Genomic DNA, 141863 nt, shown 5'->3' with positions numbered 1-141863 from the left:
TGTGACTAATAAAATCCCACCTGCGCAGCAATGTGCTATTGCAGAACTTGACATTATTGTTAGCTGCTGCATGGAAATGCTGAAGAAAACCTAATGGGCCTGATCCTCCTTAATGTAAGAGGTGATCGCGCTGCTGGCTTCATTCAGGATTTGGCTCTGAGTTTATCTTGGGGAAAAACCTATTTTGTCACATCATGGAGCAATTCAGAGAACTGCAACTTGAGCATGCTGAAAACAGCTGTGATATTTAAACACCGCAGGGTCTGACGCTCCATTACCTTCCTCCTTGGATCATCCTTTGCTCCTGTCAGAGGGAGTGTAAAATGCTGCCACTCTGGTAGTGCTTTACACTCTCTCTGCACCTGCTCGGCACACAACTGAAGGACCACGTGAAGCACAAGGCAGTAGGAAATAAGCCCAGCAACAACACAACGAAGTTCATTTTTCTTTAACAGCCTTTCTGTAGCCAGAGGTTACGCAAAGCCCGTGATATGATGTCAGCTCTGGTTTTTTGCAGCCTGGCAGCACGCAGAGAGCGGGACTGGCTTACAACAAGCTACGTAAGAACCTGTAAATTAAAGTACAACCAACAGCGAGGTCTGATAAACGATGGAATAAAATGCAAGTCTTAAGAGACTTCACAGTCATTTCCATCCTCTGTAACTTATCTCGAGGGGGGAAAGGAAGGCAAGCCTGAAATAATTACACAAGCGAACAGTAATTGAAGTGTTGTTTACAGTAAGGAGGGATCACTTACTGTATGCAGCTCAAGAGTCTAGACTGTCAGTGCATGAGAAAACAATGACGAAGGGATTTCAGTTCCAGAACCATTTCACTTACATGCACTGTAATGTGTAAATGCCGTTAGCAGCCGATGGCTGAGTTATGTGAGATGAGTTGGTTAGGTCTCAGACCAGTGCAGTACAGCTGGGTGAAATTCTCTCCTCTCTGACCCTTGCAGAACTCAGCTGATGTCAGTGGAAATCTACTAATGTCCCAGAGAACAGAACGTAGCCCCGTGTGTCTGGATTAGAGATGAGTGCAAACCCAGACCGTGGATCGAAACCTGGCCTGGGATTCTCCTCCCTGCTATGGCCCCTTCACGCTGCCCTGGACCTGGCTGGGGGAGCATTCCTCTGGCATGGGAGATGAGCAGGACAGAAGCCCCCTCCACAAGCTCCAGTGGGGGATAAGGGCCCAGTTTATAGCAGACACTGCTACAGTGATTTTGTGTGGAGCTGCGAACGTTAGGGGGCTCAGCCTGGACTGTCACAACCTTTAAGAAGCCCCTGCAGCCGCCCGGAATTGGAAGGCTTAAAAGCCACTTTAACCCTTCCTTTTACTGCATCTCCTAGAGGCAAAGCACAACATTGCACCCCTGGAGCCAGGTCTGAGCTTTGCAAAGGGCTCCTGTTGATAATGGGTTGAACCAAAAATCCTTCTCGGAATATCCCCAAGCTGTGGGGTGTGGAGAATGCAGCTATGGGTCTGAATCTGACAGCGTGAGGTCCCCCCTCAGTCTCCCTCTAAATACGCTGTGCCTGATTCTCAGAAGGGCCTCAGTCAGCTCTGGCTTTGTGTCTGCATGCTTCCATCCACAGGTAATGCCAGGTGCAACTTCGCAGGTGCATTTAAGTAGTTAGATGACTAAATGCTATAAAATGCACCTTAGTTATTTAAATCCACAATTTTTTTTTGTCTGTGCAAAATTTGAGCCCGCTTCAGAAAATCAGGGCTAATGACAGTTTGTGTTGGCATGTCTCTGTCTTAGCTGAGAAGGAGAGAATTTTACTTAACAACCTTTTAATACAGAAGACCTGATTCTGATCTCACTTACATTGGTGCAAATCCAGAGGAATGTTACTGAAGTCAGTTCTGCTAGACCAGTGTAAAAACTAGGGATGGTGGGAGCTGACCAGGGCCCAGAGTTTACAGGATACCAAGATACAGTACAACTCTGTCATGTTTCAGGGACAGCAAACGTATTTGGATGATCAAGGGAGCAACCGCGAATGCTCCTGCTAGGAATCACACTCCTGAGTCGGGCAAGAAGGCATTTCAGCTGTTCAAGGTTCACATGACCAGAGTGGTTTGGTTTTATCACTGCCAGATGGTTAACTATGGCAGTGCTGCCAGGTACTGCTAAATAGCTCAGTATCCTTGTCACCAGCAATGCACCTGCAGCAAACACGCTCTGCGCATGGTCCCAGCTGGGAGTGCTTTATTGGTTTTGTTCACGCTTTTGGCCAGCACTGTTTATTCCCTTTGACGCTAGGGTGGAGGGGCCTTCCTTTAACTTGGAGGAGTTCTTCTGGTATGGCCATCCGCTTTGGGATGGTGAGCAGGTAAACTGGAAGGAGATCCCTTTACTGTTAGGGAGACATTCAGATGCCGTCTTCATAGCACATCTCAAAACAAATGAAATGATCCTTGTTTTCACGTGACAATATACAGTCTTCATACGACATGACTGTTCTTTAGGTTCAGCCCAAAATTGCAATTTCCCTTGCTAAGTTGTTACTATGTAGTAGAGCTTTTGGTTGGAGTCTCAACTCCCTCTGGCTTCAACAGGAGCTGAGGGTGCTCAGTGCGTGGTGAGATCAGACCCTTATTTTGCAGGCTGTGGCGCCACTCCTGCAAACAGTAATGCATGGTGCTTAATGTGACCCAGGTCAGTGATCCTGCTGAAATCAGCGGAACGAGTCACCTGTACAAAGTCACCCACGTGCGTGAAGTATTGGTGGGATGCGGGCTTGTGATCCAAAACTCACAACTCTAGGTCCCCAGGGTGTGAAAGGTGTCAACGTTAGTCCTTAAACTCTGCTCTTGTACTTGATCGATTACCCATCTTCAGAAATTCAAACCCGGGCTTTGAGCCGCGATGCAATCGCTCACTGCAGAGGCACTTCGTCCAGGGAGGAATGCTCGGTGCAGTTAGATAAGCGGGAGCCAACCATTGAAAAATGCCTTTTGAAAACATAACTAGGAGATAGACAATAGGGATATGCTCCCTGCTTTGAGTGAGAGGAATTCTTTTCATACTGCTTAATTTGATCCACATTTTCTGTGCCCTGAGCTGAGAGCAACCCTAGCAAAGTCAACGAAAAGCACAAAATACAAAAACTTGTAGCCAGAAGAATTTCACACACAAGGATTTTGATTAAATAAATGAAACAAGCCCAACAGAGCAGGCAACTGAGAACAATCCGGGATCTTGTTTCTCTTGTCTATACACCCTGCTGCACCAGAAGAGATGCTTTGCCCCAACTTGATGATTTTCTGTTGGTCAGATAGTATCTTATCCTCTTTCCGTTCTTTAGAAAGAAGGCTGGGTCCTCAGGCTATTATTTGATTGGTAAACAAAACTAAGGCAAAGGCTTTAGTTCTGCATAAAGGAAGAAATATACAGATTAATAGATTTTAGGGCCAGAAGGGGGAATATTATGATCGTCTAATCTGACTTCCTACATCACACAGGCCAGAGAAACTCATTCCGGAATCTCTCTATTCTAGTCTATCCTTTTATAGATTCCCCCCTCACCTCCGTTGGTATCTGAGTGACTTCCAGTTGTGCATTAAGTGAAGTGACTAACATCCGTCACATGTTGTTTGCTCTCTCATCCTCTCTTCGGGGGGAAATCCGTGCGCAGTGGAGTGAACGTTTTGCTAGGTTGTTTGGTTTTTTTTGTTTTTTTTTTTAATATATGTTTGTTAGAGAAGGCAAGGTCCAAGAAATGCAGTGGGGAGGTATGTGATGGGAAAGTTCATTCCAAAGTCGAGACCGGCTCCCGAGAAAGGGCTGTTCCCCCGCACACACAAACTTTGCCCTTATCGTAGAGAATTCAGTTGTGTCAGAGGAGCGTAACTGTCCACTAGGATTTCTTCATCGCAGAGCTGAGGTTTTAAGAGTCCATAACTTCCGTGTAGATCTCCATAATTACTGCAAGAGCCTCATTTCATCTCAGTCATTGCAGCTGCATTGACTTCAGGGGAGCTGTGCTGATTTACACCAGCTGAGAAGCTGGCCCATTTACTAAAAACTGATACTTCATAGCTTCTGGAAATGAAACCTTCCCGACCAGGTGGCCTTAGGAAAACCTACAGGGCTATGTGACAGGGTGAGACTCCATCACGGGCTAGAGAGAGTTAAAGGCCAGTTACTCACATTTGCTGCATCTGTGGTGTAATTAATTAGTTGCTCCTCAGCCAGAGGAGGCGGGTCTAAGAGGAGTCAGGGGATAACTTAAGGGACAGCGGGGTCTCATGCAAGACTGGGAGAGCTTAGTCTGGAGGAGGAGATAGGGAGAGACTCCTGGGCAGGAGAACAGATACCTCAGGAAGACTCCACTCGCAGGGGGCCAGTGCTCACTGTCGGAGCTGAGGAGAACACTCCAGAGTAGCCACCAGAAAGGGGAATGAAGACGGAGCCCAGAGGATGGGCTGATTTGTTGAGACAGTTTGGTTGTTAGCTGGACTTTTGTTACCCTGTGAGGGATCTGAACACGCTGCTTCTCAGCCTTGTGTGCAAGGACGGATGGCCTACAGGGTAGTGGGGGCTTGGACTCCTGCAAGGAGAAGCTCTGATGAGAGGAGGTGCTACGGCGGTGAATGCAGCCACTTCCCAGCTATTCTATGCTCTCCGTAAGCATAGAATCATAGAATCATAGAATCATAGAATATTAGAGTTGGAAGGGACCTCAGGAGGTCATCTAGTCCAACCCCCTGTTCAAAGCAGGACTAACCTCAGCTATATCATCCCAACCAGGGCTTTGTCAAGCCTCACCTTAAAAACCTCTAAAGATGGAGATTCCACCACCTCCCTAGGTAACCCATTCCAGTGCTTCACCACCCTCCTAGTAAAAAACTTTTTCCTAATGTCCAACTTAGACCTCCCGCCCTGCAACTTGAGACCGTTGCTCCTTGTTCGGTCATCTGCCACCACCGAGAACAGCCTAGCCCCATCCTCCCTGGAACCCCCTTTCAGGTAGTTAAAGGCCGCTATCAAATCCCCCCTCACTCTTCTCTTTTGCAGACTAAACAAGCCCAGTTCCCTCAGCCTCTCCTCATAAGTCCTATGCTCCAGCCCCCTAATCATTTTGGTTGCCCTCCGCTGCACTCTCTCCAACTTGTCCACATCCTTTTTGTAGTGGGGGGCCCAAAACTGGACACAATATTCTAAATGCGGCCTCACCAATGCCGAATAGAGGGGAATAATCACTTCCCGTGACCTGCTGGCAATGCCCCTCCTAATGCAGCCCAATATGCCATTAGCCTTCTTGACAACCAGGGCACACTGCTGACTCATATCCAGCTTCTTATCCACTGTTACCCCCAGGTCCTTTTCTGCAGAGCTGCTGCCCAGCTCGTCGGTCCCCAGTCTATAGCTGTGCATGGGATTCTTCCTTCCTAAGTGGAGGACTCTGCACTTGTCCTTGTTGAACCTCATTAGCATGCTGATGGGAATAGGCCCCCTTCATTAGTATTTTTTTTCACATGGCTTCTTCCTCTGATTTAGAGCCAAAATTCTACTCTGGTCTACTGGTGTAAAATCAGTGACCTCTTAGTCCTCCCTCACCGCACGCACACACACATGTACACACACACGCTTTTAAAGGATGTGTTATTTAAGACCAGGAAGGTGAACTTCTGTTGAAGTCAATGGAAGTCCTGAGGGCGGAAGACTTGCAGGACTGGACTTCCAACACGCGAAATAAGAATTGTTCTTATAACAGGGAGCGGCGCCTGGGAAGCGGGACAAGAAGGATGAAATATTGTTTGTTTTATTCTGAAAAGATAAACGAAACGTATGGTGAGTGTGACACGTGCTAATAATCAAACCTCACTTTTCATGGCACAAACTGATCACCACATACCTCTGGAAGGAAAACCTGCCCTCATGCACAGCTCTGCACCCATTGAATTAGGGATTTTCTGTTTTTTTACACCTTCCCCTAATGCAGCAGGTACAGATCACTGCCAGAGACCTGGTAGACTATTGCTATTGGTTTGACCTGGAAGGGGCTCAGATACAGCTGTGATGGGCTGCAGGAAAAAATAGTTAGATAGCTCGATCCAATCTGGTATATAGTGCATTATTGTGCATCTGAATTTCTTCTCTTCTCAGACACCTCTAAAGCTACTAACACAATGCAATGTCAAAAGATACACCTGGTATCTTGGGATGAAAATAATTTGAATTCTGAACTCCTGTGGCAACATTCAGCGTCACACTTTTCTGCTCTACCCTGAGGTGTCTGTTCGTGGATTGTCGGCAAGCAGTCCTAGAATCTGTTGCAGAACTGGGGATGGACAATGGGCCAAATTCAGCCTTGGTGTAAACAGATGCAACTTCAATGAAGTCAGGAGGTCAGATTGCTGCTGGTGTCAAACAAGTCAAGAGAACTGTGTAGATTTACACCAGATGAGGATCTGGTTCAAATATTCCTCCTCGTTTGTTGCACCCTCTGCCTTTGACTAAAGACAAATAAATACTGGTCTATCAGCTTGAAATCTATCTACCATGAAGCTTTCTTCACTCTGGGCGAGTGGATGGCTGATGAAACATTTGGGACAGCTGAAAAATATGGTTTTGCACATCCAGCATAATGCAGATTTTCCTCTTGCTCTTATTCCTGAAAAAGCCCAAGAATCCACAGATATTGAATAAATTCCACATACATTAAATATGCTAATCGAGTAACTGTTTATACCCAGATGGTTAATGCACTATTTCCCACCCCTAAAATGTGCACAAATCAAACCCAACACATTTATGTGCAGGGCTTTTATTTTTAATGCCCTATTTTTTATTCCAGGGTGTACTTTAACTACTGATTGCACCATAGCCACTGTCATTTTCTGTCATTGCCGTATCACTACTCTAATAACTTCATGACAAATGCTCCGGGCAGCTGGAGAACAGCTACCTCCTGGTCACCATTATTCCACTAAAGTCAACTGCAAACTTCCCATTGACTTCCACGGTGCAGGATTGAGTTCCATATCATTTCAGATACCTCCTTAGTATTTGCCATCCAAGCTGAGTTGATATGTGCCCAGCCAGTTCTCCACCTAAGGGTCTGATCCAGTTCCCATTGAAGTCTACAAATGGGAGTTGGATTTGTCCCTAAATTCTTCCTTTGATTATAAAGAGGAAAGACCATTTCATAAGAGGCTCCATCAAACTGGAACTGGTGTTGAAATTCACCCAACTGTGGACCCATGTTAATCACTGGCCATATACATGGGTAATCTTCAGCTGTGTTCTCTGCTTATTTAAATCAATGGTGCTAGCTGTAATTATTGACCGTACCGATCAATAAATACTGTACAGGTAGCCAATTGTATTTCATGCACACAACATTATACGTGGACCTGCAACTATATTTCATGAGCGCAAATAATACTGGTGCATCAGTGGAAATTAAAAACTAACAGATATAACTTAGAATGATTTGCATCTGATGTTTCTCAATATATTGGGGAATTAAGGAAACAAGATAAAAACCAGGTCCCTAGAGCACACATAATTATCAAGCCCTTTTGCTTTCATGTGGAGGGTTAGGGTTACTAGCCATCCAGATCCAGCCAAGATCTGAATGAGACTGTGGCCTTATCTATGGACTTGCCCTGTTTCCAACATTTGATAGCCAGCCAATGCAAAACCAAGAGTGGACAGGGAAAGCTGCCTTTTGCACTGGAGGAGCTCAGCCCTGCTTGAAACCCCGGTTAGACCCATTGGTGCAAATCACAGCTTTCCTTATCTGCACTTGTGGTTTGCACTCACGCAGCTACACTGGTGGCTTGCTCTCGATCGCTGGAATTGAAGCAAATTACCAGCGTAGACAATGCTTGTGTTCTGGCCCTTAGCCCTGGCAACTCTATCTACTTCTTCCTGGCAAGAGAAAAATGCTTCCTAAGAACTCCTTGGAACAGAGGCATTTGTAAACGGGAGCTCTTCTCGGGAAAGGAGGGTCCTGTGTCTTTGGTCTTCTGGAAATGGAAACAACTGTGCTGGTCACAAAGTCTCTCTTCCTCCATCTCATGAACCGTAAGACAAGCATAGCTACTGTTGAGTGCGTTCTCTTTGTTTTGGATCCTTTGTGCTGATTCAGATATTTATATTGGTGATGAAAACTTGTTTGTGTAGGGTTTAGTTGTTTTTGTGGTGTTGGGTTTTTTTTGCACAGCACGAGAGTGCCTCTCAGATACAGGGTACTTTGGCAAATAAGAGGGGGGTTTATTATTATTATTATTATTATTTTATTGTAAAGGTAGCATTCCGCATGCAGGGAGCACTAAAAAAGTTCTCCAGATGGAATGTGACTTGGCTGTACCAGGTGCTACCTCTTGGCTAAGCTCGTAGAAGAAGTGGTGGGTCCTGAGATCAACCTTGACTGGTAAAAGGTTACTTGTCATATAGTGGAAAAGCTTGTCCCATTCACAGCCCCTGGCTGGAGATAGCAATATATGAAGAAGTAGCATACATGAGTCTGAATTAACTCCTGAATCATGAAGGACCATGAAGTGGGTAAACCTCCATATTGACCGGCATGTCTTATTCTGAGCCGGCTCCTGTGCCCTTCAGCAATGGTCTGCTCCTGTCTTGGCTTTAATAGACACAGCTCCCCTTAACATTAGCACAAAGAGCAGAGCTCTGCAATGTGTACACGGCCAGCCTTGTAATGTGGCTCGGGAGAAAGGAGAAAGGTAGCCGAGATAGTATTATGTTAGGCTGCAACCCGCTGCCAGGTCAGGAACGGAGAGAAATGAAACCCGGCACAGGGCTTGTAACCCAATCCTGAGTGAGTTAGACTCACCCTGACACATGACTGAGGGGGTCTGTCTTTTTCTTACACTTTGGCAACACTTGTCTCTCTTGTCATGCCAACACAGTCACATTGAAATGACGCGAGTTGAAAAGCTGCATGCTGGGAGCGGTCCCTCTGGACGGCCCTGCCACGTTAAAGCTGGAGGGCAACTGCAAGCTGCTCCGTCGGCATGCAATTTACGTGACCCTGCGCTGGGCAAGATTTGAATGCCCCTCCACTGGGGCCTGATCCTGAGGATGCAGCTCATCTCCTGTGAAATGCTGAGTGCCTTCAAGCCCGTACCGTAGAAGTCAATGAAAAGAGAAACGAGCACCTCCCTGCTTCAGACCTTCAGGGTGTAATTTAGCTTCCCACTGAAAACCATACTAGTGTCAGTGGTCAATTTTCCACTAAGCCCCCGCCCTGCACATCCTGTTCCTTCTGGCTATGACTGCACCAGTGTTCATTTCAATGACATCTCTTTCCTTTATGCCTCTTTTCTCCTCCCGGCGTTTATTTTGGTAGAGGGTATGTAATCCAGTGGCATGTGCTGCTGTCTCGGAGCTATTTGTTTTCCTTGAAAATGTAATATAGGTCTAATTATACGAAAATAAAGTATAATAAATAGACCGATTATTCAGCCCCACCATCTAAACATCAGCCGTGAGGGATATGCCTCCTTCATCCAGACAAACATGCTATGTGTATACACAATGAGCTCTCAATTATCCTTCCTTCTGTTAGCATTTAACCATTTCCCTCACCCTGGTGATACAGAAGCCGGGGCTAAATCAATGCAGGTAGAACTGCATTCGCTCTGACTTTGAAGAGGCGTTCGATCTTTGCACAGAAGGCTTCGTGCTGGGTGATCCTGCATTTCTGGTTCTAATTTCCTTGTGGGAGGTGGGTCTGCAGCCCATTTTGTGTGTTTGAGAAGCCTGCGTGGGGGGAAGGGAGACACAAACGAATCGCTCGGCTTTGCTGACAAAAATAGTCTTGACACCATGCGCCTAGGATAGCCACCGGTCTGGTTTTTACCTGGACAGTTCGGTTTTTGGCTTCTGTGTCTGGGTACCATTTGGGTTGCCAGTTGCCTGGTTTTTGGGGACCTGGCAACCCTAAATGGCACCTGAACAAAAATCTGATTACCACTGGGGTGGGGGGAGGTGCCAGGTCATTAACCCGCCCCAGCCCCTGCTCAGCTGGGGCTGCCTCCTACTGGCAGGCAGGTTCCTTGTGAGCAGAGGGAAGCAGGGAAGAGGAGCACCATGACAGTGGCGGGACCTTGGGGGGAAGAGGCGGAGCAGGGGCGGGGCTTTTGGGATCCAGTTGCCAGCAATTAGAAATGTGGCTACCCAATGTGCCATTAAAAACTCCCCCGACACACTTATTTACTAGGAAGAGATATATATTGATTTAGCAATGAAATGTGGCAAGGTTTGGGAGTGCAAGGATTCAGAACGGCTCCACAAATGTAACCCGTTCTCATCAGAACCCCCTGATTTAGGGCTGCAAGGTGCCGAGTAGCCCCCAACTCCAAGTCACTGAGAAATGAGGTTGCTCTGTACTTTGTAGGACCCGAAATGAGCAACCAACTGGACATACTCAGCCGGTTCAGACACACGTCGGCGTCTCTTTCACCTTCACCTCCAGGGTATCATCGTCTGCGTTGCTGAATTCATTTGGCCTGTTGCCGTTTTATCACCTAACAAGAAGGCTGCAATAAATTAAAGGAGAGCGGCAGAGCCAGTTGGGACAGAACATCAGTTATAATGAACACATCAGATAGCAGCACAGAACAAACACAGTTTCCCCATCGATTGGTGCCAATCATTTTTGGCACATACATTTCTTAACCACTCTTTTCTGCCGCACCAGAGACCTTTGCAAATGTCAGTCATGGATGCTGGCCCCTTAGAAATGTGTGTATATAGCACTGTAATGACGCAGTTAATCTGTACATGTCACCACTGCCCTCTTCTGGGTGGAGTCAGCAGTTCTGAATTTTGTGCCATAGCCTCTATACTGCTAACTAAGACCCTCCATGAGCTCAAGAGGAATTGATATGTTTGAAGCAGGAGGAGCTGTGTTCTACCCCCTGCTGGTGCAGAGGATAAATTCATTAAGGTATCCAAGCTGTCCACATACTACATACATTCTGGCCACCATTGTATCCAGGCAGTAGAATTACACAGGTGTAACTGAAGACACGATTTGACCCACCCTCTTTTGATTTTTCTGCTTTTTTGCTGTTTTGCTTTTTGCTTTTCCCTGGGTCGGTAAGCTGGCAGTGGTCTTTTTTCTCTTGGCTTAGCTGTGTTTTGTGTTAGTCAAAAGCCTGGCATTTCCCTATCTTTGGAAGTGGTCATGCTGTGTGCCCAGATGGAAAACCCTTTGTTGCAGGGATGGTTTGAACTTATGTACGTATTCTTCACTTACCGGAGAGTTCTTGCCGAATTAGAGACACTTGCATATTGGCAGAGTGAATGCCCCAGCCTGTTTGCGCCTACTTTTCCAGTCCAGAGCATTAAAGCCCGTAATGTTAGAGTATAACAGGGGAGGAGCCTGAGTTAAACTCCACCTCTTTTTTACTTCTTTAAACTCTGTTAATACAAGGAGTTAAAGTGTTCACAGGGGGGCTCGGCACGTGGGGGAAGCGGCTGATTGCAATCCCATTGCACGGTGTACCTGACCCAGCTGTGCTCAGACTCATTGTTGTTATTACTCTGTGTGCATTGCACTTAACGGACAAGTAGACTAGAGGGACATGTCCCTGCCTTGAGTCAATTACACAGACAGGATCAGGCACCACTTTAGATCCAGGTAATCTGAGGGAGAGCAGAAAAAACCTTCCTTCCCTTGGTCCCCACAGAGTAAGGAGCTAGGTCACAACCTATTCTATTCTAGACAGGTTCTTAGACCTTGCTCATCACCGTAGTATCCGAGAGCCTTCCAGTCGTGCATTATGTGATGGGACTACACACCTGTCACCTGTAGTTTGTTCTTTCATCCTCTCCCCCTGGGGAGAAGCGTGTGCAATGAAGTGCCTTGTTTTGGTAGGGTGTATTTTATTTTATTCTTAATCTACCTGTTGCTCTGTGTTTATATTAGAGAAGGCAAGGTCAAAGAAACACACCTGGCACTGGGAGTGGGAGGTGGGGAAATGTGGGATGGTCCTTAATTCCTGTTCATTCCACCATCTCAGACTGGCCATGAGGGCAAGTTCTATCTCCCTGCAAAGATGAGCTTTAGCTTGATTGTGGAGAGCATTGTGCCAGAGTGCGATGATTGACCATGATCTTCATCCTGGAGATTTAGGTTCTTTTATATATCCTGAGCTCAGGTCTTAGGGCGCCTTAAAGAGAAGGACCAAGACTTGAACTTGATTTGATATTGTATGGGAAGCCAGTGTAGAGAGCAAAGGAGAGGGGATGTGCTCGCGGTAGCCTGTGTTACAGAGGAGATCCACTGCAGTGTTTCGTACTAGCTAGAGTTAGGATGATTTAGTTGGGGTTGGTCCTGCTGTGAGCAGGGGGTTGGACTAAATGAGCTCCTGAGGTTCCTTCCAACCCTAATCATCCATGAGTCTACGATTCTAGAGTTCCCTAAGCACTGAAGGCTTCATGCCTAGATATGTCACATTGCTGTAGTCCAGCGGAGAGGTGACAAAGGCGTTAGTAACTGAGGCCAGGCCATCGTCGACCATGATGGAATGGCGTCTCCCAGCCACCCAGCGATGATAGACCTGTATGTCAGAGCTCAGCATCGGTGAGGAATCCAAGGGTATTCCTGAACGATGGATTGAGTTAACCACTTGTGGGTGTGAGCCTGCAACTAGAGGATACCGCACCGTGGCTGTGAGCTCTTCAATTACTCTCTTCCTCTGCCCACCAGCAACACCTCAGCCTTGCATGGGTGCAGCTTCCGCCAGCTGTTCTTCATCCCGGAGCGGATCTCATCCAAACACTGCGCCGCGTTGGTGGCAGTGGTGAGGCTGTACGTGGTGAAGAATAGGCAGAGCTGTGTCTGATCTGCATATTGCTGGCACTTGAGTCTGAGTCGTCTGACCGGTTCACCTACTGGCTACATGTTGATGTTGAAAAGGCCTGCAGAGAGAACTAATCCTTGTGGGATGCCACAAGTGAGGGGTCTAGTGGTGAAGGTGCAATTTCCCATCCTTCCTCATTGGGTGCGTCCCTCTATGAAGGGCTCAAGCCATTTTAGGGCATTCCCTGGACCCCTGCCACCACTCTAAGGCGAGACCTCCATATCTCACGGTCGACAGTGAAGAATGCTGCAGAGAGGTCCAGCAGGAAGAGAATGGATGCCTGCCCCCTATCCATTGCCAGGAGGAGAGCACCCATCAGCACTACTAAAATGGTTTCAGTTCCATGGCCTGGCTGAATCCAGATTGGGCCTGGTCTAGAATGTTTAGCTTCAATTAGATGAACGTGTAGTTGATTTGGATGAGTCTGTTGCAGAGTTAGATGACTTTAGCTAGCTTCTGTATGAGCTGGCTCAAGAACAGGCTTGCCACTGGTGGGAGCCGGCTAGAACCAGCGTAGTCAGGGTGGGTTTCTCCAGTGTTGGTCGGACTGTTGCATGTTTGAAGGAGTAAAGGAAGATTCTTCCTCTGCCTTGAATATGAAGCATTGAGCAGCAGCCTGTTTGCTCTTCTGCCTTGCTGGGCCATTTCCATGAAGGAGTTGGCGAAAGCCAAGTAGTCAAGTGAATATTCAAGATTGCCATATGGAGCACTTGAATCACATGACCAGTCCTGGTGACTTCAGTCAGACTACTTATGTGCTTTGGTTTGCTGGATCAGCGTCCTTAATCTTTTGAGTGGAGTTTCCTTGAATCTCCTGTGGTTGAACCAGTGTCTAACTTGTGGAGACAGCCTCACAACCTGAGAAGCATGAATTTGTCTTCAACATTTCTTTGGATCATTATCTATTTTATAGACCGCAGGAATGAGGAGATCGTTAGGCCAGAAACACTAGACAATTTCTTTGGACAGCAGTGGTAGTTTATTAAATGCTTTGTATTCATAAACAAAACTATCATGTAGAGAAAGAAGTGTGCTCTCACATTCAGAATCATCCCGGGCTGACTGCAAGTCAGACTTAGCTCTGGGATATAGTAACAGAAAGCCAGTTATAGAGAAGGCTTTGCTTTGGGAAGTCCAAGCCTAACATCACTATTACTTATTTATTATTTGTATTACCATAGCACCTGGCGACCCCAATCATAGACTGGGACCCCATTGAGTGCGACTCTGTACAAACACAGATCAGACAAATAGACCTTGCCCTGAGGAGTTTGCAATGCTGATTTCCTTGGTATTAGATCAATGCTTGAATGCAAATGTCTTTACATACTGCTTAGTTTAGAGAGGAGTCCGATAAGAAGGGGCATGATAGAGGCTTGCAGAATGATGCGTGGTATAGAGAAGGTGAAGCAAGCAGGTGCTCCTGTTTGCCACTTTCCACAAGAGAAGAAAAAGCAGAACTGCACTGAAACTGAAAAGACAACACGTTTAAAACTGAAAAAAGAACATTCATTTTTCCCTAGTGCATATTTAACATGTGGAACGTATTGCCACAAGATATTACTGAATCTAAGAATTTAGTAAGAGTTTAAAAAGAATGAGACGTGGGTAATGAGAATATCCACCTTTCCGTTAAATAGGACATAAACCTAATGTTTCAGGTCATAAGCCAAACAGTGAGATTATTCCATAATGGTCCATGGTAAGGATTCTTGCACCTTCCTCTGAAACAACTGGCCACAGGAGACAGGATACTGGACTAGTCTAATCTGTTCCTTTGTTCCTATATTCATTCGTAATCTAACTCGGTCAACGTCAATGGAACTACATCAGGGATACATTTGGCCCCACATATCTACATACTCAAGTGCTTCTTTTCCTTTTCACTTCATAAACTGGTAGTAAGTACATTAACAAGTTATGTGAATTGGGATAGTGATCATACAAGCAAACTCTAGAAAAGAAATACTAATTTATAGCAAGACAAGAACAAATTTAAAACATAGAACAAACTCCTGGTTAGATATGAAGTATGTTGCCAACTCAGTCATGTGGTTGTAGTTAGAGGTATGCTGTATACAGAAAACAGTCTGTAGTGTTTTATTCCAGGGATATACATTTCCGGTACAAGTTGTTAGATTGACCTCTAGTGTTCATTTTCTTAAAATAAAATTTGTTGGGAAAGTCCACTTCTGATCAACTCATATTTGTTGCATTCTGAATAGATATTTTATATTTAAAAATGTGCTGACCACTTTAAATGTCAATTTCCGTCTGGTGGGATTTTCTAAACAGCTGACTGAATACAATTCAGGCATATAAAAAACAAACAAACCCTTGACACAATATTATTTATTTTAAAAGATCAGGTGAAATCCTGACTCTGTTGAAGTCAATGGGAGTTTTGCCATTGACTCCAAGGGAGGCAGCTTTTATTCATTATATTAAAGATATATTTGTGCTGGAAAGTTTAACTTGGATGTATCATTTGTTCCTCAATGAAGCCCTGTTTCTTTGTGTTGGGAGGAAAATCTTGTTTACTCTAGGAATCCTCAGTTTTACCTCAAACCCATGCCCATCTGTCTTTGAGAATCATATCCAAAATTTTCTCCCCTGCTAGTTTGTCATAAAAAGCGACTGAATAGTAGAACAGATTGGAAACTGACACAGAAAAATCAACATTCCCCCTGCCAACTTTTGTCACTGGAAAAGGTTTTGTCCAAATTTTTCCGATCAGGCTTGTCAAGTATCTTGTTTCTCAAACTGAAATCCAGAAATAGGTTTTTCATTGATTTTTTTTTTTTTTGAGCATCTGATTTGAATAGCAGGAAATGTTTGTTTGGGAGACAGCCAATCATTTTCAAATATTTTCTCAACCCAAATCATTCTTTGCCAGTTTTGGGCAAAAATGATTTTTAACTTTTTTATTTCTCATTTTTTTTAAAAACTCATAGTGTTCTGTTGCAAAATATTAAACCTTGGTTTGCACAGGGTGGGCCAAATTCTGCTCTCAGTGATACTGATGTAAAACTCAACTAACTCCTTTGGCTTTAGGGGAGTTATTCTGGATTTATATTGAGAAGAATTTGACTCACAGAAGCTACATGTGGTAAAGCACTGGCTTCTTGGTTCCATAAGCAAGTCCTTTTCAACTCTACAGATACAGGCAAGCTAAATTTCTAGCTGATGGCTTTAAAATCTCAGACAACTGGAGCCTGACATTCAAAGAAGCAAGATAGGGGCATCGGTCTATGCACAAAGACACAGGCAAAGCGACATCTAAAGATATGTTCCAATGTTTATGAACATCAAATAGTTGCACAGATGGCTTATTTTAACTATCTTCAAAGGGACTAAGGTTGCAGAAATAGTCAGACATAGTTACAGACACACAGACAGTAGATAAAGACACCCAGATAGAGAATAGTTCTGGGAGAGCTGTTTGTTGCAAATAATTTTTTTGATTTTTTTTCCCTTTGAATGTTAAAAATGAGCTACAGTCTTAGATTTGTACTATTCCACTCCCCCCCCCCCCCCAACTGCTCAATGATCACATTATCACACTGGCTGGAGTGGCTCGTGACTCTGAGTGACTAGCTCAGGACAGACTGTCAGAAAACAGGGCAGATGCCCCCAAACTGGTGGCAGGTTCTATAATTAAATTTCACCAACCTAGTAACAAATGTGAACCCCTGGATCATTATATCAGTCCTACCATGGAGTCCCAGACAGTCCCCTTACACTCTCCAGTCTACCTCACCACTCAGACAAACTGGACTTCGTAATAAAAGGTCACTTACACCAAAAATCACACCGTATAAGGTTGCTTTCTCGTTTGACGAGTTATTTTGTTACAAGGGTATGCATACGTTTCTACTATGTTATAAGGGGATACAGATAAATGAAAACAATGCAGATAACATCCCATTAGTTTTCATGAAGTTTAAACACTAGTTATGCTCTTATACATTTACCAATCACTTTGATCTTTACTAATGCCCTAGTGAATTGGCCTGGGGCTTTGGCGTGAGCTGGCACCTGGTCTGCCAGCATCGTCACACAGGTAATGGGGCCCTGATCCTGACTGGGGGCAAATACAAATAATAATAGAAACAGGTGGAAGGAGACCAAAGCAATTTCAAGATGGCTGCATGAACACTTCCACTATGAACATTGGTATTGCTAAAGAGTCACCTGGGTATTGGCAAGAGCTCTGCTTTCCACAAACACTCTTGTAACCCCCTCCCCCCTCCCAAAAACGGCTCGTATAAAAGCTTGTGGGGGGAAAAGGGCTGTACACACAATCAATGGGAATGCAAGGGTTCTGTCAAAGGAAGAATTGTAAATCCTTTTCAGAAGTATTTGTGCAGCTCTGATGGATAGATGGATATATATCTCAGTGCGGCCTACCAATATCCATGCTTACTATGTGACTCTAACCTGGCCTACTACACCTCTTTAGATTTAAGTGATGCTATCTGGTTCACCAACATGAGAAGAGCATTGCTGAGCTGTGAGTCCAGCATCTCAAGATTCTGCTCCGGTTTGCAGTTCCATACCTACTGACATCAAGTGCAACAACCGGACTTTAGGGAAAAGATGATTGTTTGAATTGTGTGTTCCTATGTAATGAAAAGGCTTAAATTCTGTTTAAAAGGTCTCAAATTGAACTTGCTGCTTAATAGGCAGCCACTCCAGGGTTTGCTAACTGTCAGAGACAAAGATGCTTGGGAAGTTGTTTTGATTCTCCATTTAACCATGCCATTTACTCATCTGCAGTCCTGTCCCTTTAAAACTCCTTCTGTCCTCTAGAAAGGGTGAATCTATTTTTAAACAGGAGCTCCATTTTATTAAATGGAGCTGCCCTGTCTGGCAGCAGGAATTTTACAGAACTAGGATAATCGCGGCTGTATGTTAGTGATGGAAGCCATTTTTACAAAGCACTGTGTTTCATCGATGCCAACTGTTGTAAAGTTTAATGCACTAAGAAGCTCAGTTGTTCTTTCAAGTGGCCTTATACCAACCCAAGTGTGTCATGCTAATTGTAATGATGTGTTCATTTCAGACCACCACACTGCAATCTGAAAATCCCAGCGTTGCTGAAAGTTACTTTAGTGCACAATATTTAGAGTAGGGAGCAGACTGCTGCAGCTCTGCTAATAAGTGTATTCGCCTTGTACGTGCATGTCTGCATGGAGTAACTTACATAAAACATTACATTACATTACTCACATGCACAAAATCAAGTAGGTGTATGCCTTAAATCTTGTCCTTTTCCAGCCTTGTTTACATATAGACCTCACCCCAGTCAGGCAGCAAGAGTGAATCACTGTGATCTCTAAATCTAACCCAATCTAGCCACAAACTCTCCCTCCTGTTTAGACATACATACATACATATATATACATATATATACACACACACACATCATTCACTCTTCTGTCTGCTGGGACCCTCAAGTCCTAGTGGTTCAAGAAGGCTTTGGGCTGGAGCAGAGTAGTCAAAGGTAGGTGCCAAATTCACATAAAGGGCTTCTGGACTGAAAACAGCCATGGTTCATTTTCATTTCACAGCGACAAATGCGCATGCGTTCTTCATGGGTTCCAGGAAGTTGCATCATTACTCAGAGTAATGTTATGAGCTGGGTAAAACCTTATTCTGGGGTGAGTTAAAACCCTTTGAGATCAACTGCTGTCAACTCCTCTGTCAGTTAACGTAACTGTGAGCATAAACCCCACCTAAGACAAAAGGCGTTGGTGAATCTGCCCAGGAGCTTTTGGCTGAGTATTGTTTTGTGATTGTGCAAGTGCATATGTGTGTGTGTACAAAGAAAAACATACACCAACTGAGAACTGACAAGAACAGAGAGAGTGGAAGATGCAAGAAAGCCAGGCAGGAGCTTGTGAGCACTGTGTGACTCTGGAAATACCGAGAGAGGAAGCTTTTGGTTCTGGTGTTGGCTAAAAAGGCAAGAGGGCTCAAAGCTAAGAAACTGCTCCTTTCTTTCTTGGTTTCTTCTGCGTTCAGAGACACAGGGCTTGATGCATTCCTTGTAAATAAACACGACTGCATCAAAGAAAATACCTGACTCCATCAACTTCTGCTTCCAACTGGAACATTCCTAGGTCCCCAAACTTTTATTAGGAAAGGAGTAGCAGTAAGAACTCACTGCCCCATGCAGGCAGCCCCACTGAAATCAATACAAGGACTACTCTAGTGAGTAAGGCTGTGCGGGATGGGATGCTGCGTCGGTGAAAGAGTTTAACAATGGCTTACTGAGGTGATGGCGAGAAGGTTTAGATTAAATATCCTTCAATGCACCAAGCATCTGTTTCACTGCATCAGCACCTGTATTACTTCTATTAAAATGTCATCATTACTCAGTCAACGCTCCTGGTTCCCAGCCAGTTCAGGTATCAGCCAAAGGCAAAGAACAGTGAATACCTTCAATAATCTGCTATTTTTAATGCATTCAGTCAGGCCAATTACATGAAATTACAGGCCTGCCCTTTTCATTTTACACATTCTTTTGGGCCTAAGCATGTATAAATATTAGATGAGTCCACTCAATAAAAACAGCGGGTGGCAGAACGTTTATGAAGCAAATATTGTGATGCACTATGGCTTTGATGAAACTTTTAAAACTAAAAATATACGTCTTCAATGTCCACAGTCGTGAAGAGTTCCAGATATACACTCCCTGCATGCATGCAATGTTAATCATTGTATAACAAATTGCTCAGCGAATTTACGAGAGGCCATTTGGACTCCGTGAGCATACTGATGAGCATAATTTAAATGCATCCATTTCTGAAGGGATAACGATCTGGGCCCATTGAATGCGCCGGAGTGTGTAGAAAGTCTCAGTGCTAATTCCCGGCTCAATTCTGCGAAGTGCTTAGTGCTCGTGAAGCCAGTGAAAGTTGAAGATGCTCCTCCCCTTGCGAGAACTGCACCCTACAACTAAAAAATGCTGATCCCAGGGTTTAACCTAGTATGGCCTAGAGCAGGGGTTCTCAGTCTATTTACCAGCGTGGGCTGCATATGTAGCTCTCTCTGTGTTATGTAGGCCGCATCTACACAATATACATACTACCTGTATGGCCCTAAGGCTGTCACATGGACTGCAGTTGTGTGCTGACTGGGCCAAGTTGAGAACCCCTGGTCTAGAGTATAGATCCCAGGACTAGGAGTCAGGGGACTTAGGTTCTGTTCCTAGTTTTGTTGGCCTGCTAGGTGACCTTAGCTGAGTCACTTTCTCCCCTCTGTAAAATGCAGACCTCCTTTGTAAAGCACTTTGAGATAAACTGATGATAAGAGCTAGGGATTATTATTATTATTGCCCTTGAGATAACTCTATATTTGTGCAGGTTTTGTTAACTGTTTTAAAAATCCCTAACTTTGAGAATCTGCTTAAACTTTTGTAAATTGGCTGAATATTTTCAAGTTAGAAACTTCATTTATTAATTTAATATTATTATTATTATCATTTATGATGAACATGTATTGTGGTAGCACCTAGGATCCCCAGTCATGGACCAGGACCCAATTGTGCTAGGTGCTGTACAAACAGCAGAGTTAGCAAATATAATCTTGGGATTGATATGGTCACTAAAATAACCTTTTCCCTCCCTCCCACCTGCACTTTTTATCAATTTGGATTGCAATATATAATCAGATCTCAAAGTGCAATTGTGCTACTGTCATCTCACCAGCCTGCACGTCTATAACCTGCTGGGCATGACCACATTGTTGTGTTTTGATTCTTTAATGTCATTCTTTGGGTCTAGACAGACCTGATAACTTCATTTTAACAGTAAGTGTGACAGGAAAGTAAATGATAGTCTTTTCAAAATGCAGGTACATTTAGTTGAAAACAAGAGCAGGGAAATGAAAGTAAACTGCAAGGCGAAAAGCTGACAGTGTTACCTGATCATTAAACTTTATACTCCTGTTACAGTCACACAGAGATATGGTACACAACAGCACCCTTGTTTTACTGGCTTTGAATCTAAACAATGACTGTTGCCCTGAAGGTGAAGGAAGGAGTGAAGTCAGAGTCGGATTACACCTAACATTTTGTGTATGCATGAGAAATAGCAATTAAAACTAGATAAAACCTAAAGAAACTGGTAACTGTGCTTTGAGCAAGTGTGAAGCACTAAGATCCTCATTCAGAGAGGCATTCAAGTATATGCTTCACTTTAAACATGTGCTTATGTCCCATTAAGTATGTGCTTTCAAAAGTCATTTATAACTAGAATTCACGTGAAGTCCAATAATAGTCTTTTGACAACAGCCTTCAAATAAATATGAGGACTGATTCTGATCTTGCTTACACTGGTTTTACAGTGATGGGCCACACTGACTTCGGTGGAGTTACTGCCGATTTACATCAGTGTAACTGAGATAAGAAGCAGGCCCATAATCACTAGTTTATTTAACTTTTCAGATTTCCTATATATTCTTCCTTCTAGTGTGATTAGAATCCTCTGGGTACATGAAATATCGTCTGCCCATTCAATAGTTTGGCAAAACATTAATGAAAATGGTAGCCACGTGTTCGTCCCTCTTTCTGTTTATCAGGACTTCAAGCATCTGAAACAAAGTTAGAGCAGCAGTTTATATTGTATAAAATGGTTACCTAAAAAAACCCGGGCCATCAGTTCTCTGGTATGCCATTTGTCATCAGCACAGTATAATTATAATGGACTTTATTGACATAACAAATATGAGAGCACAGGTGGTATCCATTTTCAGTTGTTTAATTGAAGGACTGAAAGATCCTGTAGTATGGACAAATTCTCTGAGGTCATAAGATCAGGAGAAAAAAAAGTTTATGACATAGAAGTGAATTCTATTGATTCTTTTTTAATTTTTATATGTAACATAAAAGGACAAAATGGCCTACTCCATTATCCTGCTGTCTATGAAAAACCATGAGTGCTGTGTTTGAATCAATACAAATAATGTCTAAAAACATAAATTTTGATTCAGTTATAAAATATGGCATACATTGAGTTGTTAGGGCTACCGAAGAAAATAAAGAGCCAGGGAATTTTCACTGCAGAGCAAAGCATGCTGCGGTGTATTTGTCCATCCAAGTGCAGCAGGCACTGAAAGTGGATATCACAGTCAATGGGATTGAAAATATTGGTGTAAACAGCAGTAGTGCCAATGACTTCAATGGAGCTACACTGATTTACACCAGCTATGGATCTGGCCCACTGTCTCTTTAAACTAGTGAAGAAAATAGATCCAGGCATGCCACAGAGTAAAATGCTCATGAAGGTGCAAACATCAAGAGAACACCAAACAAAAATAAAACTCAATGGGTCAAATGCTGAGGTCCTTACCAGGCAAACTCTCATATATATGCATGGATCTTTTGCCTGAGTCAGAACTGAGGTCCAGATCTTTAAAGGTATTTAGGTCCCTAACATCCACTGAGTGCCTAAATACCTTTGAGGATCTGGGACTGAATAAACTACGAAAACTTCTCAGAATTTGGCTCAGTAACAATAACTGGACCCTTTAGAGGCATAGCTTGATTATTTTAATTCAGAAACTCTGCTTCTTCCATTTTTTTAATCCATTCCCAATCTGTGACCCAGCAACCTTCCCCCCCCCCCCCCCGCGCGACACACACACTGTAAGCAGAGTAACGATTATTGGATTTAAATGTGGCAAACAAGTCCATGATTGTGATCTGTCCCACACAGACAGGCCCAAAAAACAAAAATGTTCATTTTGGATCTGAACTTTCCCAGATTTTGGGAGTGTTTCTGGTTCTGCCTGCTAACTGGGTGTGACGTTTGGATCTGGATACAAACTTTTCCAAAATTTGTGGCTATTTGGATCTGAGGGGAGGAAGTGAGGGTTGGCACTGGCCCATTTCTAAATCCCACAAAATTATTCAAACTTCAGTAAGGATTCATTTAAGCATAGCTTAAATAAAACACATTTTCCAAGGATACATACTTTTATGCCTTCATATAGGAGTTCTTCTTGTGGCACATTTTTTTTTGTGGGTTCTTATGAGTGTCACAGGCTAACAGACTGGACTATACTCTTCAATCAAGAGCATACAAAATCCAGAATATTACTGCCAGGTTTTTAGTTTGTATCGTTATTGTGGAAAACAGGGGTTGCATTGTTATTTCATGCCCTTGCACTGTGGGTAAGAATCCATGCTGAATTTGATTCCCATTACATCTCTGTATGTGTGGCTTGGTGTATATTAGAGACGGAGCTGGGCCAATCTGAATGAGAATCCAAATTTGTGAAAAATGTGCGATGCTACATTCTGAGGTTTAAGGTCTTGATTCAGGAAAGCACTTAATTTAACTATGTGGCTACAGAGGGACTTAAACATGTTGTGTCTTTCATCTGGACCTCTCTAGGGGGTTTACAGAACCTATACCATCCAGGTGCAGCACCAATCAGTAGCTTTTATAGGAAACATTTTTTATGGAATGAAGTGCACTCTAGATTAATTTCAAAAGATCTGTAAGCCAGGAGTGGGGAACCATGCACAACTTTCTCAATGTAAAATTATAAAGGATAGAGGTGGGTGGCAGCATACTTCAGAATTACAGATTTTTGGTCAAACACACAAATCAGATCATCTCTAGCAGCAAGCTGGACTCTCTATTCTAACTGTCTCAGATTCTGAAGGGAACAAGTGATCCAACTGCAGGACCAATATTTTTTTAAAGAGCTTTCTAGGTACAGTGTATTCATAGCTCTGTAAGCAACTGATCCAAAACTCACTCAAATCAATCCAAGTTGATTTCAGTGGGCTTTGGATCAGACCCTGTGGGCCATGTTCTGTTGTCATTACACATATGGGACTCCTTGTCTGAGTAAGGTAGGCATGATTTGAATCTATACTTTATTATTATTTGCATTTGTCTTTAATATAATTTGAAAAAAAAAAAGTGCCCTAGTCAATTAAAATTGTCTCCTTTTATAGCCTAGCAAATAATATTGACTCACACATTCTTCTTTTTCTCTGACCTTTTAAATACTATTACTTGTACCAATGATGTGGACACTATGTTATGCTGACCGTTTGACACCTGGCATGTTCTGAAGAGATGACAGATGCAATCAGATATCATTTCTCTTGTCATATATGTAAATTAATTCAGCTTTGACCTTTGCTCAGTCACCCTTGACTTCTTTATCAAGTGGCAAGAACTAGACAGGTGTTGCCCGAATTTCTGTTCATAGTCATCAAGGCTGTATTGACAAGTCAGTGCTCTTGTTAAGAAGAAAGAACGATTTCACAGCATTATTGCCAGAAAAGGCAGAAACAATTTCTTTGCACATCAGCAATGCTGAGTTCATTATTAAGACAGTGCAATCCCTCTCTGTAAAACTGCTCTCCAGAACCAAGTGTAATGAGCAGTGAAGCAGGATGATTCTCATGAAAGAGCGGTCAGGGTGATGTGTTGAAACCGACTGTGCTAGCTTACCCTGAGATATAGCTCTAAGCAATTATTCATTTATTTAAATAAAAAACACGCCAAAACAATCCCATGTCAAAAATACAAATTATATTCCTTAATATTTTGCTCTTCTAGAAGTACTATATATGTATTTCAGGGGATCATCATTTTACTGTAACTGAAGCCTATTTATATTATCAACTTTTAAAACGGGATATTATATGGCCATGTGAGGAAAGGGCTTTAAGGGGTGACAGAGCAACTGGCCTATAGCAAATTTAAACCCCAGATATCACTGCCTACACATACTTTTTTAAAATAACACCAAGAAAGAGAAGGAATATTTGCAAAAACCTTGACTAGGGAAGAGAAAGCAAAGGATCCTTTTGGAGGAAAACCAGAATGCCTCCTTTTTAAGATGACTGGCCTGGTAACATCGGCCACAGGCTCGTTTTCCTTCAGCTCTAGGCAATTTCGGTCTGCTAACTGCTGCACCAATGCCCGAATTTCTGCCCAGCAGTTCAGCAGGTGCAGAAAGTTAAGCACAGGCGCAGCACCATCAGTTTCACTAGGATCAGGTGCATATTTAAATAAGAGCATGGGCTTCGATCCAGCCCCCTGCCCAAGCCCTTTCCGCAGGCGCGTAACTTTGCGCGTCTCTTTCCCACGGCCCCGGGATTCAAACGTGCGCTTAAAACCCAGCCTGCGCTTTGCTGAATGGGGGCCTGCCGGCGCGCGCGCCTCGCGCCGCACGTGGCGGTGACTTTAAAGCCCCACCGCCGGGCCGGGGGTTGGGCGAGTCAGCCACCTGCGCACGCGCACAGGGCGGGTGGGGCTGCGGGCCCTTTCGCCAGGGGAGAAAGCGCGCATGCGCTCTGCAGGCCGGCGGTTTTTTTTGCCCCGCTCAGAGTAGGGCGGCGTACGTTGGGCGCGCGGCTGGCTGCTGAGCTGAGCTGAGGCGAGGCGGCGGCTCGCGCGCGGGGGGCCGCGCAGGGTGAGGGCCGCGGAGCTGCCGGCTCCTCCCGCCCCGCCGCCGCCCCTAGGCAACCCGAGGCTCCTGAAGACCTTCGCCCCCGCGCTCTGTGGCCCTGCCAGGCGCCTACCAGCGGGGCCCCGCCCAACAGCCATGGGGGGCCCCACCTCTGGGCTCCTCCTAGGGCCCCAGCGACCCCCCCCCCCCGCTCCCTTCCTCAAGTATCCCCGGGACCCGCTTCTGCTTCACCCGCACTCCCTCCCCTCCCCCACAGGGCCCCCCCTTACTGTCCCATCCCTCTCGCCCCTCCCCCCCCCCCAACCGCAGCCAGGGGCCATGGGGTCTGTGGGGTGTGTGCCGGCAGAGCTCCCCCTGGTGTTGGGACCAGCCGAGCCCCGAGGGCCCCTCCCCATGAAACCTGGCCCGAATCCTCACCTGTCTTTGCCACGTGTTGAATAAGTGGCAATAATCGCTTGCCTCCCCAGACCCAGTCAGTGCTCCCCAGTTGGACTCCGGGACAGCCCCCGTCCACTTCGTGGGCACCTCAGATTGGGTGAGGGCTGCACGTGGGCCCTTTATATATAAAACAAAACCAACCCAACGGGGGAAAAAACCCAAGACCCTGCACCGTACACTACATGCTCTCGGGAGAGGCTGAGTGGACGAACAACTCGTCAGGTGTACAGTCAGGTTGTTGAGTTAGCGTACTACTGGAAGGCGCGCCGATGCTACGGCGACGAGCGCGTCGTAAGAACCTCTGTAGAATAGAGCAGGATGAGATATCCGTACAGCATTGTCGCCAAGACCTTGCCTTGTCTTAAACTCCTCTTACTAGAGCAACGACCAAACAAAACAACCCGCCCCCATCTATTGCAGTGATGTTGAAGGAATATAATGAAATATGTAAAGAGTAACGTGCCTAATAAGGTTGGGATGTCACTTTATCAAGATGTTGATAGAATAGCGTGGCATAAAATGTATGAATGAGATGGTTTGAACTTTTGACCTATCAAAGATTTCTGCTTCGTTTTTCCAACATATGCCCTTATCCTCCCTATTCAGTAAGGGCTTGGTCCTGGGAGGTGTTGAGCAGGTCCTGAGTACCTTCGACTCCCATTGACTTCAGTGGGAGTTGAGGGTGTTCAGCACCTCAGGGTTGGGTTTTCTACTTCTCATTAAAAGGCAAGTGATTCATAGCACTGAATGTTACAATTTAGCTGTTTGAGCCAGTAGCATTTTTTTACTTTTAAATCTTTAATAGCCTATTTAATTTCTGTTTGATGCATAGGTCATTAAAGTTAATCTTTTTTTTTAACTGAATTCCGTTACAGTGTGTGGTAAATTATTCAACAATGTGTTTGAAAGAGTATTGATAGATACCTTGTAGGTACATTTGGGCATGATCCTCTTCTCATTTAATATTAATATCTATTTTTCCATTTAATTGAATAAGAGAAGGATTTGGGCCATAGTTAATAGTAGTTCTGAAAGAAATCACTGATACCTTTCTGTAATATTTTCATTTTAAAATGCTTTGTAAGATTTTCCGTTTTGCTTTCAGATATTTTTCTTTGATATACAGCCTGTTTTACTACCTTCTGTATAATATATTTAATAGAAAATGGGGAAATCTGTTTTTCATCACACAAAAGTTACTCTCATTGATGCTACTGCAGTTTATATCGGAGCATTATGGGAAAAATAGACCTGTGACAGAGGATAGATAATTCACTTTTTGCTTAAAAATCACTGTCTCATAATATGTGTATCCTATTGCCCTGTGATTGGAACATCCTCCTTGAACCTGGCCCTGATTCAGGAAAGCACTTAAGTGTGTGCTTAATTTTTAAACATATTTAAGTTCTATTGAAGTCAATGGGACAAAAGCATATTGTTCTAGAAATGAATTGTTTCTAGTTTTGTTGTTTTAAATGTCTTGCTCTTGTTTTTCAGAGCGATATTTTCTTTTCATAAGCTGCATGAATTGTGAAGTCACTCTGAAGGAATCCCATTTCACATAGATGAACGTTTGCTGGTTGTATTAAATAAATAATATACTATTAGTTTGTTGTAGTTACAGCATTCAGGATATTTTAATATTCATTCAATAATAGTTGATGGACTAAAGTTTATAAACAAGCAAGAATTTCCAGATACTGTTATGGGAGCTAGGGGGATGCCTCATTTAAAATTTCCAAGAAATTGTCTGTCCTAAAGTAAGTTTGGTATTTTAAAGACTAAAAAAAAAAATACAATGGGAGATGCCAAGTTGTGATTCATTTGTCAAGCCAAGTTTATAATAAAGTATTTTGCTAGTTTATGGTTTTAGAATGGTTTATACTTTATTATATAATTTTTTAACCCTGGTAATAGAAGGGAATACAAGATGGTGGGCTAAATGCATGTCATGTTAGGATACTCTTATTAAACTAGAACAGGAGTGGCCAACCAGTCAGAGACAAAGAGCCAAAAAATAGCTGTTGATAATGCTAAGAGATGCTAAGAGCCACATTTTCCCTACCCTCCGCCAACAATTCTCGCTGATCCCTCATTTTCAGGGGCAGCAGTAATTGTCAATTTCAGCAGCAGATTGTTAATTTCACTTTCCCCTCCCTGGCTGCTTGTCAATTTCAAAGCAAATTGCCACAAAGAGCAGCATGCAAAGAGCCACCTGTGGCTGATCAGCCGGGGGGTTGGACACCCCTCAACTAGAACCTCTGATGGTAATTATTGAGAATACTTTAGAGCAGTGGCTCTCAACTCTCCAGATTACCCCTTTCAGGAATCTGATTTGTCTTGCGTATCCCAAAGTTTCACCTCACTTAAAAACTATATGCTTACAAACTCAGTCATAAAAATACAATAGTGTCACAGCACACTATTACTGAAAAATTGCTTGCTTTCTCATTTGTACCATATAATTATAAAATAAATCGATTGGAATATAAATATTGTACTTACATTTCAGTCTATAATATATAGAGCGGTATAAACAAGTCATCTGTATGAAATTTTAGTTTGTACTGACTTCACTTGTGTTTTTTATGTAGCCTGTTGTAAAATTAGGCAGATATCTGGATGATTAGATGTAATCCCTGGAAGGCCTCTACCTACCCGGAGTGGTACGTGTACCCCTGGTTGAGAACCACTGCTATAAAGACACCGGAGATAGCTGGAATTATTACAGGTTTCTGTTGTGATTCTCATAAGAGATCATAATCGAGAAAATGAAGATCTTGAAAATTCCTTAAACCGTAATCTGAGAACCCTAAGATTCCTTAAATGTGTGATGGATGTTCCCTGCTTCCGTATAGGAAGTATCTATCTTCCTCTACTACTTTTTATAGCCCTGCTTGCTTCCCTCTCATGTTAATTGTCATGTGATGTCATGGTGATGATGTGTAGTAGTTGCCTTGTGAAATTTTATCATTTTGGAGACAAAAACCCACTGCTCATCTCAAGGAGCTCTGGAAAGCTTAACTAATGTTCTATAAATAACAGAAGCAATCAGTGAGTCCTGTGGCTGACATCCTGAAAGTAAGATGAATTAGATATTGACAAAGACCTTCCACAAAAGACCAGGCAAAACTCCCACTGCAGTCAATCTTAACTATCAAACAGAATGTCTTTAAAAACTCAAATGAGCTGTCATAGAAAAATTAATATGTAAAAATATAATATCTGGAAAAAGGAAAGTGAAGTATAGAGATTTCCAATGACTACCAACGATATAATGGTGGTGCAGGATAAAACAACAAAAAACTCTCACAAAGTATCAGGTATTGTGTGTTGCAAGAAAGATGTCTCCTTACTTTACAGATTTGTCTTCTGAAAAATGCTGACAATTATTCAATTATTTTTACTTATAATATATCTTATTATGTATTAGACATTTTGATGGCTCTTTATATAAAAGAGGGAATCTGATACCTCTTTGCAAAGTATCAATAAATGCCTCAGGGAGCAGCCCTGGAATTGAAACACTGAAATTACAAAAGGCATTGAAGAAGGCTAACAAAGCATTTATGGCCCAACGCTGGCATCAGTGGGAGTCTTGGATGCTCAGTATCTCACAGGAATGGGCCCTTTACAATCAAAATTTGTAGTTTGAAAACAATTACATTGTTGTTAATTTCAAAACTCTAGTAAATAAATAATGAGGATGAGAAAAAAGTGCGTTCTAGCACTGAACATCTCCTAGAAACCCTTTTTCATATTGCTAGAAGTAGAACATGCTGCTGAAGAATAAGCCTAAGGAAATAGGGCTTTCATTTTTTAAAAAATAACATGTATATAAGACCACAATTCTCCAAATACTTTATGCCTCTGAGTAACGTTATGTATGTGAGCAGTCCATTAAGTTCAATGGGACTACACATGTAGGAAAAGCAGCATGGGTGTTTGCAGGGTCAGGGCCTAAGAAAGTCATTTAGTACTAAAATAAACCCCAAACATATTTCTGGGAAATGTGGGTGGAAATTAATAATGACTGTATAGACAAACATGGACAGTAAGAAAACTGTTGGTTCAGAAATCCTGAAATGCCTTTAAAGCTTTTGCAGATATAGGTGGTGTTTGTCAAACTTCATTATGTCAAAACATCTTTCTTAAAGAAAATTACTTCTATTAACAGTCTCAGTATGAAAAGCTCAGAGTGATTTGTTTTGATTTTTAAATCTAAATTAATTTTCTCAAATTACAGATAAAGAATGGCATACTCCATTTCAGCACAGAACTTTGTTGCCCTTTCAGATCTGCATCCAAATCTGGCTCATCCTGTAGGTCTCAGTGACTTTTGTTCTCAAATGAAATTGTATCTGACTATATTATATTACTGCAAAATTATGTAATTGATGCATTTAGGTACTCATAGCATTGGTGTAATTGTTAGATATAAAGTACCGTACCTTCTTTGTGTACACAGTAGGAAAATGAAAATTGCTGCTGTTGTTGTCCATAGTGTGAGTACCACAACTATAGGTACTGACTGGGCAATTCATTTTCTGGAAGTATCAGAGACCTCTTTGTATAATTTTAAATGAATGCTGAATTAGTGATTACACATACAGAGTCAGCACTGTGTAGTCACAACACATCAGGGATGGCTGATATTCTTTGTCTACAAGCTATGGACATAGGGCCTGATCCTGCAACCTCTGCTCACACAAGTCGTTCCATTGGGCCAAATTCTGAAGTCCTTAATTATTCAGACAAAACTCTCATTGAAGTCAGTGGGAGTTCTGGCTGATGAAAGATTTCAAGATTATATATCAGTGGGTCTGTTATTATTTCTTAATTATTGAAAGCAAAAATGGACTAGACACTTAATAGATTATAAAAAGATAAGGACTCTGCCTCAGAAAACACAAAGATATACCATATAGAAAAGGAAGGAGAATGAGGTGAAACAAAAAACAATTTTATTGATCAGTGATATTTAGTTCTTGTTAGTTCTATGATCTATGGTTAGATTTATGAGTGTATATTTCTATATTGTATTTTCTGTCATTTATCTGTAACATTTGAGTGAGGACCAAGACTGCTGTATTCATATGAGTAAAGGTTGCAAGATTAGGACTATAATATACACTAGTATACCTGCCTTTGCATTTTAGCTCATTGACTTTGTGGTATCAAAATAGGAATCCCAATGCATATATTTAATTTTCATTCTTTGCTTTTCAAGGTTAGATTTTAATATTCTTCTGGCCTATATCAGGTTACCTCTGCTGCAGAAACTTCCTTTCCAGTTCTTGTAGTCCCCTCAGTGGTGGGCTATAATGGCCTCCGCTAGGCCACCAGTGACAGCATGTCTCATAAATGTTCTGTGCTGCTTGATGCAGGAGCCTGGAGAGACTGAATTTCAGCATGGATGCACTGAGAGCTCTGGTGCTGTAACCAGATTTCTCCACAGATCTAAGGGCATCTGTATGGTTGCAGGGTCATACGTGCTGCAGAAGTTTTGATTACGTGGAAACAGAGTTAAAAACACATGGAATTTTCGAAGTACTTTTCCTGTTGCCACAGCTTTTTCTATGGGAGAGGACAATTTAGTCCAATGTTCTTGTCTCTTTTAAATAATGAAAGAGGGGTAATCACAAAAGGGACTGAACCAGAAGAGAGATTTTTACATACACTTCAGTATTTTGAGCTGATGTTTTTCAACTTTTCATAAATTCTCCCTGTCCCAGCAAATTGCATTAAGTCTTTGTCATTTGCCATCACTCACAGATACATTGATCCATCAGTTCAGTTAAAATATATTCTCTTGTAAAAGCAAAACTGTAATTTTTGAGTGCAGCAGATTGTTTTCATCTGAGAAACATCAAATTACTAAAAGTTAAACCTGACTCTCTAATTAGCTTGTGATGGGTGGATAATTTAAAAAAAAAAGATAAATCTATCAATATATCTTTTACACGTTAAACTAATGAGTAAACTAATGTCTACACTGCTGGTAGCAGTGCCAGCAGTGCAGGATCGATTTTGCGGATTTGATTGACTGGCAGTGAAGACTCGCTCAATCGAACCTGGACATCGACTCTGTTACTCCATCCCGGCAAGAAGCATAGCACTGTGTCGATGGGAAGGCATTTCCCGTCAACACAGCGCAATGGAGAAACCACGGTAAGTAGACGTTAGGAAGTCGACGGGAGATACAGAAGTTATTGTACATAGTTTGCATGTCTCCTGTCGACTGCCGCCGATATCCACGGCCAGTGTAGACCAGGCCTTAGTTAAGAATGATTTTTAGTTTATGGTAGTGTCATTTTATTTTGTTAGGAGGGGCTGAAATAGATTATATGTTAGGTTAAAGTTTTTAAGAAGACATTAAATCACATGTTCAGATTCCAAGAACTAGCTCCCTATTACCAGCAATGACATACAGGATGTGTTGCAGGCTAATTTAATTACCATGCATCATGGCTTAAAAAACTAAGCAACGTTATGTGGAGTGATAAAAAACACTGTATGAAAGAAAGCTCTGAAGACCTCAAGGAAGTTACACTGAATTAAACACATGCTTTTAATGAAATCCTTTAAATAACTATAGGATAAGACAGTTACTGTGCTCCACCTAGTGATTGAAAGTAAACTATAAACATGAGCCCAAGTTGAATGTAAGTGCAAGTGCTATGCAGAGATGTTGCCCTTTCCAAAATGCAAATATAAATGATACATGTTCATTATCTGGCTTCCTCTTTTTCTGTGATGCCTACAGAAAACTTGACCATGGTTAGACTGTTGGTGTGCTGAGACCACTGCTTATCATGCTGACCAATGTAGATTGTTTCCTTGTGCTCCCCATTTGTCTGTATCCATCTGTTGTCTTTTGTTTTAAACTTGGATTGTAAGTTCTTTGGGGCAGGAACCATCATTTTCTGTATTTGTATAGCACTTAGCACAATGGGATCTTGATCAATGACTGCTACAGTAATATAAATAACAACAACAATGAGGCTGAAAGCCATAGAGTCTCTCTCCAATGTGAATTTAAGCAGATCTTAACCCAGTGCATTTTTGGGAGCCACATGCCATGATCACAGCATAGTCCTGCTATCCCTGCCTATCTGAGGGGAAGGTGCTAGAAGACAGCTAAAATTATGGACATTTTTAGATAATCTTTTTCCTCCTACGGCTTTTTACACAGGCAAATGTTTGGGTCTCTTTTATCATTTTGTACTAGTTACTACTTTTTTTCTTTTAAAACTGAATGTTTTTGTTTACGCCTTTAGATTATAGCACTGTGGAATAAATATATTAAATGGTTACCAGTCAATAATATGTTTATCATCATCAGTGGAGTATAACAATTCCACAAAATCTGATTTATCATAATCATCTGTGTTTAATATTTGTATTCTATAATCTTTTTGTTTTTCAGAGTATAATCGGTGTAGTTATTGGGAAAACAGATGTCAAAGGTTTTCCAGATCGAAAAAGTAGAGTTCTTTTTTTAATTTCAGTTTCTCATGTGTTATAACTTTGGCTTATATGACTAAAACAAAAAATATTTAAATAAGCTGTCTTCTTTGTGTTTAGGAAATAGAAAAGGTCAAACTTATTTTTTCAAAGACAGAAGGAACAACATTAATTTGGCACAACCCTCATCAGTTTTGTTTTCCAAAACCCCAAAGCAGAGATGTTTGAGATCCATAGTTCCTGACTCCACCTCGGGACATGGGGGAGATTATGTTAATTTTGGCCCCACTCTAATAGCAACACTTCTAGAACAGTCTTCAGTTTTTTCCTATTAATTCTTTGTTTTAATAGAAGTGTTAAGGATGTATTTTGAAGAGAGACGCAAATAGAGCTGGTCTGATCTTAATGGCACAGATTCATATTACTGCATACCTTTTAAAAAATTGTATGAGGACAGTATTTTGTATGTGATTTATTGCAATTGAAAGGTACCAAACTGACAGCACTGAGGAGTGAGGTTGTCTGTTTATCCAGAGAACAGGTATGGGACAGATATTTTGAGGAAATGCCCCCAGGGTGAGAGGATACTTCAGTCTCCATGACATTCAATGCTCAGTCCCGCTGCTGGCACTCCCAACAAGGAAAATCCTCACTAGGAACATATCTACACAACTTTTACATTCAGTGGTTCACAATACATTCCAGGTTGTGTCCATCTCATTGCAATCAGTTTTGATTGAAAACCTACAAATAAATGTTACAGTGCAGCATGATCCAAGGACAGCTTCATGGATGAGATTCTGTGTGCAGCACAGAAATTGCAGCCCAGCAGGAGGGGATCCAAGGTGGCTTTGTTATCTTTGCTTCCTCCTGATCTTGGACTGTTCCAAAGGCTGGTATAACTAAGTTATGGTGGCCTTCCCAGGCTACCCTATGGACTGCAGAGCTGTCTGGAATCTCTGCGAGAGCTGTGGCCCTGTCCCTCAATGAGTCCCTTCTGTCCACAGGTATATGTCATCTTTGGAAGGATTTGTGAATGGGTCCTCAAGGGGCAGCCTTTAGACTGTTCACCGGATCGTCTCCCCCAGCTGGTTGCAGGGCTTTTAGGGCCTCTTTACACTGTTCCACATTTGTACAGTGTAAAGGGGTTGGAGCAAGGGTGTGGATCTCAACCTAAGATTTTTTTGCCTTATACCTCCATCTCTTCATGCCAGTTTTACTTCTGGAGAGGTTGCTGTGGGCCAAAACCACTGATTTATCAACCTCAATGGAGTTTTACCAGCAGAGAAGTTAGCTCAATATGCTCTTTGTTTAGTGTTGCTTGATCATTTTTGCACTGCTATATATTTTTATAGTTGGCTGCTCTTAAATCTTTCTGTGACGTACACATCACATTTTTGTTGCATATCTATGGAATTACACCCCTAAACTTACATGATGTTACATAATACAAGATTCCATTAAAAGTTGGATGGCAAGTGTATTGTCAAAGTAGTGTGGGGAGACTTGTACGGCATCTGTGTGAATCATAGTATTGACTGTTGCCAGACAGCTCCAATTCATGAACACCACATTTCATAATTTAAAAATTGGCTGATCTCTAGCAGTATTTACCAAATTTCTGTGCAGTAATTTATTTAACGCTTTTATTTAAAGTTATAGTAAAACCTGGTCAAGTATAATAATACTAATCTCAGATTAGATGGACATATTTTGATGCATATCTGACAGTAACAACATTATTTCTCTTTATAGACATTGGATCTGAAAGATACACCTTCAGTTTTACCATTCGAGATTCACCAGCTTGCTTCATAAATGTAAATTCTTGGGGCAGAGAGGAGTATGTTAGATCACTTTCAGAAAGTTTTAGAGTTGGTGACTGTGGTGAGTTGGTGTTTATTAACATATTACTCTTCGGATATTTTTTTCCTGTAAATCAGTGTCACGTGTTTGTGGCTTTACTATATTTTCCATCTGATGATTAAAAGAACAATGTAATGGGAAGCAAATTGTTCAGTTCTATTAAGTATAGAGGGAGAAGGAGTAATCCTTTTAGAATTTAAAGTCAAAATTACAAAAGTTGTCAACAGCACCTCCCCCCCGATATGAACACTGTAAATTGCCAAAGTGATCACACACGACTGCACCCCCCCACCAAAAAAAAAACAAAAACAAACCCAACACCGTCCACCAAAAAAAAAAAAAAAAAAATCCACAACTTCTGATTTATTTATTAGGTCCTGTCCCAAAGTCTCTTGAAATCAGTAGAAAGAGTCTCATTGTCTTCAGTGAGCTTTAGATCAGGTCTATAGGGTGCAAAAAGCTTGTACAAGGACTATGCACCATTTTAGTTCCACATAAGCTATATTTTGAGGTCTCTAGTGAGTCATGGTATATTATCCTCATGTGGCCCTTCTGCACGGGTGTGAATTTTACTCTTAAAGCACTTTTAAAAAAATATTTGTAATAGTTATGTAAGTTTTTGCAGTCTAACCTGGAACAAATAAACAATTTTCTGGATACATTTCTCTGTACATACATGTACTTTGCCTTTTAAAATAATTTAATATTACTTTTCAATGTCGTATTTCATTTCAGTGACAATTGAAAATCCTTTAGTGCAAACAAAGGATGTAGAAAAGGAAGAAAAATTCAATCCCACAACTCCTAGGTAAATTTAAAGTAGATTTCCAGCTTCTCTTGTGGAATGATTACAATTAATATTACAGTGAGAGTCCTGTGGCACCTTAAAGACTAACAAATTTATTTGGGCAGAAGCTTTCGTGGGCAGAAGCCCACTTCATCTCGCTGTTTTGTTACAAACAGACTAACACGGCTACCCCTCTGGAACAATTAATATTGTATATAATAGTCAAAACAGACAGTTGTTATAAGGCACTGCTCCTTAGGAAATTGCAAGATTAATTTCATGCAGCCATGTTTTCCTCCATACATTACCACCACTGTTTTCACAGATGGGAAACTTGATTGGATCTGTAAGGTGACGGTCAACTTTTGGATAAAAGAAGGCGTGTACCAGGGTAGGCTCCTTTTTCTCCTGAGCTCTCTGCTGTCCATTGACCAGCTAGAGAGATGTGAGCAGATTGGCTCTAGCTTCCCCCAATCATTTATTTAAACCATGGCCTGGTGTTTATCAGACCTCTTGTCCATTTTTAGCTGAACCCACCATCCCTCCCTATGTTTATATTATATAAAACTGTGTTTTTGGTTGCTTTGGGTCTAACTGATTACCTGTTTAAGTGGTCAGGAAGGAATTTTTTTCATCAGGCCCAAATTGGCTGTGGCCTAGTGGTTTTTATTGCCTTCCTCATATCGTCCCAGAGACATAGTTAGGTTAAATAGGTATAGAATTTAGGAATTTCATGTGAGGGATTGTATGAATGTTAGTTCATCACAATTTGTGGCCAGTGTCCAGTGCTGATGAAAGGCCAAAGGGCCAGCAACCGGAAAATCAAGAGACATAGCATTTCGCTGGTGGATCCTAGGTCTGTGGAAAAAAGGGAGACCTGAAGTCCCTGGAGAATGGAGTCTCTCTTTGGGACCCTTTATCCTCTTTGCAGTGGGAAAGGTGAGAAGGTTCAACAAAGCAAGCTGAATCCTTGGGGCAGGCTGTGGAAAGTACACCCTGAGAGTTAGGAGCTCTATGGTAGTTGCCCTGTAAACGCCACACTTGCCCTACTTCAAATGCCTTGTATAGGGAAATGGGGCAGATAGTGATGTTACATTTTAATAAAGTTGTGGCCTGCTGTTTAGAATGTATCTTTGTGTCAGTCCTCATTCACTTCTGTGTCCTGAACAATATATAGTTATATATTCTGCCAAACACACCCACAGGAAAAATGTATGTAGTCACAATGTGGACCTTTGGCTTTTGTAGCAGGACTTACATTATCCCTGTAGTAAAGTATGTTAAAGTTAATTTAATTTATTCCTAGGATGACTATGTCCCATTTTGTTTAATTAAACACTGAATAATTTTATTTGCATGTCTTTAGCTGGAAGGCAGTTTAGTGCACTATAATGTTACTTTTTTTAAATTAGTTTACATGGTATCACCATTATTTTGGTTTCAGTTAACTTTATGAAAGGTATCTGGAAAATTTGAGCTGGCACAATGAAATTAACTTGCCCTGTAAGTCCTAACTCGGAGTTGAGTTTGTTACAGATGCTGAACAACTGAGTGCAAATCTTATCTACCCAAATTCCAGCATGGGATATCGATTGAGGATTATTGTTTGAGATAGAAAAGCAATGACCTTTTTCTTTTTTCATATAGTCTTCAGGCATTTGAATCCGTGGAGAGAGAACTCCTTTATCCTAGATAATGTTTCCCTTTTGTGTGTGTGTATTTTATTATTATTATTAGTAGTAGTAGTACTGGTATTTGTACCAAAACGTTTACAATATAAGTACTATATAGACTATAGTCATTGAGCTGCTACTCTAATAATATGTAGTTTGGCATTGTGTAAAGCACTTTTTAAATGTTTCATTACATGGAGTATATATCATAAAATAATAACTACTTGTGAAGTATTGAAAGAGTGGTGGATTTGTGTTTTATATTGCTATTAATCCATTTTGACTTCTTGGTAGTAAATATCTATGAAGTGTAAGATAATCATGTCATTTTTCCTTAGGATGAAAAATTGACATGTTGTTATATAGATATAACAACTCACATTTCCTAACCTTCTATCATCCTCAGTATAAATCATGAAGAAAAAAATCAACTAACTGTTCACTATGAACTGTTGTAACATTTCACTGGATAGTGTATGAGTGATGTGTAAAGTACTTTTTTGTATATGCAATTTAGCTGCTACAAATTATTGCTCAGTGAGAATCATTCAGTCGTCAAAATTTGTTGCCTCTATGAAGTGGACACCAAGCTGCTTTCCCTGTTGCATCTACCTGTGAAGGATCCTCAGGATTACTATTCTCTGGGTGACATTGTTGCAAATGGACAAAGCCTTGATGGAAGAATCATTAATGTGCTTGCAGCAGTGAAGTTGGTAAGTTAGAAGTGCCAGTAAAAATGAAGAGGTTTTTTTCTGCTGAAGACCAGATTAATTTCTGTGTAGATTTAGATGTACAGGGTCATGACTGGTTGAAGAAATTATTTTATTTTGTCTTCTGCAGTCATATGGATTGAGTTAATACTAAGTAATGGTAACAGGTGACATTAATTAGTTTTTTTAATAATCATAAGAGAAATGCAACATAAGGATTGATGTATGTAAGATGTTGCTGTATCTGATACAAAAATACAAGGTGATTACTTATTTAAATGTTTATATCATACATGCAAGTCCACTTTCATAGTTCGTAAAATTAGTTAATAAATGTAAGAAGTTTTGGGATGCTAGAACTTCTTTGGGATGTGTAAAGCCCTAATTGCAGGCACACATCAGCACATACTGTAGGCTTGAAAGATCTGCTGCTATGCAAATACAATATCAGAAGTTTGAGAACACAAGGTACAGATGCATATCTGAGATCACAAAAGAGCCCAGAATATGTTCAGGCATTTATTCCAACTACTCTGCTGATGATCTGTCTATGAACACCAATCCTGCTATTCTGAAATACATTCAAGTGTAAATGCTTGACTAAATCCTGGTCCTTTCAGTAAACAGGCTTTATATAGGTGATTTCAGTGGAGATTTATGAGACTAGAAACCTTCCAAATCACACACTGTTTTTGGGGTCATCTCATCACATGCATAGAAGACATACATAGCAGGAAATCAACATTTTTTCAAAGTAAGGCAGAGTATCCATGGATACCTTCACCTACATAACTGATTCAGTTTTTATGAAATACACAAGTTTGGCTCTTTCTCTGAGGGTAAAAGACAACATTGTCAAACTCTTCACTTCACAGAACGCATAGTCAACCTGTAGAACTTGTTGCCAGGGGATGTTGTGAAGGTAAAAGTATAGCAGGGTTCAAAGAAGAATTAAATGAGTTCCTGGAGGATAGGTCATCAGTGGCTATTAGCCAAGATGGTCAGGCTTGTCTTTTTTTTATGTTTTAATCATTTTAACTCTTTCTTTCTAGCTTGATTTTTTTTAAAATTCTTCTATTTATTTTAGGTGAATAGTAACATTTGCCTTACTTTTCAAAGGTTGGAGAGCCAAAATATTTTACCACATCAGACAAAAGGAAAGGTCAGAGGTGTGAAGTAAAGCTGTATGATGAAACAGAGTTGTCCTTTGCAATGATATGGTAAATTATGTACTAAATCATTATTCAAATATACAAATTAAAGCCAAGATAGATAAACAGAGAATAAGTGGAATGTAGTACATATTGGCATAATCTTGTAGCTAGTTAATTGAAATACATTATTAATTGGGTAGCCACTGTGGTGAGGCAGCAATATTTATCAAATGGCAGCAATATCCATTAAACATTATTATGTATAAAGGATATCCGATAGAGTGACCTTGTGTCCGTTATCTATTTCTATGAGTTATTGACACATTTACAGCTCAAGAGTGTCAGAGTGAAGCTGAGCTACAAATAAATTATGAAAGGTCATCAATGATACGGAAAAATAAAGAACTGTTCCCAATCAGACCACTAGACATTTTATTTTTGCAAAGAGATGTATTGTTTGCTCCCGAACATAAGTCCATCTTTGCATGAATGTACTTATACATGCCTATCAGCACATTTACAAGTAAGCTATTCTATAATTAAATCTTTTAGCATATATCAAGTAAACATACTATTAGATATGTATTTATGTTGCACATGCCATTTTAAAATAGCTGCAAGTGCAGTGCATTTTCCTCCACAATCCAAACAGTTAAAAAGAGAATATAAAAGATGATAAAAGATTAAGCAGAATTATAGAGGGAAATAGAGTTAGGGTAAAATGGGATTAAAATGAAAACAAACATTTAGAAATAATGTAGAAAAGTTTTGTAGTTACTTGGTGGGCTATCTTTTCAAAATATGTCCTCTATGTGCCCATAGTTTTGATATATATCCAAAAGCATTTGTGCTTGTGCACATAGCATACAAATACAATTTGTTTGTGTAAACCCAGTAGTGTGCATGTGCAAATAATGGTATGCACACAGAATTGTTCATGCAAAATTAAAGGCTGGATTGGGGCCTTCTGATTATTTTAACATATAATTTTACCCTCGTTTAATATTTTGGGGGAGGATGAGGGGAATACATGTTCCTTAAGGCATAAAGGCCAGTGCCAACTATTATTTATATTTTGTCACCAGTGTTCTCCAATGCTTTTACTAATAAACAAACAGTTTATTTTATTTAGTTGGGATAATGAATCTATCCAGCTTGCGCAGAGTTGGATACCACGGGAAACAGGTATCTCCTTTCTGTTTTGTGAAAAATTTCTGCTGTTATTTATTTTTAGTGTGATACTTGTTTTAAATAACAAAGAATTATGTTTTTGTGTCCAGTAATATTTGCATCAGATCTGAGAATAAATTTTGACAAATTTAGGAACTGCATGACTGCGACTGTTATATCAAAAACCATTATTACAACTAATCCAGGTAAAAGACTGTTGGAACCCACATATTGTAGGCTATAATATATAAATAATTCAAGTGATGAAAGTGGTGTTAAATTTTTTGTTCAAATTTAGCTTGCATCAGAATTTAAAACTAATTTTGAACTTTAGCTAAAGAAGAATGTCTCCACATACAGTAGTTAATTTCTGTCCATCTCACCTATTAATGGCTTTTCTATAACACCTAGCATTGGAGTATTTAGCACAAATGTTCAATCAGTAGTTAATACTTGGCTGAGTCTCCCATTAAGCATTGTGACATGAATATTTTTTTCTTTTCAATTGGGAACAAAATGCAAACCCATACAAATAACTTTTAGGTTACTAGGTAGAGTTCATGGGTCAAATTCAGCCTTCAGATTCTTCCATGCATCTTCTGATTTCAGTAAGCAATGAATGTGAACATTTGAGTGCAGAATTTGGCCCAGGGTATTCATAACTTGTCTCTTTGCAGAGATACATGAAACTTTAATTTTAACTAAGAAAAGAATGGCTTGATCTAACATTAGCGCCTACACAGTGAGTCATCTTCACCAGTTGGAAGCATTCTCTACAGGCTGTCTCTCCTGTAAATAGCACTGAGCTTTTGTAAAATTAACAGTTGCCAGATGTTCTTCCATTGTGTGGGTGGGGTGGAAGTAGTGAATGTGTGAAGATCTGAGCTGAGGAGGAGTCTGTGCAGGAGAACATTAGATTGGCAGTAGGGCCCCCAGCCATTTCACTCGAGTCCATGAAAGACACTTATGTGATCACTAGACTCTACATTTTGGGGAGCTGAGAAAGGACAAAGTCAGACAACGGCTGCTAAACACAGTTTACTTCCCATTGAATGTGCCTTATAGTCTCTGGAAACTTGGCACATATAGAGATACTTATACGAACTAACCTTAGCTTCCTCACTGTGACAAGAAGAATTCCATAAAGAGGGGCAGCCACGGCAGCAGAGAGAATGGCAATAAAACATTGGAGGTGGTCCTGATGCCAGGGAAAAATGGGGTGCCTGGATGATGCACAGGGAAATCTCTGCTTTGCAGATCTGTGTGGAAGAGTTAGGCCTGTTTTACTTTGACTCCCTGGCCTAAGTGGCCCTCCCACTCCTTCTGGGCCTTTATCCATGTGTTAGTGAGATGATACTGTAGCATTTTGCTCATATCTTTAGAGTATCATTTCCCCTCTTGCAGGAGGTGATAGAGATGCTGAGTGACCAATAATTTCTGGTTTCCGTACTGCATCTCCATCTAAACTTCCTTCATGTATCCCATATATGTATTAATGGTTGGAGAAGGAAAAAGAGATGCATCTCTCTGCTAACTGCAGACTGATGTGACCTTGGTGCTTCCGGAATAAAAATAGTAATAATTTCAAAATTCAGACATTTTACTTGTCATTTTTACAGGGGAAATTTATTCATAGCTAATCTTTATTTTATATTTTCAAGACACACCAGAAGCGAATATTCTTTTCAACTTTGTAAAGGAGAATGCAGCAATGGGAGCTTTGGATGATAAAACTGAAGAGCAGTTAAAAGAATCCATGAATTGTAAGTGTTCCTCCAGATATTCCTTTGATTTAATGTAACTCTGTTGTGTAACACAGTTTTTGCTTTTGGGGCCTGATCCTGTAGACTTTTTATAGAGGTAAACTCACTGACCCCAATGGAAAGTTTCACCTGTTTAAGAATTTCAGGACCCGACCATTACTGAGCTATTTTACAAATTGTCTGACAGTGCTGTGTACCACAAATGTGGAATGACTATGCTTATTTCCAAACAGTTTGACATACTATTCTTGGAAAGGCATTGGCCTTGCGGCCAGAGACCTAAATTGAATAAATTTGAAACAATAAGAAAAAGAGGGCAAAATATTACATATAAAATACCCATATATGAATATATTTAGAAAAGGAATCACACAATAACAAATATTTTATTTGAAAAATGAACATCCATTTTTTATATTGATTTTGAGCTTGATCCAAAACACATTAAGGTCAATGGGGGTCTTTCCATAGATTCAAATGGGCTTTAGATCAGGCCCAATATTCCTTTTTGAACTTAATCCTTTTTTTTGTATTTAGTGGTGTTTTCTTGGACATATTTAACATTTTCCTTTCAACTTTAGTACAGACTATAGTTGACATTTATACCGTGGAGCAGTTAAAGGAAAAAACTTTGCAGAATGAGGGAAAACCTGAACCAGTCTATGGCATTATTTACGCTTATATTTCTACATTGAATGTTGATAATGATACATCAAAAATTATACGAAACAGGTGGTAAGCAACTGTTTATATTTTAAATTTATTAAAAAAAAACCTTTAGCTTCCTCTCCATTACTCCAACACAACTGATCTCAAACAACGTTTAGCCTAGTTCCAGGAAAGTGAAATGAAAGTGCCCTGTATGGGGGTGATCTGAGGGTTTCAGATGTTGTAGTTTGTCAGAGCTGATTAAAGATAGGGCCCCTGCCTGCCTGGCCTTTGGAGGGAGAATGGAGAGCTAGAGCCAGTTTGTCTCTATATGAGTGTAGAAGATGAAGGACTCTGGCTGGAAGGAACAGTCCCGTGAGTGTGTGGGCTTGGAGGAAGATCAGGTGGTCTATGCAACAAATTCAAACTGACAATAATAAGTAACTATATACCTGTTGTAATTAATACTTTATCTTTTCCTGTTCCTTGCAGTTCAGGGTGCCACTATGTGGTCAATGAAATGTCAGATACATGCACATTCTGCAATGACAGCTCTTCGGATGCTAAGCCTGTCTTTTCCAGTTTTGATTTACTAGTTGATCTTACGGATCACACAGGCACTTTACGATCTTGTAACCTCTCAGATGTTGTAGCTGAGGAAACATTAAGCTGCACGGTAAATAATAGAAATCAGTTTCCCCAGTTTGATCTGACCCTTCTAGTAGTGTGACTTTCCAGTTGTGTTAAGCAAGCAAAAATTACAACTATTGCTATATTATGTTTGTACTCCTTATATAGCTACTGCACCTGTCAAAGAATAGGAACCAACAAGTGCCTAGAAAGAAGGAATCATGTTTAAATTTATTTAAGAATAATAAATGAGCCTATCCTCTTAAAATGTTACTCTGATTAAAAGAGATTCAACATTAAGATCCCTACTTTTTCGTTCTAAAAATTACACTTTCCTGGAAGCGTAATTGATATTTCCATGAATCTGCCTCACTGAACACTAAGCAGTTTATTCTGTTCAATTTAGCTATGTATTTATAAAAACACTCATCACTTTGGTATTTGATAGCTTTACAGGTTTATTAAAATGAACTGCTTCTCTCTCTTTTCATCCCTCAGTTGGTGGGAAGCATTTTTGTTTGCTAATTTTTTGTGTGTGTGAGGTGTTATCATTGGAACATTAGACTGAAGAAATGAATTTTACATTTGACTTTCAGAGCATTAGGTTTGTGGTCATTCTGTTATCTTCTGGAAATGATTTTCATTCACTTGTATATCTTTATGTACTTCAGAAATAAGTGTATTTGATCATTTCAATAGGTCCATGAGTTCCTCACTCTGACAGAAGAGCAGAAGACAGCATTAAAATGGCACCTCCTTTTGGAACGAAGCAAAATTTATTTTAAAGTTAGTATGTAGTGTTAACACTAAACAAGTAAACCAATTGTTGGTGTCAGTTAGGGAAAGAATTCTTTTAAATTAAAATAAAATGTATGTTTAACAGTCATAAGACAGTCACCTCGTGCACTTCTTGACAGTTTTGTATGAATTTATGTGCATCTAATACTTGTAATTATTATGAGAAAACAAATGTCCTCGTTATTGGGTTCTGACAACATGATGGCTCTGTAGGCCTTACTCAGGCAAAATCTGAGTGAGGCCTGCATGATCTGTCCACTGATGACTAGGGTCCTTGTCTTGCAAAGAATTGTGCAGGTGCTTAAGTGTAAACATATTATTACTATTGACTTATTTAAGACTACTCACATGCATACACTGAAACTGTGTGTGTAGGATTAGGAACCAAGTTATATGTTTGATTATATTGTACAGTGTCTAGGATTGCGTAAATATTACTTTTCATATTTAATTATGCAAATTAAAGCAGTTTTTTTTTAAAAAAACATAGTTTTGCCTTTGGGGAGAGGAATATGATCGTATCTAGAGTCTCTAGCTGTGGTAAGAATGAGAAGAGTAATACAGATCCACACAGCTGGAGAAGTGAATTGTTAAAACGTTTGCTGCTTTGATGCAACATTTCCTGTTTTTTATTAATCGTACAGATTACTGTGCACTTTACAATACTCCTTTTTTTTTTTTTTTTTTTTATAAAGTTGCCTGTGATAGAGCTACTGTAATCTGGCTTCAAACTTCTCTTTAATGTTCATTAAACTTACTCTTTACAACATATACCTACCTCTCTTTAACCCACACAACCTCTATCTAGTTCCAATAAAATGGAAGCATTTAACTTTGGTATTCATAAACATATAAGCAATATGCTTCAATTAGAAGTGAGATATTGTATATAACTTTGAAAACAACAAGTTTTGAAATGTTTGGCAAAAAAATCCCAATTTATTTTTACAGTTGGTTTTGTCACCCAGTTTGAGAACCGGATGGAGAGTGAACTTGCTTTCATGCAAATTAGCAGATCCTGTAGAGGCCAGTCAGAGCTTGTCAGGAAAAGGAAGAAAATAAGGTTGTATGGCTTTTTAACAGCTGGAAGGATTTAAAAACGTTGTACTGCATTGAAACTGCATTATTATAAAAAGGATGTTTGATGTAATACTTGCATTTTGTTAAATGTATTTAGAGTGGTAAAAGAGAAACAGGTTTATCACTGATCTTTATAAATGGGCCTATATCTTCTTGATCTTTCTGTTTTATATTATTCTACTTATAAAAACTTGTTATGGGGTCAATTCAGGGGAAAAAATCTGTCTGACATCTAAGTGCACTTTCTGTTGAGTTTAAGCCCCGTAAGTAGAGAGGGAAACAATTTTCATTCAGTTCATAATACATTTTTGAAAAATGCTCAAAGGAATAATAAACAGTTATTTAATCTAAATGGCAAACATGTTTTTATTACAATATATTCCATAGGAAAGAAATTCTAAAACTATAATTCTCGATTTATTGCAATAGGTAAGAGTAGCAGAGGATAATGCAGTAAAAACAGAATCTGTCTAGCCAAAAATTATCTTCCACAACTGCTGGCCTACTGAAGTTCTGTGTTCTCTATCCTTTTTGGGGAAAATCCCTGTAATTCTGAACTACAAAACACAATAGATAGCTGTGCTTCGTGCTTCTCCACAATGGAGTCCTGTAGGCTCTCCAGTTCAGTTTCTATATATGGCAAACAGATTTCTTAAGAATGACAAGCACTGAGTTTGTCTATGGACTCCCTCAAAATGGGGATGGGTCTGACATGGAGGTGGTTTTTTCCACACAAATTAGTCAGGTTGACACAAACTTCGAAGGGGCCACAGTTCAAAGCTGACAAAATGAGCTGTTGATTCAAAAAATGGGTGTCTGCTTTAAAATGGAATCATAGTTTAACTGTTTTAGAGGATAACTATTATAACCAGGTCCTCAGTACAATTCTGTTTGCAGTATAGATGAGATCCTACAATGTATGGGAAGATAGAGCCCAAAGCATGCTATGAACAGCTCTCCCTGACTTACTTCAGGAATGGATGTCTGTAAGGGAAGAGAAACAGAAGGCCCAAGATGCATATCCCAGATATTAAAAATGTGATTAGAGAATACCCTTGTATTGAAAGGTTTTCTTTCCAAAAAGCTTTAGCAGCTGAAAACCACTCCTAAGCCCATATGTCCCTCTCCTTGTGGTTATGCATGACTCCCACTCTAGGTTTATCTATTTGCTGCACAGCTATATTTGAGAAGGAAAAGGGATTTTTTAAATCAGGGAATCTCAAACTTTTTCACAGTCTATACCATGTTAAAATGTCTGTGGCCCACATCTTCCTGCATACATGAGTGCACGTGCACTGGCCACCTTTTTACCCATTCATGAACTTGTAACGTTGCTGTGACAACAGGAATTGTTTACATGGACAAGTATCATTAGGAAAGTATAATACTTTTTGCTGTATTCTGATGTTACCAAGCACCTGGAAACAAGGAGAACCAGTACCATGTGACCAGCCATAACTAACAGAAATTATATCATTATAGTGGTGAGTGGAAAGCTGTTTGCAAGGTTTTGGGCTTCTGTAACAGGCTGAACTTTCCTCTCACTAAGTTGTCCTTCTGCAGAAGCTGTGATCTTTCAAAGCTGCGAATATCAAGGGTATTTTCTGTTGGACAGGACACTTTGCTAGGTTAATTCAGATCCTTGTTTCACAATAGCAGGTTTAGCAGTTTAATAAAGGAATGATATCAACATGAAAATTGAATGTCTGTCCAAAAGTGTTGTACCTCCTACAATGACATAAGTAACAACTAAGGCTCTGATCCTGCAAACATTTCTGCATGTGCTTTACTTAAAGCATATGAGTATTCTTATTGAGACTATTGACATGCTGATAATTAAGCATGTGTCCAAATTTTTGCAGGATTGTGGCCTAAGATTAGTATAATTGAAAGAAGTTAGTGAGGGACAATAAGCTTTCACTTTATTCTCTTTGTGCATTTGATAGCACTTTGTACATACTCAGTTTCATTGTTTCTTCTCTATGGCCTGGATGTTGTCCAGGAAACACAAACTCAATGGGATTACTCCACTGACTAAATTACTTGTGTACGAGATTACACCTGTTTAACTGTTTTGCGATTAGATATCTTTTCAGTAAAAGAGAAACAAACATCAGATGGAAAGAATTTTTTTAAATAAGAGTTTTAAAGATTTTTTTAAAAAAATCAGCACCTGTTGTTTAAAGGCTATCACAAATGTAATTTTAAAAGTTTAAAAAAATGAAAGTAGCCCTTTAAATACTATCCTGTGTAGAAAGTGTTTGCACAATTGGGTCTTAACCCTTAAAATAGTTCCTCCTTATGTGGCAACTGGATCCCAACTGCTAAAGTTCACTAAAACTGTATTTTTTTAACTAATAGCTGGATCAGGTAATTCTCTTTAAAGTAAGGGTTTGCTAGAAATAATTGTATATTTTAAGTTCTGCTAATTTCAATAAATACTAAATGAAAGCACTTAGCTAAGTAAGAGAGCCTTGTTTATCTCCATTTTACAGTGGCTCTGTCTCATATAACCCCGTGACTGGTCCTGATGCAGCACTCACCTTTGAATTACCCAGCTTTCTCCCAAACTACTGTTAATCAGCCACTGGCAGGCTCATGCAGTTAACAGGACCTCCTGGCAGTCACTTGCATGATTTCTATTACATATAATTCCAAGCTAGTGGGCCATGAACAGAAAGATACACCATCACACTTTCTGTAAATATACAGTCTATCGTGCATGCTAGCTTTCCTTTACTTTTTTTTAACCTTCTTTGCTTCTTTCGTGACTGTCATGAAAAACAAACTGTTTTTCAAACACGTACCTGGGATGCAGTATACCGCAGTGAATTTTTCCTTTAACAAGACCAAATTTCATATGCATGTAATGTCACCTTGCCCCCCAAAAAAGGAAATGGAGAGTTAACAAAAAAAAGTGTTGAGGATAATGCTGATTTTCATAAACAATTTTAAATTTGTGGACACTTATTTCCAAGACTGCTGCATGCCTTAACAAAAATCAATGTTTATTTTAAAGACAGTATGCCTAAAGCACTACATTTCTTTTAAGATTGGGGCAAACAGTATGACCGAACATTTAATTTAAACCAGTTTTCATTAGAATACTTCCAAAACAGCCATTTCATCACAACAGTTCCCTCAGATGCATTCCCAGCTCTCCTTTTTAAAGCTGCTTCTGTTAAACATTTAATATACTGATCAGATTGCTTGATGAGTGGCTGTCTGCCATTTACATATTTTTAGCTGGATCTGTGTGCCATTCAGTAATGAGAAAAACTTGATCTTCAGAACAGTTAGTCCTTCTCTGGGGCCTTTTGAAGAAGGCTCACAAAATCTAATTTTTTAGTTTAATACATTCGATTCTTGACTGTTTCCAAGAGGGCTGGGTGATACATTCCTTTTAGGCTGCTAGGGACAGACATGCACAGCCAGCTTCTTCATTTTTTGGCTGTTTTAAAAGGCATCGGTGGAGTGAAATTAACACACTGTCCCCCCAAAAACTGAAAAGTGACCGATTCTCCCATCAAGATGGGCGTGATTGTTGAGCCACTTTAAATTGCATCCTGAGGATGCCATTTATTCCAGCTTGTATCTCATCGTGCTCCTGTACAGCAGAAACACCTTTGGGGCTCCCCGTCAAAATCAGATCCCCTTCTTCCAGCGTGATTATTTCACTGATGTAGCTGATGATGTAGGGGATGGAGAAGATCATAGATGAGGTTTCCCCTTCTTGCCTCAGTTCGCCATTGACCTTGAGCCAGATCTGCAGCTTGTGTGGGTCTGGTATCTTTTCCTTGGGCACAAAATCACTGACCGGACATGATGTATTGAAGCCTTTGGCTAAGGTCCAGGGAAGGCCCTTAGTCTTGCACTCTGCTTGGGTGTCCCTGGCTGTCATGTCCAAGCACAGGGCATAACCTGCCACGTGGTCCATGGCAACCTCCTGGGAGACTGAACGGGCTTTCTTCCCAATCACCACTCCCAGCTCCACTTCGTGGTGCAGGCTGTTGCAGTAATAAGGCCTGACAATGGGCTCTCCTTCCCGGACGTAGGCTGAGGAAGGCTTCAGGAACAAAAGGGGCTGGCTGGGGAGGGCGTTTTTCAGCTCCTGGGCATGCTCTGCATAGTTCCTCCCCACGCAGACGATGTTTCGGCCCCATTCCCAGAACTTGGCCAAGGGCTTGGAAGAAGCCATGCTTCCCTCCCAGCTGCAACCTCCGCCTGCTGCTGAACTCTGCCCAGGGCAGGACCAGCCGCTGATGACAGCTCGGGCTGGCCAGAGGAGACAGTTGTTTTTTTTCCCTCTCTGCACCAATCCAAGAGCTGCCAGCTGAAAAAAAAAACACCCACAGAGCCGCCCTCCTGTGAACACCCCGGGCTGGGCCAGCCCCTCCCCTGCTGCTCCCCCTGCTCCGGGGCCAAGCAGCTGCGGCAGCAGCGCCTTCCCTGCCGCCCGAGGCGTGCAGCCCGCCCGCCTGCCTCGCCCACGGGCCCTATGCTGGGAATACAAGGCCGGGGCCAGGCGGCCCCATTGCAGGGGGTCCGTGTAACCCGGCGGGCCTGGGCGGCGGCGGCTGCTGCTAGGAGCGGGTCCCGCTGGTGCTTTAAAGACTAAGACGTTGCATTCCTGCAGGCCTGAGCCGCCCTGGGCTGCAGCCCCTGGGCCGGGTGCAAGGAACAGGGGGTCTCGGTGCACCCCCCGGGGGGCCCATTCACAGCCCTGGGTGGGGAGCCGTGACAAACCCGTCCCTCTGCAGCCCGGCCCCCGCCAGCTGGGCCTGCGGCGGCCGGGCCATTGGCTGGCGGCGGCTCCGGCAGGGGCGGTCACGTCGGGGCGGAGGCGGAGCCGGCGCTGGAGCGGAGCCGGGCTCTTGTGTAACGCGCTGGCGGCGGCGGCGGCGGCGCAGCCCCTTCCGCCCGCTCGGCTGGTGACCGGCCCTGGACCATGGTGTGCGGGGCCAGGCGGCGGCTGGGCAGCGCGTTGGCTGGGCTGGGCGCCGCGGCGGGCTGGCGAGCAGCGGGTAGGTGGCGGCGGCGGCGGCGGGAGGAGGAGGAGGAGACCGGGCCCGGGCCGGGTGCGGGGCTCGGCCGTGCCCGGCGCTGTGCTGCTGCTGCTGCTGCTGCTGCACCACCCCGCCCCTGGCGGCTGCAGCAGGGGGGCAGCGAGCGGGGGGCGCCCGTGGGTCGGGGCGGGGATCGGGCTGGGGCGCACCTCGCTGGGCAGCCCTGGAGAACCCTCCCCGGGGTGAAACGGGGACCCTGGGGGGGCAAAACGGGACCCCCCCTCGCTTCCCTTCCTCCCTGCGGGGGTGACCCCGGCCCCTGTCCCCTGGTTGTGGTGTCACTACATATTGTGTGGGTGTGTGTGTGTGTGTGTGTGTGTGTGAGAACCGCACAGAGGTGAACGTCACTTTTTTCCCCCGGGTCTCTTTCCTTTCCGCCTCCCCTGCCCGCATGCGGCTGCCCGAGCCTGTATCGGAGATCCCAGCCCTGCCTGCTCTGGATGTGTAAACTGACAGTGTTTTGTGGGTGAGGGGTTGTCGGCCTCACGGGAGCGGGGACCAGCACAAACCTCCAGCTGAAGGATGACCGGCCTTCTTCTGAGGGGCTGACTGACTGTGAATTTATCACCCAGTCCCCATGAGGCCTGGCGCAGAGGGTTTCACAGGGGTCCCGTTGCCGTCACCGGGTGGCTCTCGACCTTTCCAGCTGCCTGGACCCCTTTCCCGAGTCTGACTGGTCTTGGGTACCCCCCAATTTCACCTCACTTCAACGACTAGCTGACAGAATCAGACCTCACCATAGAGAAGTGTCACCGCACACGGACTGACGAATTGCTGACTTTCTCAATTTTACCAAATAATAAAATGAATCAGCCGGAGTATAAATGTTGTACTTGCATGTCAGTGTCTATACAGCAGTATAAACAAGTCGCTGTCTGTAGGAAATCTTCGTTTGTACTGACGTGGCAAGTACTTTTTTTATGTAGCCTATTGTAAAATTAGGCCAATATCTAGATGAGTCGATGTACCCCTGGAAGACCTCTGCATACTTCCAGGAGTACGTGCGTCTCTGGTTGAGAGCCACGGCCCCAAACCTTCTATTATTGACTAGGTTTTGCTGTCAAACTTGAAAACTGTGCAGTTTTATAGCAGCAACTATGTCATCCCTCTGGATAAGCGGGGAGCCTGCCATTTGCCAGAACTTGCGTGTTCGTACAGTGCTTTGAACACATCAGGCACTACAGAAGTGCTGAGTAGTATTAGGATAATTATATTTGTACAAATGCCCAGTGGATGTGACTGGCCCTTCTCAGACATATATCTGGAAGTTGCCTTAATCGCTTTCAGGTGGTAGCAACACCCAGGGGCATGTGAATCATAGAAATTGAGGCCCCATGCAAGCAGTACTAACAAAAAGAGAACACATCACAACTGATGTAAGAAGTAGCAGCAGTGGTCATTCTGCTTGGAGAAGAAACAGTAAATCTAGAACACAACGTATGCACTTACTGGATTCAGAATATAAATACATTTCCTATCTGATTGCTACTAATGTATAAACCAAAATAGTGTAGAAGGAATAGATTCATAATACACCGTGGACTGCAATCTTGCATGAAATTCTGCTTCTTTCCTGCCCCCTTAGTCCCAACTACATGTCCATATGCTGGATAATGTAAACAGTTTCCTATCTGCAAACACGCCTGTCTTCAAGAGCAGAATCACACGTGCACACTGAAGAGTGGTCCTAGAAGATAGGACCAAAGAACTTGATCCAAAACCTTGCTGAAGTCAGTGGTAATCTTCTGGTGACTTCAAGGGGCTTTGCATCAGACCCCAAGTATGGTAACGTATTAAGGACCAGTATGACAATGAAACCCTTAGACCTTAATATTTTAGAGCAGGCTTTATTCTGGATGACATGGTGGCTTTGGAATAAATGCTGCAATATGGTATTAGATAGTGGGAGCAGTTATGTAATGTTACGAGGCTGAAGGACATCTTTAACAGAACTAGTTCTGATCGCACCAGCGTGCACAGATAAAAAACAATACACCTGTCGACCAGATGAGAACAGTTAGTGGCTCTGAAAAGGTAGGTCTGAAATACAGCTGGAAATTTGGAAGGAGTTTCAAAGTGCATGCACACTTTGATTGTTTCTTTTTCTTTTTCTTTATTCAGTCACATTTATGAACAATAACCTCTTGGTATTTAAAAGGCAATGAAAACCCTCTCTCCAGGATCTGGTAAATAATTTTGGCCCAGATCCTACAAACACTTTTACAGTTCCCTTTAAATCAATGGGACTGTTCGCTTTCTTAAAAGTTAAGCATGTACACGTGTTTGCAGGGTCAGCCCAATTTAACCCTCTTCTACTTGCCCACACTTGACAGCTATAAAAGGGGTAGGAGAGGTTGGGGGAGATGAGGAAATGGTTTTACCCCATTGGAGTGCACCAGTTTGGGGGGTGGAGGGGAGAAGGGTTAGTTGTGGGGGTTTTTTTTGGTGTGGGTTTTTTCCCCATCCCAGGAATGCCAGATATTTCTGAAAGGGCTTTCCCTGCTCTCTAACACCAGTTGGCAGGTAGGGATGCTAGTGTCTTCTGTGTCCATCAAATACCTCTTACCTGTTTACTCTGCTGTGCTTCAGAGTTAGGGATTTTCTTGGCAGTGTTACATTTAATTTGAGACTTTCACTCTTCCTTTACTAATCTTACGGCTCTAATTTAATATGAGGCGGAAGGCAGAGGCGTAGGGGAAAACTAAGGACTCTGGGCCAAACAGATAAGCCAAAAGGGACCAACAGCTTCAACTGTGTTGCCTCCTAAATTTTCCAACAGGCTATTACACTTGCCTGTTCTACGATGGTTGCAGAGGTTCTGATTGTTGCGGAGTGAAACTCCGCAGTAGCTGTAGCACACGGTGCTATAAGGCTTGTTTTATAAGCTCTACTAAGACTACAAGGCCTTTTTTTTTTTTTTTTTAAAGTCTCCTCTGAACCATGGACGTTAGTGAACAGGCTGGGAGGCGTGTTCAGAAGCCGCCTCGCTTGCCATTTGTTTCCCTCGGTGCCTATGGCACGCCAAGAAAATTACAAATTGCCAAATCTCAGAAACCTTTGGGCCGGAGGCCTGAGCGTAGAGTGAAAACACCCGCTCCTTGTATCAGCACAATTCAAAGCAACACGGTTGTCTCCTTTGCTGTGCATCAATGCTCTCTGGGATTAAGACAGCTGGTTTCTGTTCCATGGAGATGGATGGCTGAAGAATTCCCGGATGAGGCTGTCAAATGAGGGGAGAGCGCTCCAGTCTTGCTGGGGCAGTTTTAACACCGGTTTCCAGAAGACAAAGATCAAACTGAAAGTTCATTCATCTGAGGAATTTGATCTAGCCATGGGCGAACTTTGTATTGGGAGAGAAGGGCATTTTGTCTTGGCAGGTGCAATATTGCCAGGCGTTCACATTCAAAAATCAGGTCAGGTCTCAGAAAATCATGAGATTTAATTTTTAAAAAAAAAGTTAAATATTTAGGGCTTTTGATTTGGCTTCTGAGCCTTTCGGGTGTGCTTGGGTCATCTGTCTGCAATGTGGGGCTAGAAACATGCTTTCAAAAATGCAAGCTGAGATTCTCAGGCAGTCCCCTAACTCCAGGAGCTGTGGCTTTAGGAAAAATGCCAAGTGATGATGAAATTGCAAGAGCTGGCAATACGGCAAGTGAGAAACTGCCTGAAAAGTCTGACAGGGTTGGCACAGAAACAGGTTCTGCTGCTTAGACCAAGAACTGCTGCTGTCAGCAGGGTGTGTGGGGCTTTGGACTAAATGGGGCCGCAGTTGCCAAAAGGAACCGCGGTTTTGCTCCAGTTTTTGTCACGCGAACAGTAGAGTGGAGTACTGAGGTGCAGTGACCGACAACGAGGACCGTGTAAACGGAACGCCAAGCAACATAGTGGATCAGTAGAACTGCTCCCTCTCCGAAGCTTGCTTGTGGCTTAAATCCCTGTTTACTCTTGTAGCTGCTGTTGGCCTCTGCTGAGTGCTGCGTTGTCATACATCTGCCCTATAGAGGCTTCCAAACCAGGTGAGGAAAGAGGACGGGTGGAAAATTCCTGGGAAAGGAGCAAATGGGTGCGGGGTTGGGGTAGAAGGCCTCTCATTGAGCTCATCTCTTAAGAGCTGGCTAAAAAATGACAGAGGGAGTCTGTTTCCCCGTGCTTCCTGTTGGAGCATTGTGTCTCCGAAGGGCTGATGTCTCCTGCAGTTCTCGGGCTTCGCCAGAAATACTTGAAATGTCCCCGGGAGGGATTCAGACTGCGTGTGCCTGTGGTTGTGGTTTAAAGTCGAATGCTCACAGCACTGATGAAGCTGGATTGTAACGCTAGGCCTGGGCTGTGTCTGTTGTCGCGATGCTTGTGTATTGTGCATCCCAAAGCCTCTTTTGAAACCTCTTCCAGAAATGTAGATGTATGTATATATATTTTCATAGTCTCCTGTCTATTGTGGGTGAAATTATCCCTTGGACAGAAGCCAGCACAAGGCATCGCGCGGCTTCCTCACAATCTCCAGTCTCTAGGGCACTGGATTGGGAGTGGAAGGACCGGATTCTATTCCTAGCTGTGCCACTGAGCTGCTGGGTGACCTCAGGCAAATCACTTCCCCTCTCTGGGCCTCTGCCTTTTCAATGTAGACTGTGAATTCTGTGGGGCGGGGACGATCTCCACCTGTGTATCTTTGTGCTGTCCCTCTCCATAGGGGTGAATTTCATCCCAGACAACAGGCTTATGCTGAGCAAGATTTTAAAGGCTACTATAATCCTCCTGAATGGAGCATGTCTCCCCCCCCCACCCCTAACAAATACACACAGGAGCCTTGAAATTGATGAGTAGGTGACTAGAAACAGGGAAGCCCAGGGAGCTGTTATCTCTTGCTCATCTGCACCATTTCAATGGCTGGTCCTTTCTGACAATTGGCTGTTTTAGATACTGATGCCATGTGGCATTAAACAGGCTTCTCTTTACTTTGGGCTGTTTCCGTGTGAAACGTCTCGGATCTGCTTAAACGCTTCACCTCCCGCAAACAGCAGAACACCTCTGTTGTCACAGCTGAGTGGCTGCAGCCCGCTGCCGCAGACCTTTCCTCCAGAGCGTGTGTTAGTTAATAACTTGGATGCTGAGGGGAGTGCAGCATTCTCGGCAAAGAATGCCACGTTCTCTCCCCCTTTGCCCTGCATTGCTGCTATGGTGCCTACTAGAAATGAGCCAAAGGTGTCTTGTCTATGCTCTAAAACAGCGTTTCTCAACCTTTGTGATACCAGAGACTGGCTTGCTGCCTTCCTAAACTGTGTCAGGGAGATCTCCGGGACCGGCGCCAGTCCACGGACTTGTTGTTGAGAAACACTTGCTGTAAAAGGAGGGAGTTATTTATTTGACTCAGCTGTGCACTGGCTTGGCTGGTAATCCTGTAGTTCAGTTGCTGTGACCGCTATCTGCCCTCCTCCACCCCACGCTGCCTGCTCTGTTACCCCTCTGTGTCAGGTCTCAAATTCTTAGACCTCCTGTAACTTTGCTCATGCAGACAGGCCCATTGGTGACTGGCAAGGCCTGGGTCTCATCTCTGTGGTGACTTGCCCCATTTTCTCCTGGGTGCTGCTGGGGGAGCAGGGCCGTGCTGCTGGGTGTTAGCCATTTGACTCCTTGTTGTGGCAGATGGCATCCTGCCTGGGAGGATTTGCCCCTCCTGTAGCCTTGCTCTTCCTCCTAGGTGAGGCAGCCCAAATTGACTCCAGCAGGAGACAGCGTTCAGCCACGTGCTGCTCGTCTACTGAGCCCTTCAGAGGCTTGGCGTTCTCTTCCCCCGGCCAGTCTGCCTGCTGCGCCACCCTTGTTTTCAAATGTCGTTTGCATCCCCAGGTCCAGCACGGCTGGGGGCTGACTTCCTCCATACCGACTCTGATCGGAGAAAGTCTAAGCTAGTCACACAGACCAACATGAAGGTCGAGCTGCTTCCGGCCCTCACGGACAACTACATGTATCTCATCATCGATGAAGAAACCAAAGAGGCAGCGATTGTTGACCCCGTGCAACCCCAGAAGGTAACGCTGTCCATGGTGCTCTTGCTAACACGCTCTGCTTGGTGAAAGGGGAGTTGGCTTTGGCCAGCTGTTGCACTGGAAATGCAGGGAATGGCTGGCCACGAACCTTGCTCTTGGCTAGGGGTAAAAAGGCTGGACCACGTCACAACTAGTAGCCGATACAGCTGCTAAGTTCAGGGTAATCGGATTTTATTCTTCGGGACGTGAACAGGAAGGAGATTTTCCCCTTTCATCTGCCCTCTGTGCAATTGGCCGGGTGCAGTGTGGAGGTTTTCCTTGGCTTCCTATGACGTAACAAGTATTTGCTGGTGGTGGGACATTGGACTGGATGCACAGATGTTCTGATCCCATCTGGCAAGCCCCAGTGGCCTGATCTGCAGTCCTTACTCCGGCACAGTTCCCAGCAAAGTTAATGGGAGCCCGGCCCAAGTAGGGATGCAGATTCTGGCTCTGTTCTTTTCAAACCATAAGTGAGGCACAAAAGTCTCTACTCATGTCGGAGGGGATGTCTAAGCCAGGTGACGTGAATGCTAATGTTTCTGTGATGCTCTGTATTTGTAGGTCGTGGAGGTGGTCAGAAAGCACGGCGTGAAGTTGACTACGGTCCTAACCACCCATCACCACTGGTAACCCTTCTGTTCTGCAATGTTATAATCGGTTTTCCTTAGGGTAGAATTACCTCTGGAGGCAGTTGTGCATCCAAAGCACAATTCAAGGGGTGGTTCTTCCAGATAATCTGCCCCCCCTCCCCCTCCCACTTGGGTTCTTGCTCAGAGGAGCCAAGGCTCGGTGGGAATGTACTAGCCGGTCACCTCGCAGGCTCTCTTACAAGGAGATTCCCTGTTAGGCTTAATGGGCCTGATCCAGAGCCCACTGAAGTCCATGGCAGGCTGCCGACTAGTTTCATTGCACTTATGTGCATGCATTAGTCATCGCTGGATGCTGTGCGCACGTAACTGGGAGCAGAATCGAGCCCCAGGGAGAGCTGAGTGAGAAAACAGATGTACTAGTTGCTTTGGCTCTGCCTCGCTTGGCGTCTTGTTTAGGTGGCTGTGGCGGGTGTTATGTGACTGTCTAGTTTTGTGTTTGGTAGCCACGAAAGCTCTAAGGAAGCCCTCTTCATACGAGCTTAGGCTATTGAACTGGAGCTGGCAACACTATCTGCTTTCTCGCGGTAAGAGGAGAGAACTCACAAGGGGGCTTCCGTTGAAGTGAACGAGCTGTGTACTTGGACCGCTCCCATCGTGACGGCCCCCCAAGCACAGATCATCAGCAGTATTTAGGTACCTGACTTCAGTGGAAGTTAGATGCCTAAAATGCCTTTGAGGATGTGGGCCCCTGTCCCCTTAGCCCCTCTTCTCGCTCCGCAGAGAAGACGACAGGACCCAATTCTAAAATCTCATGTTGATTCACAACATAACAGCATTTTCTAGCCTTCAAGATCTGTGATCTTCATCTAGCTGTCCTGCAAACCATCACGCCTTTTCAATAACGTGCCTTGCTTTTTGCATTTTTTTGGGTAATGAGTGCCTGCCCCATTGACTTCAGTCCAGTTGCAGTGGGGAAACCCACAGCAGAAGTTGTCCCACTCTTCCTCTTAGAACGTAATTGAACAATGGAGTCAAACTGCAGCTGTTCCTTAACCGTCAGAATGGTTTTGGCGGGGCATGGTATCACGGAGGAGATGGTGACCAGGAATCTATTGAAATGACCTGAGGCGGCGAAGTGCAGGGAAACAGAAAAAAATAGCTGGTGACACTACAAAAGGTTACACTACAAAATTCAATGCCTGGTAACTAGCCAGACTTCCTTATGAGTAATGCTTGCAATCTACAAAGAGGAGAGCCAGATTTGTGTGTGTGTTTGAGCATCATTAACCTTTCAAATGACACATTCTAGCGGGTCAGTTCAGTGAATGATGTGTGTGTCCATGCGGCCTTCAGAAGGATGAATAAAGGGCACAAGATGCGCTTGACTGTATCAGAGATGGGGAAGATTCAACCAGTGCTTCAACACTATAGACAAGGGATTGCAGGACAGAAGTGACATACACTAAAGATTTTGAGCTGCTCAGATGCAATGGTAATGGAGAAGGGGAGCGGATAAATCCGATTCTGAAATCACACCTGTGTAAATCTGAAGTCACTCCACTGCAATCAGTAGCTTGACTCTGGATTTATACCTGTGTAGCTGATACTAAAAGGAACTTTTCTGCATTCCAGGATAAAACTTAAAGGGCCAGATTGTGTGGGCCTCAAACATCAAGGGAGTTTCAGAGTCTGCAGGCTAAATCACACAGCCCAGACATGGATAAAACTCCCAGTGGTGGTGCATGGGGGCAGCGCGGATCCTGGCTCAATGAGTTTTCTTTAGTCCTTAGTCTTAAGGTCACAAGTCCTGTGGGATTGTAACTGGATAAGAGGGAGCATCTCCCCTGTTTGTTTGTTTGTTGGGTTTTTTTTGGTTGGTTGGTTTTTTGGAGGATTAATAGCTGACCAAAAAAAGTGACGTACAACTCAAGGCAGCAAACTAAATTTTAAGAAACGCATCTTGTGTCTTGTAGACCTCCCACAGTCTGACCTTTTGACCTTCTAGGGACCATGCTGGGGGTAACGAGAAGCTTGTGAAGATGGAGCCCGGGCTAAGAGTGTTTGGGGGAGACAACCGAGTAGGGGCCCTGACACAGAAAGTGTCTCACTCTACATCATTTCAGGTAAAAATAACATCTGGAACGGGTCTTCCACTGGAGAAGCCTGTTTAGAGCTGGACAGAGGCAATTGTGTCTCTACCTAGACAGCCACCAGCGGGTCCATAGGTCATAACATAAAATTAAATACTGAAAAAAAGGTTCTTGTGCTGTTAAGGGCCTGGAGGGGCCATTGGTTCACATACTAACCTAGGACTTGGGAGACCCAGGTTCAGTCCCTGCTCTGCCACAGACTCTCTGTGACCTTGGCTACGTCACTGCACCTTTGTTCCCCATCTATACACCGGGGCTAACACCACTGCCCTGCCTCACTGGGGGGCTGTGAGGAGAAATGCATCGAAGATGGCGAGGGCTCAGACACTCTGGCGATGGAGGCCAGACGAGTACAATGGCGGTGCTCTTCCTAAGTTAAACAGACTCACATTATGTGAACAAAGCTTTACTTTAACCACAGTGGGCGTATCTGCCGACGCCGTTTGGGGCCCGTGCAGTAAAACAGGCTGCTGTGTTGCTGGTGCCTAGGAACTCTGCGTGTCCCAGAAACACGTGTTTAGGGATGTCTTTAGCAAAAAAGGAAGCGCAAGAAGACACTGGCGTGGGGAGAGGGTGCTAAATGTTAACGTATGCCTGTGATAAATGGCCCCATAGCCTGGGGAGCAGGCCGTGTAGTCTGTGTTTCTGGGTATCACCCACGTTCCCCTTTAACACCACTCTTGGCAGTAGCCGTTTCCACTTGATTAACTTGTTTGGGTTTTGTCTGTTTGCCTTCGTCTTGGCCTCGCTCACTGCCAAAACCTGAGTCACTCTGCCTGTAAAGGAAAGAAACGAGGAGTTCCCTTTGTACTTGCTTTTAAGGAACACACTTCATTCTCTGTTAAGCTCGCCTCTCCTTACGCTTGCTGAACTCCCGTACCAGCTGGACTTGAGATCTTACTCTGCAGCTCTGAGAATTTGCCGGCAGAATTATTGTGCCATCCTAAACCGCACAACTAGAAAAGCATTGAATTAATCTTCCTTCACGCCAGTGCACGGTGTCCTACCTTCAGTCTTTTGTCTTCTCCTCAGGTGGGATCTCTTAATGTGAAATGCCTCTATACACCATGTCACACTTCTGGACACATCTGTTATTATGTGACTAAACCAAATAGTTCTGAGCCTCCTGCTGTCTTTACAGGTGAGGAGTTGGGTGGTTTTCTTTTGCCTGCAGTCTGCGTTGCTGAGACACGCACGTCTTTCCTCTGCTTACGTTCTCCCATAGGTTTGTCCCCTATTCCTTGTTACAATCACAGCTCAGTAACTGGGAATCTCCCTAAAGTTGTCCAACAATGGAGGCTTGGGCCACAGGAGCTATTGCTAATGAAAATAAGCCTGGCTATCTTGGTTCACAAGACTCTAATGGGGCTTCTTGTGGGTGACTTTCAACACTCAGAAACAGATCCTGGGTGTTTCAACATTTTTCTTTTCTTTTTTCTTAAGCCTCTTGTTCTTCAGAACCTGAGGTACCTACTGTCTCAGGCCAAATTGTGACAAAATTCCATGTTTGCTTTTCTGTATTTTCTTACCATTTTCTTGGTTACATAGCCAACTGGAGAGGAGACGAGGTGGGCGAACATGCTAGTGGGTAGTGCATTAACTTTTTGTCTCTGGAAGCCTGGGTTGTGATCCTCCCTTGAGTGACGTAGGTGTGATACTTTGAACTTGATCGTTTGTACCTGCTCCTTAATAAGCTTCTGTCAGCATACCCAAACAACCAGGAGCTAGGCACCATGATCTACATCTGAGATTTGGATCTATAGCCCGTCCTTCTAGCCATGTCTTTTGGTTACAGTGGCAAAGCTCTGGGCGGGGAAGCTTGCCTGTAATGATGACTTTGACCAGCCACGGTTCTGACTTTCCTGGGATTGTCTAGAATCGTGTCTGGTCGTGACTCTGTGTCCTGTCCTCTCTCACAGGTGACACACTGTTTGTGGCTGGCTGTGGGAAATTCTTCGAGGGAACCCCAGAGGAAATGTACAAAGCACTGATAGAGATTTTAGGCCGCCTGGACCCTGAAACGGTATGGATCTCTCAGCTCACATTAGGAAATGAATCAAGATGAACCTGTTACAGACTACCTTCCTAATACCATGCTGTTCAAAATGGGGGCCGTGATCTTGGCTGTGTCCAGGGACTGTCTTGGATGTAGAACAGCCAGAGATCCATGGAGAAGGGAGCATTAGATCACTGATTCTTCTTCTGCTCATAAAGAGGGAATGCAGGCTAGGGTGGAGGACTTAAAGAACCCAGGAGTCCTGGGTTTTCTTCCCAGCTCTGCCATGTAACATCAGGCAAATCTCTTCTCCATTTCCCCCGTGCCTCTGTAAGGTGGATATAACCTATATCCATGTTCTAGAGGATTATGAGCCCTGAACCCCTGACTTTTGTAATGGTGCTTTGAGATCCTTGGATGTAAAGCACTAACTTTTTTCCTCCCTTCTCTTAGAGAGTTTACTGTGGTCATGAGTACACTATCAACAACCTAAAATTTGCCCGTCACGTCGAACCCAATAACGCTGCCATCCAGCAAAAACTAGCCTGGGCTAAGGTAAGTGGGATCTTGGCATGCGGCTTAGTGGATTATTATAACTCTCTTTATGGGGGGGTAGCACCCCAAAGCCTCTATTGGGATCAGGGCCCTGGAAGGGGAGGCATTGTACAAACGCAGCTAGAGATGGCTCTGGCCGCAAAGCGCTTACAGTTGAGTGTGGGACAAGATGCAACAAGTGAGCCGAACAAAGAGGCGGGAGAAGTAGGGCAGCAGTAACGAAGCGATGTGGCGGCAGAGGTCACCTGTGCACCTCCATCAAAGTAGTGCGAGGTCTGTGGGCGGAGCCGTGGTGCTAGGAGGAGGTTGGTGGGAGGGACGGATGCTGAGAGGAACGGAGGGCAGGGGCTGGGTGAGAGGGCAGTGACGGGTCCTCGGTTTGCCGAACCCAAGCGCGCGAAGGGAGTAGGAGCTGGGGGCGGCAGTGGGGCGGCGCTCGCACCCGGTCCTTTGTGCCAAAGAAGCCATAGCCTGGCTGGTGACCGCAGCTCCTGTGGGAGCCGGGGGAGGGGGGCTTTCCCCGCAGAACACGCAGAGAGGCCATGCTGCTGCAGAGCCAAGCCGAAGGGGCCTTTCCAGACGGTGGCAGGAGCCCTGTGCCAGCACTGGCCCCTAGGTACAGCTGCCCTCTGCCTTTCCCAGTCCCACCTCCCCACGCACGTGTGCTATTGCTGCATAACCCCTCGGGAAGAATGGAGCTGCCTGCGTCCTGGAGCTGTTGGAGCGCTGCATGTGCGTGTCCACTGGGGAGAAGATTACGCCCCTTTTCCTGGCCTGTGGAGGGCCCCTGGCATGGGAGTATTCGGAGCAGTTAGCTGCAATGCAAACACTGCACGGACATAGAGCCTTAGCTTTGCTGAATGATACCGACGATCGTTGCTTTTAACTTCTCTCCCCATCATCAAGCAAAAAGCTCTCCCCTTTTTACAGGCAAAATATGACAGTGGCGAGCCAACCATCCCGTCTACGATTGCAGAAGAGTTCACATACAACCCCTTCATGCGAGTGAGGTATCTGTGTATGCGTGACTGAGCCCTGTGTTAGCCGGGGGGTATAAGGCAATGGGGAGGGCACGACCTCTAAAGAAAGAAACAATCTGAGCTTGTTGCTCTCCCTTTCATCAGCAGCTTTCAGTGTAGATGGAGACGGGTGTCGCGTAAAACAATTTTGGGGAGCAAGAGATCTTCTGATGGGGTGGCATTACTAAATTGTTCCACTCTGTGACCTTGTCCCATGTGCTTAACTATTTATCATGAAGGAGATTTATGCCAACCGATTTTAAGGTGTGGTGACGGGCTATTTCTAAGAATGTTAGAACATTTGTGACTCATGACGATATGTTTCTTTGCTGAGTGATATGTCCCTGGTTCATGCTGTATATTTTTAGAGTGTGAATCTGGAGATATAAGCACCTCCACTCAGCGTGCTGCTTTTATCACTTCCAATCTGTTCTAGCTGGTGATTGCAGCTTTAAAAATTCTCAAGATAGCTGTGAACTCTGAGAGGGCTCTGAGTTTTAGATTATGCTTGTCCGCTCAGAGAAACAATGGTATGTCCTCCCGTCTTCCTGGGCAGATAAAATATCTTGTGAGCAGACCCTTTGCAAGAAATACTGCTCGGAAGTTTGTGTGACATAACTCAAACAGGTCTTCGTTAGACTAGCATTCTGGTTTGAGTTAAAATATGATTAAGGTAAACACTCCTATTGCGGTGAAATAAAATTGGCTCATCTATTTTACTTCTGCTAGAGAGAAGACGGTCCAGCAGCATGCTGGAGAAACTGATCCCATTCGAACAATGGGAGCCATCAGAAAAGAGAAGGATAACTTCAGGGTACCAAAAGACTGAGTACTTTGCCTGAAACACTTACTTGTCAGTTTTACCGTGTTTTAGGAACTAGAATCTTCATTGTTCTGTTGTGGTGGAGACATTCACACTTAATTTTTTTTTGATTGTCTTAAGGGAAAAAAGCACTTTGCTCTTGTTGAGATGTTCTATGGCATATTTATAAGACGTTACAGAATATTTATTCCTGGCTTTCAAACTCAGATGCACTGAGGTTTTGCATGAATCCTTTAAAAAATGTTCAGTAAGCGATGGTGGGAGGGGGGAAGGCAAATCTAAGGGTCTAATCCTTACCAGATCAAAACTCCAGTTAGCTTTATAGGAGATCTGCCTGCATGTGGACTGCAGGTTTGGGCCGTGAGACTTTGACAATGAAAACAAAACGATGGACTGCACAGAACCGAATGGCTGTCTAAAGATCTAAAAGAAGAAAAATCCTTTTGCAATTTAGGAAATGCACCTTTCTGATCGTGTCACGTGAAGATCTACATTCATTTCACTTGGTGTAGTGCTCATTTTGCCACCAACAATTAAGGGCCTAATTCGTTAAATATGCTGCCCAACTTGCTTGGTATCTGGATACATTTGGCTGTAGAAATAAGATTGTCCAAGCATTCATTAGAGACTGTAGTTTCCCCCCTTCTACCCACCCCTTTCCTTCTGCATCTTAGAGAGAGCGGTCATTTCTAAAGACAGCAAGTTTTTCAGGTCGATGGGCCATGATGTTGCTTATACCCTTCAGGTATGAACAGCTGAGTATTAATGGTTTAAAAAAACAGCTTGCACGTACCCACTGACTCCCCTCCAAAGTATAATGTGAATACTGTCTGTAACAACACCAAGCCTTCGGTAGGGACTTGGCTGATAGACTAGTATGATCCTACAGAGAACTAATCCCGTCTAGTGAGTAAATGCAGGTCCGAAAAGTTAGATCCTAGCTAGAACCTTTCCTACCATCGTGGCATCAGGATAGCTTCTCTAAGCCGTGTTGTAAATCAATGCTACTTCAACCTAACAGGCTTAGCCCGACTCTGACCTGTCCAGCCAAAAGATTCAAGGGTTCTGATTATTGTTGTGATGTTACACACAACAGGGGATATTAAGATCATCCAGGTACCAGCTATTTTGGAACAGTGGCTACCCTGCAGGACCTGACTTCAGAGGAGAAGCTAAAGTTGTCTGGTTTAACCACCCCCCTTATCTCCTGCTACCTCCTAGTCTTCCAGCAGAAGCTTGCGCTAGAGAGTCCAGTTCATTGTAAGGAAATCAAAGTTTACCATGGTTGCTCAGCTGCTCTGAAGCCTGGTTTCTAGGCTGACCAGTGTCTCTTCCAACACAACTTTTGTTCCTGAAACTTTCCTTTCTTTCCCCTTGAGACTCAAAGAGCCCGCCCTGGGTGAACTGCAGGCATGGCTAGATCTGAGTGTGCAACCAGCCTGAAACAGGAGTGATGGAAACTGCCCTGCCCCAGAGTTCTATGCTCATTTAAGCATGGTGTTAATCCAGGCGAACAATGAAAGCAGATCGACCGCGTGGAAACCTTGCCTTCCTGGCAGAGACCTTGCACGTCAGCGATGGGGGGAATTAAGTCTGACTTTCCCAACCCTCCTCTGGGTTTTTGGTTTGTTTATGCTCCTTGTGGTTTGATACTTTGGACAAAAAGGACCACTTGGTCTCTCAGACTCAAGGATGGTCTCCGAGATCTCTCTGTAACTGTTGGGGGTAGGGTGGGGATATGTAGACTTCCTGTGGAAAGCACAGCACTGCTTAGAAGAGATTCTGCAAACTAAAACCACGGGACATCCAGCGTGCAATGGTTTAACAGCCTTGGCCAGCTGACTGTGGATTTATCTGGTAACAGGTGGAGACCAGCCTTCAACTGGCAACGTTCACGTTAGGTCCTGTTTCTGATGGAATTTTGCCATGTCCCAGAATTGCTGCCCACGGTTTTCAGCATCTGTGTTGGAAGATAGGTTTTCAGTGAGCTGATGGGGGGGAGGGAAGGGCATGCAGAGAAGGGAGCTTGCATGGCGTCATTCCCCACCTACCATCTGTGCCACAAAGCAGTGTTCGTTTTGGCCTCCGTATTAAAAAGATTTCTTTTAAATACCTGGCCAAAAGCAGCCTATTAATCCGAGCGGCTCATTCTGTCGTACTCTGCGCATCTCCGAGACAGAGCCAGTGTTACTGGAGTTTTCAGAGGGCTGCGCTTTGAGGATAATTTTTTTCAAAAGTCACTTCCACCCCAGGTGGTTAGGGCAGAGGGGTCCTAGCTCCCCTCTCTGGATTCTGTTTCTGACCTTGGACAGGCTGCTTAACTTCTCTGCCCCTCAATTTCTGCGTGGTTAAACTAGGCAGGTGTTACCCTGCCTTCTAGGGACCTGAGGCAATGGGTGCAGGTTTGTAAAGTGCTCCCAGAGCCCTGGATGAAAGACTATCACTACAAACATCTTTCACTCTCCTCCCCTTCTCCATTTAAAAGAAAAACCCCATAAACCTTGTCATAGTGCCCCCACTTTGACATGTGATAACAACTGGGAGGGTGGGTGAACACTATCCAATGTAGTAGTTATTTTAAGCTCTGCAGTGGTTATGGCTGAGATGCAGCAAAAATGAAAGTTGCTATTAATACCTTGACTTCTAGCACCTGTCACTATTATGGTGCAAATTCTGTGTCCTTAGGCTCCTGTGTGGCGCTTCCAGGGGCCCTTAGTAGCCAGGGCTGAGGGGAGGAAAGCTTGCAGGGGCAGTCTCCCTAGGAGTTGACCATGAAGTGTTTTCCGCTTGCTAATGAGACTTGATCTGAGTGCAAGATGGTAGAATCCACACCTTAAAAATTCTGGCAGCTCTATCTGAATGAACTGAACTAATTATATTTGCATCCTGTGTCTCTTCTGATCTCACAGTTACAAACTAAATGTATGTTTTTCAATAAATGCTTCACAGCTGAAACTGACTTCTGCTGAGTCATTTCCAGCTTCCACTGAATCCAGTTCCTCCTCCCTGTTGTTTTGCCTGTTAAGTAACATGGTCACCCTGGACTTTGTCTCCTCTTCAACGCGAGTTAATTTTTTGCTCGCTGTCCGGTGAAGTCACTTGATGAAAGGATCCATTTTAAAGGGACATGACTTAAAGGTGGAGGGGAAGGACTGTTTGACACCGTTTTTAAAAGTGAAAAATATCTAAATTCAGAAAAACGGCAGGAACAAAGATTTCCCAGCTGTCTCTAAAACTGATCCATTTTCAGTTAAGGTCGAAACTGTTTTTCTTTTTTATTACTGCGAAGTGGAGAGAAGTGTAAACAAACCATGAGTAGTGGCAGTAATCTAGAAGGACAGAATTAAGAGCCAATTTAAATGTATTTTACTTATTACTAATGGTTTAAGGAGTAAAATTTTCAAAAGTACTTAAGTTTCATAGAAAGTCAGCAGCTCCTGGGTAGCATTTTCAAAAGTACCTAAATAAAAGGCAGACCTTAACAATGTTCATTTAAAATGGAAATCAAAAGACAGACCCAAACCACACTACAACCTTTGAGCCTGGTGTACTGACACGACCGTTCCTCTAACTGTGTGTCCTTTTTGACATGGCGGGGGACTGTTGCAGGGGAGAACTGATGGGGGTGTGGGGGACACAATTATAATTTTTGGGTGTGGAGAAAGGTTGGAAGTTCTGCACTAAGCCAGCCACCAGGATGGACATGGCCACATGCACACAGGGGGATTCAATAAGCAAAAGACAGAGCAAAAACCACATTATATTTCATGGTTTTTGGGGGGGGTATGACTCATGATTTTTTGAACGCTTGGGGCTACCAATCCAGCAGGTGCCCATAGTCCATTGTTCTCCCCACTTACAAATTAAACTTAATGGCAAATTGTTACCTCCCAGAGGTGTCATGATCTCCAGGGGTCTGAGGGGGGTATGGAGGCCTAGTGGCTTAAATTCAGCGTTGGAGGAAAGAGTTGGTTCTCCACTGCACTGGAAGGAGATTCTAGCACCTTATGAGGGCTGTGTTTGGTCCAGGGTGGTTGGCGACGTGTCTACAATCACACAATAAATCAGGGGCAAAAGTGAGATTAGAATTTGGGAGTGCTGGTTTCTAGCCCCTCCTTCCCCTGAAGTGGGCTGGCCTTTATTTGCTATTTCCCATCAGGGAGGTTCCCACACACTCACGACATCAAAAAGTCAAAGAAGAATGCTGTTCCTGGCTATGTTAAACAGGAAGACACGGAGACGCGATTAGGAACTTAAAATTCACAATCAGCCCTCAGTTTAATTAAGCAAGGCAGCAATTTTTTAACTCAATTAAAAAAAAAACTAAAACAAAAGCCACCCACTTGCTCTAAAGTACAATTATTATGTGACAGCCGCTTTCCTGGGCTTCAGGATATCTTAAGTTCTAGGCTTGGCCTTGCCATAGTCTTTTTGCTTGATGTGGACAAGTCACTGACTTTTATTTATTTGTATTACTCTAATGCTTGAGGTCTCCAAGCAGCGTTCAGGACCTCCCTGTGCTAGGTGCTGTACAAATGTGAAGTAAAGACAGTCAATGCACTAAATGTTTGCGCCATAGTTTCCCCAACTGTAAAATGAGGTGTATCACATGATGTGACCCTGGGAGTGAAAGCGCTGTCTAGGTGCAAAGAAATGCAGAATGTTTGCACGTGTTTTAGCAATGTGCCAGCAGCCTGGTTGCTGCTTCAAGCTGTCTACGCTGATAAACAACAGGGAGGGGCAGACTGGGTTTTAAAAAGATCCAGAATTTCAAGGGGGAAAAGGCTGAGGTTTCCTTTTCTCTCCCCATCACAGAGTGGACTGAAAATATTTTAAAACTCTCCCCCTCCCTGCCAAAAATAAATTTGCTGAGTTCTCCCTTTCCCTCATGGCCTCCTAAGCAAACCCCCTGCCAGGCCATCCCCGCGGAGCTGGAAGCGATCGGTCTAAGGGGAGCAGGTGCATGGTCGAGGATTTAACATCTGTGGCCTTTACAGCTGGGAACTGCTCAGAGGGAATGATGAGGTGAGTTGTCCTGGTCTGGAAGAGGCAGCCCACTGTCTGCCCAGCCTGAGGCCAAAGGGTTTTTTTTCCTGTGACCTTCCCAGAGCCAGTGCTTCACCACCCTCCTAATGATAAAGGTTTTTCCTAATATCCAACCTTGACCACCCCCTCTGCAACTTGAGACCGTTGCTGCTTGTTCTGTCACTTGCCACCCCTGAGAACAGCCTAGCCCCATCCTCCCTGGAACCCCCTTCAGGTAGTTGAAGGCTGCTATCAAATCCCCCTCCCTCTTCTCTTCTGCAGACTAAGCAGGTGTATGGACAAGAGGCTTGTCCACCCGCCAGTATTTGACAGCCTGGCCCCTTTCTCTCCTCTCCTGCTAGCCGCCAGGCAAGAGAAGGGCTGGGCTGGGTTTGGTTTTTTTGCAAGCCTGCAGGTGTGGCAGGGATCTGGTAAACGGCAGCCACGCATCTGGTGCCTGGGAGGGTGCAGCACCCAGCACCCGCCCTGCCCCACGCAGAGTCAGTGCGCAGGCCGGGCCCTGCCTCACCCCCCGCTACTGACAAGGGAAATAGGAAGGGGGGGGGGACAATAATCGCTCCCCCCCCCGCAGCAGCTAGCTTTGCCCAGCCCCTGCCACGTGGCCCAGCAGCAGCAGCAGCCGCCCTCGCCCGCCGGCCTGTCACCGCAGCCAGGCAGCTGCGGCTGGGGTGGTGCCCGCGCTCCCCGGGGGCGGCGGAGGAGAACAGGCGGCAGCGGTAAGACTGCAGCGCGGCGCGGCGGAGGTGAGCGGCGGGCGGAGGCGAAAGGCAGCGCCCGGCTGCGGGGCCCTGATGCCGGGGAGCGGGCGGAGGGGGGGCCATGCACAGGGACCCCCCCCCTCCTTGCACGGGAGCGGGCGTGGGAACGAACCCCCTCGGCTGGCTGCCTGGCCGAGCTCCGGGCTGGGCCCTGGGGGGCGGAGACGGGCCCTGGCGCACCGGGCCTGGGCTGCGCTCGGTCGAGCCGGCCGCCGCCTGCAGCGTCTCCCGGGACCCCCCCGGAGAAGGGAGGAAGGGACCCCCCGCCCCGAGCAGGTCCCCACCCGCCCCCGCGGGGTCCCGGGGATGGGGAGGGGCGGGAGGCGGGCTGGTGGGTGTGTGTGTCCGGGGGGGCGGGGGGAGGGGAGAGTTGTTGCACCCGCGTGTGAAAAGGGGCACACGTGAGCGGGGGGGGGGGGGTGTGACACTAGCAGAGAGCGGATTCGTTTGCACGTGGGTGCCCCCCCTCCCGGGATTTTCGCACTGCGGATGAGTTCCCCCCCGTGGAGGTGATTGGCAGGAGGGTTTGTGTGTGTGGAGGGATTTTCACACTCAAACGGGGTGCGTGTGCTTTGCACGTGGGCTGGGGGCTTCCCTGTGTCAAATTAATTCTCTCCCCAGCCTATTGTGAGAGCTCATTTCCATCCAGCCCAGGCCCCCTTTTGGGAACAGGTGTATTAGGAGTGGCCGCCAGTTTCTGGTGGAGTGAATTATTTTATGGCACGGTCCACATTTCTTGGGCAAGGTAACGTGAAGGTCCAGATTCTGGAGACAACGCTAAAAAAAAACAATACGACTGGTAATCAGGAAATAAAAAGATTTCAGGGTCCATTCAAAAGCACCTGGCGGCAGCCGGTGGTCTGCTTATGGAGTACCCCGGCCTGAAACCAAAGGAGGGAACCGCACCTTTCCCAGGAGCTATTGCACTGCTCCTTCCACTCTGAGTGCTGAGGTGTTTGTCCCCTGCAGTTCGGATGTTCACGATCCCCCCCCTCCCCCAACCTAAATTATAGATAAAACAGTGAGTTCAGGTTGATTAAACAAGAGATGTGTGCAATGGATGCTGCCAGCTGGTACAGCAAGGCTGGGTTGGTGTTGTCAATTTGTTTATGACTAGGCAAGGAGAGTGGGGCAGGACAAGAGGTGAAAGGAGCCAGAGAGGCTGTTTTTCATAATGGGACAGGCACAGCTCCATCAAGTCACTACCTTGGGGTTGTTGTTTTTTTTTGTCACAGATGGAGTCTGTGCAAATAGCCACAGGTGTTTGAGCTGTTCTGGTGCTGTTTATTCCCCAGAACCTTGTTCTAAACCTTTCTGATGCTGCTAGATAGATCTTTTTATGGCATGGGATCCTTCTAAAGTAATTTAATTTCCCTTACAGCTCACATGTGTAGCTTCACAGCCCCGAGACTATGAAGGTCAAAGTTATTTCAGTCTTGGAAGATAACTACATGTACTTGGTCATTGAAGAAAACACAAAGGAAGCTGTCGCCGTGGATGTGGCGGTTCCCAAGAGGGTAACTAGGAATTTTGCTCCTTAAACCCTGGAAGTTAAAAGACATGGTAGTGGTTCAAGATGTTTGTTTAGAGGAGGCTGGCTTGTTTGTAGACATGAAAGAAGGGTGAGCATTGTGCTATCTTGGCTCCCACCAGCAGCACAAGTGACGTATACAATGAGCTATGGGAGCGAGGTATTCCAGATTGGATGCCTGCAGCGGGGAAAGTTGCACTCAGGAAAAACAAGAAGCAGTTGTATTTATTAAACATTTGTATTGTGCTAGTGCCCAAAGTATCCAATCCTGTGGGCTCCTCCTGTGTTAGTTGTGGTATAAACAAGGCCCAATCTTGTAAATACTTCTCTGCTTGCAGGATTAAAGTTACTCCCTGCGGGTCTGTAAGATGGACCATGTGATTGCAGCTGTGCATTGTAAAATGCCGCCTGACTATGGCTTAGGCCCAAAATGTATATTGTTTTAGGGGGAAAAAAACCCAAGAAGATTTTACACAACCTCAAACAAACAAACAGGCCTTCAATGATTTATTATAAATTGAAATGAAAAGGTTTTGGTTTTGGTTGGTTCAGGCGTGGCCGGTAGTGCTGGAAACCCAAACACAAGAAGTCTTGTGCTAGCAGAGAGGATGGAAAGTGAAACTGACTAGAAACAAAAGTGAAGTGTGGCTAACTCTTGTAAATGTTTTTATCATGATCCTGGCAATATTAGGATTGCTGCTGCTGGAGTAGTATCATTATGTGAGAATCTCCCCTGAATTGTTTTTTAAATGAGAGTTTCTAGTCCTCTTCATGGTTTGGAGAAGAGCTTGAAAATCTGAACCTTGAGTCTCACAAACCAGAAGGCAAAGAGAAGAATCCCAAAGCAGGTTGTGTTTTAAAAACGCTGATCTTTTTTTAAGCCAACCGCATGATTTTAGAGGCCTGCCTTGTGATTTTTGAGGCATAAAAGCAAATAAGCAGCATTAATGGTGAGATGGGAATGACGGGGATCCCTTCTGCCAGCTGCCTTAAGGCACATCTACACGGCAATAAAAGACCTGTCACTGCGTCTCAGAGCCTGGGTCAATTGGCTTGGGCAGTGGGGCTAAAAATTGCTGGGTAGATGCTTGAGCTCTGGGACCCATCCCCCTCGTGGGTCTCAGGGCCCAGGCTCCAGCCCACGTCTGAACATCTACTCTGCAATTTTTAGCCCAGGGGCCAGAGCCCTGCTAGCCCAAGTCAGCTGATCTGGGCCAGTTGCTGCCGTGCTGCAGATCTTTTATTGCTGTGTAGATGGACCCTCTGATAACAGAGGCCCCCATCCGGCACTGAGCTCCATGGCTCTGATCCTGGCTCCAGTGCAAGAACCCTGACAGTACAGAGCTGCACCCCGGAGACTTCATTGCAACATCTGGGTCTCTGATACAGCCCTGCATTGTGTGCTGCGTTCTTTATGCTGAAGGCACGAATGCTGTAAATACCAAGGGAAATCAGACACATTTTTAGTGACCGTCGCTGATTCAAACAATTCGTTATTAATTTCAGGCCTAATCGGGAGCAGCCTTAAGGATTTGGTACTAAAAATGCCTTTTCTGTTGATTTTAAAAAGCTCCCCTCAAAAGAACTGGGCTTTATTATGACATTGTTACATCCTTCCTGCATACGTGTTCACACGCAGCGTGGACACCGGTCTTTCCCATTCATCTCTGTCATTTGCTGCTGCTTCCATTTGCTCTCTGGTGTCGAGATAGTCAGTTGCGCCCTCTTCGCTAAGGGGGGTTCTGAAGATTTCGCTTGGTTCTTCACATCAGTTCGTTTCCACTCGACTGCTACGTGTGGGGCGGCTGTGGGGCGGCACCCGAAGTGCGTGCCCCTATGTACGTCCAATGTTTCCTTCTGATTCCGGTGGAAACAAGCTGCTGGTTGGTGATTTCTCAGATCTCTTCCAGCCAGTGCCTAGAATCTTTTGTAGGCCCTTGTTCTCGAAGGTGTCTAGTTATCTGTCTAAGCTTTTAGCGGATCTCCAGCTCTTGCAGCTCCAACTTAGCATGGCGATTGCGTCTGAACTGGAAATTCTCCGTTTTGTTCTGGCGCTGGATAGCTTTGATTTCCGTACATTGAGGAGTTTAGTAAACGCTGTGGAGACCTTTCCTGTCTCTTGATGTCACTTCCTTCTTGTGGGCTTGGGTAGCTAATACGGTGCTGTTCTTCTTCCTTGATGTTTTTGCCTTCTAATGTGATGTCACTGTTTGAGGTCTTGGTTTCAAGGATGTTTGTTTTAACTTAACTAATTTTGAGTCCCAGGTGACCTGCTGTGTTTCTGGTTTGTCTGCACTCTGTTTGTAACTTTTTGGGTGTGTTACTTAGTACCACAATATCATCAGCAAAGTCTGGGTTTTCTAGGCCTTTGCCAGCTCCCATCCTAGACTGGTATTTGTATTGCTAATACACTTCTTCGTCACCCAGCCTGTGGCAATGCCAAACAGCAGTGGAGATAAAATGCAGGCTTGTTTCATGCCAGTCTCCATATTGAACAGCTCTGTTGTCTGGTTGTTCACCCTTACAGAGCACTTCACGTCTCTGTACACGGCCTTGATGATCTTGACAATTTCAGCTGGCACTCAGTAGGACTGAAGAATATTCCACAGTCTGTGGGTGCAGGCTTTTGAAAATCAGTGCAATTGATGAAGAGGGGAGATGGTCCTCAGTGTGAATATCTGATCCACACAGGATCTCTTGAGCCTGACTCCAGCCTGGCTTTCCCTAATCTTTACATCCACTGCCTCTTTCATCCTGTGTAGCATCACACTGTGGAAGGCTTTCCCTACAACAGAGAGTAATGTAACTCCTCTCCAGTGGTTACAATCAGTCAGAGCACCCTTTTTGGGTATTTCGACAATGATTCCATGTTCCCACTGGGCCAGGAGGGGGGTTTCTTTTTCCCAAATTTCATTGAACAGCTCTGTCTGTTTCCTTAGGCTGGTGGTATCAACTACTTTTAGCATTTCTGCTGTCATTTGATCCTCTCCTGCTGCTTTGTTATTTTCCAGCTTTTTGATTGCAGCCTCTGCTTCTGCTACCTCTCTGGCGGACTGATGTTAAAGTCAAGTGGGTCAGGTCCATATTTTTCATCCACATCTGATGCTGAAGCAGAGCTGGGTCTACTGAGGACTTCTTTGAAATGTTCTATCCGTTTTTCAGTTCTGCTGCAGTTGTAAGCACTCTTCTATCTTTGCTTTTTATTGGCCCATCTCCTGTTTTGAAATTTCCACCCTGGGTTTTAGTCACTTGCTAAGTGTCTCTGTGGCTTCTTATCGCTGCTAGGTCTTCAATATATCTCCATTTATCTTTCCTTGAGCTTCTTGTCACTGCTTTGTCCACTTTCTTATCCTCCTCCTTTGCTTTTTCCAAGAGTTTGTTGGTCTTAAAATTCAGGAGTTTTCCTTTCATTATTTTTCTTTCCTTGCTGAGATGCCGCATCTCTTGGCTTATCGAATTCTTGCTCTGTCAGTGCTGATATCTGACTGTGACTGCCGCGTCTTGAATCACATTGTCTCTGAGCACTGCCCATTTTTCTTCAAGACCAGTCAGTGTCTCCCCTTTGTCTGTCTCTGGCACCACCTCAGATCGGTTCCTTAGTTCACGCTGGAATTTCTCACAGGACTCTTTTCAGTTTTGGACAGTTGATTTTCTTTACCACTGTCTGTTAATGTTGATCTTCCTCTGTTTTAATTTCAGTTTAGCAATGCAAAGATTGTGGTTGCTGCAAATGTCTGCTGCTCAGTCTGCCCGTAGTTCTTGGACCGATTACCTGCATCTTCAGCTAATGCAGTTGTGGTCGATCTGATTTTTCGTTTTGCCGCTGACAAATTCCATGTGTTTTCGTCTATGTCTTTGTCAGGGACCAGGCTACTTGGAAGAACTAGGTTGGTGACCAAACACAATTCAATGAATCTCTTGCCATTTTGGTTGATGGTTTCTAGCCCAGGCTTCCCCGTTGCTCTTTCCATTCTTTGGCTATCACATCCTACTCTAGCATTAAAATCGCCCATGACAAGGACTAAGTCATGTTTAGGTATTCTATCAAGCACACTTTAGAGGCAGTTGTAGAACCCTCCTTTATCTTCATTGCTGCCTTCCTCTCTCGGAGCAGAGAACTGTATGATTTGACATCTGTAAGCATCTGGTTTGGAGTTTGGCATCTATGTTGCATTGGTTAATAGGTTCCCAGTTGATGCAGGATGTTTTTTGCCCACAAAATCTGTCATAAGCGCTGCTCCCTCTGAGTGAGTGAGTGTTGTTGCTATGCCCTAAGCAAAGCAGATGTGTCTACTCTTACTAAAAGCACTTCTTAGCCACACCTATCACTCCTCTCTCACTGATGCCCCTGCTTTCAAGTCTAGAGTTGTCCATCTCCCTCGTGATCAGTGAAATCGCCTTCCACGAACCAGCTCTGAAGTGTTTTCTTGCTAACTGCATCAAACTTCCTGTTGTCCTGGCTTCCAGAGACTGCCTCCCACCAAGAGCTTCCTGGAGCACGAGGGGTTGGTGGTGTTCCGTTTCACCGGAACGGTAGCCTGGTTCAGTTTCTGTGACCAGTGAGTTGTTGGGTTTTTTGGTTATGAGGCTAGGTGGTTCGTCTAGTGCTCAACTCTCCCTGCTTCAGCTGGCCTTGGAGCTGGCAGCCAGTCATGGTGCAGCATGATGCTAGTTCGGCAGAGTCACGTTTCATAGTGCATGCAAGGCTTTCCAGATTTGCTGTAGGGTCTTTAATGATTAACTTTCGGACACAAGTTAGTAGCCGAGATCCTTTTGAAATCCATGCTCTTTGACAGAACTTTTTTTTCCATTTTAGTTACTAGAAATTGTCAGAAAAGAAGGCGTTACACTGAAAGCAATTCTGACCACCCATCACCATTGGTAAGTGCTCTGTAGGGTAAAGAGGTCCAGTATTATATATTAGAAATGGAAAAGGTACAGAGAAGGGCAACCAATATGATTATTACGGATATGGAGCAGCTTCCATATGAGGAGAGATTAAAAAGACTGGGACTGTTCATCTTTGAAAAGAGGTGGCTATGGGGGGATATGAAAGAGGTCTATAACATCACATACGATAGGAGAAAGTGAACCAGGAAGTGTTATTTATCCTTTCACATAATACAAGAAGTAGGGGTCACCCAAAGAAATTTAACAGGCAGCAGGTTTAAAACACACATAATGAAGTACTTCTTCACACAACGCACAGTCAAGCTGTGGAACTTGTGGCCAGGGGTATTGTGAAAGATAGATCTATCAGTGGCTGTTAGCCAAGGTGGTCAGGGACGCAACCCCATGCTCCGGATGTCCCTTAACCGCTGACTGCCAGTATCTTGTACTGGATGATGTGATGGATCATTTGATAATTGCCCTGTTCTGTTCATTTCCTCTGAAGCACCTGGCATTGGTCTCTGTCAGAAGACGGGATACTGGGCTAGGTGGACCACTGGTCTCACCCAGTATGGTGTTCTTATGTCTTTATCAGAGTACATGAGCCTAGGGGGAAAAATCCATGCAGAAATCCCTGCTTGTAAGACATGACAGCAACACTCTGATCTGTGCGCTATCAAAAGACCTGCTCCTGTGACGTGGAAGCTGAGTGTTCCCCAGGATCGGGTCCCGAAGGCAGAACAGTTCTGTTGGCCCGATGTGCTCACACATGTCCTGGTCTGGAACGTCCGGTGGCCGTTTTCATGCTCTGAATCTTGAGTCGCGTTATTTTTCATGTCACAGCACGCGCCAGGGCTGTCCCTGGAGTAACAGAACACACGGGTTACCTTGATGCAGGGGGTTGAGGCTCATTTTAGGCCTCCTCTGGGTTATCAGAAAATGAAGAGTGTATCGCAGAGACGCTAATCTCACTCCCCATCTGTGAAGGGACCATGCCCGAGGAAATGAAGAGCTGGCTAAGGCGCACCCCGAGCTGCAGGTGTACGGTGCGGATGAGCGGATTGGAGCCTTGACACACAAGGTGACTCACAATGAGGAGTTAAAGGTACGAGGCTGGAGGTTTATTATTAATGTTGTTGCTGCACTTCTGCTGAACTCCCCCCTCCCCTCCCCCCCCGATCTCAAAGGTCTTTGCACACGTGATTGAATGCTGGGTGGTTGGTGTTGGATCCTTGTTTTACCGAGGGCAGTGTTGAAGGACAGAATGGGAAGTGATGTGCCTGAAGACATGCAGTGAAATCAGCGTGAGAGCTGGGAACAGAGAGAAATTCCTGACTCTAAGTCCTTTGCTTTACCCAGCCCTGGGCTGAATGTGCATGAGATTGCAGGGATGTAACCAAGAGAAAGATTTAGTCCATGCTCCCACTTCACACACTCTTAACATCCTTAGTTTTTCCTGCTGTGTAACCCACTGCTGTGGGTGGGGAACAGTGAGAAAGCTAAAAACTACAGCACAAAGAAGGAGAGTTCTGTGGCACTTTAAAGACTAACACGTTTAATTTCTGTGCTACAGAACGCTCGGTGTTTTTGCTGGATACAGACTAACACGGCTCCCCCCTGGAACTAAAAATTACAGCTATTGCTAGTCTGTTGCTCCTGCAGACCAACGACTAATTCATTTTGCTCTGCCTCTGATCTAACGTGCATGGGAATCTATGGGCTCTTTGTGTGGGGGATGGCGCTAGGATACAACATCAAAAACCTTCCCCGGCATATTGCTGCCAGGTTTCTCTAAGGCGCCTTTGAAATTGCAGAAGGTTCACGTTTTGAACAAATAGCCAGTAGATGGTAGCATTTTACCAAGGTCATAAATTCAGCAGGGGCTGTCACATGTGGATGTGCTGGAACGCTTTGCCCCGGGACTGTTTGAAATCCAAGTGTGGATCTGAATTTTGCAAATGACCCTTTGCTTCATATCGGGTTGAACCAAACTCCTGGATCTGAACGTCGCCAGTCATTGCAGTGCCATAAATCTGGATCAGAATTTTGCAGCCTGTCTCTGTTCAGAATAAATCCTGTCGACAAACTTCAGAGCTGGCTTTATGTGCTCTGAGTCGACAACGTGAGCATAGGTCTGCGAGCCAGAAACGACCAGTTCCTAATCTAGATTGCCTCATGTGTAACACAGGGATAACGTCCACCTGCTGTGAATCGGAATTTGCTAATATTTGTCCTGCTTGTGCAGTGTTGGGAAGAGGAAAAATGCCATATAAATACTAAGCATTATTGTCACTCACTGTCCTGCATCGTCTTTGGTGTTAGCAGCTGGGGAATGTGGAAAATATTCCTGTCTGTCTGTCTGTCTTTGGGAATTCGCTCTGTCACGCACCTTTTGTTCCAAGCAAGAAGATACTTCTCTTCTCCACTGTGCGGCATTGCTTCCAAAATAGTTGCAAAGCCAGGCCTTTCTGGTGATCTCAGCGGTACTGAAGAGTAAGCAGGTGATTTCTGAAAAATATCTGCTAGGAGATCTCAGCGGGGATTGAGGTATGCTGATCTGCTGTAGCATCATCTGGTGAAGAAGAGAAGTCCATATTGCTTTGTTTGGAAGCTCTTTGAGGGAGGGACCGTCTCCTTGTTCTGTGTTTGTACAGCCCCTAGCACAGTGGGGTCCAGGTTCTTGATTAAGGTCCCTTGGTGTGGTGGTAATACCAATAATGGTAGTCCTCTGTATCTTACCAGCCTTTCTTGTCCCTTTCTCTCTGCAGTTCGGGGATATTAATGTGAGATGCCTGTTTACGCCGTGCCATACGTCAGGCCACATGTGTTATTTCATGTGGGAAGAAAACTCCCCAGATGCTCCAGCGGTTTTTTCAGGTATTCAGCACCTTCTTCTTGAGAAGCCAAAAGGAGCTGAAACGTCTGAGACAGTCTCTGATTTGGGATGTGAGAGAGAGAGAGACGGGACGGGACGGGACGGGGACAGAGCATTAGAATAGAATTCTACCCGGAATCATTTAGATTACGTCCTCCTTTAGCCGCGATCTGCACGGGCCGACCTCACCTTAAGGATAAAACTGAGCAAGACGGGGTTTGTTTTTCTTTAAAGTGGATTCAGCACCAGTGAGATCTGTCTACCTAGGCCCGTATCCAGCCCCCAGCCCTGCAACACCGCACGGTCCTTAATGGATTCAACCTCACGACACCCTTGTGAGGCAGGGCGGTGCTGCTATCCCCACTGCGCGGATGGGGAACCGAAGCCCAGATCCTCTGAGGTATTTATGTGCCTACCTCCCTTCGAGGATCTGGGCCTAAGGGACTTGCCCAAGGACACAGAGGAAGTTTGTGGCAGAGCTAGGAACAGGTGACCTGCCCACTAGACCAGCAAAAAGTGCCTGGCTGCCCGCCCCGGGGAGTGTAGTTCTGTTCACTCTGCACAAGGACAACAGGAGGGCAGGCTTCCCCTTTGCGTACGCCCCTGCTTCAAGCCTCCCCCCCGGCCCGCCCCCAGAGAAAGCGATGTGTTTCCCCACGCAGGTGACACCTTGTTCATTGGCGGCTGTGGGAAGTTCTTTGAAGGGACAGCCGAGCAGATGTACAGGAACCTGACTGAAATCCTGGGGGCTTTGCCACAGGAGACGGTGAGTGCAGCGTCTGTCGGGATGTGCGTGCTCTCTCCCCGGTCCCCCTTCATCTCCTTCTCTGCGTCTTGGAGCAGGCAGGTCAAAGCTGCGTGCCCCCGGTGCGCTGGCTCCAGCGCGCCCCTTCATCTGCCAAGCGACGTGCGCTGCCCGGATTCTCTCTGGCTGGCACCAGCCTCTGTCAGTTTGACACGCTGGCCAGATGCCGCTCTGTGACCGGAATGGCTGCAGCCCGGGTCGGATGATGTGGGAGCGTAGCCGGGCAGCTTCTGTGCTTTGGGCGCCTCTGGCCGATTTCTGGGGCTTGCAGGTCCACACGCCTAGAGGACAAGCTCCCCGGGCCAAGGCGATGTGTCCTTTTTACTGTCAACCGGTTGGGTCAGCGCCAGGCTCCCCCGTGAGTGTGAGCTGTTCTGAGACTGTGGAGACTGACCCGCGGCAGCAGGTCTCCCCCAAGAGACTGGGATGATCCCTGAGGGAGACGTGTGCTCTGCTCAGTCAGCTACTTCTGGCCACCCCCTGAGCTGTTCTGTGAGCGTGGGGACCGAGCCCAGAACTCGCCCTCCAGCGTCCGTTTCCCACCATCCTCTCAGCACGAGGGACCCCTGGGATCATCTAGTCTGACCTCCTGCATGGCACTGGCTCGAGAACTGCACCCCGAACAATTCCTATACACTGTGGCTATGGGGGTTAGACCCAGAGCTCTCCCCAGGTAGCTGCTTCCTCCGCCATTAATTGCAGTGGGCAAACCACAGGCATTAAATGCATCCTCCCCTGGTAGGACCCAGCCTCGCCCGCTAGAGGGACAAGCCCTCCAGAATCTCGCCCAAGGACGAGCAGTCGCTTGGCCAAGAAGCACAGCTCTGTGCTGTGCCCTGAAGACCAGCGGCCTGTGGCTCTGGCTGAGGGAGTTTCACATCCAGGCTCCTCTCTGGGAGGGAACGCTGGGCCCCGGAATTTCACCCGTGGAACCCCTAGCGGGTCTCCGCCGCTGGGACGCCACCTCCAGGGGTGCTCGGCTGGGTGGGGAGGTGCCAAACCCCGAGCGACGTGGAGGTCGGAAGGGCCCGTTGTCTGGTTTGTGTTGCAGAAAGTGTTCTGCGGGCACGAATACACCATCCGGAACCTCAAGTTTGCGTTGAAAGTGGAACCGGAGAACGAAATTGTGAAAAAGAAACTCGCGTGGGCAAAAGTAGGTGTTTGCCTCTTCCGAAGCGGAGAATCCCGGCGGGGCGGGGCGGGGGGGACGCTGCACCAAACCTTGAGTTGGATGAACGCTAGATTTGTTGCTTCTCTAATCTGTGTGCGCGCGTGTGAGGTGCTTGTCGCTAAGCCGCCGCCTCTGTTTCCCGTGAGCGCAGCGGTGGGGGCTGTCTCCTGGTGCTGAGTGAGTCTGTGGTTTCTCCCCAGCTCCGTGATGACGAGGACTTGCCCACGGTGCCCTCCACCCTGCGGGAGGAGTTCCACTACAACCCCTTCCTGCGGGTCTCGTGAGTAGAGTTCAGGGCCTGCCGCCGCCCCCTGGGCTCCCCGTAGCATCCGCACCAGGGGGTGAAGCCGGCCGAGTGCGCAAAGTTCAGCTCTGCCAAAAGCAGGGGCTCGCCCTTTCCCCGGGCCTGCGAATGCTGCTGCTCTTCCTGCCTTTCAGCAACAGACCTTTCACTTGGTGACTCTTCTTCCCACCCGTAGGAGAAGCATCAGGTGGGCGACTGGGCAGGGGGGTCTCATCCCTTCCCCAGCCCCCCCATCCAGGATAACTCATTCCTGGAATGTGACAGAAGATACCCTCCCCATTGTCTCCATCTCCCGTTCGGAGGGAAGAAGCCGGCTCCCTACTCCCCTCCACTGGCCTGCTTCCCTCCTCGTCCCCCCAGGGAGGGTGGCGGGAGGAGAGAGACTGTAGCCAGATTGCGCTCTGTTACTCTGGTGTAAAGCCAAAGGGAGTCCCTAAAAACAAGACTTCAGTGGAGCGTCCCTCCAGATGGCCACCGGCGTCACGGACAGCAGGACCCGGCCTTGAGTCTCGCACGGCGTTCAGAACGGGTGTCGCTTTCGCTTGCAGGGAGGAATCCGTGCAGAAGTTCACTGGCAAGACGGATCCGGTGGACGTGCTGCGAGCGCTCCGCACAGCGAAGGATAACTCCAGAAAGCCCAAAGAGAGGCTGAACCCTCAGGCCATGCTGGCGTTCGAGTGGGGACTCTTCAGCCCCTTCCTGGAGAAGAAGTGAAACGCAGCCGGGTTTGTCGGATTGTTCATTGTGTGTCTATATATACATGCCGCGGTGGTCCGAGGTCGTCTACTGAAATGCAGTGCCCTGAGCATAGCAGTGGGGGAGGTCTGTTAGCCCATCCCTCTCCCAGCTGGGCAAGGATTGTTCCCCACAGCACATTGAGTAGGGCTCTGTCCTGTCTAACTGTAAATAACTTAGCCACGGAGGCTTTCCTTATTGCATGGGCCTCGCTGCTGGGCAGTGGTGCTTGTCATTCAGCCTAGTTTTCCCTTTGCTCCTTTTGATTCCATCACTTCCAGCTGTAACTGTTTGAACCGCCCTAAACAATTCCTCTCTCTCCTTAACCCTTCTGAGAATTGTCTGATTCTCTGAGCCCTGCATCTTGAGAGGGGTGATGTAAGAACCAGGTTCACTTTTGTACCTGGAAATATATTATGGGCTTCTGGAAAACCGGGAAATCTGAAAAGATTAACTAAGTGGAACTGTTCTGTACAGAGCTATTCCTGTTTTTAAAAGGCTGTGTTTTGCCGCAACCCAGCTCCCCAAAACAGGATATTTTGGGGCCATCTAAAACTTTTAATTCGTCTAGTGATTACTGGGGGAAGGGACAACTCTCTGAATGGAACAGAAGTATTCTATGAACCAATGCGGCATTAGAAAAATCATTTCCGTTTTGCACTAAGCCATGCCTGTCCTTTTGCAAAGTGACCCTTTCAAACTGTATCTGAGAAACTTGAAAGTGCTGATTTCTGGGCCAAACTCCCATTTCCCCATAGCAACTGAAGACAATTGTCTCCAGAAAATCCAAACGTGTAGTGAATGGGCCCCTTGTAGCACGATCTGGTGGCTGCATGTATATTAAGTGGAGCATATTAAGCAGAGCATCTTTTAGAGGAGCCGACACTGGTCTGCTACAAGCTTGACTCTTTGGAAAAGTCTCATGTGTTAGGTTTTTCTCTTATACGTTATAATTCTATCACTCTTCAGGAGAAGGCTCGCTCTGATTAAACTAGCACCAGGGTCATTGGAATGAGTGGGTTGGAAGGGAATTGTCTTTTTGCTCAATATTCAGCAGTAGCTTTAAGTCAAAAACAGGATAACAAAACCCCCCAAACCCTGTGGTTTTTAATAATCCCAACTCAATGTTGTTATATAAGAATTTTCAAAACAGTTATTAGGAACATAGCATGGGCTTCCGGCCCGATGAAACCCCAGAAATGCTTTAAATTGGAACCCAGGCTTGTGCCTTCAAAGCATGACTTCACTGGAAGTTGCTCGTGCATTAGGGCTGCTGGATCACCTCCCTTGGCCTGCTAGTTTTAGTTTTAGACACTCACTTTACCAGCCAAGAGAGATTAAGGAATCACAGGTAGAAGCCTGACCTTCAAAGACTTATGCAATTGGCTAGGGGATTACTCTCAGCCAGGAAGTTGAGCACATCCATGTCTGCAGAATCAGTAAGCAGCATGTGTTTTGTTGCGTTTCTTCCACTACAGAATCTTTCAGATTCTTCCCCTGCAAAATGCATTTTTAAAATATCGTGGAAAAGGAATGAAATTTGGAATAACCTTGTGTTTGCATCACCATTTTCTTTAGAAGTAAAAAATGAACATCAGCTTTAAAAAAAAAAAAAAAAAAAATCAGTAGTCTTCCCATTTTAGTTTGAAATTAATATTGCAACTTCTTTTAAATCTGAAAACTGTATAGTATTTAAGTTTGCAAGGCACCAGAGCGGTTTATTACAATATTTAGAATGAACTGTTCTCTCCTTTGAAAGAAAATCTGTAGTAGCTCTTTAAACAGCTGTGAAAAGCCAACAACTTGACTAGGATGGAGTACATGTGGGAATCAATTTGCTCATTTTTATGATTCCATAACTTTTAATATTAAATAGCAGGCCTCATTCTCCATTCACTGTTTACACCCAGGTGCAAAAGTAAGTGTAACACTACTCAATCAAAACTGCAGTGTTTTTACACCTACTTTACATAGTGGAAGGAGAACACAGAGGGAAAGGCAGATTGGGCCCACTAAAAATTCTACTGTAAGACTTTTTTCACATGGCTTTGATTAAACTTGATAGTTTCTAGCACTGTAGTTTGACCTGATTTTTCTTTTATGTTCTGTGAGTTAGAAATGTGGGCTCCACCCTAAGGTTGCACTGCTAAAGCTGAATGGTACAACTTGTGTGTAGACTGGTGCAAGGTATGACACTTTTTGATATTAACCACTGAATGTGCAATTTTAAAATTGTTTTACAGATGTATAGAATATAGCTTCTGTGAATGGGTAGTAAACAAAATGCAGATCACTAATAGATTAATTTTACAGGGCAATAGCTAATTAGCATTTTAGTCATATACTTCTCGTGAAGACTGCACACTTTAAAAGAACCAAGTTTTCTTTTACACTTTAGTTCAGAGTTCTAGCACTTGTCTACTGAACTTAGAATTGCATTAATACTAGAATTAATGTCTTGCTGTAATTAAAACCTACAGTTCTATGCAATACTGTATGTAAAACTATGCAGGAGAAGGCATTCACTGAAACTAGCCTCCTACTTGCAAAATAAGCGAGAAAAGCAATGTGCACTCACCCATAGATAGTAATGACAACTTTAAATAAAGCTTTAATTTTTTTTAAAACTTCATGATAGTCTTGTAGTTGCTGATTTATTTTTGATAAACATTTGATTACTTGAAAAGACAAGACTTTTCTTTACAGGTATAAAAGGCACATCAGTGTCTTTAACAAAGTAGCTTTTGACAAAACAGGGAGGTTGATCAGATATTTGATTTAGAACCAAATCCAAAAAAATATTTAAGATGGGCAGCAGGTTTCTCCAAAGTAGACTTTTGCATGAATACTTCAGTGATCTGAAATGTGGTAGCGTTTGAGGTTTTCAAATATTAGACATTATCCCACTAGAAGGCCCCTCTTCCTCTAGCAAATGGCATCTTTCTCCCTGGGCACCTAATTTTCCTCATTGGGCATTAGGCCTATTTAATCTTATTTGAAAGGCAGGAATGTAGGCATCCAAAAACGATACTGGCTTTGTCAAAGTACTGTAGGTGAAGAAATTTGAATTGCATATCACATTTATTCTTTAAAAAAATGCTCCTGTCCTTCAAACGTGCATGCTTAATGGTTAAGCACCTGAGTGGTCCTCTTGCCGTCATTGGGACTTGGACGTATAACAAGTTAACTCTGCACAAGAATTTGTAGACTCAGGGCCTTCAGTCCCTGAATGAGGATTTCTAACAGCTTGACAAAGCCTGGCTTGAACTGGATTGTGATTTGCTGCTTAAGGTATCAGAGGAAACCAATGTGTTGTTCAAAGTTTAACCAAAAAGGGATAGTAAGGTCTCTGTTGTACCTGGGACTTAAAGGGACCATAACTTAATCATACATACTATTGCTGAAGGTAACATGTAAAATGAGTCACTCAGAATTTTACATTGTTTTACTCTATTGTCAGTTACCTTCCTTTCTCTGTGTGGATCTCACACACAGCAGGGGGGAAAGAAACATTTTTTAAAAATACAGGAACATGTGATTGTAAAACCAAAAAAAGTGGCAGGTACAGTGCGCTTAGAACTATTTTAATCTTTGAACTCTGACTGCCTCCCTTAATCAATTAAGCAATGGTTTATTAATGTTTTCTATACTCAGTAAAGATATTTAGCAGGATCTTAGCAATTCACCATGAGCTCAAATGAAATAAAAAGGTCTTACCCTGTTTAACATGTCATTCTCAAAATGACCATAAGCACAATTCAAATAGGTTGCAAGACAAACACATTGAAGGTGCATGTTTCTACCAGACAAGCCAGATAGAGACCATGTGTTCCAATACAAGTAGACCAATGTTTTGCTTAAGGTGTGTTGGTCCTTTCCGTTAAATACTGAGAGACTTTATACCATCGCCATATTCCTTCAGGTAAGTTACCACCCTTGATTCGTCTCTGATCTCACAGGCTTAGTATTCTGGTCTTATTTTTTGTATTCTAGTAGCAGCCAGAGGCCTCGTTCAAAACAGGAGCACAATTATGCTGAATATTGTGCATCATTCAGAAGTCAAAAGAAAAGTGCCTGTTTAATCCTTCTGAGAGACATGCCGTACAAAGATCACTTGCTTCATCTGAGTTTCAGGTAGCATCCACTACTGAACTCTGCTACTGAGAGAGTAGGTAGGCTCTGCTGTTCTGTTAATCCGTCTAGGCAGGTGTGGACTATTTAAATGAAAAAAACAGGTGACAAATTTTTCTGCCCCTTCACTCAGGTCAGAGTTCAGGAGGTAAAGGTTTTAACCATAGTTCAACCCCTGTTGTAGCCTGCTTCCATCCATGCCTTTGAAACTTTCAGCTTACTTAAAATACAGGAAAAGATGTTACATCTAGACTCCCAGAACAGTCCCTTAGGAACAGGAAATTAAGTACTAGGGTCCAATTAACCCAACTCTAACTGAAAGATGATGTCCTAAGAGTTACATCCCTAAAACTTCATGCTGTGAAAAGAGAGTCGCTGTGTTGTTCAGGTACAGGGCTGGTAACATTTTGACTTAACCTCAAGAACATCCAACTGATGTCATGGTTGACATAGGGGTCAGTCCTGGATTCCCTGTCTATCTTAAATGCATTGACTGACTCCAGTGTGAAGGAGAGTGTGAAAAGGATGCAGGTTTGGATCCACACAGGTGGGGTGGAGGTTAACATACACTGCTTCTTTTAAAGAGACATTTCACATCTCAAGTCAGCAGCTGTTTTTATTCAAATCACAAATTGTCTTAGAAGCTGTAGGAGCTAATTAGCAGTACCAGGGTATACACACATTACCTTCTAATCCATCTGCAAGACATTTTCTATGTATAAATCATGTTCTTCCAGGTCACAGTATCACAGAATTTCAGTGCACATGTTGGCTTTCAAAGACTTTAAAAGTGACAGATGACTTAAAAGAGCATTGAGTAACTATCTCTTGGTTTCACAGATTTACTGTCCCTGTAGAAATACAAGTGCATTGTACATCTTCACCATTTGATATTAAATCCAGAGTTCATTTTCTCCACTGCATGGTACTCTGTGTGCAACATTTTTCCAGCCTTTTCTGAGTTTGTACCACCCAGCCACTGTTCATACAGTTCTTTTACAGCGGTGTTGCTCTCTGGAATTTCAGCCTTAACAGATTCGTACAACTCCTCAACTTGCTGAAGCAAATCCTTGCTGGATTCACCTTCTGCTCTGATCTGACCACCTCCATTTAAACAGCCTAGATGCAACAAGAGAACATGACAGTGGGTGTGAAAATATTTTAACAAAACTTTAAGAGCAATTAAAACCAACTAATACAAACCAATTCTCTGAATCTGCAATTGATAGTAGCACCGTAAGACTTCATTAGTGAAAACACAGCTGAGTGGGGAATGATATCAAACACTGCAACAGGGTGGGACACAGGCCCTATCAATGAGCCTAATGGTTAGGCATGGCCTACTCCCAGTTCAGCATGGAGAGCAATGCATGCTGGTAGAAGGATGGAGCTGGAAGAACTTCCTGTTCCTCAGAGGGGAAGTTGGAAAGGGAGCAGGAGCTTGTGGCTCTCCTTCAGAAAGCAGAGAAAAGGGCCATGCTGAGAGCAGAGCAGGCATAGTGTTTAGGTCTCAACTGAAGGAAGGAGAGGGGACAGTCCTGCCCTCTCCATAAACAGAGCACTGGGAGGGGGAGTTTACAAGGGTGGTGAATGACTGAAGAAAGCAGGGATTGCAAATGAGGGGGAGCAGTGTGCCTGAAACCCGAGCCAGCAGAGTCAGTTGTAGAATGCCTAGTTTGGACCCTGAAACCAATTCCTCAGTGTTGGGGAACACTACTAGTATGTGAAGGTTACACGGACCCTAAGGGAGCAATAGTGACCCAGAGAAGGTGAAGAATGGCTGTTCAGAGCCAGTGTTTGCTTTGGACTCAGGTGGGACTGAGTTTTCCTAATGTAGCTGGCAGGCTAAGTGAAATCACCCATGATCCAACCAGAAGAGGGAGATTGAGGCAACAGCACTTCCTCTCCCAGAAAGGTAAGGGTATCCCTTTAACCATGTCTAAAACGTCTGAGAATTTCTTCTACATGTTACTCTTTCCATTTCTCACACCCTGCTGTCTATTGAGGTGATAGCGTAACAACTTTTCTGCTTTGTCTCTTGAGCTGAGACAATGGTTCTACCTCCAGTTAGCCAAGTGGAAGGAGTTGTGCATTGTGAAGACAGAGAAGGTAATTGAACATCACTGACAGAGTTGAAGGGAGATTTTGAGAAGTGGTAAAGCTGTTTCTAGCTCACTGGAATTGGAGCGTCACCTCTAAGCTAGCTGAAGAGTGGAACTTTCACTTTTGCATGGCGTAGGAAGCATTCGGGTTTACAAAGCTAGGGGCAGGGCAGGGAGGCGGTTTTTAAAAGCTGAATTGTTCATTAGGAATTGTACCTGGTTTTGAGATGCACAGTTTCAATCATGACTAAAGTAACTGCTAACAAAGTGCTGACTGCTAGCCTTAAAAAAGCAAAAACACACCTGACCTTAACAGTAACACACCACCTCTAGCTTTCTCTCTCTCTCAGACACACACACACACACACACACACACACACACACACACCCCTGCTTCAATCCCGCTCTCAGAACTTCAGAAAAACCTAAAAAGGTATAGCTATTCTTGAAGTCCAGCAACATCCCAACAAAAGTAGCCTTACCTGATGGGCAAGCCATGACTTCGACATAGTGATAAGGCGATTTTCCTCGTTTCAGTTTTTGCACTAAGTTTTGTATGTTTCGAAATCCATAAGCCAAGGCAAACTGCAGCACGGTTGCCCCATCCTTTTCAAGTGTCACTTCTTGGAAATCCTTGTTTCTAGGGAATAAAAGTAGGAAACAAATCTTGTCTAAATTAATTCTGTGTGTGTGGCACCTGACTAAAGACTAGAGAGCAAGTTTAAGTTTTATGCAGATGCTTACTCAAATAAAGAAACTATGTCCATGTTTGAGGAGGCAGAGGACAAGGGAGTTCATGAAGAAATTAGCCTCCATTATCCTAGTTAAATTAGGCACCTAAACCCCAATTCTACCTCAAATCCAAAAGGAAAAGTGTTCTAGCATCAAGATGAACATTTGTGTCCCCATAATGCAGATGTAACTCTGCTCAACATAACTTACTGGTGTCTTTAGTGGTAACAGAACAGTTGTAAGTGCAAGTAAAATTAAATTGAAATTAAAATCCCAATGCATCTGTTTTAGTGTCTGATGACCGGTGAAGAGCTCTCTCATTTCCAGGAGAGCTTCAGCTGCCAGGTTGTGCTAAATTTTTCTGTAGCTTGATAGTGTTTTTGCACTGTAGATTTTCCCACTATGTGGGTGATGGGGAAGGAGTCAAGAAGGCACCAAGGGAAAAGGCTGCACAGAGTGCTGGGTGATTCATTGCTAAATTAACTGTGGGAGTAGGGAGCCAATTTCCCATGGTTTGCTGTGAAATGTTTAACACTGAATAGTGCTCTGATTACCAGCAGGAGAAGAGTATAAACAGAACTACGCTCAAATACAGCACTTTGTAACAGTTTCAATTCCTTACTTTAAAGGTTTGTATTGAACTTTATCCACTTGAATCCCAAACAGTTCTTTTGCTGCATATTTGTATATGTGCTCCAAATAGCCACCGGAACCGCCACCAGAATGGCCAAGGAGCTCCTCTTCTGAAACACTGCTAAACCTAGGGAAAGAGGAAGAAAAAGAAGGTCCCTCTTTGCAACTGCTTATAAAATAGGCTATTCGGTGCTAAGTCCACCGACACTGAGAATCAGATTTCAACTATGGTGAAGTAGATTCAGACCACTAGTAAAAAATTCACTGTTAACAACCCTGTCCCTTTCCCCACTTGAAACAGAATTACTACACCATTCACAACAAGGGTCTGTGGAATTCAGAAGTAATATGTAGCCAGCTGTAATGTAGTTTCTTGAGACCACCTTCTTCTGCCCAGTATGGATTATAATTCCTGGGCTATGTAAATTTAATTCTACACTGTCAGGTATGGGCTTGATCTACTGAAACTTTTAAAAAGGAAAATTTGTTCCAAGTCAAACATACCATCTTCAGGTAAGTTTCACTGTCACACTGTTATCAGGGTGTTTAAGCCTTAAACTCTAACATCTTTGCTAATCCTCATTGCAAGTGTTTATTTGAACATCCTAATGAATTTTGCTCAGATTCGTTACTTTTCCACTTCTATAATTGTTAAACTGAAGCTTCCAATTTAAAAAAAAAAAAAAAAAAAAAAAAAAAAGACTGGTTGCAGTGTCTAACTTGACATGGCCGTACAGTCTTAGCCTAGTTAAGGCACACTGCCCCGTCCAATAGAAACCACCTAAACATGTCTACCTTAGGAATTTCTAAAGCATCTATCACACCTAGGCATGTAAACAGGTCTCCCACTTCATCTCTCATTCATTGCCAGTTCTGAAGGATCCAGACTATTTATTTTGATGATGCTGCTGAATGTGAAAGCCAATCTGCAGAATAACCAGCAATCCTATTACTGAATTGTTTAAAAATTGAAAGTAGATTTGCTACTTATGCACTTCTCTCCAACAATGGGGAAATGCCAATAGAACAGCCTCTCTGACTCCATTTCACACTCCGCAATTGGGGCATATCCCAAAAGCATTTACATAGCAGATGTTCCAGTACAACTGGGATAACTGGGAGGGGAAATGGTCTCAGTCATCAATTCTGGCCAGCTGGTTCCACACGAGTAAGCACAGAACTTCTAGGAAACCATGAGGAACAAAATTAATGAGGTCAAACCTCTTGAACTTTACCTCAGTCTTTCCTAGAAGCCAGCAAGCTAAAGGGCAACACTCATGTTTATATGGCCTAAAGAATGCCTAGAAGGTCAAACAATTCCATTTCAAGTAATCTGTCAGGGCACGACTGACTATTTGGAAGGTCATTGTAATGCTTCTTGAGAGCAGCAAACCACATGCAAGTCACAACAATGGCTTTTGTTATGAGAGGATAATCAGAAGAGTTGTGTGTTTAAACCCACTCTGACATTTGCACTCTGCTGCTCACAGCTGCAGAAGGGAAAACGCTGGGGATTTCAGTCAGCTCTAAGACGTTGCCTCTTGCAGATAAAATCTCAGCCTCAGAACTGTGAAAGACAACAGTTCACCCTCTAGTCCACTGCAGAGGCTATTTTTAACTCAACTCTTGTTTACAGGAACTGAGATTCATTAATAAGCCTTTCAGTGTGTCCAGCCTCACGTACTGCTGCTCTCTGAAAAGGAGTCTGACAGTAAGCCCCATCACTGGCTAAGGCAAGCAGTTATATCAGTAAAAGCACAAGGATTTTTGGCACTTGTATCACAATCTTGCTGCCAGATTTAATAACCTCTTAGTGGCCTTTTCCACATGCTGAAGGATACAGTGGAACAACAGCCATTTGGCCGCTTATGTTAATCCTCCAAGTTCTGTAGCATACGTGCTGTTTGTGACCAGTACATTTACTGAGTAGGTTAAGGATAGCAAAAGGTTAGAGAGGAGCATTATCATCACTAAGCATGAGACAGAACATTAAGCAAGCACTTCTAAGAAGTTAGCCAAAGATTTTATCAAAGAGTTAGAGGCTTTGTTCTCCCTTATAACGAACATTTCCACAGCAGCATTCTCTGACCACAGCCAATTTAGAATCACTTACATTTTCCACTCAGAGCATAACAAATATACAGATAAAACTAAAGCACTTGTCGACACAGGAGATTTAATTACAGTAGTCTAACCCTCTCCTGTGGACACACTTATTCCAGTATAAAGGTGGCTTTTCTAGGCTTAGGTTAAACTGCTTCCAAAGTGATCTAAGCTGAACTGTGAAGAGGCATTCTTGTACTGGAATAAGTGCTCACATGAAGAGGAATACCAGTGAAACTATAGCATCTTAAATTCATACCCTATCAATGGTTCGACTTGCCTGTGTGGACAAGCATTAAGTCAACACTAAAGCCTCATGCACATATACAACAATCCTGATTCATAAGCAGGAAGTAGTTCAGAGTTGCTACCATCATGCATTCCAAAATCTTTACAAACAATAAATCCACATTTTGCTGGACAAGGAAACAAGCACAGAGATTTAGTAACTGGTTCACAATCTCAGAGTACTGGAAAGAACACCAGGAAGTACTGAATCCTAGACCACTGCTTTAACTATTAGAGACTTCTTTTTTTGAGACCCTAAAAGAAGCTCATTGATTAACTGGCTCTGGATCAGGCCCTTAATGCAAAATACATACCCACTCCTGCTCTTCCATTGAAATAAGACACAAAGCATTGGAACATATGACACATTACAGCATACAAATGGCTAAAGGCAAACTATTTTTAATCAATATACTTGTCGGTTATGTACAACTAAACAGATAATAGAAGCAGGCAGCAATACACAAATTTGACCAAGTCTGGATTTTTTTTTTTTTTTAAAGGAAGTTTGATTTCAAATGAATTTAAAGAGGCCACTCTCATCCCACATTCCCACTTTATTAGTTAGACGTATGGGTGAGGATAGCGTTCACAAAAACGAAAGATCAATCAAGCAGGGCTCACGCAAGTACGCTCCCGTCCAAGCTTCCCTACGCAGCTCTGCCAATGTACCAATTCTAACCTGACCAGGTATTCCAAGCAGGGGTGCTCTCAAACAAACTGCCAGTGGTGCTGAGGTGTACCAGATTGTGTTGTGTCTAAATAGTGACTAAGATCAATACAAATCTCAGTTTCGTGTGCAATCTGAATTGGGCTAAAGGCCCCCGTCCTGTAAACAGTCTGCACATGGACTGAGGAATCTATATGGAGCTCTGTTGAAATTAATTTTGTTCAGGTGCAGCACTCAACCCATGTGCTTTCAGTTGCAGTTCTGGGATCTTAAAAACCTACTCTTGAAAAGCAAAATCTTGTACACTAGCCTACTGGGCCATGCAGATCTATTTTCTTCTCTTACGGCTTCTAGGGAAGTGCTGAATATATAACACTTTGTTTTATTAATATATCAAAACATTGCCAAAATCACTTGCCCCACACTGATGAAAGCACATCCTTTTAGTTCACTGTGGGATACTGCAGCAAATTGCTAGTTTAGATCATTAAAACATTTGATTTCTTAGGCCTTGTCTACACTAGCCTTTATGCTGCAAAGCTTTTGTCACTCAGGGCTGTGAAAACACACAGCCCTGAACAACAAAGTTTTGCCAGCATAAGTGGTAGTACACACAGCGCTGTGTCTCCTACCAACGTAGCTAGTACCACTCATTGAGCTGGTTTTATGTCTATGGGAAAACTCTCTGCCATTGGCATAATGTGGCTACACTAGCACTTATGCCAGCACAACTTTTGTTGCTCAGGGGTGTTTTTTTCACACCCCAGGCGACAGAAGTTTTGCTGACATAAGTGCTAGTGTAGACAAGGCCTAAATCCTCCAAATTCTTGTAGTCACTTAGCTTTCCATGACATTGCCATTTAGCCAACAACGTTACTTTTCAGTGAAAGTAATTAGTCTCATCTGCTTTGCACATGTTCAAAATGCTTTTACTGAAGAAGAGAAGGTCTAGGGACTAGCTGAAATTACCTAGATGTTTTCTCATTTGTGCTTTACTAAAAAACTAAATATAGCAGAACTGTAAACTTCTGTATTACCATATTATATTCTCCATTCTAGACGATTTCATTTTTCCATTTGCTCGTTAGTTTCTAAATTTGTGCTTGGTGGAATGTCTCTAAAAAACAAATGCAGCATGAATGCTAGCTATTTAAAGTAATAAAAATTGGACACAAAAGTGTGGATAGCAGAACAATTGTCATTAATATAATCTTACTAAGTGAATTAATCTATTAGTCTTACAGAAAACCAGCTCTTACTGTTTGGGCTATGAAAATAAGCCTAGAGCAGAAAGTAACTTCAGATCCTCTCTAAATGTTTACTAACCTGATCTTGCAGATTTCACAGAGCAGTTTGATGCCCTATTGTTCTTAATAGATTTAAAATCCGTAAGACATAAAAGCAAAAATCTGAGTAAGATACACAAAAGATGCAAATAGCTGCAACTTGTAGTGTTAAACCATTTGTGGAAGAGGCAAATTCTGAAACCAGCTGGGAGAGTATTTCAGTAAATGTCTAAGTGAGATCATTTGTTCTTACATGGTATCCAAAGGGGCAGAGTCCACATCTGACAGGGAGACTCCCTCTTGTTCCAACAATCGTAGAACTTCTCCTGAAACAGAACCACAGACATAAGTGTTCTCTTTTAGGATAAAGAAAAATATTCACTAGTATGAAAACTTATATCCAGAAATGTAATTATTGTCAACTGTCCCCTAGAGACTCTCTCTTCATAGCTTATTTCACTTCTGTTGTGTGGCAGTTGGAGATGCTTTGCAGGAAAGCATTCTGAACCCAGATGGCTCAAAGCTGAATGCAAAAAAAAATTCCACATAGGCAAGTTTTTATTGGTTAGGGTCCTAGAAAACTGATAGTTCAAATGCAAAAATTACTGACAGAACAGATAAGAGGTCATGAAAGCATATTTTACAAAGCACTCTAACCCACAGATATGCACTAGACTAGAGGACAAGTGAGGTGATGCTAGATAGCAGTCTACATGGCATTTCAGAGCATTCTTTTGAGATCAACAGTTACTACCTCAGGATGAGGAATAAAAGAGACTCCTTACATAATAAGAACCAATGTTAGCTGGAGCACCTCTGGTTCCACTTACCCGTAGTAATTACACAGTCCACCTCACGAGTTTGGTACTCTTGGCTGAAGAAGTCTGGTCTTGAAGCTTCTAGTTTTTTGTCATAACAGGGCATTACTGTTACATGGTAGGTCTGGTCAGGTGTAAAATGCTGCCAAAAAAAATTATATAATTGCACTAACTACTATTAGTTAAATTAAAGGCACAAGTAGGAGTGAAGCAGCTAAAAGCCAATTGTCTCTGGAAATCACCTTTACTTTGAACAATTTCAGAAATGGAATTTATACTTTCTGTTGCTCGCCAATTGTGCAGGAAAGAATACAGTAACAATCTCTGTAGAAAGCTTCAATAGCATTTTTTTTCCTGTTTTCTCTAAGCCAGACAATCCTGGCAGATATACTCAGTTAAAAGTCCCTAATTATGTGATTAGTCAGATGTATTTCATATACACCACCACAGCCCAGACTCAAACCCAAGACAATTTATATTCTGCAACAGCAACTCCAGGAAGCTAGCTAAAGACAGGTACAAAAGTTCATCACAATCCAAGACGCTCCCAGAGACCAAGAAAACAAGTTATTGAATCAACAAGGCCTTGTTTCAGTATCTCTTGTCAAATGTTGAGTTGTTGTCAGATGTCTGAATAAAAAAGTGCTATTGCCATGTTTTATTTATCCATTAATGAACACTGGTCTTAACAATGCTCAAGTTTCTTGGTAGACTCAACTTTTGGCTATAAGAGTGACATCAGTTTTTAAACATCAAAGTGACACTTGGAGGAATTCCAGAGGCGAAAGAGAACAGAATTAAATCAAACTGAAATAGCAACATTAAGCTTGGAAAAAGCACACAATTTTTTGGCAATCTGCATGTCAACATGAACTCAAGCTCTATGTAAGGTCATGGTAGTCATTTTCTTGTAGATAGGAAAACAACACCAGAAAAGCAAGTAGGATAGTAGGAGGGAAGTGACAAATCCAGTTGTTCTGGATTTATTGAATAATGGATAGAGATTTTAACCAACCTCTTCAATGCCAAACTTGAAACTCCGCTCCCAATAGGCACTTGCAGGGAAAGAGCTGGGCAGCTAAAGATGATGGTGGCGGGGGCATCTCTGAGACTAAGTAGCGGAAGGGAGGTGAAGGAGATAATTGGTGGCATGAGTCTGATCTTAACTCTCTCTCCAACTCTAAGCTTCTCATGAAATAAAATGATGCTAGACAGGCTGAGGTGCTAGCGCTCTACAAGATTTTCATATCTGTAAATCAGTCCCCTTTAATACACTGTCTTTAGCAGTGTTTTAAACACAGCTCAAGATCTAATTGCTATAGTTTCCTGTTAAGCATGGTCAATGTAAAACTTTACCTGCTGTTTTGCAAAGTGACTCTTAATCAAGGAGCCCATGACCTGCTGTGGGGATTTAGTGGTACTAATGTAAGGAATAACTAAACTTCCATGAGTTTTCTCCGCATAGCAGATCCAACCTGAGAAAAGATGAAGTATAATTAATCAATGCACAGACTTTCAGTGACTTCAGAATCAGCCTTACTATCAAACAACAACACCATTTTCAGCCTCTCTTCTGCACACAGTATAAGAATAGCTCTTACCAACGGAGTTTGGGACAAGACTAGCTTTCCAAATAAACAATCCACTTAAACATCTGTACCATTATGGATAAGAACTTCCACATTTCATGTAATCATATTCAGGAACAAGTGCTTTTCTCTATAAGACCATTAAAAACATAGCACAGGAGTCCCTGTTTAAGTGGAATGGAATGTTAATAGAAATTAAAAGAGAAGAGAACTTCTATAGCCATTTTAAACTATTTTACAATATACCTGGACAGGCAGAGGCTAACATGGGCAAAGCTTTTTTATCTTCAGCTTGCCTTCGAAAGCGTCTTACAAACTCTCGTTGGCATTCCAGCAGGCTGAAGTTTCTTGAGAAAGTTGTATCGAATACATAGTGCACACCTAGATAGCATAGAGATTATATTAAAGCCACCAAGAAACAGACAAATACCACAAACTACAACAAAAAATCCAACCCAATTAGGTAAAATCCTGGGGTTTTTAATATATTTATAGACTGTTGTAATTAGAAACAGAACAGTTTCCTAGTATTCAAGACAGGCTAAAAGTAAAACTGGATTAGAAAAAATAATTAGACAAAGTGTTTTAGAATCCCTTCCTTTGCATGGAGTTTAATGTGCCAAAGTAACAGAGGTCTGAATTTCCACCAATGTTATTTTTGAAACAGGCACTTGGAGATTTATTCATGCAACTTCTACAGACTTCAACAGAAGTTGGACTTGGCATGTTAGTAAGATGTATCCAAAAATTTCATCTGTAATGATCAAAAGGTAATATGCTCACCTAAGGTTTTTAAGAATGCTGTCAATTTCTTTGCTGTTTCTAGTGGAGTCAGTTTAAATCTGGCAGCTAGTGACGCTCTGGATTGTGGTGAAATAGAAATTACAACTAGCTTCTTTTGATTAGGAGCTGCAGTCTGAAAAACAAGAAGTGGAATATGAACATTTCCTGAACAGTTAAGATACAGCATTTTTAATTTAGAAGATACTTGTCCATGGTCACAGTGTTTTCTTTTTGAAGTATGATCCGGGGGGAGATGTTGCACTTCCAAATCAAGAGATTATTATATTCAATATTACTGATCCTTTCACAAACTTATTCTCACAATTTAAAAAATTGAGAGGAACACAAATATATTGTGCTGTGGGTGTGCTACAGTAATTTTGGTTCTTGAAGACTATTCTGGATATAGAAAATTTTTTACACATTTTGCATGTCCTTCAGCAAACAAATCATGCAAACAGTATGATTTTCAGATTCTTGAGCCTACCTGTTAGTTACTACATCGGTTAGGTATCACCTACCTTATTGAAACTTAACACTTTGTAGAGCTCTTCATGGCTCTGCTGAGTGATTAACACGCTTTCTGCTGATGTGATGCAGCCACTACAAGCTAAACAATCATTCAGGGTAATTTTAGCCTTTTCAAGCTTCTGTGCTCCTCCATCCTAGAAAGAAACAGATTAGATCCAGTCCGAGCCATAAGAATCAGAAATCCATATGCAGAACATTTCAAACAACCTGCTGCATGGTACCAAGAGACTTTTACTCAAAATGTTTCAACAGAGTAAGTCAGTTTTCAAATGACTTTGTTTTTGGGTGGCCTATCACCCAGCGTCATTCTTCAGTGAGACCAAACCCAAACTCAGAAACCAAAATCATAGCCTGAGCAGCAGGGTGCTGACAAGGTTCTGAATCTCACAGCAAACTTTGCTTTCACTCACTAAATTATGGCTGCTCGATGTCAAACATACCTCTGTGCCCCTTCCTTAACATACACCAATGATGCAGCAGCATCCAGCTTCAACTCCGAGACGTCAAGCTCTCTTGAAAGAGAAGCATCCCAAGTTTGTGTAGAAAGTACACAATAACCCCCAAAGCTGAGAGCATCATCTCTACAATGCCCCCAGCTCAGCTAACCGCCAAGTAACTGCAGCTCTGTTTTTACAACCATGAAAATAGTTCCGAACTGTTGGTTTTGATTGTATCATCAGCTAGTTCCAATGGTTATGCAAATACATGACAAGCCACTTCAAAAATATCTTTTAAAGATTTAGAATAAAAAATAAATAACTTACCAACAGCTAGTCACATCTATTTTGACTGAGTACTCCACCCCCACTCTTTTTAATGAATAACAGTGAGAACAGGTATCATTCTCAGACTGAATGATCTGTATTGCTATCACTTTTGCAATCATTAGGTATCAGATATTTAATAGTTATAACAGTAAAGTGCAGAATAATAAAGTAATTTTTTGAGCATTCTACACAATTATTATAAGGGGAAAACATTCTTACCTGATTGATTTGAAAATAGCTCCCATCATCTTCAATTCGGATCTTAGCTGCTGTTTTTCCAGCTTTCTTTTCAACTTTTATTGGCTTTACACAATCCTAAAATAGAAATAAAGTCAGAGTTAGGAGAGTAACCTTTAAACATGAAAGAGGCAGGATAGGAAAAGACTGAATGAAACTGGACAGAGTGTAAACAAAGATCAGTTCCAGAGTGGAAATTGCTTATTTCTGATTTAACATGCATGGATTCTTTTAATATACAATCTTACAATTTCCGTAACCATCAAGGAGACAAGCAAAAAAATCAAACATACAAAATCTGCTTACCCCATTTTTACAGAATGAACATTTTCCCAACATCATAACCAAAACTAAAGTACAATTTTGCTGTCAGTGTGAAATACTCAGATTTTAAAAAGTCTTGCTCAAAAGAGATGGCAGTCCGCAAAGTTCTGTCCTTTCCAGAATCTCTAAGACATTCTTCATTGTGAGTTTTAGCAGACAGGAGGCGTGGTCTTTACATTCAACATGTGGCTATTGCCAATGAAGTTTCATTTGATGTTGAGGGCAAGCTGATGACTTTATAGGGATTGTTTCGAGTTTAGTGTGTTAGAGTTCAGTGACTGAGCTTTTTGAGGGTGTTTTTATACTTTGCAACAGTTCTATTGTTTGTGCACCCACAGCTTCCTTGTCTGGAAGTCTGGCTAGCAGCCTGGCCAGAATTCATCCTTACCTTAAATCATCCTTACTTTACCAACATCCTTTTTCCATCTTGAGTATTGCAAGTCCTGCTGCTATAAATCTTTGCACTCAATTTATGGGGGTTCAGAATGCTCCCATTGCAGAGAGGGCCAACTCACTCTAAGGCCCCAGTTATGCTCATTGACTAAAAATAAATAAATCAAACTTATCCATGAATTTACTCCCCACTTCTAGCCCTGCACTCCTGTGTCCCCTCCCTATACTTCTCCTTACTCGTGTTTCTCTCTTGCTTGTGTTGCTCTGTTAGCAACTCTCTCCATTCTTGCTTTCCTATTTGCTCTGATTTATAAGTGACAGCAAATACTCTCGCTCACCTCTGTTCCTGTCACTTTCCATTCCCTCCATACTGCAACTACTTTGTGTAGGATGCTGACTCAGATCTTTTCTGCTCTTCTATTCCATTTCAGCTCTCCTTTTAATTGCTTCCATCTGTTTGGAGGATACTATTTACAAATTATATTCTATTGTAGTCCATAATAAGAAGAGACTTTTTAAAGAGTAGTACTACAGGAGCCTTTGTAAGAATTAAACAAAAAAATCTTGGACAATATTATCTCAACTTGTTTTTCAGCTGTCCCAGAAGTTCAGAAGAAGCTTTTTAAATAGGAGAATCTTTCCACTAGTGGTGTGTTGCTGTGAACTGTTAATCTGCTGCCGTGTGGCTGCATTTCAGCAGTAAAAGAAACAATCCCTTTTCTGGAGGTGTTAGATAAGAAACGTAATAATAGTAATAGTGCCCGTCAGCAGCACCTTCCACCCTGAGCTCAGAGCAGGAAAGGAGAGACACGGGGCCACCCACAGCCTTTTGAAGCAGAAAACTTATTTCAAATCTAGCAGGAAACAAAACTCATGCAGGGCCGACCGTGACCAGTCAGCAGGGGTCCCACCTGGTAGGGGTGGAGGTGAAGGGCAGGGCAAAGCCCCCGGTGGTACCCGGGCTGGAGAAGATGCAGTGCTCAGTCTGATCTCACGCCTAGAAATCGCCTCCCCTGGGGAAACCCAGCCCAGGGAGGAGCTGCCCAGGGGCCCCTGGCACAGGCTGGCAGCGCAGAGGACGGGCACGGGCACTGGCCCAGGGTTCCCCAAAAGGAGCGACCCTGGCGTTCCCCTGACAGGAAGGGGGGAATCAGAAGGTGGGAAAACACCATTCACCCCCCAGTACTCCCCCTGCAGAGCCCCCCATAGCCTGAGCTACTGCCCCCCCCCCGACCCTGGGATAACCCCTCTTTGCCAGGCAGAGCCGCAATCCCCTAGGCAACCCCCCCTCCCCAGCCCCTGGGGACCCCTCAATCCCCTAGGCAATCCCCTGGGGACCCCTCAATCCCCTAGGCAATCTCCGCTCCCCAGGAGACTCCCCCTTCTCTAGACAATCCCCCACCCCCGGGAGAACCCCTCAATCCCCTAGGCAATCCCCCCTCCCAGGTCCCTGGGGACCCCCGCTCTCCTAGACAATCTCCTCTCCTGGGAGGTCCCTCAATCCCCTAGGCAGCCCCCCTCCTGGGAGGTCCCTCAATCCCCTAGGCAGCCCCCCTCCTGGGAGGTCCCTCAATCCCCTAGGCAGTTCCCCCTCACAGGGTCCTGCGGATCCTCTACCGCTCATGCGCCCCTGGCTCGGCCTAGACAGACAGACAGCCAACCAGGCCGGGCCCCGCCCGCACCCACCTGCGAGGGCCCGATGTAATCATCCAGGTCCGCCAGCTGCAGCACCCCGCTGAAGGGAGACGCCATTCCGGCCACGCTGCCGGCAAGCGCGGACTGATAAGCGGCCGGACGCCACGCTGCCGTAAAAGGCCTGGCCACGCTGCCGGAAAGCGCGGCGACGGGGGCCACCTCAATCACCGCACAAGGGGGGAAGACCTGCGCATGCGCTGGCGGCGCGAGCCCCTCCCCCGCCGCACGCCTCAAAAAGGCAGCGCGCGCGGCGTGTGGGACCTAGAGCCTGGGCAGGGGCGGGGCAGCAGGGGGGCGCTCTGCGCGTGCGCGCTGAGCTTGCAGGGAGTGGGGCGATGCAGGCGGGGCGCTCACCCTGCAGCGCGCTCGGGGCAGGGGCTTTGCAATGGGTCTAATGCCGCGGGTGGGTGCGTGGGGCCGCCTGTTGCCTTCATCCTACGTGGCGTCTAGGGCATTTTCACTGTGCAAAGCTTTGCACAGAAATAATTTCTTCAGTCTCCCTGCAAATGAGAGAGAATGTCCCTGATGGGAAACCGGGGCACAGAGAGGGGAAACAAACAACGTCCCAGGCCCACACACTGAGTCAGCAGCAGAACCGGGTTTAGACCTTGGGTCTTTCTGACCACAAGCTCTGCCTCTAGTTGCTTCAAATCAGGCTGTCTTAATCCTTGTGTGTAGAAAGAAAGAGGGAGGCCTTACAGAGACTCCCTAGCATGATAGAGAATGACAGAGAACTTGTGTTTGCTTCAGATATTCCTCTATTTGCATTCTTCTGACATTATTTACATTCTTAAAAAGTAGTGGTTGTCAAAATGCTTTGAAGAAAGGGGCTAAATATTAGTAATAAACACATGGCTGAAAAATTATCTTTTATTAGTTGTCATTAGCCTGTGAAGAGTAACAACACTGAATTATAATTATTTAGCACTTGATTCTGAAAACATTTAAAAGTGGCAATAGTCCTATTGAAGTTTGCAGAATTAGGCATATATTTTGCATTTATTTAAGCACTTTGCCAACAGCAGTGCTGATTGTGATGACTGTAGAGTAATAGAATAATGTGTGATCCAACAGAAATTAAATGTTCCGCTTTTTACATTTTGTTAAATTAAGAACACAGGGACATACATAAATTGAATGTAACCATGCCAATTAGATAAATCATTATAATTCCCCCCCTGGAATATTACTATTTAATATTTGGCAGAAGCAATACAGCCTACAAGACAGCAGCTAACACCAAGTTGAAGAGAATGCAATAGAAAAGCTGCAACGTCTGGTCTTTCACATTTGTAGTTGCTCTTCCAGGTATATGAGGTACTGAAAGAAAAATTTAAAAAATCTTATCAGTTCTGCAACTCTGAAGCCAATATATCCCTTCAATTCAAGGCTTTAATACAACTGCCTTACCTCCTAATATGTTTCCCATAAGCACCATTTGAAAAACATGCTAATAGTGAGATCCTTGGAAATATATTTTACATCTTGGGGGAAGGGGGGAAAGCCGTCTGCTGAATCATTTAAAACTAGACTTTGCAAACAACTGGAGAATATGTTATGGGACAGTGCTGCTAACTGTATGATAGGCTAGATGGGGTGTAATGGGGCTTTTCCACAAACAAATATTTAAAGACCTGATCCTACAATGAGCAGACCCCATTTAACATCTCTTTTGTATCATAACCTATTACTCACTGCCCCTGGAACTGAACTGAATGTACAGGAGAATCTGCCCCAGGTGAATTAATCTTTATTTTTTCCCCCACACGTGGTGTCTCCCAGTTAAGGGTAATCTTACTTTTTGTACAGTGGAACTATACGAAAGCTAAGCCTTTGGTATGCATCTGCATCACAGGTACACTTTTATCAGCGTTAGGTACAGGTCTTTTTTTTTTTTGAGCCATATATTTCACGAGTACCATTGACTCTTTTGTCATGAATTTGCTTACCTGATGGAATATTGATAAATCCGTTAGGTGGCTGGTCTGGGAGTCCTGCTGTAAGATGGAGTCCTAAAGAATTCACCTCTGACTGGCTGTGCGCCTGGGTCCAAGCTTTCACCACAGGGTGATCAGCTAAATTGTTCAGCTCTGGGAGATTATCGCCTAGCAAATCTTTCAGATGTTGAGTGCTTAATTGCTGCATAAGAAAAGAAAGAAAAACAGATACACAATTGTGAAATAATTCCAAGATGCTTACAGAAAGTTACGTAATGGAGAGTTTACAGTGGCAGACTGACAGCATCAGCTAAGGTTTTCTGCTCAGCTCTGCCAAGGTCCCGCTACCAACCTAGTTCTGGGCCCCCCACGTACAGATTTACTAATGCATCTCACTTCTGCCCTACAACACCACCTGCCCCTCCAGTGTGCCTCACTACCAAAACACCTGCAGTAGTCCTGTGTGGGGGATTACTCTGATTTAAAGTCTGTTTTGTCCTTCACTCCTGTACCACCACACTGCTCTATCAATGCACCAACATCTTGACCCTTCAATGAACCAGTTCTGGCCTTCCTGTATGCAGAGAACAGCTGTGCTATGTAGTGGTTTAATTAAATCATCAGCATGCCTTAACTGACTGCCTGTCTACACACAATAGGTACAATATATCCAGATCAGCAAAATGCTAGCTGACTGTGGGGAATGCCAGTATACAAGGAGTTCATGCTAACCCTAGGAGGCTTGGAGAAGGACGATGAGAATGATTAAGGGCATTAAAAAAAACTTCCTTTCTTCCAGAGAGAGAGAGAGAGAAAAGGAAATACCTTCTCACACACTGCGTAATTAGACAGTGGAGCTCATTGCCACAGAAAGTCCTTGGGGCTGAGAAACGAACAAGATTCGAAAAGGGATTGGACATTTATATAGTTCAGAACATCCAGAACTGTCATAATTAGTGAGAACAAACATTGTGGAGGGGATGTTAAATTTCATGCTTCAGGGCGTAAGCGGCTCTTTAACTATTACAGAGCAGGATGATACTTAATGTCAGGAGCAGGCTACCCCTCATCTGCCTGCTATGTGGAGTTCTTACATCTTCCACTGGTGCTTCCCGCTGTTGGAGACAGGACACTGGGCTAGATGGACCTTGGGTCTGATCCAGTCTGGCATTTTCTATGTAGCCAGTGGGGCTATCACCTACTGAGTCCCCAGTCCTGAAATCTAGGAAAGAGTCTCATTTCAATCACTGCTTTTCCATTGCAGTCAATGGCAGTCTTGCCTGAAAACTGCAGGGTCAGGTGTGACCTTGTTCACTCTGGAAAAAGCCCTGGCAGAGCAGGCAGTTGAGGATGGATTATTAATGGCTATCCACAATGGGAAACAACACATACCTTCACTTCAGTGGGGTTGAGGGCTGTAAATGTGTCTATGTCCATGACAGGATAACTGGAAGCAAATTTGATCAGATCCTTGGTTGGGGCTCCACCTTTAAACAAGAAAAGCAGAAGCTGTGTCGAGATCCTACCAAACCTTCCCATCCCATTCCGTGTCATTAAACCATAGAGTTTCAGGCCAGACAGGACCATCAAATGATCTAGGCTAACCCCTGTGAATTACAGGCAAATAAACATCACTCAGTCACTTCTGCACCTAGCCTAGCAGCCCTCAGGAATCTAAACTATTGTGTGCAAGAGGCAGAGAACAGGAGCCCTGAGCCACCTGTTACTGTTATTACATCACATCCTAAAGTGGCACAGTAATTCAGGGGAATCAATGACAGGGCATGAATGTGTCTGGAGCCAACATTTTCCTCATTATAAGAGTGCTTATAAGCTGGTGCCTCTGGAATGTTTTCATGCTGACACTGCCGCCTGGATGCTATACACATCTGCAGGTACCAGCTCCACTCCATGAAAAAGGAAGTCAGATGCAGTCAATGGCACCATGATCAGCTGCACATCAGGCCAAATTTTACAAGGTAGATGCTTGCTTGTAGGCACTTGCACAACAAAAAGTTGTTACTCATTTGGCTTACCCTGCACATCCACGCAAGGCCTAACTGTCTGGATGCACGGCTGCTCCAGTGGGGTGCTGCACTTCCCAGATACAGAACACGGTTAGCACAACTAAAGGGCTCAAACTATTTAAAGGGATACGACCTTATTCCTAGATGGTACAACAGGCAATCTTGATTTAAAGCCTTCAGTGATGGACAATCCCCCACATACCTTGGTAAATGGTTCCAGTGGTTAATCCCCCTCACCATTAAAAATAAGTGCCATATTTCTAGTCTGAATTTCTCTGGCTTAAGCTTCCGGCCATTGAATCTCGTTATGTCTTTGTCTGCTAGATTAAAGAGCCCTCTAGTATCAGAAATCCCCTTCCCAATAAGGTGCTTACAGACTATGATCAAGACACCCCTTCACCTTCTAGTCATCTCTTGTCCTTCTAAATCAGGCACTTGTACATTAAAATCACCACAGGGGCTCTTAAAAAAATCTATTTTTTCGCACCAGCGCCTAGTTTGCAGATCCCATAATGGTGAATGAACGCAGGCCTGTCTGCCAAGTTTTGTGCTCCAGACTTTGAAATCTGGCCACTCTCCTAAGAAAACGGGAGGTGACACATGCTCTGTGTTTCCCTACGGATGCAGTTACCCGTGGTGATGATACTAGTCAGTCACATTGCTGACTGCAATTCTTAATCATATTTTTTCGCCCGGAGGCCCAGCTGGGAGGATGTGGGGGAGTTGTTCCTTTCAGAGCCACCGGGTATTCCTCCTCCAGTTTCTATTTACCACCTCCCTGCCCTTCCCTCAGTGGCCCTGATATGGTGAGGCCTGACCCATGTCGTCCCTCCCCTAAGTGCAGCTCTCAAGGTCACCACAGCTGCTAGATTTTCCTTCCTTCACCCCCAGGATACGTCTACAAAGAAACAGCTGTGGTGCCGAGCCTCGGGGCCCAGGTCAGAGGACGCAGAGGCTTGGGCTGCGGGGCTAAAAACAGCCGTGTAGATGCTCTGGTTTGGGCTGGAGCCCGGGCTCTGAAACTCAGCAAGGGGAGAGGGTCTCGGAGCCCAGGCTGCAGCCTGAACGTCTCTGCTGCTATGTTTAGCCCCGCAGACCGAGCCCGGCAATCCGGAGTCCATTACCCCGGGCTCTGAGACTCGGTGCCTTGGGATTTTCTTGGTAGTGTGGACTGTCCCAGCAGTGCACTCAGCCCCTGCTCACAAAGACCCGAGCTGGGATATCTCACTCACGGGGCGCACGGAGCTACTGCCCATCTGGCTCTTTCAGTCCTGCCAGCCTCAACAGTTGGACTCACCAAGGGCAGGCTTCAGTAGCTGGTAGTAGGCGTCTGGAGAGCTCTGGTCCTCTTCGTAAGCAGCTTTCAGCTGACGATAGAGGAGATTCTTCTTGTGCTGAGAACACAGCGTTGTATTCATGGGCCTGCTGGTCCCTCTGGAGAGGAAGAGTTTTAGAGATGTACCTTTCCTATTCGTCAACGGTTTTAGCAATCAGCGTGTTCCTAGCTGGGTGTAATATACCCTGATGAAACCAAAAGCCTGGGAGAGGAAGGCTGGCCCAGTGGTTAGGGCACTAGCCTGTATTTGAGAGGTCCAGGTTCACTTCCCAACTCTGCCACAAACTCTCTGTATGACCGTGGGCAAGTCACTCAGTCTGTTGGTGCCCCAGTATAGCAGGGAGAACAGCATTGCCCTGCCTCACCGCGGTGTTCTAATGGCACGACAGAAACAGCTCTGAGTCCTGGACAGGAGCGAGACTGCATAATGCGCTGCCTTTCTCCCTCTCCCCAAACAACTGCTGGTGAGCCCGTCCTGGGGCTTGTGACTGTCAGAAGGAGAAGACCAGAATTTGTACAACACCAACAAATCCTCCTGAGCTCTCGGCTGGTCCGAGCTACAAAGAAGAAAGTCCTAAATGTGGGTTTCTTGAGCTGCTATTAAAAGAAGAAAGAAAGAAACAGAACCTACTTCCCCCGAATGCCTAGTTGTTAAAAGAGTCACAAATGTACCTGATGGCTTCACGGCTGATTGCTTTTAGCTGAGTATCTTCCAGAGCACAGATGTGTGGCGCTAGAACTGTGAGCATCATTGCATCTAACTGATCACCATTCGCTTCCAGATACCGGGTGACCAGAGACGTAACCTGCATGTGTGACGGTTAGAACTGATGAGCGTTCACGAAATAAGACATTCATTTAAAGTAAAAAAATTGCAGTTGGTGACACCCATTCAAGTAATTTAACATTAGAGTCCTCTCTATCGCTGACCATTGTTACATCAAGATATTTCTTTTATACTAAGTGCTAAATCAACACGACATTTGAGGGCAAAGAAAAACCTGCCTTGGGTCCCACGTTTATTCCCACAATTCTGCTTTACTGCCAATACTTTAAAGCCCCTTTTCCCACAAAGAGCTTTTTCTAGGTGCCTCCTGACCTCCGTTCAGACTCACAGCTCCTGTCACGTTCCAGTATAGCTAATTCGGTGTATTTAGCACCCTAGGCTTGAAAGATCTGTGCCTGAGCGCGGTAGTGGCTTTCAGTTTCCTAATGCTCTGATTAAAGCCTCCTTTTAAAAGAGAAGAGCGAATGTTTCCTTCTAAACTTCATTGGTACCTGTTCATACTTTTGAAAAGTTCCCTTTTGTGGCCTCTCCTTTTCCAATCAGAGGAAGACTGTTTCCTTTAACCTCATGTTACGGAATCTTGGAGACCTCGTATCATTTTGCTTTCCCTACATTGTACCATTTTCAATGTCATAACGGCCTTCCAGTGGAGGATCCCTAGCTCTGCAAACAGTATCCCAGATGGAGTCAGACAAGCAACAGTGTCACTGTTTTCAAGGCAATAACAATCTCTGTTCAGTAGAATGCTGTGTCCTGTACTGCACACAATGTACTCCATGTGTGTGTGTGCGGGGGGTGTCACATTATTTAGGCAGCCACAGTCTCTACTCTTTAATCCCTGATTATTTTTGGGTTAATTAGTGTCCTAATAGCATTTGTCATGTTTTGCTCTCATGTGTCTTACCTTTAGGAGTTCCTCATGCCATGATGTTCCGGTCAGTAGGGCTGATAAGGTCTCAGCTGTAGTGATATTCCATTGAGCAATTTCAGTCGTGTTATACATCCTGGCTATGTTTCCTAAGAGTGGAAGATAGTCTTCGGGCAGCGTGCCAAAGATCTGTGTGTAGCACAAAATATCGTGAGCAGGCAGAGCAGGGTCTGCTTGTGTTGTTTTGGCACACACACGTCTCAAATGGCTATGAAGCTAATGTGTACCAGACGATGTACTGAAGTGTGCAGGATTCATCAAGACTACATTGCTTCAGAATCCAGTGAGTGAGCAGGTGGATTTTGATACGCCTTCCTCACTATCCAAATCCACTGCTAGTAGTCACAGTCGTGTTTTTTATTTTTAATAGTGATTTTTTTTTTTGATAGAACTTATAAAGAACTGGTTCCTGAATCCTGACCCAACATCCACAGTGTGTTTGAGGAGGAGGGAGTGATAAGAACAGGGGACGTGGTCTCAGCACTTTTGGGTTTTATTCCTGGTCCTGACAATGATACAGTGAGTGACCTTTTGGCCATTTTGGCCAAAATTTTCAAACTTGGGTGTTCAAAGTTAGGCACCTAAATAGGTGGCTTGATTTTTCAGTGGTGCTGAGAGCACACAGGTCTCACAGACGTCCAAGAAATTGTAAGTGCTCAGGCCCCCTGCGAATCAGGCCATTTATTTATTTAATTTACAAAATTTGGCCTAAAACTCTCAGAGCATTAGTGTCCCCATCTGTAAAGGGAAGAGAGGAATGTTATGAGACTTAATTCATTAATGTTTGCAATGTGCTGTAAGGTCCTCACTGGACAGATGCTGTAGTTGTGAAAAGTGCCATTGTGGTTAGAGTTGTTGAACTGACAGTATTTAAAAGTTAAAACTCAAACGACATCCTCAGAAACCGTCTTTCAACTTTACCCTTTTGCCCCAACAAGTTGAGAAACTGGGAGTCCTCCTCTGAATATCTCACCCATCCTGTTCCAGATTCTACACTACCTTGTCCAGTTTCAGCTTTAGCACTTGAAGGAGAGGGTCCTGAAATTCCATCTCGCCAAAAGTTTCCAAATTGTTTTGCAGCACATCATCTGGCAGGCAAGCATCTAGATCACGGCTGGATGTGTACTTGGATGCGAGAAGGTCTCTCTGCTTCATCACCACTTCTGTTGTCAATGGAGTTCTTGTGCAGTCTGCTTGGGAGAAAGAGATACCATTAAAATATCTAGTACATTTTTAACCTTGGTTCCACTCTGTGCAAATATGTCCCAGCATGACATTTCTAAGACTTTAGGACTAGGATCACTGCAGAGGCCCTTTGAGGAGTGGAAAGCAACATGTGTTTTGACACCACCTCTGATGTAGCCAGTCCTTTTCATCCAGAGGGATTCACATGGAGTCTTTTGGAGGCATTGGGGGAAGAGAGGAAGGAGAAGGAAAGGAGGAGAGACCCTTAACTGTAACCTGCCCTGATCTTCCACCTTCCTGGAAGTTAACTGGCCGCATCGGATTCCATTCTAAGATCTTGTGTGTCTACCAAGCAGGAGATGGCATTTCCTGAGAAGTTGCAGGTATGGTACTTGAAAGCAGAAGAGAAAGGGAGCATAGACTAGAGGAAATCAGACCCAGCCAACGCAGGGCATATCGCATGCAGTACGCACCTGCAGCTCGTTTTTGCCGCTGAGGGTTTGCAAGCTGTTCCAGGATATAGGTGAATTGATTCCTGTTCCTGGTCTTCAACTGGCTCAAGAAATCAGGGAAAAACTGTGTCTTCTCTGTCTGTGTAGGAAGAAAAGAACTTTACAGAAAGGCAGCTGCTGGGATAGGTATATTGGCTTTTTCGTAGGTCTGCAGAAATGGTTTTCAGTTTCCTAATCCATCCTCTTTCAAACTGATTTCAATATTCCTACCTTTCACTCTGTATCCTAACAGAACTGTGCAGAAACTGTAGGCACAGATGTGTGGGGCTCACAGTTTGCATTAGATCACCAATAATGACACCAATACTTAGCACAGATGGAGTGTTCTACATTTAAAATTTCAACCAACTGGGTCTAACAACAAACCCCTATAGGTTTACACAGAGGGAGCAGAGACACAGAGGGTAAGTGACTTGCCCGGTGCCTTACAGCAAATCATGGTCAGAGTCAGGGTTACAATCCAAGAGTTTTTGTTGCCTAATCCTATGCTCAATCTATTAGGCCATGCTGCTTCTCCTAAAATTCTCTAGACATAGCGTGGACGTTCCATAGCCGTACAGTACCTCGGAGATCCTTTGAAGCGTTCCACTCCTCAGGGCACTGGCAATAATACCCATGTCTGTCAGGGTGCTGGCTGTCCAAGTGGAAGGTGATCTGAGAAGGAAACAGATGTATTTTGTACATGCCCTGAGCTTATCAAAACATCCTAGTGCTAATGACGTGATCACCCAGTGCAGGAAGGAAAATTAAAACGCATCACGTGCCCAGTGGAATGCATCTTCAGAGACCTAACTGATGTCTGCACATCAATCGTGAGAGCTCGGACCAGCACTTAATTTGTGCCATGGCTGAACCCCGGCACCTGTAGGCTTGGCAGTTCATAGCTCTGGCACCTCTGGGCTTGCTGCATCTGTTATGAAAGTAAAAAATAATTGTTTGAGCCCCGGCACCTCTTTCATTAGAAATTAAGCACTGGCTTGGAAAAAAGACATTGTACAAGGTCAGACTATTCCTTTCGGTTTATTAGAGTCTTTGCTTCAGTTGCAAAGAATGAAAGAAACTGCCCAAAGAAAACCACGAGTCAGTCTCGGACAGACAAATGAGAGAGATCAGAGGAGAACAAAGCCTTTTAGAAAAATCGGCCATGTTTAAATCTGGAGAAAAGTAGAATGAGAGGTGCTGGTGTATAAATAGACAATGGTGTATTCTCAAGAGGAGAGGGATCAATTCTTCTCACTTGTCAGACAGACTGGGTTCATGCTGCACCAAGGACATTGGAGGGTCACCCTTTGGGAAAACTTATCTACAATAACAGCAGTTAGGCAACAGAGCAAGATGCTGGAATTGCCCTGACTCGAGACATACAAGGCTGGTCTCGACACCCATCCATTAGGAATGCCTTAGAAATCAATCCTGCCCTAATGTGGGCATATGGACTAGATCACAGATTTTCAACCTAAGGGTTGCAGTCCCCACAGGGTCATGACCACCCTGCTCTTCCCCATATTACCAAATATGCCAGATGAGAGAGGGATGGAAAAGATTGAGAACCACTGGAGAAGGTGATCCACTGAGAAGATCCTATTCAACCTGAATGACTCCATAACTCAACACTAAAAATGTTTATAACACGACTCCATGTATGACCTACCCATATTTGTTCTCTAGCTGCTGCTCTATGGCTACCAATTGGTCTTCAGTGAAGGACATGCAGCTTTGCAATATTGTTAGGATGTACGGGTCAGATTTTGCAATATAGTAGCCATTGAGGGTACAGGAAAGGTTGCCTAAAATCTGTAGGTTTTCCTTTGAAAATAATGTAGGTGTTCCCTGAGAAAAAGAAAAACAAAAGAAATTGACATGAGCAACCAAAGTTGCCTGGATATAGTATCATAATGCATTTATTACATGGACATTTCACAGAACATCTCATTTCAACTTCAACGGCTTCTGCTTCTACATCAACTGCTCTTCGCAACATATACAAGGAAGATAATCAAGCCATGTACTTCTATGGAAGCTTTTCCTGAACCACAGTTGTAAGATTTGGGCTTGAGCTACTTGTTGTATAAAAGAGTGATCAGCCATGTCTTACATGTTACTTTCGGAGAGTAAGAAAGTCCTTTTCCAAAATATCCTGAATGACCCTGAGTATGGAGTGGAAAACCACCTACGGCGAAATCCTGGCCCTGCTGAAATTAATGGGAGTCTTGCCAGATCTCTCCTTCCCCACTTAGTATTGACTCATTTATATATCCATTCACTCAGTGCACCCAATTATAAAAATTCCCGGGGCACTCTAAATTGACTATTCCTTTTAGTTCATTAGAGTCTTTGCCTTCCGTTGTAAAGAATGAAAGAAACTAAAGTCAATTTTAACAAAAGTTGTTTTTTTTCCTTAAAAATAAAATAAGGAAACCGGTTTCCAGGCTTGTATACATGGGGAAATTCACCAGAATAGCTGTCTTCTCTGGAATAGCTCTCCGTGTGGACACGCTTATTCCGGAAGAGGAATATCCACACGTGGCATTATTCTGGAATAGCTACTGCGCTTTAAATTTACACTCTACCTTATTCTGGAATAACTTCCCTGGTAGATAAACTCTGTGACACTCGCTGACCCAGCCCTCCCCACCAGACACCACAGGCAAAAGGCAGTGACAAGAAATGAGTGTGACTCTGTGCCCCCTGGATCAGCAAACTTTCCCCGTGTCAGGAAAGGAAGTGAATTCTGGAGCTAAGGACATTCCACTGAGCATGCTCGGTCATCACCCCTCCCAATGTGTGTATAAATCTAGGGTCTGTTAGCTTGTGTTCTCAAGTTGATAGCAGCTGTCGAGCTGGTACATGGGAAGAAAGATGGGCTCATAGACTTTTGATTTTAAAGCCAGAAGGGACCATTCAATCATCTAGTCTGACCTTCGATACAAGACAGAGAATCTCACCCACTTAACTCCTGTACAGATCCTTGTTTGGCATGGTCCATGCCACTAATACAATGCTATAACCTTTCAAAGCTCTGTAAACAAATATTAAATAATCAGTGAATAAAATAGCATCTTACCAGGCAGGCCATAGCACTTTCCAGCAGAGACTCTCTTTTGGAAGACCCACTTGGTAAAAACTCCATATTGGCTTGTGCAACAAGATGAAAATATTTCTGGCAGTTCACTGTGTTTGCAAGTGTCTCTGGTCTAGAAGAAATTAAAGCACAGAAATATCTGTCCTTCTACAAAACAAACAATCTTAAAGAAACTCATAGAATTGCAAACTGAATTGCTTAGCAGCACTGGCCAGATGCCATTAAGAATAAATACTGTTCAGTGATGAAAAATGCCTATATTCATCACAGGCTCAATTCAGCTCCTGATAAAGTCAATGGAAAGTCTTCTGTTGACTTTAGTAGGTGGTGTATTGGCCCCCAAACCATTTACTCAGTGAAGAGTAGTTGTTGTTGTTGTTGTTTGTTGTTTTAAATCTTGAACAATCCTTTCAAAACGTAGGGAAGAAATGCACTCGTGTGTCTTACCCCACGTAAAAAAGAACCTCGGCTGGATATTCTTCCAAATCTGATGGCGTTATCCGTCCTTTCAGTCTTTTTGTCATGCAACTGAGCTACAAACATAACACGTAAGGCTGATGAGATAAATGTTGGATTGACGCCTTCTTCCCCACATTATAACTCTCTCCCTGTGGTTTCATTAGTCATCCGACCTCAATAAAACCACCAATAATAAAGCTGCTTTATTCCAAAGACCATTGAAGTCTTTCCCTTGACTTATAGATATTAGATCCAAGCCCAAAGTGCTGTACAAACTGGGGATGGCTACACTGCGACCCGCCCCCCTTCCCATGGCAGTGAGAATCAGAGCCTCTGTCCACACTTGGACTTGGTCTACACTTACCTCCGCCATTCGGCGGCAGTCAACGGGAGTTCGCAAAGTATGCAAAGAACTTGCGTAACTCCCGTCGACTGCCGTGCTTCTCTTCTGCGCGCCGCCTTCACGGCACTGCGCCATTGACGCAGCGCTACGCCACTGGCGGGGGTGGATTAATAACGTCGACTTCTGGATCGACTGAGCGGGTCTTCACTGACCGCTCAGTCGATTCAGTTAAGTTGATCTGACGGCGTCAACTTTGCTGCTGTCAGTGTAGACATGGCCTCAGGCTCATGGGGCTTGCACTACGAAGCTAACAATGGCAGGGGAAACATTCCTGCTCAGGTTCCAAGACCCATTCCCCTCACCACATTTCAGAACCTGAGTGGGAATGTCTACACTACTATTTTTGGCACCCTAACCTGAGTTATTAGACCCGAACTCTGAGACTTGCTGCTGTGAGGCTTCCTCCCCCTCCTCTTCCCCAGTACAGATGCACCCAAAGTGGCCTTCATCCTGCCTTATGATCTACACTGATTTCAGTAGACCCTGCCCAGGCATAACAAATCAGGCCATCTGCAAGGGTCACAATGCAGGGCTGATGCATACCAGTGGGTCACTCACCACTGGAATGAAGCCACCTCTGAAATGGAACATGGCATCTGGTTAATAGTCCAGAATGTTATGCAATAATTTGGGACAGGAAGTGAAAAAGAATATTGTATCTAGTTGAAGCTTCAGAGGAAATTTAGGGAGGCGGGCTGTTAGCCCACGTTGCAGTGTAGGCAGGTCATCAGAGTTAACTGCCTTAATATTCTGAAAAGTGCCACAGTCTCTTTAATAATTATGGGCCTTGGCTTTGTGACTCAGAAGAGACCCAGAAATGTTGAAACACATGCTCGGTCTAGGTAAATTACTAGATATATGCAGCACTCCTAAATGTTTTCTTCATGCTATAGCCTGACCCTGATTAATGCAAATGTGTGTGTTATTCATATCATGGACCTAATCTCTGCCTGGCACCATTCAAGCCGCGCCGAGCTGTGCATTCTTGCTCTTTGCAGATATTCCAGTATAGCCGTTTGGAAAGATTCCCCTCTATGCTGACTTACCTGGCGATCTTCCAGTCGTATTCGTTTGCCTTTCATGGCTTTTGCCAGGCTAGCAAACTGACTGTTGTTTAAAAAGTTTGCTGCTCCACAACTGAATCCTTGTAGGACAGTGGAAGATAAGCTAAATGAGAAATAGACGCATTATTATTTGGTTCAAATTTTGATCCCTGTGCCTTATTCTTCTTTGGTGTAAAATATAAACTTTTGGAGACTATGTTTATTGGGATTATCCTTTATACATGCACATCCATACAGACATTTGTAGCAGTCCTACAGAAGCTGGAAGTGGTTCTTTCTAGGGGCCATCAGCACACCTAAAATGTACTGGCAGGCGTCACTCAAGAGCAATACAAGATGCTCCCTATTTAACTACTCTCAAGATGTTGCCTATCCAGCTAGAAAAAGCCTTTGCCAGTTTGGGGACTTCAGGACTAAACTCTCCTGGCATCTGAATAGAGCCCATGGTTTACACTGAAAATGGCAAAGCTACATATCCCATTGCAGTATAATCCAGTGATTTCCCAATACATAAACACCCCCTGGAGTTTCTTGGGGCCTTGTCCTGATCTTCAAGGAAAACCATCTCACACGTGTTCTTCCATGCATTGTGGAGGTAGCACCATTCACGCTTTCAAGGTAATTCCTGTTGCTTGCTCGGAGATGGAAATACAAGCTAACTCACCTGGAGTATTGCTGCGTGGATTTGAGCACTGCTTGGAAGAACACACTGGCCTGTGATTATAAAAGGAAGCAGAGCTCTTAATGGGTTGTAGAAAAGAGCACATTCTACATTTATTTTTCCCTGTGGGCAATCTTATCACTGAAAGCTTTGCACGCAAAATGAGTGTGAAATATGCCCCTTACTGTGGGATTCCCTTCACTAGTTTCTGCTTCTTCACCCCTGCCCTGCATCCTACGGAAAAACATACTTCATTCCCCCCTGAGCTACAGCACCTTCCAAAGGAAAATGAAAAGCAGCTGAGGCCTGGAAAATGAAAAGCCAATGAGCTCCCACACTGACTGGCTATAGGCTCTGCAGAGAGTGCTTCAACCAGGTGCTTTTTAAAAAACAAACAGGAAAAAATAATTTGCCCTCCAGAATCAGAACTTGTGTATGCTGGAGAACTATTTCCCCCAGTTTTAAGGGGAAATTAATAATCATAATGAAGAATGCACTATCTCTCTATAGCATGAGTTATCTAGTGATGCTGAAAGTGATTCAGACACTGGATCACTAAATTCTGCATTCAACTGCAGCAGTATAAATCTAGAGTAACTCTGCTGTTGTCAAGGGGGGAGACTGTATTTACATATCCTTAGATGAAAACTCAGCCCTGAATGTGTCCTGAAATGCTGCTGACTCTGGAGTGAAGCACGGCTTTTCACCTGGTACGCTACGTTTTTAGGTGGTAAGCTGGTGTAGCTCCATTAAGACAATAAGAACCTGATCCAGAAAAAAGCACTTCCGTTTCCCTTTTTTGCTAACAAATGAATAAGAGGAGGAGTTCTGGGAGCAGTGACCCGTTCTTATTTTAGTTTCTTCAGAGCGAAAAAGAATTCAGTGGCAGTACTACCTGTCTGTAGGAAGCAAAACACAAGGGGGCTCACAGGGAATTGGAGAGGCTGGGAGAAAAGGAGGCATCTGGACACAAAAATACAAACCAACAACAAAACGAGTACCTGATCGGCTGCCCATTTCTTCTGGTTGATTTCATTGATCTTCATCTGAGGAGATGCCAGTCTAGACAGAGGGATCTGATCAGCCAGCTTATCTGGGATACTGAGGAAGGGGCTTCCAGTCGTGCTTTGTAAGATCTGAAATGAAAACAAACATGGACGTATTGGGGGCAGGAGGGCTGCCAGGCATCTGAAACTCTGGGCTGTCTTGCAAGTGGATAAGCTCTGAAGCCAGTCGAGGGGCAGGACTGTCCCCTTTCCTTCAGGGATGCTTTTGTCTGCCCTTTTTAAATAGCACAGAGCTTGCTGGATGCACAGTACGGGGGGGAGGGGGTCCTGTGTTTCTCCAGAGATCAGATACAGGCGGGGCAGTGGCAGGGCAAGCTGCCCCAGTCTGAGCCTTCTCTAGGAATGAAAGGAGAACTCAGGCTCAGTGGCCCATCGAGTTCTTGTCCCCTTTACTGATCCTGCCAGCAAGTGGTTTTGGTTTTGCTGAGAGGCACAGACACTGACTTCCCATGAACCCTGTCTCATGGCAGCGACATGGAGCCTGAACGTCTTATCTGTTCAGTGGGGTGCGATCAGGCCAAGAGCTGCCCGCTAGCCAAGCCAGAGACTCACCCGTTGAACAAACTTGTATTTCACAGGCAGAGGGGCCTGCTCCAGGCTGTCTGTGAAATTCTCATCTGCAGCCAGGAGGAGGATGTCCTCGTTGTCCAGTTTGTCCAGCACGTTGACAGGAAGGCCAAGCGCTAGCTTCCCCATTATCAAAACACTGCTGGCTTTGTTGATCTAGTGAGAGATTCACAACACTGCATGGAAGCCTAAATAAATCAGTCTCTGTCCTTTCAGTCGCTTGGGCTTTGCCATGGCTATTGGTGAATGAGAGTAATGCAAGGTTTCTTTGATCATCTTTCAGGCTAACGTATTTGGCCTGATTGTCAAAGCCGTGTGCTGGATTGCACGGTCAGTGTGCACAGGCAATCCCCGTGGGTGTGTACGCAAAGTGAGCATTCACACTTGCAAATGGTCAGGCGTGTGTCTCACTGTGTCTTGTTCTGTGCACGGTGTCTGATTTTGTTTTCAATACAACACCGGGGCGGGGCAGAGGCAGAGGTAGTGGAGGAACAGCAGCAAAAGGGTGATTGAAAAACCTGACTGTGTGTGATTGTCCGTGTGTGTGTGAGATTGAAAACCCTGACTGTGGTCATGGACTACCTACTGTGTATATGCCACCATCACTCTCTACTACTAAACTATGTGACATAGGCCCTATAATGCTAGCGGAGAGTCTCCTTTTGCCCAAGTGGCAGGGCTAGTGTTTTTTAAGTAGGAGGAGCTGAGCTTTAGCCCAGCTGTCACAGTGAAGTTCTGAGTGGCCGCAGCCGTGCAGTACAATGGCAGCTGAGAAGATCTGGTGTGTGTGGCTTTGGTACAATATGTCTTTGTCTTTGTATATATTTTTTTTACCTGGTATCCATTCTGAATGACTTTGTTCATGATGACGGAAGCCTGCACCGGGCTCCAGCCCCCTGTGGCGGAGAGCAGTGGGAGCACCTGCCGAAGGGTTTGCCCGTCCGCGTTAGCCAAGAGCATAGACGGAGTTAACCTGACGGCGAAGGGACCCAGTCTTTTAAAGGTCTCCACGGAGAGGTTGCCCGTGATGTCAGGCAGGGCACCTGCCACCTGTGAAAGGCAAGAGAGTGATGTGGTTACTCCTAAATGACACGGTTGGTACGGCTCAAGCAGCTATTTAGAAGGCGGACGTCTATCACGGTTCTGCAGCTCTGCGTCAACTGGTTCGTATTTGTGTAAGACCCTAGGGAGTCATCAGTAAATTACCAGCTGTTTTCTCCCTTCTCTACATGACTTTAAGAGAGACGGCAAGTTGAGGGGCTAACGCACAGGATACCTGGGTTCTCTGCTTTGTGTGATCTTGAGCAAGTCCCTCAGGGCCAAGTTTTCAAGAGGGGCCACTACTTCTCAGTGCCCGATTTTGTAGGTACCCAACCGGAGACACTGAGGACCTAAGCTTCGGCGGCACGGAGCACCCACAACCCCGCCCTGTGCCTCAGTTTCCTCACTGTAAAATGGGAATAACAATACCGGCCTGATGGCGGTGGTATCAGATTTCAGGAATTCAAGTTTGTAAAGCTCTTTGAAGTGCTCTGTTTATGCGACAAAATATGATTTATTTATGAATAAGGCTCCAGAGTACACGTAGGTATTGGAGTGTCCCTCTGCAGTGTAATAGAAGAGAGAGGGGATTCCTGGAAAGAGTGGAATGACACCCTTGATTTTCAATGCAAAATACGATGGCTACACATTGCATGAGAGCGCAGAGGAGGGACCCCTCACTTCCCAGGCGCGAGGTGCCAAAGGATCGTTCCTGCTGCCTTGAAAGAATTGCAACATACAGTCTAGTGCAGCAGTTCCCAAACTCTGGGTCGTGACCCCAACGGGGGCTGGCTTCACCAGCAGATGGGGGTCCCAGCCATCCCCAGCATGCAGAAGGCGCCATTTTACAAAACAGCCTCCCTCGCACGGCGTGACCTCACACGCGCCGCACACACGAGGTCACGTCGTATGGGGGATGCTATTTTGCGCGACAAAACGGCCCCCGCCGTGCAGCCTGACCCCGCACGCACCGTGTGTGTCTGAGGGTCATGCCGTCCAGAGGACGACGGTTTGTAAAGCAAAATGACATCCTCCTTGTGGCGTGTACAGTGCGTGTGAGGCCACAACTGCAGGGAGGACACCATTTTTAAAGGGCAGCTTCCATCTGAAAATGGGGTCATGCAGGGAAAATGTTTGGGAAGCGCTGGTCTAGTGTCTCCAAATGAGATCTCCCCCAGCTCCCCTTCAGAGGGCTCACCTCTCCTGCTGGGTCCTGGGAAGGTCTCAAACAGCTCTGCAGGGCCGCCAGAGCACCCATGGCTTCAGTCGCTGTCGTCTGGCTGATATTCAGTTTGCCTGCTACAGAGCAGATCAAATTGGCTGGAATGCTGTGGGGTGAAAAGCAATGGTGGCACCATCAGCTAGAGAGGGGGAAAGGCTCATGGGCCTCTCTGCCCTATTCTTCAGCAGCATAAAGACCCCCCCTGGGTACTGCCACTCTGAGTGCAGCAGGAGAGAAAGGCCGTCCCTGTGGTTAGGCTGTTACTCTGGGATATGGGAGAGCTGGGTTTAATGCTCTGCTCTGCCACAGACTCACTGTGTGACCTTGGGCAAGTCTCTCTGTGCCCCGGTTCCGTATCTGTACAACTTCCCTAACTCCTAGAGATGGCGATGATGAATATATTAGCGATTGTGAGGTACTTGCAGACGAAGGCAATGGGGACCATCGGTGTCATAGACGGGGGTGCGGGCGGTCAGGCCTAGTGGTCACAGGCGTGGAGTCCGAGCGGGAGTCAGGAACCGAGCAAGGGAGCAAGGCTGGGAACAAGGCCGGCCCAGGAACGATTGCAGCTGCAGGCGTAAGAGCAGACGTGGCGACGCCTTTCAGCCCAGCAGGGGAGGTCTGGTCAATCCAGGGGCTCAGCTATAAGTCAACTGACTGGTCCCAAACTCGGCTGCAGCCCCGGCTTCCTGGCAAGAGGAGGACCTGAGCTAGGTAGTGCATGGGCAGTGCAGTCATGTTACCTTCCCAGCGCGAGGGGAGGATTCTGCCGCGCGATCAGATCGGAGTAGTATTCCTTCACCTCTTCTGCGAGGGCCAGTCCCCCCACCAGCACCAGGTTTTGAGGATCCACCGCAAAGTCTTGAAGCTGTTCGGACAAACGGTTCTGATGTTACCTTTGTCCTTGTTGTTGACCCCCCCCCAGCCGTCCCTGCAACAGCAGCTCAGGAACAGAAAATGAGCGACGGGGGAACTGATCCCCGCTGACTGCCCCTGGGAAATGTACAAAGGTGACCAGCCAAGCCAGTTAAAACATGCGCAGAGGGGGTGTGCGGACAGCACTGCAGGGTGCGGATCGCTGCCAAGACAGCAAGTGGTCCTAGCCCTGTCTCTTTAAATGACGGCGTGGGCAACAAATCAGCCCAGCTGTACACCGTGTGACGGGGTCTCTGTACAACTAACAGCGGGCAGCCCGAGGGTTCTGTGTTGCAAGGGTCTCTGCTGGATCTCGAAGGGTCTAAGTGGCTACCCCAGGGATGAGATTGGTCCTAGGGGTGTGGTGACTCCACAACACTCCCTGAGGTCCTAACAGTACAAAGGGAGCCATTGCCACTGCTGTCCAGGAGGAAAGCTGAATTGCAAGGGGGGAAATTCCAAGTAAGGAGGCAGAGAAAACCCTAATCTCCTTCCAAACAGAGATGGAGACTTTCCTGTGCTCCTGATTTCCCAGCATCCTAGGTACTTAGGCTTGGACCTCGAATGAAATGTAACCCAGAGAAGAATTTAAAAAATATAAAGTCAAATGATCTGCTTCTTCTAAATGGGCAAATCTCCACTGGAATCTGCACCAGCAGAGTAACTGGCCCATAACGTCTTGTGACTGGCCATGCATGATGGAACTGCAGTGTGCTCGGCCGGGCGTGCCCGAGACAACCTTGCAGCTATCTCTGCAGGACCTTGCATCTCCGCGAGATTGCTGTGTCCTTGCAGTGGTGTCAACAGTCCAAAACAATCGCTTGGGAATACCGACGCAGAACGGCACAGCCTTCTGGAGCCTCCCTTGTCCTTCTAACTCAGCTGCTGTATTTGCTTAATTTTTAGATCCCATGCTGCGTCTCAGAAAGTTGAAGCATAGAACAGTGGCTGTTGAAATTCATCAAAGTTTTCCCACTGACTTGAGTAGGCTTGAATGAGGCTAGGGTGACCAGATAGCAAATGCGAAAAATCGGGACAGGGGGTGGGAGGTGATAGGTGCCTATATAAGATAAAACACCAAATATTGGGACTGTCCCTATGAAATCAGGACATCTGGTCACTCTAAATGAGGCCCAAGATCCTAGAGCAAATCAAAGCGGGGGGGTTCCGAATGTCACAATTAATCTGCTAGATCCATACTGCCTGTTTAAAAAACAAACGAGGTATCACCTTCAAATCCCTCCTCAGAACTCTTTGCCGTGATGCCTACAACAAACTTGACAACAGTTAGGCTGCTGGTGTGCAGAGACTATTTCCTACCATGTTGACCAATATTGTCTCATTGTTCCCTTGTGTTTCCCTGTCTGTCTACATCCATTTGTTGTCTCTTGTCCAATATTTAGATTGGAAGCTCTTTGGGGCAGGGACCATCTTTTTGTTCTGCATTTGTATAGCATTTAGCACAATGGGGTCCTGTTCGTGACGAGGGCCCCTAGACGGTATGGTAATATCAATAAATAATAATAACGAGGAGTTTACCCCGACATGCTAATGTGCATGAATGCATCCCTACATCGAAGGAAAGTAAAACTAAGTGGAAGAAATCCTCAAGAAACCCCGAACTCTGTACGTACCAACTGCTGACTGTCACTGAAGGCTCTGAGATCAACACCAGTGCAGTATGTCAGATACTTTCCCAGGTAGTTTAGAAACCAAGCCGTGGAGTTCTGGTTCCCGTCGCTTTCGTTATAGCACTTTGGCTTGTCACCTGTCAGGGATGAGAACGATCATTTCTTAAAGGGTGCTTAAAAATAGAATATGAACAATGTTGTAGCTGCTATCTCAGAACAGACTGAGGGTGATTAGTCTAGTCCTGCATCCTCTCGCAAACACCAGATGCTTCAGAGGAAGGTTTAAAACAGTCATACATTTAATTGATGAATACTGTCCCTGGGGAGAAATTTCTTCCTGACCCTACCTGGTCATCAAGCATGAGGCCTAGTGATTGTTACTCCTTGTGATTTTTGTCCTAGCTAGTGTAATTGTACTTTGTCATTTTTTTAAATTAGATATTTAGATGAATAAACATATCAAGTTGCTTGCCTCAAAATATCCTGCAGCAGAGAGTTCCGCAGGTTAATTCTACATTACACGAGGAGATTACCTGGCTGCAGGAGATAGTTCTTGAGGATGTTGTAAATGCCTTGCTGCATCTCCACTGTATAATCATGGTAGTGGATATTTAAGGCCTTTACTCTGGTGCAAGGGAAAAAAGAAAAGTTAAAGCATTAACAAAAAGATGTTGCATTCTGCAGAGAGGAATGGACTAGGTGATCAGACAGAGGTGCAGGGAGCTTTCTAGAGGTCCTTTCCTGCACCCAACCAACTTGCGGGTAAATTATGGATCTGCTCTTCGGTTTCTCTCTCACGTCCCTTTGAGAAAACCCTAACCCTTTCAACAATTTCGTCAAACAACCTAAGAGCATTTTAAAACTCAGGCTACAGCAGATCCTAGATATCACTATGTCAGTGCAACTCTTATTAACACAGTGTCGTCTTTGTCCCCCTCTAATGGCTGGAAGAGTCAGCTACCGCTTTTGGCTAGTGGAGTTGTTCTTTTCGCTCAAGCAGTAGAAGAAGCCCTTTAGTTAGAGTCAGAGGTCCTGAGAGCCGCCCCTGCAGACGATCGTCACATTGGGTATCCGCTTTCTTAAAGGCAAAAGGAAAAATACTTACAGGTGCCGAAATCCCAGGCAATTTGTGGTAAGAATCTCAGACGTATTGAGCTGACTCTGGGTGATGAAAGGGAGATAGGTCTGGAGCCGCTTGTTAAACCATTGGTCCAAACTGGATGAGTTAAGGGAGCTCAGAGCTGTCACAAAGCGGGGCCAGACACCATTCAGAACAGCTTGCAGGCTCTCATTGTTCCTATTTACCTAAGAGATACAGGAGTGCACTGTGTAATTACGGGTGATGTGAACCTGGCTAATAGATCCTCTCTGGCTAGTGTTAACTAAAGTCATTATATTAACAAGAGCTTGATTTCTCCCTCAATTTCAATGCTTCTCTCTTTACTTCTTCAGCGACATCACTTCCTGCAGCCCCTTCGGTCTTCTTGGCAGGTCTCCCATCCAAGTACTATCCAGGCTCAGTGTTGCTTAGCTTTCGAGATCTCCCCCAATCACAACATAACGTATATGGGCTGCAGAAAAGGGGGTCTTGGAGAAGTATCATTTTTGTGCTAGTGAATGAAGGGATTGCTACGCATCAGTGATAGATTTAGCAATTGTCCTCTATAGCTGTGTTTCTCAATGACCGGTCCAGAGACCCGGGGCCGGTCCTGGAGATCTCCCTGACACAGTTTAGGAAGGCAGCAAGCCAGTCCCTGATATCAAAAAGGCTGAGAAACACTGCGCTAGAGCAGACATTGTTATGTGAAGCTAAATATCAGCTGACCAGTCGGTGGCAGCTACCCCTCTTTGCTGAAGAAGCAGGATGTCTGTTAATATTTAACATCACGTATTTCCGAGAGTGGCCAGGAAGGCATAAATTCTCAGAACATTCCTAAATAGTCAATAATGTACCTTTTGGAAGAATTTTCTTTCAATCCCCACCCCAGCTGGTGATCGGCTTATGGTGCTGAAGTATGAGGGTTGAATGACCTTGTGATTTTTCTATCCTCTCTTTCCACAGAAGATGCTATTGCCTGTCACTGAGGTGTTTTGAATCTCAGTAAGTTCTTAGGCACATACTATACCTGCTGATTAAGACCGTCCAGCACTGTCCCAATCTTACTGATGTCCTCGTACTTTCGGAGGAGGGTTTCCAGCGCTGGGTAGTTGCTGGCGGAGCCTGGTTTTATCAGTATGTCTAAAAGCTCTCCGGGCTGCAAAGAGCCAATTTTCTGTAATTAACCAATATAAATTGTGTTAACAGAAAAGAATGTCTGAAAACATAGCAGGAAACAATAAACAGATACATTCTCCTGGCCGTAGCATTAATTAATGAATGAACTCTCACGAGTGACCATGAATCAATATTTAGGTAATTAGTTTTTAAATATGTTTAGGCCATAATGTGTCGAGAAAACCAATTTATGCAGTGTTTGGTTTTATGCCTTGGTTCCATCTGCATTTTTAGATGCCTAAATTCCTTTACCAATCTGGGCCGTAGGACACTTTTACCCTAGGCCCATGCACTACTTAGGTCTCATCTAAGCCGTATTTTGAGATCTGAAATGAGATTTAACTGGTGTCTAGGACTCTGCACAGGGGTGATTTTCACACTGTTTTCCATACTCCCATATTATGCCCACTAGGAAGCAGCTGTTATAACCTACTTATTAAACACCTGATTCTGTGTTCATTATTTTTAGATTCCTAGGCCAGAAGGGACCATTGTGACTATCTAGTCTGACCTCCCATACAACACACACCATAGAACATCCCCAAATTAATTCCTAGAGCAGATCTTTTAGGAAAACCCAATCTTGATTTAAAAATTGCCAATGATGGAGAAACCACCGTGACCCTTTGTAAGCTTTTCTAATGGTTAATTACTCTCACTGTTAAAAACGTACGCCTTATTTCCAGTCTGAATTTGTCTAGCTTCAATTTCCAGCCATTGGCTCATGTTATATCTTTCTCTGCGAGACTGAAGACCCCACTATTAAATATTTGTTCCTCACATAGACACTTATAGACTAGAATCAACTCACCCCTTAACCTTCTCTTTATTAAGCTAAATAGATTCATTACTGTCAACAGTTACTCAGGCCATCAACTTCAGTGGGAATTTAATCTGAATTACGATTGCAGGACGGGGCCCAAAATCAATGAAGAACCTAGCGTTTGAAAGTGATTTCGAATAATGAATGTGTTCACCTCTGACAGCTGGCTGGAAGGAATCAGGGCTACTAAATCTTCAGCAGTCAGCTTGGTGGAGAATTTGACAAAGTAGGTATCCAGAAAAGCTTTAAGACTGGGACCAGTGTAACATTTGAGGGTGGAATCTTAGGGGAAAAAAAGACCAGAGAGAAAGAAACATAGCCAGACAAGTTTGAATTATTTCTCCATGGCAACAGAGCTCTCCCTCTTTGGATGAGAGAAGTGCTTTGTTTCTTTTTAGAAAGTTGCACCCTTCCAATCCACCCTTTTCTAAGCAGATGAAGGCACATACATATATTTGTCAACTGCTGTATATTAAAACCATAGAGACAAGTTCCCTGCTGGAATAAATGCGGGGGGACTCCACTTTCTTTAATGGAGGCTTACATCAGAGGTGTATTTGATGCGCTCTCTTTTTTTTTCTGTTGACGGCATTGGGTTCATGCTGGCACAAGGATCTATCAGAGGGGAGAGGATCTGAATTGTAAATATGACAAAGATCCCATTGTGGAGTTGATGCTGTTACCACTTGGAGAGGATTTACTGCACTTGCCATTTGCTTTGGGGAATGGAAAATAAGATCATGCATCTTGAGTGTGATGGGGGTGGAGGGAGAAGACAGTCAGTGGTGGGAGGGCTATGTGATCACACGTGGGATGGGAACTTTCTGCTGAAGAACCTGTGAGATCTTTAGTTCTTCCTGCTTTTGTTCAGGCGACCATCTTTCAGGTGGTATTTTTAATAAATTCACTTCCATGCAAAACCAGGAAGGAAGGAGTATAAAAAATTAAAATACTTCAAGAGTTTATCAAACCTGTTCTGACCTCAAAATAGAAAAAAAGGTCATTTCTGTTTCAATTCTGAACCAACTCGCCCAACTCTCATTAAAACATGTTTAAAACCAATGGACCACAATGTGATTTGTAAGTTGAGGAACGATGATTTGTCCTAAACTCCATGGGCCAAACTCTCTGCAGATGTAACTCAATGGAGTTACGGCAATGGAGAACGTACTCCCAGGCAGGCGGACTTATTTTGCTCACATTCACAGGGAAGTCGTTTTAATTACATAACTTACCTCTGTGGACAGCCAGTAGATATTTGTATATGGAGTCTTGTGCAGCTTCGGGAAGCTGAGTATACACATTGCTAAGCGCACTGGCTCTGTGGGGGAAAAATACCAAATATTTAAAATGTTGGATGTGTCCGTAGAGTGTCATTTACATTGTGCAGGTTGTTTGCAAAAGATGTTCTGACTGCACAGGGGACTTAGTGGTTCTACTCTGAGAAGTAACTCACTCTAAACCTGGCATCCTGTAGCGGGGAGAGCCCCCAGTTTATTCTCTCGCTGATTCCATGTCAAACCTGTACTGATCACATGCCGCGTGATGATTTTTCATAACTGCCAGGGCTGCAAACTCAGCCTGGGACCTGATAGTCAAGCTGGGATCTTTCCATTTTGTGCATCTTCACCAGCAATTAAGCGTTTGCAGGTTAAATTAGGCTCTCAGTTTGTGACACCACTGCCTCCATCTCATGCCTTTAGAAACTCCTCTATAGTCCCGCTTCTTTCAATAAGTTTGCACAGGCATAACAGATTGGGCACCTAGCTCATAACAGGGTAAGGCTTACATTTTTCTCTTGACAACTGAATTATTTGCAGGTTGTCCAGTGAAGTGCAACAGCTGAAGCCATTCTGCTTTTCAAACTCTCTCTACACATGACTTCAGCGTTTAGAATAGCAGCAGGCAGATACTTACATTTCCTGGTAAGAGGAGCAGCTGATATTGGTTGGGATGAGCTGAAGATGAGTTGTATTTATGCCGGGAAGTAACATGCGTAAATCTTGAAACAAATGTCTCCAATCCAGGAGCATGAAGTTAGAGAAGCTGGAACTAAATTTGTTCCAAACAGCTGTCAGCATCGTCCTGTTCAGGACAGTCATTTGGGAATCTGTCAGATTGGCCTGACGCAGGAGCAAGAGAAGAGAATTTCATCAGAAAATGCAGAGGATTACAAAGAGGCGGAGAGTAAGGAGAATTGCTGTTAGCTGAAATGTGCTGAATTTGATAGAGGATTTAGGACCTGCCAACCTGCACCAGAACCGGGGTCCAACTAGGCCAGTGTCCTGTTCCCAGCAGGAGCCAGTGCAAACTGATTCACAGACGAATTTGGTGAAATTCTTATTTAAATTTGAAGGGAAGCACAGAAGGCCCCATCCCATTTATCTCAATGAGAACTCCCAACATCTCATACAAGGTGCGTACTGCTCTCTTGGATCAGCCTCTGAGTGAGATTTTCACAAGAGGCCTGCAAACTATGTCTGAATACCTAAAAATGAATTGAAATGGATCCTAGAATCCTAGAACTGAGAGCTAAGTCGGTCAATCCTAGCCACCAGAAATCCAACACTCCTGATCCTAATGCATGCGAGTCATGAGATTCCTTTGAGAAAGTTCCGCAATACACCATCTATACCGATTATTTTGTCTGTGGCAATTTAAATTCCCTGCGTTCCATACATAACATGACCCTACCTGGCAGCACCCAGGGGCTGTCCCAGAGATTCATGGATTTCTGGGATTGAGCCAGATCTGGGGACTTCACTATACAACGACTGGGGAGACATCATCATCTGTATTCTAGCACATGGGTCCTTAGCAGACTAAGCGCGTGCACGCATGTGTGTGTGATTTACATATCTAAATATGTTCAAATGTAATGGTTAAATATCAGAAGAACAGTATTTGTTGTGCATTAACTATTCTGTAGTTTTATGCTATGGAGGAAAAATGTAATCCAAAATGTGAATATCTGAATCAATCAATACCTCTTTAGCAGCAGACATGGCAGCATTCAGGAACTGGGTAATGTTCTCGGGTGGAATTAACAGGATGATCTTCTCTAGCATGGTGGTGTTAGCGATGATCTCTAGTTTGGTCAAAAGCTCTGCCACATCATTTAGCTTTGTATTACCAATGACATCAATCTACATATTTGAAAACCAGACATCGATGATATTATTACAGTGTTTACAGATAGCATCGCTTCTCTTTTAGGATGTTAAAGATAATAAATGAAAGCACGTGGAGCATGTCAAGAAACTGTATGATCTCACTGACTGAGTTCTTCAAATCAAGACAGGAGGTCTTTCCAAAAGTCCTGAGTTGCCTCCAGAAGGTGAAACTTCCCCTACAGGGTCACCGCTTCTCACTGCAGGCGCTTTGGGCCAACTCTTCAGCTGACGGGAACTGGCAAAGCTTCAGTGACGTCAAAGTCAACACCAGCTGGGGAGCTGGCCTGTGTGGGTAACATGGAGTCCCCTAGAAGGTGTTTGCGAAGGCTTCCAAGGGCCGTGCCTGCTCTGACTCCAGAGCTGGGACTCTTGGGGAAGAAAACGTGTGTTTTGGGATCTGGCTTTAAAGCAGCATCCTCCATAAGACTGGAAAGGGATAGCAAATGACATCGTGGTCTGTGTCTGTTGGTGACAGTCACCCTGGCATCAGCGAGCTGAGGTAAACAAAGCCTTGGCTAGGCACTGATCACCAGGGCAACCTTCCTGTCTTACAGCTAGGTACAATATGGCCTTGACAGCAAAACAGACGTGGTGTGGGGCAGAGGATTCAGAATCCCTTCTTACCTTGGTCTGACGGGTAGAAGAGAAGGGGGAATAGTTTGGTCCTAAGGTATGATGGGAGGATGACAGATATAAAATCCTGGGCGTTTCCTTTCAAGAGACTTCGGGGGTATGATGGAGGGTCAGTTCTGAAGTATCATCATTAACGGGCTGGTAATTGTCCTAGTGTTGGCGCGTCATCATCATTTTCCCCAAAGAAACCATGGTCTCAGTACCACTCAGTGACCTTGCGCATCGGCAATCCAGTCCTGCACTTCCCCCTAAGCCTATGTCTGTAGCATCCATTTGCTCTCCCTTGCTATGGCCCACTCTGGTCTGCTCTGTCTGCTGCTCCTGTCACGCTGCCATCTTAAGCATGGATGCTCTCACTGAAATGTTCCATAAGGACACCACCCTCTCCTCCTTCAAGATCTACTTTCATGACACCGACAAGAAATTGGCCAACTAATTATGGCTAAGGAGAGGGACCTTCAGATATTTGCAATGTGTAATTATTTGCGAAAACCAAACACACTCCAGTGTATATAAACATTCATTGTGTTCCTAGTCCCAGTCATCTTATTTCTTAATTGGTTCCCCATGTGAGATCAGTTAAAGTGCAGTTCTGTTCTGAAGGGTGCCTCATTAAAAATGGCAGTGGAGTCACATTGTCTATGGGAAACATAATAATGTCTTGGTTCCCAGGAGGGAAAAAATGTCTTTTTCCAATTGCTGACATGGCAAACTCAGCTTGGGATCTGAGAGTCAAGCTGGGTAGTTTTCTTTCATCACTAATAAGTAAGACACAGACGTGAACCAAGAAGTTCAGCTGTTTTGGGACTTTCCCAAAGTTTGATGAGCTTCTGATCTGGGGTTCTAATACAGGCCCATCACCAAGAGAAATAATTATGTAATAAAAAGATAGGCAGTGACCCTTAATCAGTGCAACATGCAGAGACCTCACTTTGCCAGTTTCTTCAAGTTAATGTTCTTGGTACAAAATGTTTTGACAGAAGACTCTTTTTATTAATGGCTCTCATAAGAATTACCTAGGAAACCTTCCATTTCAGAGCTGTGCACGCTCAATGGCAGTGATAGCCCAATGTGCATGATCAGAATGAAAAGCCCTAATGCCACTGCACTGGAAATGAAGACAGTAAAGCCTCATATCCATGTGCATCCAAAGGAGAAAAGTTGTATCTTGCAATGCCTTAATAGCCTGCATGTCAGTGGAGATGTCCAACTAATGCACTGGTGCAGTTGACAGATGGTAGTCATATTGCTTAATGCACTACTGCGAAGTGTTCAGTAGTGGTGAGTGTCATATAAGAACCTGTAGAGAACAGAACAGAACAGTGTTGTGAAAGTTAGAGAGGTAAAGTGATGCAAACTGGTGACGTTCTAATACTGTTGGTGCTTAAAATTTGCTAAAAATATTAGAGTGCAAAGTTTTATTGACGAATACATACTCCTTATATAAAGTTGTTGGAATGTAGCATGTACTCGTGTTATTAATAAAATGGCACATGCTAATGTGATATAACTTCTATATCTCTTTAAGAAACTGGCATATTGTGATCAGTGTATGAATAATAACAGGAATATTTACAGTTTAGTTCAACCAGTAGCAACCAGTTTGCCATTATGTTTTTGTATCACTACCAACCTGGTAGTTCAGAGTAATTTTAAATACTATCAGTACAGATGTGTATATTAAGAATGTTTTAAAACACTATGAACCATACTAAATCACTGCTTTAAAAAGAATGTTTATTGATGAGTAGACAGATACAATTGCACAAAATAAAATTGTTTAGAAACAAAATCAACATTTCCATGAATGTTAGCACTGGTTTACAGAGCACAGGTGAAATTCAAGGATAAACATCATTTCAGGTGTATTACAATTATGCACAGTTTTGAAAAGAATCATATGAAGAGGTCTCATAAAATCCTCACTTTTCACATGATAATATCAGCAGAATTCATGGATTTAAAGTCATACTTCTAAAGTATTTCATTACCGTAATTTCTGTCTTTAGAACCAACTGCATGGTTACATTTAAGTATGGATACTCTCCCATCAAACATTATTTTGATAGGATGCAGTTACTGTTGGATTCATCTCTTACTGTTTGTCACAGCATTTCTTAAAACATCTACATTTACCTTGGCATTGCACTGCAAGCGTCGTAACAATCACTTTCCATGGAACAAATTAGGTGGTAAATGCTCATGTTATAAAACCCATTGCTACTGATTAGACTAAACGTTGGACAAAAGTTGAAGATAGTTCTCTTACCAGCGGGAGCAAAGTGAGTGTGTTTGGTTTTCCAATAAATCCAAGCGCCTGCTACTGCTAGTAGCTTTCACAGGCAAGCTATAATTTGAAGAATGTGTGAGGCAAATAGGAGTGGCAAAGTCCAGCTGAGTAAGATATACTACAGCCTTGCTTTAAAGGTGATTTCTAATAAATAAAACAAGCCTTCCTGTCTCCGTACAACATACATCTATATTTCAGATATGTTGCAAGTGTGGCCATTAGCGCATCTAAAGATGTTCTGATAACTTAGGGCACTCACTCTTATCTTTGATCAGAGACATGTCTTGAAGAGAAAGGCAAGCAGCAAGGAAGATAATTTAACCTCTCATCTTACACATCTAGATCTTTCTCCCACCTTGGCCCATGCTGAACCCTGCTTTAAGAGAGGCAGCTATTTTGGAAAAACCAAGAGAACCAGAGAAGAGGAGAGAAAAAAATGATCTTGCTTAAAAATCTGAATTCTTCCCAAGTTCAGCGTTGTAAATGCGGGTCCCGTGACTCTACCTTGATTGCTTGGAAGAGAGCTGTTGCTTTTACTATTGCTCAGCACATTGACTAGAAAAACTTACTCCATCAATGTTTGGGAAAAAGGTTTGAAGTTCACTTAATTGAGCCATTTGACAGAACGCTCCCATATTCTTTTGCAACCAATCTCTGGTCCCGTTTGTTCCATCCTCGCATGCTGATCCTGAAAAATTTGGAATACAAATGGTTAAACAACACAACGTTTTACTGATGACAGATAAGCCACTGTGTCACAGAGGATGTAATTCCTTCCAGTGCGAGATTGATTTGCTATCATAAATCACAAGCATGAGCTCCAGAAGCCATAATTTCTTTATATTTTATTGCCAGATAGTTGTGTGGATTTTAAAAAATAAGAATATAGTATAAAATAAAATAAAACAAAACGGCATGAGAATATTTCCATCTAGAATGTACACATTCCATATACCTTGTCATGCCAGTACCAATTAGAGATGGATCTTATTGAACTCCTGAAACTCTGGGGTCTAGATCTGGGCATTGCTATTCAGGTTTATTTCGAGCAGCACTAACAAATTTAATCAATACCAATATGACTCTTATTGGTAGCTATTTTTACTATTTATTATATGCCAACAGGGTGCTTGGAGCCACATAAGACAGAAAAAGACATGGGAGCAGATCCTCATAGCCCTGCTGAAGTCACACAGAGATTAATGTAGATAGATGGACAACAGGAAAACACTGCGGAAACCCAGAAGAAGATTTTCTTAGTGAGTGCTTCTTCACCTTGGTTTGAATTTGTAATGTGGGTTCGGGTGATTCTCTGAGTGAGTTTTGCGGATGTAGGGTAGCTTTGTTGGGTTTCAACATTCAGTGACTGCTGCACTGGAATGTTCAGAAACTTTATATTCTACAATCTGCTCCAAGAATTGACTGTTCACTTAAAAATATCGGTGCCACCGATTGTGAGGAGGAGAGAGAACGCTGTGTCTGGTGAGGTAGCTACTGGACATACTTTCTATGTAAACATTGCCTTGCTAACCTCCCCTGTCTGCAAAAAAAACGTAAGTCCAGGGAGTGGCACCAATGAGATCGCTGACAATAGATGGTGAAAGAGGAAAAGGCTGGGCAAATTGGCTGTACCTCTCATTGTGTCAAGAACTAAACCATAGGCTCCTGACCAAATTCCAAACTGGGTAAATTCATCCTGCCAGCCTAAATTCTCCTTTCTCTGTGTCTTTGTCATACCCCTCTCTGTAATATCTGACTGCCCCTAGTTATAGTATACTGCCTATGTTCACTGTTCTTTCAGTTGCATATTGTTTCATAGCGTGTCATGTGCTCTTGAAAGGCCGTCAGAATCGACCCCAGAAGGGACTGGGTTTCAGTTCTGGCCATGTGTGATCCTTATATATACAGTCTTTGGTGTCTTTTAGAATGAAAGATGCTTTATATATCGCTGTGAGGTTTACTGGGCCCACTGTGTGAGCTTCTTACCTGAGTCTGTGAACTGTGCATTCAGGTAGGCCTTTTGAAATCCATATACATCTTGCCTCTTCCTGACTGATAATGCTGAGTAGACTCCACTGATGGCTTTAATGCTGCAAAATAAAACCATACGTGGCTCAGATTATTTCCCTGCAGGTTTGGTAGCGTGTCTGAGTACAGGGCTGGGTTCCTATTACCTATTTTCCTTAATTAGCTACAATGGCAGCAACTTGTCATTGGCAAAGGCATATGCTAACGTGTGAATGGAACACTTTCAAATCCGTCCCATCCCAGTGCCCATTAACTGCATATCACAGCTTCCCAGCTAAATCACACGGGATAACACCCACCCAGCCAATGTTTTTTTTAAGGCTACACATTCAGATTTGATTCCAGCTCTGATCCCTTTCTTTGTTGACTGAAAGTACTGCAGAAGCACACAGGTCAGTCCCTGGGGGAAGAGAGTATCTCCTATTACTCAACAGTGTCCAGGTGTCCGAGTCAGCCATGCCACCTGGGCTCACACGGGAATCAAAGAGACTTGAAGGAGTGAGATGGGAAAGGGAGGATCCTATGCTGAGAATCCCTGTCCCCAAGCAATCAGCGTCTATGTGTTGCTGAGACTTCCCCAGTACAGGGAGGGAAGATGATGGATGGGGGTGGAGCATCAACTGTTGTCTCATAGCAAATGGCTAATTCAAAAATGAGCTTCGTTTTCTGAGGAGACACTGTTTATGAACTGGATTTGAATGCTGGAGATATTAAAATTTATATTCAGTGCCCTCTCTCTAAAGAAATACCAGCTGAACTTGTGGGCTGAATGAAGTTAGGTGGGAAATATGGGGGTAAAGGAGAGATGCTGCTGTGTCACTGGAAAATGACTGAAGAGTGATATTTATGGTCCAGGATGAACACTCTGCCCGAATAGCCATGCAGACGAAAGTCAAAGCAGACTGCCGTGCAGCCGGCAGGTACTCACATGGCTTGGTAAAACGGACATGACATAGTCAGAGGCAGCAGTTCCAGTGTTGTTGCGTTTACACCAGGCAGCAGCAAGTTCAGTCTGTGGAACCACGTGGCAGTGTCTTCCAGGGACATGGCCGTGATTTGTGGGAAGACAATTTTTGCTGACATCATTAGCATGGTGTCTCGCACCTTGGAATTCCCTAGCAAACCGGAGCTCTGGGGAAGGAAGGAAGGAGAAATTAATTGGACACGGAGCAGAGCTGCTGAAACATCTTGAATTTGGAAGTTTTAGGTGGAAAAAATGGTTGGTAAAAATTGGCAACACGATCTCAATTCCTCCTTCCCTGACCTGCTGTAATAACAGGGGGAAACATGAGTCAGTTGTGGTGACCTTGGGGAGACTCTGGGAACTGATGAGAGGTTTTACTTTCCTTGTAGGCAAAGTTGGGCAGCAAAACAGGTAGAGTCAGATGCCTGAATCTCTTCCTCATCACACCAGTGGTACACCACGGTAACTTCATGGACTTTCTCCTGATTTAGATTGGCATAAGTGACAGGAGAATTGAGCTGCTGTCACACCAGGGGCTTTGATTTTGGAGTCGGTGATTTTAAGTCATAGATCCCATAAAACCATGATAATTGAATGCACGTAGGTTGGTCTGCTTTCCCTTATTGTTACTGTGAGGCTAGCTACAGTCCGCCAGAATTGTGTGTCTCCTAGAACAAGCAGCAGAAAATCTGTGCATATAAACGTGTGCACACACACATTATCTCACAGTGGCTACTAACGGGCTTAGGGGCCAGATTCCAAGTCCATTTAAGTCATTGAAAATACTCCCACTGACATCAGCAGGCATTTAGATCAGGGACCAGGTGCTCTATGCTCTCTCTCATTGGAGATTTGGACGGATGTGACTCTAAGAGCAACCAGTGCCAATGGGCACAGTGTTGTCATGATACATACATCACATGTCAACTTTTGAGTATCACTGGAAAACGAATAACCTCACTGATCACTAATATTCTTGCGTGATGTATATACTAATGTTGTATGTATATACATGTGTATATATATGTATGTATATTGTTGTGTGTGTGTATTTATACATGTGTATATATATATGTGTGTATATAATGTTGTATGTATATACTAATATTCTTGCATGATGTAAACCCACACAGAAATGTGCTACAAATACATTCTTAAAATGTATTTTAAGCCATGCCTGTTCCAGGCAAAGGAACATGTTCCACCTGCTTGAATGCATCTCCAATGTGAATTAGGACAGAGGAAAGCACAAGCTGAACAAAGCCATCCGTGGAGCAAGTGGGGAAAGATGACCACTCCTCAGTCTCGACAGGGGACAGATACTGCACTGCCAGGAAGCCTTCCTGCCTCTTGAAACAGGGTCAACCTCGGGAAAATATAAGCAGACAGGAAAAGCCATTTTGACATCCATACTTGAGGGACTAAAGGGACCAGAGCTCTTGAAATCATAGAAGGACATGTCCTTTGACAAGGGGCTTGAGATCTCTGGAAACTGAATACAGGTGAGAAAGCTGCTCAGGCAAAGACTGTCACTTGCTGAAATTAAACTTTAGTCTTAGAAGCGTATTTTTACTTTTGTGAGTTCCCGTTTCTATCCGTATTCCTTATACTGGCTGCTGCTTAAACCTATGACGTTTTGCTTAATAAACTTGTTTTACTTTTCCTATGAACCAGTTCAGTGCTCTGATGGAAACAGAGTGCTTGTTAACCTCAGTCAAGGGAATAAACTGCTGAGTTCTGTCTCTTTAAGGGAGCAGCAAATGTAATAACCTCTGTGAGAGTTCGGTGTGAGGGCTGGATGCTGCTGAGAGACGTCTCTGAGGAACTCAGGAGCTGGGGTTCACTCAATGTGACCTGACAGGCAAGGTTTGGACTGGCCGAGTCCTGAAGAGTTTGCTGGCAGGGCAGACAAGCTGGTGGGTCAGGGAGCGGATACAGAGCACAGCAGCAAAGCTCAACTCCTGAGGCTGAGCGGGATAACACAGCAGCTCACAGTTCTGGGAACCCCAAAGCATCCCAGTGGATTTCAGACAGTTCCTCTGAGTAAAGCCCTTTTAACTGGTCTTCGTGCAGGAGGACAAGTGGGAGCTTTGCCTAATTAAGGCCAGAATAAGGATCTTGGGGCAGGGGCTGGACTGAATTCCAGCTGGGACAAACATGGCCCAGCTCCCACTGCATCAGCTGGGGAAACTTCTTTCTGGCTCATCTGGTAGATCTATTGTTGCTTCTGGCCACGAGGGTCCTAGACTGAGTCTCAGTTCTGGTAGCATGGAGGATGCACATGTTGCCTGTCTACGAACTGCAGGGGACTCTACTGATGCAGTTGATCAGATTTTTTTACCTTCAGCAGCAGGGCGTTGAGGTCATCCAGGTAAGGGCTGAGATACTGGAGCGGCTCCTCCTTGCTTCCAATTGCCTCGAAGACCAACTGGATGGCCTCGGTGCTGTAGATGGCGTTGCTTTGAGCAGACAGCTGGGCCAGCGCGCTTGCTGAGAAAAGGTCTAGGGAGTCTTGCTGCATTGGACACAGAACAAGAGTGAATGAGATCCAAGCCAAACTCCCAGATCCCAGCACACCTGCACATTGACATGTTTGGACTCGTAACCCAGACCCAAAAAGCATTTTTAGCTGTGTGGCAAAGTGCATCGTTTTACTTGGAGCGTTTTATCCCACTAGGCAAACGATTTGGACAGGACCCGCCCAAGAGTTGGTCCATAATTTTCTTTGCCGTGCTCATCTGTAACCACCTTTGGAAGCTTGAAACTGAAATTCCCCTGCCCCCCACCGAGTTTATTTTTGACTCCTATGCCGGTTTATTATTGTCTGCTCTTGCGCTTCTGGCACTGATTTTTTTCCAGAGTCAAATAATGGGGAACTGATCAGCTTGGACACTGCCCAATTAAATGTAGGCTTCTTTTATTATTGAGAACAGAATGCTGTAGGGTTATAAATCGAGGCCTTACCCCGTGGAATTTGCTCTTTAAAGTGATGAAGTCAGAATATGAGCCATAAACAGTGGAGAACCCAAAATATTGTAGCAGCCATTGCCTGTCTGTGGTGATTCCCTGAGCACACGCTGAGCCTATATGAAGGGAAGGAGAGAGTCAGGAAAACAATAATTCTCTGTATTGAATAGGTAAGGCCTTTAACATTGCGACTCCCCATTGGTGGCAAAACACGACCATGGACCATGCTCCAGAGCTTCCAGTTTAACATTCAAACCCTACAGGTGTAGAGAGAGATCAAATTCTGCGCTGCCGTACGTGCTTGGAGATCTCAGTGCATTCAATGGGATTCCAAGAGGCATGAATCAGAGAGCTGCAAATCACCCGTACGCGCCACGTGATTCGCTGGTGGGAAGCATTCCCCCATCTGATTCCTGATTTAAACCCTGTGCTTCTGCACCGTCTAGAGAAGATTTCCATTTTCAAAATAGACAGTGTGGGCCCCTCTCAGATCAATGGCTCCAGGGGGCAGCCTGGTGGATAGTGAGGAGTGAAGGGAGACTGGTCACCTGCGGACAGTTTCACTTTTCTAGTGGCCAGAACAAACCTCGGCGTCTGCTCGAACAGTGGTAGATCGTGCAGAGATTGAATATTGCCATCTTCCCATTGTCCTAAGACTCAGCGGTCCAAAGAACCTAGGTCTTTGTTACCTGAATTCTGCAGCTGGGAGTGAAGAACTCTCTTTATAAATGAGAAGATGTCCTGCGGGTTCTCATACGTCCCATTGGCTTTATGGTCGCTCAGGATCTTCACTCTGCAGAATACGGCAAGTCTGTTTGATTCTGGGACAACGTCAAGATCAGTGCCCAGGTGACTGTCCGCTAAACCACGTGATGTGGATCTGAGCCAACGCCCTTCACCAGTAAGTACAGAGGCTTCTACCACGGGGGATGAAGGAACAACTCTGCTCAACCTGCTAGTACAGAGCAGTAGGGAACAGACACAGAACGTGCCCCAGGACAAATGCAGCCTTTTCCTTCCACACCAGAGTTAACTGGGCCAGGTAAAGAACGGGGAGGTTGAGGGACCACCAATATTTGAGGTCCCTGCAATGGCAGGGAATTGGTTAGGTGGGTGGTGCCCAAATAGGGTGACCAAAATTGGGACAGGGGGTGGGATAATAAACACCTATATAAGACAGAGCCCCTAGTATCTGGACTGTCCCTATAAGAACGGCCGTACTGGGTCAGACCAATGGTCCAGCTAGCCCAGTGTCCTGTCTTCCAACAGGGGCTGATGCCAGGTGCTTCAGAGGGAATGAACAGAACAAGCAATCATCAACTGATTCATCCTGTTGGCCATTCCCAGCTTCTGGCAAACAGCGATCCCTGCCTATCCTGGCTTATAGCCATTGATGGACCTATCCTCCATGAACCTATCTAGTTTTTTTTTTAACCCAGTTATAGTCTTGGCCTTCACAACATCCTCTGGCAAGGAGTTCCACAAGTTGACTGTGCATAGTGTGAAGAAAGGCTTCCTTTAAACCTGCTGCCTATTAATTTCATCTGGTGACCCCTAGTGTTTATGTTATGTGAAGGAGTAAATAACATTTCCATATTTACTTTTTCTATAAAATCGAGACATTTGGTCACCCTATGCCCAAATGATCCCAGCAAACGATCCATGCCCCGCACCAAGAGGATGGTGAAAACCCCCCAAGATCTCTGTCAATCTGATCTGGGGGGGGGGGATTTCTTCCCAACCCCATCTCTGACAATCAGTGTGACCCTCAGCGTAAAACAGGCTGCTCCCAGAGCTTAGCAATTGGATTGCCCAGATAACATGTTAGAGAGGGCCTCTGGATGACTGAGATTTTTCTTCCTGACCTCCATTATGGGCGGCACAGAGATATAGATTTGCTACGTACATGGCCGCGAGGGAGTCGCAAGACATGTCGGTAGGTAAAAAGCCAAGATTCTGTGCATTAAGGCTGCTCAAGAAGAGGGTGAGTCTTTCCCCAAACCAGACGATGTAGTCCTCAGTGGTGAAGAGCTGAAATGCGGTGCTTAAATGACAGAAGATCTCGCCCAGGATGAATCTTCTCACATCGGCGTGCGACAGCTGATAGAGATGGTTCTTCAGTCAAAAGAGAGCAGCATTAGAATTTGCACTGTTACGGGCTGCCGGAAAGTGGTAGCTTAATATCAAAGGATACCTGCTGCATGGGCATTCAGGAGCCAAATTCAGGTTCAAGGAATGCATTTCACAGACAAGAGATGGACCCACATGGGGTGGGGGGAAGGGTACACTTTATCGGGGCCCGGAGGCCCTGTGGGGCCCGGCCCAGGCTGCAACCCCCATGGGTATGTGTGTGGGAGGGGGCCTGTGTTACAAGTTTGTACTGGACCTGAAAAAATTATGCTTGGGCCCTGGATGGATCATGGGCCAAGATATTCAGAGAAGAGCTCCTCGTCTAATTTGCACATGCAGTGATTCTGGCTACGCATGCAAATTTGGAAGCGGCAGGCCTAACCATGTCAAAGATTACCTGGTCGTCCGCACGTGTGGTTACTGTGGTTGTGCATCCAGGCCACGGTTCTTGAAGATGCAAATTATGCGTGCAAATGCACACCCATTCTTGTGTGTACAAATGCACTCAAAATCTGGCCCTGTACGCCTCATTCTGCAAGTCTCACCGTTAAAAATGGACGCTTTATTTCCAGTCTGAATTTGTCTAGCTTCAACTTCCAGCCACTGAGCCATGTTATACCCTTCTCTGCTAGACTGAAGAGCCCATTATTAAATATTTGTTTCCTGTATAGATATTTACAGACTGTAATCAAGTGACCCTTAAACTTCTCTTTGTTCAGCTAAATAATTTGAGCTCCTGACTCTTTCCCTATAATGCAGGTGTTCTAATGTTTTAATAATTCCCATGGTTCCTCTCTAAGCCCTCTCCAATTTACCAACCTCCTCCTTGAATTGTGAGCACCAGAGCGGCACACAGGATTCCAGCGGTGGCCACACCAGTGCCAAACAGAGGTGAAATAGCCTCTCTGCTCCTGTTTATGCATCACAGCAGCTCTTTTGGCCACCTTGGTCAGCTACAACACCCAAACCTTTTTCAGAGTCACTGCTTCCCAGGATAGAGCGCCCCATCCTGGAAGTGTGGCCCATGTTCTTTGTTCTTAGATGTGTACATTTACATGTATTAATCTTTATTAACCTTTCTGCCAGTGCTGAAATCCATGGGGGATACCCGGTGTTTGAAGTCTTGTGGGAGCCCAGACTAAATGTTAGTGGAATCTCCCTACATTTAGCAGGTCAAGTCCAACATTGGTGCATGCCTGGGGCCTACATTGTGCTTCCCAACCTGCTGAATGGAAGGGGAGATAGTTACCTGCTGGGCAGCAGCATTGAAAGCATACATGAAGTCACCGATGGTGTGGGAATTCAGAGACCCGAAGACCTTGCCCGCTTTGTCGCTGTCACGCAGGACATCACTGGCCAGCACATAAGAAGCTAGTTGCTCTGGGCTCAGACCCGCTACTGCGTCGATCTAGGAAACCCAACACAAAAACATTGGCTGGTTCTTTTGCAGCACAACATCTGCCAGCAGCAAAAAGGAAAACCAAGCTGCTGGCAACAGGCTTTAGACCATGCCTCTGGCTCTAGGGTTACTTACAGCACTGAAATCTGCATTGATGGCAACCAGGTCTCCGTAACTGGCCAAAATACTGAAGGAACCCAAGTTCGCATGTAGCCAGCCCAAGCTGCCCCTGGTATTCTCAATGCATGGATCACCTTTAAATAAAACATAGGTTGGGGAAGTACTGTGTACCCCAAGGGCCAGAGCCCCCGCTGGTCTCAGTAGCCATAGCTCCATTGAGATTAACGTGGGTATGCCGATCTACAGTATAGCATATACAAAGCTAATGAGCACGTCTACACAAAGAAACTGGGAGTCATTTCTCAATTAATGTGAGTTGAACTATTTGCAAATAGTTCATTTGACAAAATGTTTTCTGTCGGTTGCTGAAGCAGTTTGATGTGCTGGTACGGTACACTCCTGCTGATCTGAGCAGCTCGGGGGCCACGGATTTTAGTCGGATAATTGGGAATTCAGATAATCGAGACAATGGGGAAGTCTCCCCCATGGTCCGGGGCTCATCATCCAGCTCCTCCTTGCAGCCCTGGTTGGAGTCGCTGTTCTATTACCCAGACCTCCACATTATCCAGATCCCGCCCTGGTCTCCCAGCGCAAGATACACAGGGGAAGAGAAAGGAATTTGGATAATGTGGGGTTTCAGATAATAGGGCTTTGGCTAAATGGGAGTAGACTGAGTATAGTTCCTGTGTTTGCTCATCCCTGTGGAGCATCAGGTAACGTTCAGGACATACACTAGACATGGCTTAGTTGGGCTGTAGTCAGTTTCCTCAGTGGGAATTAGGCACTTTTGAAAATCCCACTAGGCTCCTACGTGTATCTCCAGGTGCCTAAATACCTTTACAAATCTGGCCGTGGGGGACTGCCCCATGTGTACAATGGGGATGGTAGCACGGCCCTACCTCTCAGGAGTGCTGTGAGGATAAATACAGCCAAGATTGTGAGGTGCTCAAATACTATAGTAATGGAGGCCATGCAAGTACCTAAGATAGATGGGCCAGAACAAGGGTAATCAATAGGCGGACTGGAGGCCAAATCCCAACCACCAGACATTTTTGAACGGGCCCCAAAATCTTTTTATTTACTTATTATCACTATTGTTATTTTTTAAATTGTTTTCTCTGGAGTCTGGACCTTGACTACACCTTGACCAAGAAATCTAGACCTGGACAAAAAATAATTGGACTAACCCTGGGCCAGAACCTCAGCTGGTCAATTAGCCCAGCTCTGCTGCAGATGGAAGTGTATCGGTTTACACTAGTGGAGGGTCTGCCCTGACCCTGGTGGGGATGGCAGCAAGAGGATCTCTTCTGGCATTATTCTCTAGGATTC

The 141863-nt window shown here is 44.3% G+C and overlaps 6 protein-coding genes across 11 annotated transcripts; 3 read left to right on the top strand and 3 right to left on the bottom strand.

The window, feature by feature from the left end:
- The first annotated feature begins 29452 nt into the window (after window positions 1-29452).
- MEIOB (meiosis specific with OB-fold) lies at window positions 29453-45820 on the top strand. Of its 2 annotated transcripts, none has more exons than XM_067534242.1 (13): window positions 29453-30062; window positions 33170-33227; window positions 34963-35094; window positions 35809-35881; window positions 38051-38246; window positions 39363-39463; window positions 40530-40582; window positions 40678-40773; window positions 42229-42330; window positions 42912-43065; window positions 43471-43654; window positions 44308-44394; window positions 45358-45820. In XM_067534242.1, exons 1-13 carry the CDS (start codon window positions 29994-29996, stop codon window positions 45466-45468), a joined length of 1416 nt encoding a protein of 471 aa, XP_067390343.1. In that variant the 5' UTR covers window positions 29453-29993; the 3' UTR covers window positions 45469-45820. The 2 variants fall into 2 exon arrangements, with proteins under 2 accessions (XP_067390343.1, XP_067390344.1); XM_067534243.1 differs by lacking the exon at window positions 29453-30062 and adding an exon at window positions 31854-31911.
- Window positions 45821-48469: 2649 nt separating this feature from the next.
- FAHD1 (fumarylacetoacetate hydrolase domain containing 1) lies at window positions 48470-49783 on the bottom strand. Its single transcript, XM_067534315.1, has one exon. It carries the CDS (start codon window positions 49682-49684, stop codon window positions 49013-49015), a length of 672 nt encoding a protein of 223 aa, XP_067390416.1. The 5' UTR covers window positions 49685-49783; the 3' UTR covers window positions 48470-49012.
- A 541-nt stretch (window positions 49784-50324) lies between these two features.
- Window positions 50325-66666, top strand: LOC137144148 (hydroxyacylglutathione hydrolase, mitochondrial). 3 transcript variants are annotated; one of them, XM_067534313.1, is made up of 10 exons: window positions 50433-50510; window positions 54504-54568; window positions 56397-56578; window positions 57140-57204; window positions 59174-59291; window positions 60351-60459; window positions 61238-61341; window positions 61768-61869; window positions 62800-62879; window positions 63618-66666. In XM_067534313.1, exons 3-10 carry the CDS (start codon window positions 56474-56476, stop codon window positions 63715-63717), a joined length of 783 nt encoding a protein of 260 aa, XP_067390414.1. In that variant the 5' UTR covers window positions 50433-50510; window positions 54504-54568; window positions 56397-56473; the 3' UTR covers window positions 63718-66666. The 3 variants fall into 3 exon arrangements, with proteins under 3 accessions (XP_067390413.1, XP_067390414.1, XP_067390415.1); XM_067534314.1 differs by lacking the exons at window positions 50433-50510; window positions 54504-54568 and adding exons at window positions 54579-55031; window positions 55070-55131; XM_067534312.1 differs by lacking the exon at window positions 54504-54568 and having other exon boundaries at window positions 50325-50510.
- A 2714-nt stretch (window positions 66667-69380) lies between these two features.
- Window positions 69381-84456, top strand: LOC137144167 (hydroxyacylglutathione hydrolase-like protein). 2 transcript variants are annotated; one of them, XM_067534357.1, is made up of 9 exons: window positions 69381-69500; window positions 70897-71032; window positions 75863-75927; window positions 76924-77041; window positions 78705-78813; window positions 79474-79577; window positions 80668-80769; window positions 80988-81067; window positions 81640-84456. In XM_067534357.1, exons 2-9 carry the CDS (start codon window positions 70928-70930, stop codon window positions 81803-81805), a joined length of 849 nt encoding a protein of 282 aa, XP_067390458.1. In that variant the 5' UTR covers window positions 69381-69500; window positions 70897-70927; the 3' UTR covers window positions 81806-84456. The 2 variants fall into 2 exon arrangements, with proteins under 2 accessions (XP_067390458.1, XP_067390459.1); XM_067534358.1 differs by having other exon boundaries at window positions 69389-69473.
- A 2097-nt stretch (window positions 84457-86553) lies between these two features.
- CIAO3 (cytosolic iron-sulfur assembly component 3) lies at window positions 86554-100965 on the bottom strand. Of its 2 annotated transcripts, none has more exons than XM_067534355.1 (11): window positions 100900-100965; window positions 98479-98574; window positions 97483-97626; window positions 96962-97094; window positions 96425-96559; window positions 95946-96064; window positions 94602-94731; window positions 94025-94097; window positions 89414-89551; window positions 88542-88699; window positions 86554-87076 (listed from the first exon to the last, which is right to left on the bottom strand). In XM_067534355.1, exons 1-11 carry the CDS (start codon window positions 100963-100965, stop codon window positions 86838-86840), a joined length of 1431 nt encoding a protein of 476 aa, XP_067390456.1. In that variant the 3' UTR covers window positions 86554-86837. The 2 variants fall into 2 exon arrangements, with proteins under 2 accessions (XP_067390456.1, XP_067390457.1); XM_067534356.1 differs by lacking the exon at window positions 100900-100965 and adding an exon at window positions 99552-99568.
- Window positions 100966-101429: 464 nt separating this feature from the next.
- Window positions 101430-127898, bottom strand: LOC137144066 (mesothelin-like). The gene is made up of 24 exons (XM_067534197.1): window positions 127818-127898; window positions 123859-124005; window positions 122838-123037; window positions 122266-122357; window positions 121736-121869; window positions 119930-120054; window positions 118646-118683; window positions 117758-118005; window positions 116909-117079; window positions 116291-116425; window positions 115293-115342; window positions 114611-114731; window positions 113150-113235; window positions 112685-112814; window positions 111272-111450; window positions 110184-110274; window positions 109582-109699; window positions 108923-109116; window positions 107900-108052; window positions 106881-107014; window positions 106170-106306; window positions 104238-104332; window positions 102858-103047; window positions 101430-102228 (listed from the first exon to the last, which is right to left on the bottom strand). The coding sequence occupies exons 1-24, from the start codon at window positions 127896-127898 to the stop codon at window positions 102128-102130; spliced, it is 3150 nt and encodes a 1049-aa protein (XP_067390298.1). The 3' UTR covers window positions 101430-102127.
- Between the last annotated feature and the right edge of the window lie 13965 nt (window positions 127899-141863).

Source organism: Emydura macquarii, unplaced genomic scaffold (assembly GCF_026122565.2).
Source record: "Emydura macquarii macquarii isolate MOO-44397 ecotype Brisbane River unplaced genomic scaffold, CSIRO-AGI_Emac_v2 contig_3390, whole genome shotgun sequence".
In the NCBI taxonomy this organism is placed as follows: domain Eukaryota; kingdom Metazoa; phylum Chordata; order Testudines; family Chelidae; genus Emydura; species Emydura macquarii.
This window is presented reverse-complemented; position numbering and strand designations above follow the sequence as displayed.

Bases quoted from the DNA above. Each gene is read 5' to 3' on its own strand.
- MEIOB (XM_067534242.1), top strand. From the start codon at position 29,994: ATGGCATACTCCATTTCAGCACAGAACTTTGTTGCCCTTTCAGATCTG. The intron at 40,583-40,677 runs GTATCTCCTTTC...TTTTGTGTCCAG, and splicing joins TTGGATACCACGGGAAACAG to TAATATTTGCATCAGATCTG. The intron at 40,774-42,228 runs GTAAAAGACTGT...TATATTTTCAAG, and splicing joins CATTATTACAACTAATCCAG to ACACACCAGAAGCGAATATT.
- FAHD1 (XM_067534315.1), bottom strand. From the start codon at position 49,684: ATGGCTTCTTCCAAGCCCTTGGCCAAGTTCTGGGAATGGGGCCGAAAC.
- LOC137144148 (XM_067534314.1), top strand. From the start codon at position 54,832: ATGCTCACAGCACTGATGAAGCTGGATTGTAACGCTAGGCCTGGGCTG. The intron at 55,032-55,069 runs GCGGCTTCCTCA...TAGGGCACTGGA, and splicing joins AAGCCAGCACAAGGCATCGC to TTGGGAGTGGAAGGACCGGA. The intron at 61,870-62,799 runs GTAAGTGGGATC...CCCTTTTTACAG, and splicing joins AAAAACTAGCCTGGGCTAAG to GCAAAATATGACAGTGGCGA.
- LOC137144167 (XM_067534357.1), top strand. From the start codon at position 70,928: ATGAAGGTCAAAGTTATTTCAGTCTTGGAAGATAACTACATGTACTTG. The intron at 71,033-75,862 runs GTAACTAGGAAT...TTTCCATTTTAG, and splicing joins ATGTGGCGGTTCCCAAGAGG to TTACTAGAAATTGTCAGAAA. The intron at 81,068-81,639 runs GTGAGTAGAGTT...TTTCGCTTGCAG, and splicing joins AACCCCTTCCTGCGGGTCTC to GGAGGAATCCGTGCAGAAGT.
- CIAO3 (XM_067534355.1), bottom strand. From the start codon at position 100,965: ATGGCGTCTCCCTTCAGCGGGGTGCTGCAGCTGGCGGACCTGGATGAT. The intron at 98,575-100,899 runs GTGGGTGCGGGC...TTTCTATTTTAG, and splicing joins ATTACATCGGGCCCTCGCAG to GATTGTGTAAAGCCAATAAA. The intron at 97,627-98,478 runs GTAAGAATGTTT...GTTTCTTTCTAG, and splicing joins GCTATTTTCAAATCAATCAG to GATGGAGGAGCACAGAAGCT.
- LOC137144066 (XM_067534197.1), bottom strand. From the start codon at position 127,898: ATGCTAGAGAAGATCATCCTGTTAATTCCACCCGAGAACATTACCCAG. The intron at 113,236-114,610 runs GTAAGTCAGCAT...TTATGTTTGTAG, and splicing joins TACGACTGGAAGATCGCCAG to CTCAGTTGCATGACAAAAAG. The intron at 103,048-104,237 runs GTATGTGTTGTT...TTTCTTATGCAG, and splicing joins TCAACCCCACTGAAGTGAAG to CAATTAAGCACTCAACATCT.